Source organism: Notamacropus eugenii, chromosome 4 (genome assembly GCF_028372415.1).
Source record: "Notamacropus eugenii isolate mMacEug1 chromosome 4, mMacEug1.pri_v2, whole genome shotgun sequence".
NCBI classification, from domain to species: Eukaryota; Metazoa; Chordata; class Mammalia; order Diprotodontia; family Macropodidae; genus Notamacropus; species Notamacropus eugenii.
The window spans coordinates 357,542,233-357,686,411 of NC_092875.1; positions in this window are offsets into that span (position 1 = coordinate 357,542,233).

The window sequence follows — 144,179 nt, forward strand, 5'->3', positions numbered from 1 at the left end:
ATGAAGGCGCTCACATTCAATCCAGCTCAGCCTCTGTCTGGCTGAAATTCTATCTGGCCTGCTTGTGAATAGAAACATTACAAATGCTTAGTCTCCTTAAGAGTCAACCCAAGGTGGTGAATCTTTAATAAACTTTGGCTTTAAGAAGGTTTGAATCGAATTCATTCTAGCAGGACCCAACGTGTCAGTATTTTGTGGTCTCCCAGCACACTTGAACCTCAACATTTATGATTCCCTGACTGGGAATAACTGCTAATCTCAAGTTCTTCTGCCAAGATTGGAAGGTATGTAAGCCTCCCCCTCTCCCTATCCCCTTCTCACTCTCCAAGCACCTTGGAAGTGGATTTTTAGACCTGGCCTCAAATCCCAGTATCAGGCCAACTATCTGGATTCCCTGGATGCTGGGGAATTAGGGAACACTCTCAGGTTGTCAGTCCAGTGGCTGTGTTTGAAACCATGGACCTGAGCACACCCTCCAAAGTATAGATCAGGAAGTGTGTCTCCAATTCTCTGAGTTCCCTGGGTGCTAGGGAATTAAGGAAATGTCAGTTATTTTTTTTCTTCTTGGTTTTTTTTTTTTTTCTCCAAAGCTTACTGCCATGTCCTCCTTTACTGAGTGAGGGACTTCTAGCCCCACGCCTGTAATGGATCAATCCTCTTCAATCCCCCAAAATTTGCCTTCAGGTTGTCTCTTACAAAATTGGAAAAAATTTAGCTTCTCTAAAGAACTTAAAAAGAAAAAGTTGGTGTTCTTTTGCAACACAGTTCAGCCTCAGTATCACCTGGAGGATCATGAAGTATGGCCCATTTTGGGGACCTTACAATGTAATACTCTTTTACAGTTAGAATTATATTGTTGCCAAAAGGAAAAATGGATAGTAATACCTTACATAAGAATCTTTGTCAAGCTCTCTGAGAACCCCATTCTCAGAAAAGATTGCAAAATGCTTGCATATAGAGCTACCCCACAAAAAGGCAATGGGGGTGAATTGGATGTTGGGGCCTCAGCCTCACCTCCTTCCCTATCTATATTCCCACCATCCCAATTCCTATCCTCACCCTAATCTCCCCCATCCCTTCCTGTCTCTTCCTTACCCCCCCCCCAACCCTGGCCTCCCCCTCCTTGGCCACCCCTTCCTTCCCTTGGTTTCCCTTTCCTTTTTCTCTACCACAACCCCCCTCAATTCTTGCATCATCTACCTTCCATGTCTCCTATCCTGTATCTCCTCCCATGGCCCCTCCCCCCTTGGCAACACCTGCTCAGTTCCCAGCCACGGGTCTTGTAAAGGTGCCTCTCTCCCCAGCCCTGCTCCCTAGGGCAACATTCACTCCCACCTCAGGCCCCACATCCATGGCAGTCTCTGGGGTATCTCCCCCTCTAACCCCTTTTCCTCCTCAGGTGCCAGCAGATCTTTCCCCCTGCCAGCCCGATCCCTTGACCTTGTAGCCCAAACCAGTTCAGTTAGCATTCCCCAGCCCCTCCCTCACGAGAAGTGGGACAATCATAGTACGAGCTCCATTCTCCATCTCAGACTTCATTCAGGTTAAAGAGAAACTGGAGAGACACTGGGAAGACCCCACTAAGTTTACTGAGGGTTTTAGGGACATTTCCCTACAATTTGAATTTTCTTGGAACGATCTGCATATTCTTTTCTCTGCTTGTTGTACCACTGAGAAGAAGGGGAGAATTTGGGAACCCCCCCCCAAAAGTATGGGGATTCTATGGCTAGCAATGATCCCATAAAATACCCCGCAGGAGCAGCTGCTGTTCACGCTAGTGACCCAGGATGGGATTATCAAAAGAGTGAGGATAGAGGAAAGAGAGACCATATGGTAATTTGCCTGTTAGAAGACCTAAAAACTGCATTTCAAAAACAAGTAAATTTTCAAAAAGTTAGGGAAATTACTCAGGGAGAAAAGGAAAAGCCTGCTCTTTCTCAAAACTGGCTAGTAGAAGCTATTAAAAGCATACAAATTTGGATCTTGGCTCCATAGAAGGGGCAGCAATCCTTAACATGTATTTTATTAATAAGTTTGCCCCAGAGGGAAACTGCAGAAACTGGCAATGGGACCCCAAACCCCTCAGGCCCAGTTACTGGAGACTGCCTTTGGAGTCTTTAACAACAGAGGCCTAGTAGCAACAAAGGAAAGAGAACGCAGGAAAAGGGCCAGAGACAGGGAGCATGCTCAATTCTTGGCAGCTGCCATGGCCAGGAAAAGACCCAGGAAGTACCCCCTCCAGGGTGCGTCCTTGGAGGAAGCCAGGCTACTTGAGAAATGAGAAAACTTGTTTTCAATGCCACAAGGAGGGTCACTGGTCCAAGGAGTGTCCTCCAGGGCACCCCCCAGAGGGAGCTCCAGGAACCAATGCCTGTGGTACCTGGCCCATGTGACCAGGAGGGATATTGCAGGAAGGATTGTCCCCAAGGTTGGAAAAGTGGTGGAACCTCCCCCCAGTACCTTATCCTCCAGTCTTCTCAAGACTTGGAATGATAGGAAAGCCTGGGTGCTGGCAGTGCTCCCACTTTCTCCACCTCTCTCTCCAAGCCCTGGGCAAAAATGGAGGCCAAAGGTAAGGTTACCCACTTTAACATGGCTAAGTTCTCTGCTTTAACCAGCTACCCTGGCCCTACTCACCCTTTGACCACTCAGGACATAGACATTGAAGGGGAAACTAAGGAATGTTTTCCAGACATGCCCCTCCCCAGCCTACTTAAGAATCTGTTGTTTAAACACTCCTTCATTAAGCCCTCCTCTAGCCCTTCCCCCTTGTTGGAAATGGACCTGATGGTGAAATTGGGGAGCCAATTTTCTGTAGTTAATCTTCCCATCACCCTTTTCCCTTTGTTCACTAAATCTCCCCATGTTCGTTTGAGTGTGTGAGAGACAGTCGAACCAATTGTTTGGGATCCAGGAATTCCAGGATGAGCTACTTCTGCCACCCGAGCCGTTGTTAGCCTCCCAGACCCTAAAATGTTCCCCCATCTCATCTAGTATCTGATTAAGCCTTAGGCCTGGGAAGAACTACAACTGCTGGGGATGGAAGCTCAATTCCATGTGGACAGTCTTGGGCGGGTAAAGGTGGGAACTTCTAAATCTTAGAGTTCTCACGAGACCCCCCAGGAAACGACTGGGAATTGAGGTGAACCGAGCTATCTCGTGTATTTCCGCCTCTTCCCGTGAGAAACGTGATGGGAGAGAGCTCTCCCCGCCCTCGAGATTGTCCCGGATCTGGGCACACCTAACAGCACGGTATTCAGATGCAAACTATGCGGCTGGAGAGCTTAAGTAGGATCAGGAAAGCCTGAAAGCTCTCTTGGGCGGAGGGGCCACGTGTGAGGACAACAAGGCTCCGCTTTTCCTCTCTCCTCTCTCCCCTCCCCCTCTCTCCCCACTTATACTTCTACTTCCAATCTCTTATTGTAAGATCTTTGCCTCCTTGGGAGATTCTTCGCTCCCTCCTAAGGAAGAATTCCCCTGCACTTGTAACTAGACCCTGAAATAAAGCTCAACCCTTGTTCGACTCTGGAACGTCCTTTCTCTCATACGAGCATCCGGTTTGGCCAACCGAAGACCTCCGATAGAGGTAAGGGAAGACTCGGGTAGCCCACAGGCCTCTAGGCCTGGCATACAACCTTTAATTGAAAAATTCCTTAAGAATAATATCCTTGTCCCTTGTTCATCTCCATGCAACACTGCAATCCTTCCTGTAAAAAAGCCTAATGGAGGATTCTCACAATTTATTTTTGCCTTTGAATGTAACCCTCATTTATTTGGTCAGGCTTCTGGAAGGGATTTAAAGGATCTGAAACTATCAGGTAGTAGCTTAATTCAGTATGGGCATGATATTTTTATTAGTAGCCCCACCCAGGCAGGTTCTTTGGCTGCTGCCACAGAAGCCCTTAATTTCTTGGTCATTCAAGTCTATGGGGTCTCTTTGAACAAAGTTCAGATAGCATGTCAGTCCATAAAGTATCTGGGACAAGAACTCAAGCCCACCTCTCACTCCTTAACCTCTGAGAGAAAAAGGACCATCTTGTCTATCCTTGTTCCAGCCACTAAGAAACAAGTTCGAATGTTTTAGGCATGACTGAATTTTGTAGACTCTGGATTCCTAATTTGGGTTTTATTGCTAAACCTCTTTATAATTCTACTCAGGGCACTGACTGAGACCAGGTTAAAGCTTTTGAGACTCTGAAAACTAATTTGACCACCACCATAAGCCCTACCCAATGTAGAAAATCCTTCGCCTCTGTATGTTGATGAAAAGAGAGGACAGACTTTGGGAGTCTTAACCCAACCCTGGGGACCTGACCCTAAGTCAGTTGATGTTTTTATTTACTCAAAATGTGTTTTCCTTGTTCTATATGCCCATGGAGCAACCTGGAAAGAAAGGTGATATCTGACAAAAAAAAAACTCCCCTATCAAACATGCCCTTCTATGTTTTGGCCTTGCCATAGTCTTCTTTAATCCCCTCCAGAGAAAATATTTCTTTCTTTTTACTTCTTTCTCTCTTGTGAAACTGTTTCCTTTTGAATTGGCAATGATTGTGTTAACCCTTTTTCTCCTGCTCCCTGATACTTTAAATACACTTGGCCTGCTAAAGTGGGAGGATAACTCCTTGGTCAAACTGGAAAACTCATTAGGTAGGGGGGAAGTTGACTTTTGCAAAAGTTCTCTTCCCCAATATGCCCTCCTCAGAGGTCTATGCCACCCCTTTTATGTTGCCCACCCCTCTATGGGTTGCTTTTTCCATCTCAACACCTTGTTTACAAGTGTATCTGGAACTTTACATTGACCAACTGTACCAATTGTTCCAAGGGAGCATTTCCTACTTGTACCTTTGATGGAAACCTTCCCCCTACTCTCCTAGGAGGTTTAAAGCACAATGCCACAGCTCCTTCTAGTTACAATACTCTTATTGATCCCTTAAAGATACCCCTCTCAAATGAGAGTTTAATGTGCAACCATTCGGATCCTTAGGGTACCCAAACTCAGACTGTAATAACTTAGTACCCCCTGATCATCTTCATGGGAATCCTGGCTTCTTTCTATACTTGCCCTTATTCTTATTCCTTTCTTAAATTCCTTGCCAGATTCATCTTTTCCAGAGTGCAAGCCAATAGCTTCCAGATGATGGCCCAGGCAATATATCAACCTCTGACTGAATCCAAGGTCTTCAACCTACTGAACCTGGCACTGCCCAGGCTCTGAAGTCTGGCCCTTGAACAGGACCCAGAGAAGCAGGGACATCTCTACACCCCTTGCCAGCAGGAAGCAGTTTTAGAAGCTGAGACCTTTACCCATTACCACAAAAGAATTTGGGTCTTATTTGTTTGAGCGGGAAATGATGGGGTACAAGTCTAAGCCAAGACCTTTTCCCCTTGGATCTGAAGGGCTTTTGTCACATTTCTCTGAAGGGCTCTGGAAAGTCTGGCCTTGGCAGGGAGCTCCTTGGATTCACCTTCCTTTTGTTATACTCCCAATCTTCTATTTAACTTTCTTTAGATATTCCTCCCTTTGATCCTATTACCAGCCACTCCCATCAGTATCCTCCCTGGGTTTGATCTATCAAGACCATCCCTGGGACTTGAGACTACCTGGCAGCACCTGGATGCTTCCCTCAGTCATTTCTGTATTTAAATTCCACCTTGCCTCCATGAAGACTCTCAGATTCAATCTAGCTTAGACTGTCTAGCTGAGATTCTGTCTGGTCCACTTGTGAATACAAGCATTACAAATGCTTAGGCTCCTTAAAAGTCAACCCCAGGTGGTTAATCTTTAATAAACTTTGTTTTCTTTGGCTTTAAGGAGGCTTGAGTCAAATTCATTCGAGCAGGACCTGGCGTGTCATTATTTGGGGATCTCCCAGCACCCCTGAACCTACACATGTGTGCATATGTATGTATGTATATATGTATATGTGTATATATAGTGTATGTACATATATGTGTGTATATGTGTGTATGTATGTATGTGCTTATATATATGTTTATATATATATGTATATGTATATATTCTTTTCCCCCCCTTGAGAGAATCTCTTAAGCTACATGGATTTAATTTTCATGTTCATGGAAATGATTCTGAGATTTATATATCCAGGCCTCATCTCTCATCAACTCTTCAGTCCTTTATTTTCAATTTCTTATTGAACATATTAAACTTGTATCCTAGAAATATTTTAAAATTAACAAGTCCAAAATAGAATCCATTTCTCTTCCTCCACACAATCCATCCTTCAGACAAACTTCTCTCTTTCTCTCAAAAGCATCACTATGATTCCAGTCTCTGAGGTCCAAAACTTCATTGTTATTTTTATCTCTTAATTCTCCCTCAGAGCATATATGCAGTTGCTTGTTTAATTTTGCCATTTTCCCCTTCATCATAGCTCTCACATATGCCCCTTTCTTACTTTTACACAGCCTCCATTCTAGAGATTATTATCCCTATCCCAAATATCTGTATCCCAAATTATTGCAACAACCTTTTAATTGGTCTCCCTGAGTCAGAGCTCTTCACCTTCCAATCCATCCTCCACAGAGCTGCCAAAAGGATTTCCTCTATGAAGAGGTCTGATCATATCTCTCCCTTACTTAATAAAGGAAGACCCCAGGGACAAAATATCATCTACTCTTGTTTTTACAGTCCTTCACAACCTTCTCCAAAAATTTGTTTTTCCAGTCATATCCAACCATGATAGAAAGAGAATAAAGGATATAAATCCAGCCAGCATCCGTCTGTGTTCATCATACATGGTATTCCATCTCATTTCTTTATTTGTTTTAAATGTCCATCTTCTATACCTCAAATACACCTCTTTCTCTTCTAATTCTCTTCCTTAAAGACACAGAGCAAGTGCTACTGTTTACATGATCCTCCCAACTATTAGTATCTTCCCTCCAACTCTTCATATTTAGTTACCTTGTATTTATTTTTTTACATTTATTGTGTGAATATCTATATATAGATAAAAGTAATATATCTATCCAAAGATTCACAGAGATTAAGATATGCAGCTATAAATACAAATTATATAGATATAGATATAAGTAAATGTATAAATACAGAGATAGAGGTAAAGGTAAAGGAGAGATAGAGATATGTAGAGAGATGATTTGAATATTTGTTGTTGTTCTGTCTGACACAGCAAGTAAACTCTTTAGAATTTTTTCATTCTTTTTTATTTGTATCCTAAATGCCAAGGACAATGCATGATAAACAACTAATAGTTGCTTGATTAATTGTCTGATTCAAGTCTCAGTTTAAAAAAAAGGTGGCCCACCTCATCTATCTAGGCAATCTTTATCTTTCTCCTATGCCCCAATCCCACATCACCAGTGGTTTTGTTTGTCTCATCAATACTTCCAGTTCAACAAATATAAAATTATCTTCTTTCTTGAACTCATCCTGAATGGGATTCATTAACCTCTTCTGTTAAAATTATGAATTTGGACTGGATAACTCTAAAATACACTTTAGACTAAATCTTTTGATCCTCTGACTCAAACTTTTATCTATGTGTTGAGTGTACTAGCACTCCTTTTGTCACAGTTTCACAGACCTTAAGGTCACCCTGAACTGAACTTCTCCCTTTTGTTCAAGTTCCATGTCCAGTTTCCAAGTTTTGGAAATGAGACTTCCAAAATAGCTTTCCCATCATCTAATGCCATTCATTCTTGCCTAGGATATTATAATAACCTGCTAATTGGGTTCGCTGCTTATAGCATCTCTGTTCTATTCCATCCTCCAGGCAGCTGCCAAATTAATATTACAGGTCTGGCCAGGTCAATGTTTGCTCAAAATTTTTCAGGTAACCCTTATTTCCCCCAGATTAAACTGTGAACTCCTCAGCCCAGCAGCTCTCCACAATCTGGCATTCTCCATCTGGCCTGATTGATATCAATCTTTCATTCCTCCCACTGCCTTTTTTGAGGCAACTGATTCACTATATCAAGGCACTTGCCTTTTTAGGTATAAATTCTTTAGGAGAAGGACTTGGTGACTTTTATCTTTGTATTTCAAGTTCATAATACATTGCTGGGCACATAGTAGGTACTTGTTGAGTGTTTGATTCCTCAATGGAATCTTGCAGTTTCAATTGAAACTGACCTACCAATCATTTCTTAAAGCTGATATTCTGTTTTTTATCTCCATGTCTTCATTCAAATCACTTCCCAAGTTTAGAATATATTCCCTTCTCACCTATGCCATTTATAATCCCTGTCCTAGGTTCACTTTTCTGTAACCTCTTTGGGAAGCTTCTGTCATTTGCCCCTGCCAATCATCAAGTTTCTCTCCATGAATTTCCAGTTGTTTATTGCTCTGTGTATAAGTTTCTATTCCACCTACTTTTAGTAGAATGCAAAGTTTTCAAAATCAGGCATTTTTTCAGTTTTGTTCTTATATCCTATGTGTTTAGCAAATATCCACATTAGCTGTCTAATAAATGTTTGTTGAATGGGGTTAGGTTAAGTATAAGGACCATTATATTTTAATTTTAAAAACCTTTGTATTCCTAGTACCTAACACATTATAACAAATGTTTGTTGAATTAAATTGAACTGAGGGGTAGTATTAACCTGGGGAAATATCCATCATGATTGCCCAATGAATTCCTTGTTGTGGTTGGGTTCATCTTTCGTTTTCAAAGAAGACCATGACATCAAAGAAATGATGACATGATTTGCACTTGATTGTGTTTTGACTGAGAGAGGGCTATGCAAGGTCACTAACCTCACTTTCTCCTCCTGATCCATCTTGGATCAGAATGAGTAGAGACAGCCCAGGATGCAGTCCCCAAGAATTCCTAGAAAATTCTCAATATCTAATATCTCATCAGTTTGAAATGAATCTGTCTCTGTAATACTTACTCTCTGAAAACAAGAAGGTGGACCTCACCAACTTGCTCAAGATCTTTTTTTAGATCTATAATACTAGGACCTATACTTATATAGTTTTTCATTTCAGGTCCTATGCGTTTTCATTTTCTGAATTTTATTTACTCTAATGCCACTATGCCTGGTTGGTAATTATAAACATAGGTATATACACATATAAATATATATATATATTTATGCAATATATATTTTTTTTTGTTCAGGTGTTCTATCATATCTGAACTTTTTGTGACCCTATATGAAGTTTTCTCGACAAAAATCCTGAAGTGATTTGCCATTTCCTTCTTCAGCTCATTTCACAGGTGAGGAAACTGAAGAAAAGATGATTGTGAGTTGCCCAGGATCAAACAGCTGGTAAATGTCTGAGGCTAAATTTGAACTCGTCTTCCTGACTCCAGGCCCAACTCTCTATCTACTGTACCTTCTAGCTTCTCTATTTTCATTTATAAGGATATTTATTATAAATGTAGCCTTTTAATAAGTAATGTATCAAAGAGATGCTAGAGCAATGAATCCAATATGCCAATCAACAAAGAGCAGATGTCTTCCTTTCCATGATAATGGATTAAGTCTACACTAAGTAGAAGCAGGCCCTATCCACTTCCACTTTATCTTTGAAATTTCTTCTCAGAGAATGGCCTCCTTGCCTAGAATATTCAAATGTAAATTCTCAAAGCAGGCTGTATTTCCTTTCATCTTTTCCTTGAAGAAGTTGATTACAAACATATAGTCAGTTTAGGCTTTACGATGCAGACAATGACAAAAGATATATCCAATACCTACAGAATATACAAATGAGAATAGACTCATTTAAAGAGCAGTATGGCAAAAAGTTCATCCCTACTATAAAGGCAAAGTTCTCAACACAGAAATCTCAACTGGACTACTCTGTCTCCTCCTCATCATCCTGCTAGTCCCTCCTCTGGGATCCTGTTTCTGCTGCCTAGAATATTCTTCAAGATATTGGTCAATAGTAGAAAAAACAGGGTTATGAAGGCAAAAAATCTTGGTTACATTTCTAATTTAACCATATATTAGTTGCTGAAACAAGTCACTTCAGGTCTCTAAGCCTCTATATTTAATGTATAAATAAGGAGTGTGGCTGCTGCCAATGCTACTTAGAGCCACAGATGAGAGTTGAGGTCCAGGTGAACACCAAAAGTGTATAAGCAGCCCTTTCCAAGGGCTTGGAAAACCCTCACACCAAAGGTGCCGGTCTTCCTTAAACAACCCTTGTAACCCTTACTAGTATACGCATTTGTATCATTTTTGTTATCATCTGCTTCTGTCTGTCCAAATCCTAAACATTAATGAAATTACAACTTGTTTCCTTTTATGAAGTCTTCTGCAAATACATCAACTCACCTGAATTTTGCCCTTCACTATATTTCTAGAGTACATATCTATCCCATGTAATTTAACATTTGGAAGTATAAGCTGGTATATTTTCTATTTGATTTTTGTATATCTCTCTAATGAACTCCAGAAAGTCAGCTGTCATATGTTGTACTTAACTTATATCCTCCATGACACTCAAGATGATTGCAGATATGATTATGTATCATTGAAAGAGGCAATATTAGGAGTCAAAGTGGACACAATGAGAAGGAAGTTAAGGAGCACAGATGGCAATTTCCTTGAGAATTACAACATGAAATGCCCATTAAAATTTATTAATTCAGGATTTGTAGTAAGTTGGACAGAAGCTGCATTGAAATTTACTTTTGTCTGATCTCTAAGAAAATGATTTGCTATGTAAATTGATAGTGGTTAAAAAGTATGCATGCATGTTTTGAAGAAATGCTTTTTAAACATTTTCAAGCACATATTTACATATTACAATTGCTCTTTCCTCATTAAGAATAACTCATGAAGACCTCTATTATATAATGTTTTACAATTACTTATGTGGATTTCACAGTAATAAAATAATTTCTTTGTGAATATGCTATAGTTTAGTTTGTTCACTAATTAAACTTGATTTTTCTCTAATTACTATGGATTAATATTGCCTTTATGTATAGGTATAAAATGAACATTGGAGTCTATCCATGTAGCTTTCATTAATGTTTCATGCTGCTGAACAATATTAATGACAATGCCTTAAAGTGAAATACTTTTTGTACTTGTTATTAAACCTCTTTATATTATAATAAAATCTTTTTTTTTTATCAAAACAGTTCTTACTACATAGCGTAGAATGTTTCCATTTCTTTTAGAGTTGGACTGGAAAACATGAAATATAAACTTTCTCCATTCATTGTATGACCTTGGATAGGTCATTAACCATGCAATTTTTCATATTCCTTTTATGCAAAATGGAAAAAATCATTCCATCATGAAGACAATGAAAAATTGTATGCAACAGTAGTTATTAACTTATATTCAAACTTAAAAGAAAGAGTTAAAATGAAGGCTGAAAGCAGAATTTATTATTCCTCAGCAAAAAATAAAAAGTAGGGATAAAAATCATGAGGTCTGACAAGGTAATAGTAAAAATAAACATTATCACTGAAAATAAACTTCCATAGACTTTACAAACTCTCTTAGAGACTGGTGGTTGTGTGGACAAGTCAGCTTTTTTTTTTTTTTAATGTCAACAAATTTTATTGGAAACTGGGAAGAGAAATCAATCCATAAAAATGCACTGCCTGAAACCAAGCAAGACAGCCAAACCACAAAAATAACAGAGAATATTATGTTTGTTATTTCTATTTGCTTATAAGAATTTGAATACCACTTGTCTATATGCAATTATGTAATTTCAAGTCAATCCCCAAAGGCAATTATTCAGAAACTATTTCCAGAAAGGAGCTAATAACTAGAAGAAGAATATCATTATTTGCAATCTATAGCAACACTATTATAAGTAATAATTATGACTTTCAAAAAGAAGATGAAGTGAAATAGCATACCACTGATATTTTGAACCACCATTTTACATGCAATCATTTCCATGTCATGCAAATTAAGATTTCAATGGGTCGGAAGAATTATATTTTTTTCTCTTTAAAAATAGGCTTGAACTGACAATGAAGGTGATATTGTGAAAACCTGAAGAGATAACCTATACTTATATTCCTGAGAAACCTGTTTATTTTCTGTGGTAAGGCACAAAGTTTAAAATGAGATTTCCATAGGAAATAAGTTTTCTGATGAGTTGTTTGTTGCTTACCAGAAGTCTATCCCTATGTAAGATAATTCTCAGGATCATTCTGGAAAGTGGGATCATCATTAGATCATACATTCATTAATATAGAGCTGGAAGGGACCTCAATTAACACATAAGAAAAAAAATCATTCTGTGATGGGTACTTTGTCTTTATATAGAGCCTAAAGATAATGCCTTTCACAATAAAACTATTCAGATTAACTGGTAATTCAATTTTCCTTTTCAAAGTGATGTTCTCATCAGTGAATTCTTTTTTTATAATTTTAAAATCATTGGCCAGTTTTTCTTCTATTTCCTTCTTCACCTGTTCCAGGAAATCTAGTTGTGCTTGCGAGAGGTTCATAGTCCCTTCTGAAGTTTCAGATGGAAGTACAGTCTCAGCTCTGACCTCTTTGGTGTTTGTGTTTTGGTCCTTATCCCCATAGAAAGATTCTATGGTTTTTTCTCCCTTCTGCTGTTTCCTATTCATGATGTTGGCTGAGTGTTGTAGCTTCTGGTTCTTTCAGAGTCAGAAGGTACAGAACTTTGTGTTGAGCTGATGTGTGAAAAAGCTAAAAGCAGGTTTTTGTTTTTTGTTTCCCAGATCAACCCTGGGGTTAGCTTGTTAAGTGTGTGGGAGGGGTGGTCTGGTCACAGGAGATCTCCTCAGCTGAACTGAGGCAAAGGCAAGCTCTGGGGATGGTGATCCCAGCTTCCCTATTGTCTTCCCTTTTCCCCTGGAGGGCTGAGGCATGCCTAGATGCTAATGCGTGTTCCCACCCCTCCTGGGGCTCGTCTTCTGGAGCTGAGGCTTGCCTGGGTCTCAGTGCAAATTTTCTCTGCCCTGGGTCCTCTGTCCTTCCAGATCGCCTCCGCCACAGTAGGAAGAATCCCCCTTTGCTATTTTCCTAGCCTCTGGTGTTATGAGACTGTTTGCCCCCTTCTGCTGTTCCCTCTGATCCAAGATTTTTCTGGGGAAATATTTTATGGTTCTTTCACGGTCATCAGGGGGGAGGAGAGAGCATTTACTGATCACTCCACCATCCTGGCTCCCGGAAGTTCAAGTAGGTGACTTACCGAAGTTTAGTCTTCAGGCTGAAGGTTTCAAGGGCTGCTGCGCTGATATCTGGCACTCAGTGGCTCTCACCGGCTCGGTTTGGCTGGTCTCCTGCTCCGCTGGTTCGGCCCATCACTCTCGGGCTTCTCAGGTCCCTTCCGCCCCGCTGCACTGACTGCACTGCGCTGTGCGCTGGGGGCTCACCCCCATGGAACAGATCCTTCCCGTGGACCTTCCAGTCTAACCTGGGCTCCAAATCTGTCAAAGTCTGTCACCCACTGGATTCCGCACCTCCAAAGTTTGGTCAGATTCTCCTTTCAGAGGTATCCAGAGGAGTTTGTCCAGGAGCTTAGGTGAGTTGTTGCTTTCACTCCGCCATCTTGGCTCCGCCCCCATTAACTGGTAATTCAGAAAACCAGGAGTTTCACAAATTATCTTACTTTTCGTTAATTTCTCATCTAACATTCATTTATCATATTATTATAGAATATTATTATTGATGATAACAACTTACATTTATAGAGCAACTAGGTAAGTATTAAAAAACACTTTGTAACATAGGTAATACAAGTATGGTTATTCCCATTTCATGAATGAGGAGACTAAGGCTCAGAGTTCACTGACTTGACCATATAGTGAGAATAAGCTGGGCCCTCCAATTCCAGTCACTTCTCTTGTACTTATACTGTCAATTTTTCTTGTGAGTTACATTTTAATATAGTTTTGCCACCATGACATTCCTTCAAGTTTTCCTACAAAGTACATTCAGTATTGACTTAACTTTCAAAGAAGGAAATTTATCTTCAAGATCACTGACCAAAAAGAGACCGCTATCCAGTCCAGTCCTTAGGAAAGAGAAATCTGGCCTTTTCTTGACCTAAAGACCTCTTGAGTCTTTTTTCTCATTCCTGATGATCTGTGAAGAGTTTATACTCTCTCAGTAGGGAGAATCTATGGACCATTTTTCTTACTATATTAAAATAACCAGAAGGATCTCTAGAGTTGGCCAAGAACTTCGTGGGTGAGGAAGAGGAAGTATCTTTGTAATGTTGCAAAACATACCTCTCTTTTGTGGAGGATCTACTGATTTTAAGATCAGTTACTTCTTAGTCATTTGCATCTCCAAACATAGATTTGTAGACACTTAGTGGATGATTATCAAACTGAATAAAATCCTAAAAGTACTACTTTTAGTCAGTTAAGAGTCTCTGGAAAGAAAAAAAAGAACTGAAAGGATTGTATAATTCCTAAAGTGATGGGAAAAATTAAATGTCCACTCAAGGTCTAGGTTGCTATTCCTGGGTGCAATTTGCTATTTATTGTTAAGAAAAGAGTAATGAAAAATTCTCAGGTTGGCTAAAATCAACTTTGTCACAGATATAGTCATTTATAGCTGTGAAAAGGGTTTATGATAATAATATGGGTGCAACTAGGTGGCACAGTGAATAGAATGCTGTGCCTGGACTCAGAAAGTCTCATCTTCTGGAGTACAAATCTGACTTCAGCCATTTACTAGCTGTACGACCTTGGGAGAGACACCTCACCCTGTTTAGCTCAGTTTCCTCATCTGTAAAATGATCTGGAGAAGAAATTGGTGAGCTAATTTTGAAAAACCCAAATGAGGTCAAGAAGAATCAAACATGACTAAAACAACTGAATAACAACAAAGCGCTAATATCAATTAATGCTCACTATATACAAGGTGGGTACATAGACATGAACAGACACATAGACATTCTGTTACTCTGTCTGACCAACTTGCTCTTTCTCTTAAAGGATCACATTCCATAAATCTAATCAAGAATTTTCTAGATTGTGTACTTTTCCTCAAAAAAACTTCCAGTAAGAGATTAATAGGTCACTTACCTCTATGTAGTTGACTATACAAGTTTTTCAGAGAGAAGTGGTCCTGGGCTCATGTTGACTTTATAATAGGTGTTGGAATTTAAGGCACGATACCATTTAATTTTCAAAGAAAAAATATTAATATCATACTCTGTATTTAAGCATGAAACTACCTGAAGCATTTTTTAAATTTAAAATTAATATAATATCCAAATGCCTCTAATTTAGAGAGATAACTGGTTTGAATAGTTATGCACTAAAAAAAAAGTTTCTTCTCCCAAGAGGAATTGGTGTAATATTTCTAAGTATCTTGAACAAGAAAAATGTCATAACTTGTTAAAATATTATGATTAACATTCTACTTCATCAAACTGAATAATGGTTACTTAATAACCACTCAGTTCCTTGTTTAACAACTTCCCTCAAGGATTAAAAAAGGTCTCCTCCCTAGGAGAATCTATCTATCTATCTATCTAGGCATGTGTGTGTATGTGTGAGTGTGTAGAAGTGTGTGTGTTTGTGTGTATGTGTATGTGTATATGTGTGTATGTATATGTATATATTTATGTATATATATGTATGTGTGTGTGTGTGTGTGTATATATATATATATATATATATATATATATATATATATAACATATATATATGAAGAGAGAAATATTTTTTGAATGGAAAAAAGGACTTTTTCCTCTAGATGGGAAAGGTTGAGTAACAGGTAAGGAAGGAAAGAAAGAAGGAAGAAGGAAGGAAGGATAGAGGATTCTCTATTCTTTGCAATGATGGAGGGAGTATAGGGGAGCATGCAAATAAACATTCTTTAAATGTGGTTGGGCACTGTGCTTTAGGGATACAAATACTGGGGACACAAATTAAGAAAGAGGGAGAGAGAGATAGAGACAGAGAAAGAGAAAGAGAAAGAGAGAGAGAGAGAGAGAATCCCTATTTTCAAGAACTCTTCATTCTAATAACAACATAAAAGAAGTTTCTGAAAAGGGAAGGGATGGAAGAGGGATAAAGGTACCTAATACTGGGCATTACATTGTACTTTTAAAAGTCAGGAATAAGATATATGATAATATTGTATTGAATATCCTTGAAATAGTGCATATTATAATTCATTCATACCTTCCCACTTTTCATCAATCTTGTCCATGTTTTCTTGTAAATTCTTCCTAATTCAATATACTGCAAATTGTAAGTTCTTTTAGAAATTAAGGATTACAGACAATGAAAGTAACAAATGATATTAAAAGACTAGTATTTCTGTAAGAGTTGAATACATCTTGCACTTCATAATGCTTTCTATCTCTTCTTTAGTCAAAAATTCTTCCCTTCTCCATAATTCTGATAAATACTTATTCCTTGCTCCACCAATTTGTCCATAGTATCTTTATATCTAGATCTGGTACCCCTTTGGATTTTGTTCTTATGTATGATGCCAGGCATTGGTTTATGCCTAGTTTCCACCACACTTTTATCCAGTTTTCCCAGCAATTTTTATTGAACAGTGAGTTCTTATCCCAGAAGCTGGGGTCCTTGGGTTTATCAAACAGTAGATTGCTATATTCATTGTCTACTGTTTCTTGAGTACCTAGAATATTCCACTTGTCTAGCATTTCTTTTCATTAGTCCCCTTGATATTCTGGACTTTTTGTTCTTCCAGATGAATTTTGATGCTATTTTTTCCAGTTCTAGAAAATAATTACCTGATAGTCTAATTGATATGGCACTGAATAACTAAACTAACTTAGGTAGAGTTGTCATTTTTATTATATTGGCTTGGCCTACCCACAAGCAACTAGTGTTTCTTCATTTACTTAGATCTGACTTTATTTGTGAGAAAAGTGTCTTGTAGTTGTGTTCATATAGTCCCTGGGTTTGTTCTGGCAGGTAAACTCCCAAATATTTTATAGTGTCTACCCTAGTTTTAAATGGGATTTCTCTTTCTATCTCTTGCTGTTGGGCCTTGTTACTAATATATAGAAATGCAGAAGATTTGTGTGGGTTTATTTTGTAACCTGAAATTTTGCCAGAGTTGTTAATTATTTCAAATAGTTTTTTACTTGAATCTCTGGGATTTTCTAAGTATATCATCATATCATTTGCTAAGAGTGATAACTTAGTTTCTTCTTTGCCTATTTTAACTCCTTCAGTTTCTTTCTTGTCTAATTGCTATAATTAAAATTCCTGATACCATATTTAATAATAGTGGTGATAATGGACATCCTTGTTTCACCCCTGATCTTATTGAAAATGCATCTAGCATGTCTCCATTGCATGTAATGCTTCCTGAAGGTTTTAGGTAGATAATGCTTATTATTTTGTGGAAAGTTCCCTTTATTCCTATGCTCTCCAATATTTGTAATAGGAATGGGTGTTGTATTTTTTTAAAAGATTTTTCTGCATCTATTGAGATAATCATGTGGTTTCTGTTAGTTTTGTTGTTGATATGATCAATAATGCTAATAGTTTTCCTAAAATTGAATAAGCCCTGCATTCCTGGTATGATTCCTATCTGATCATAATGTATTATTCTCATGATAAGTTGCTGTATTCTTTTTGCTAAAATCTTATTTAAAATTTTTACATCTATATTCATTAGAGAAATTGGTCTATAATTTTCTTTCTCTGTTTTGTCTCTTCCTGGTTTAGGTATCAAAACCATATTTGCATCATAGAAAGAATTTGGGAGTACTCTTTCTTCCCCAATTTTCCCAAATAGTCTATATAATATTTGAATTAACTGTTCTTTAAATGTTTGATAGAATTCACTTGTAAATCCATCTGGCCCTGGAGATTTTTTCCTAGGGAGTTCATTGATGACTTGTTCAATTTCTTTTTCTGAGATGGAGTTGTTTAAGTATTCAGCTTCCTCTTCCATTAATCTGGGCATTATATGTTTTTTTAAAATCTAATACATACATATAATACATAAAACATATATTTTACATTTTTTAAAATACTCATCCATCTCATTTAGATTGTCAAATTTATAGGCATAAAGTTAGGCAAAGTACTTTCTAATTATTGTTTTAATTCCTTCCTCATTGTAGGTGAGTTCACCCCTTTCATTTTTGATATTGGTAGTTTGGTTTTCTTCTTTCTTTTAATCAAATTGAGCAAAGGTCTATCAATTTTATTAGTTTTTCTTTATTAGTTTTATTTGTTTAATAGTTTTCTTAATTTCAGTTTTATTGATCTCTCCTTTGGTTTTCAGTATTTCCAATTTGGTATTTACTAGGGGAATTTCAATTTGTTCTTTTTCTAGCTTTTTTAGCTGCATGCCCAAGTCATGGATCTCCTCTTTCTCTAATTTATTCATGTAGGTATTCAAAGATATAAAACTTCCCCTAAGAACTACTTATGCAGTATCCCATAAGATTTGGTAAGTTGTCTCATTTTTGTCATTCTCTTGAATGAAGTTGTTGATTGTTTCTATGATTTGTTGTTTTACCCACTCCTTCTTTAGGATTAGATTATTTAGTTTCCAATTAATTTTTGGTTTATCTTTCCATGGCCTTTTATTACATATGATTTTTATTACATTATGATCTGAGAAGGATGCATTGACTATCTCTGCCTTTCTGCATGGGATTGTGAGGATTTTATGCCCTAGAACACAGTCAATTTTTGTATATGTGCCATGTAAGGCTAAGAAAAAGGCATATTCCTTTCTATTCCCATTCAATTTTCTCCAGAGATCTATCACATCTATCTTATCCATAGTTTTATTCACCTCCCTAACTTCTTTCTTGTTTATTTTAAGGATAGATTTATCAAGTTCAGAGAGGGGGAAGTTGTGGTCCCCCATTAGTAGAGTTATGCTGTCTATTTCTTCCTGCAATTCCCTCAGTCTCTCTTCTAAGAATATGGATGCAATACCACTTGGAGCATACATGTTTAGTAATGATATTGATTCATTGTTTATGGTGCCTTTTAGCAGGATACAGTTTCCTTTCTTACCTCTTTTGATTAGATCTTTTTATGCTTTTGCTTTGTCTGAGATTAGGATTGCTACCCCTGCTTTTCTTACATCAGCTGAAACACAGTATATTCTGCTCCAATCTTTTTAACTTTACCTTAGGGTAAAGATACTTTGGGTATCCCCCCATTTCAAATGTGTTTCTTGTAAACAACATATTTTTGGATTATGGTTTTTAATCTGTCTACTATCCATCTCTGTTTTATGGGAGAGTTCATTCCCTTCACATTCACAGTTATGACTACAATCTGTGTCTTTCCTTCCATCCTCTTTCTCATCATTTGTGCTTTTCGTTCTCCCATCTCCCTTTAACTGCTCAGTAGAGTTTTCACTTTGGACCATCACCTCCCACAGTCTTCCCTTCCTTCTTTCAGCCCTCTTCCATTTTACTCCCCTTTACCCTTACTACTTCTTCTCCCCTTTTCAGCTTCCCTTCCCCTTTCTTCCTCCTTCCCCTCTTACTGCTTACAGAGCTAATTAGATTTATATACATAACTAAGTTTATTGTTCCCTCCTTCAACCAAATCAAATAACAGTACCTCTCAAACAATTCTCATCCCCCTTACCCTCTTTCCCTCTACTGTAATATAATTTTGCACTTCTTCCTGTGATGTAATTTATCATTTTCTGCTTCCTCCTTTTTACATCTCCTGTTGCAATGCCTTCACATGCTTCAATCACATTTTTATCATCACATAATTTACTTTATACATGTTCCCTCTATCTCTGAATATCTCTTTTATATTTCATATTAGATATACAATTCTCTAGATTAACGAGTATCATCTTCTCTTATAGAAATATAAACAGTTTGCCCAAATTGAGCAACAAGTTTTCTTTTCCTGTGTTTACCTTTTTATTCTCTCTTGAGACCTGCATTTGAAGATCAAATTTTCTATTGAGTTCTGACCTTTTTGTCAGGAAGGTCTGGAAATCCCTTATTTCATTGAATGTCCATCTCCTTGCCTGAAATGTTATGCTGAACTTTGCTGGGATCCTTGGTTGTAGTCGTAGCTCCTTTGCCTTGCAAAATATCATATTCTAATTCCTTCAATCTTTTAATGTAGAAGCTGCAAGGTCCTGTGTGATCCTGACTGTAGCTCCTTAATATCTGAATGGTTTCTTTCTAGCTGCCTGTAGTATTTTCTCCTTCACTTGATAGTTCTGGAATTTAGCAACAATATTTCTTTGTGTTTTGAGTTTGGGATCCCTTTCGGGAGGTGAACAGTGGAGTCTTTTGATGACTACTTTGCCCTCTGGATCTAGTACTTCTGGGCAGATTTCCTTGATGATTTCTTGGAAGATATTGTTTTTTTTTTTATCATAACTTTTATCATAACTTTCTGGTAGGTCAGCAATTCTTAAATTTTCTTTCCTGGATCTATTTTCCAGGTCAATTGTTTTTCCAATTAGACATTTTACATTTTCTTCTATCTTTTCTTGATGTCTCATAGAGTCATTAGCTTCTACTTGTCCAATTCTAATTTTCATCAAATTGTTTTCTTCAATTAACTTTTTCCTCTCTTTTTTTTATCTGTCCAATTATTCCTTTTAAGGAATTATTTTCTCCAGTAAGTTTTTGTGCTTCCTTTTCCATTTGTCCAATTTTCCCTTTTAAAGAGAAGTTCTCTTCAGAGAATTTTTTTTGTATACTTTTAAAATCATTGGCCAGTTTTTCCTCTATTTCATTCTTCAGCTGTTCCAGGAGAGCTGTTTGTGCATGGGAGCAGTTCATAATCCCTTCTGAAGTTTCAGATGGGAGTACAGTCTCAAAACTGACCCCTTTGGTAATTGTGTTTTGGTCCTTTTCCCCATAGAAAGATTCTGTGGTCTTTTCCCTCCTCCTTTGCTTCTTGCTCATGATGGTGAGGCTTCGTGTGTTGTGGCCTCCAGTTCTTTCACTTAGAAGCTGGAGAATCTGTTATTGAGCTGCTGGTGTGGGAAATCTAAGGGTAGGTGCCTTTGTTTTTCCTTTTGTTTTGTGTTTCCTAGCTTAGCCTTGGGGCTAGCTTGTTAAGTGTGGGGGAGGGATGGTCTGGTCATGGGAGATCTCCTCAGCTGAACTAGAGTAAAAGCAGCCTTAGCTCACGCCTGGCTCCTAGTGCCAGTTTCCACCACACTTGAGTCCTAGTGGGAGTTTGTACCCTGTCTGTGGCTCCTGTTCTAGTGCTGAGGCACACCTGGGTCCTAGTGAGAGTTTTCACACCCTTTGGGGCTCCTCTCCTTCCTGGTTAGCCTCTGCCACAGTAAGGAATCCCCCTTAGCTATTTTCCTAGCCTCAGGTGCTATGAGACTGTTTTGCCCCTTCAACTGTTCCCACTGGCACAGGATTTTTCTGGGGAAATACTTTATGGTTCTTTTGAGGTCAATAAGGGGAGGGAGAGAGAGCATTTACTGATTACTCCACCATTTTGGCTCCAGGAAGATCAAGTAGGTTTCATAGAGACGTTTAATCTGTGAGCTGAAAGTCTTGGGAGTGGCTGCAGCTGATACCTTGGGCTCAGCGGCTGTCACTCACTCAGCTCTGCTGGTCTCTTGCCCTGGGCTGCCACTCTGCCATTCTGCCATGCTGCTGCTGCCTGCGGCCACCCCGGGGTTTTCTTGCTTGGCCACACTGCTGTGGGATTCAGTGCACCATGTGCTGCAGGCTCACCCTAGAGGAACAAATCCTTCCTGTTGATCTTCTAGTCTGTCCTGGGCTGTGAATCTGCCACAGTCTGTCTCCCATTGGATTGTGCACCTCGAAAATTTGGTCAGATTCTCTTTTTAGAGGTATCTGAAGGAGTTTGTCTAAGAGCTTGGATGAGTAGTTTTTCTCACTCCACCATCTTGGCTCAGCCCCCCAGAGTTTGATATATCTAAGAGAAAAACAAACAAGAAAATATGAAACTAAATAGATTTTGAAAAAAATGATATTTAATTGTCTTGGTGACTTCTGAGTGGAAACACTAAAGAATATGTATATCTATATATTTACATATATTAAAAATGTTATATAAAATATAATCAGAATTACAAGGTATTTTTACCAAATTGATCTTGAAGCAAGGTACAAAGAAAACATAAACAAATTCAAAAAATGTTGAAACAATAAAGACATTCTTTGGAGACCATAAAGTGGCAATGAACAAGCAATTAACCAAAATGTCAAAATTTATCAGGTATAGCTCAAGTAAGTATGATAGGACCATTCTCATCACTAAAAATCTTTAATTACCAAGATAAAAATAAAATCAATAAATTAAATATGCAATTTAAAAGAATGAAAACAAGTAAATCTACACCCCTAAAATAGTAGAAAAGAACATATTTTAAAAGTTTTAAAGAGAGAAATAAACTTAAAAAAATGGTACTAATAAAATAAAAATAAAAATGGTACTAATTAAAAATAAAAGTTCATTTTAAAAAATTATCTAAAAACTGCTAATCTGATCAAGAGCTTTACATTCATCTCTCATGGATACCAAACTAGCTACTATAGGCATCTTGCCTCTGTTCTGTTCCCTCCTGTCCCTCACCATCTGGTTCAGTGTATATCAGGACTTGCACAATCCCTGCCCCTAGCTCTAGGGAAGTGGATTCACACAATCCTGGGATTTATCCTGGGGTGGAGCTAATCTGACTCTAGATTGAATAAGTAAAACTTCATCTCTATTATAGCCAGCTTTTGTCTGAGCTATATCTTTACTACTCATCACATCAGGATCCTGGGGCCTAGAAAATGGGCATCTTGCTAACTGCCCTGATGCCACACTTCTACCATGCTCTCTGTCTCTCCATCTCTGTCTCTGTTCCAATAGCTATCCCCCCCCCCCTTCTCTTCCCTCCACTATTGCTAGTTGGAAGAGCATGACAAACTACTGCCTAGAGTCCCATTCAGAATCCCTGTGTTTCATTGTGGTAGATTGCTTAGATCAAAGTTCCCTTCCCTGGCCACAACTTCTTTATCCTTCATATATCTCCATGTCACATCTAATTCTCTCAGGTTTTAAGCAAACTCTACCTTCTCTTTCTATTGTTAGCCATTGAATTTCCATTCAGCTTTTTTTTTTAAGAAACTTCCCTTCCTATTAGGCCTCTTTATCTTATATTCCTTTCATCTCCTTAATAGAAATTCAAATCTCTCAGCTTCCAGTATCCCATTCTACCATTTCTAGTACAAGATGAAACTACTGCCCATACCTCCTCAGAGTCCTAAACCAATAGGGTATAAGACCTCCTTCTTATTCTTTTCTGTCCCTTTCTGTTGCTCATCTTACACTTGAGACAGTTTTCTTCTTTCAATATTTAAACTATTCATATATACATATATATGTGTTAAGTATACACATATTTACATGTATATGTGTATATAAACTTATCCTGATCTTAGTGGCATATATCTCTACATATATAATATATATACATACACATATACACACATATAAATATACATATATACATACACATATATACACAGATACATTATGTGTGTGTGTGTGTGTGTGTGTGTGTGTGTGTGTGTGTGTGTGTGTATATATATATATATATATATATATATATATATATATATTCTCCTAGGCAGGAGACCTTTTTAATCCCTGAGGGAAGTAGTCAAAGAAGGAACTGAGTAGTTATCAAGTGGCTATTGTTCAGTTTCATGAAGTAGAATGTTAATCATAGTATTTTAACAAGTTATGACATTTTCCTTATTCAAGATTCTTATAAATATTACATCAAATCTTCTTGGAAGGAGAGATTTTTTTTTAGTGTGCATTTATGTAAACTACTTATCAAACTAGTTGCAAAAGAAGTAGCAGTGGAAACATTTATTGGAAAAGGCTTTTAGGAGTTGAGAGCAGTGGAAAGTTGAACTGATTGACCTATTTTTTAAGGGCAGAATTGAAGGCTGAAAGTAGAAGTGATGGTCTAGGAAAGCAGGGAGGGATGGAGTAACAGGGTTTTTCTGAGAGGCATAGGAAGATCTAGAAAGGGACAAAATTAAGGTTAAATAGTGCAATCTCAGTGTATGTTGGGATCAAACAGGGCATAATGTTTTTTTTTTGTTTGTTTGTAGCCAATTACATGTATTAGAATCAGTACTGAATGGACTTTGACTTTTGGGATGAGGAGATGACCTCACTGGATATTTTTAATGGGAGTGTCTCTATTTCATACGCTTTTATTCCACTCCTCCAGGTGGCATAATTTACAGATCAGTGACTTTTCTCCAGCTTGTGTGATGCTTTCTTTTTGGGGATATCCTAGTGAAAACTAAGCCATAAGTAATTGTCCTTGGGATATAGGAGTGGGGCACTAATGAACAAAAACAGTGTGAAGAAAAAAAAAGGAATTTAATATTTCATCTAATTGGTCATAATCTCCTAGGAGTGAATGAGATTTGGACTATGCATGTAGTTACAGAGCTAAAATGCACAAGTAAGGTGTCAATGTCTCAGTCCCTTGGATTCAACAGTGATTTTTATTGATAGAGCAGAATTATGAATTAGGGAGGTGCAACACCTGTAAAATTAGAGCAGAATATGACTATCCCTGTGTATAGCTAAGAGAAACAAGGTGGCACATTGAGAAAGCACTGATATTGAAATGAGAAGACTCAAGTTCTGGAGTTCAAATTCTGCTTCAGACACTTACTACCTATGTAACCCTGGGCAAGTCAATCAATCCTGCTTGCTTCAATTTCCTCATCTATAAAATCAGCTGAAGAAAGAAATGGCAAATCACTCCAAGTATCTTTGACAAGAAAATCCCAAATGGGATTACAAAGAGTTAAGCAAGACTGAAATGATTAAATAACAGCAAAAATGTATGGCTGTGGGAGAGTACAGGGATAAATAATAGGTACTGAAGAAGTCAATACACTAGATATTTGAAGGGGTATTAATACTCAAGTAGAAGCCTTCAAGTATAAGATAGGATTTGGGATAAAGAAGAACACAGTGACCTAGGTCTCCCGGTTAAAAGGTGGAGAATGACTTTTAGAAAGTTAAAAAGTTAGAGAAATTTGGTTTCCAGGGGAGCACTGAGTAATTTTTTTTTTTTCAAAAGGGGGCAGTAGGATAAAAAAGTTTGGGAATCTCTGTTCTAGGGCAATTGGGCCCATGGGTTCATTTTGTCTTATTACTCTGTTATTTTCTCACTAGTGTATTTAAGTATTTATCTGCCTAGATAGGGCTTGCTATTTGCCTGAATGTGTATTTCTCTTGGAACTGTATATGAATATGTTTTATTACCCTAATTCAATGTAAATTCCTTAAAGGCTGGGACTGTCTCACTTTCTAACTTGTATCCCTAGTGCCATGTACTCTATAAATACTACCTAATTAATTGATTGGTTAAACAAAAGGAGGCAAGCAAAATAAATGACCAACTTTTTTTTAAATGAATAAATTAAATTCGTAATAGACAGGGAACAAAGAAACCTAAAAGAAATTACTTCATGAGTGTACATGCTAGTAAAACAGAATGATTATCCATAAAAACATAAAACGATTATGAATAAAAATGTAAATTACACAAGTTAACAAAACAATATTTTTTAAAATAATCTCATAGAAAGAAATTGAATAAACTGAAAATGAATCTTAAAAAGAGAATAAAAACAACAACATAAACAAAAACTTGGATCAAATAAATTTATAAATTAATTCTTTCAAACATGTAAAGTAATAAATGCCTATGATTTAAATATTATTCTCATGCATAGAGATAGAAGGTACTATATCGTATTCTTTTAATGAGAAAGGCATGGAAATAACATCCAAATCTGGTAGAGACAAATTAGAGACTGAGCACTGAAGAACAATTTCACAAATGAGTATTAATGGAAATTGCTAAATAAAATCCTTAGAAAAGACTAAATCAAAGTTATAAATCATAATCAATTTGGATTTATATCATGGATGCAGAATGGTTTTGCATTGCAAAGCCAATTTGTGTAGTTAATCACATAAAGACAAAAATACTCCTCCCCCCAAAATTGCACATGGTTATTTAAATTGATGCAAAAAAATGCCCTTCAACAAAAACAGCACTGATTTCTGGGAGAAAGAGGGGGAATCTAAACCCTAGAATTCATAGTGATGGATGGGTCACTTTTTATTTTAATGTTTTATTTCCCCCAATTATATGTAAAAACAATTTTAACATTCTTTTCTCAAATTTTAAGATTAAAATTCTTTACCTCCCTACCCTCTCCCAACCCATTCAGAAGGCCAGCAATTTGATATAGGCTATTAATGTGTAGTCATGCAAAACAGATCGCATGTAAGTCTACTGTGAAAGAAAAAAGATGAAAAAACATTGAAGAAATATAGAGAAAGAAAATTAAAAGTATCTTTCATTTGAGTTCAGGTTTCACCAGTTCTTTCTCTGGAGATGGACAGCACTTGTCATCACAAGACCTCCAGAACTGTCTTGGATCATTGCATTGCTGAGAATAACTAAGTTATTCACAGTAGCTCATCATACAATAACTCTGTTACTGTATACAATGTTCTCCTTGTTCTGCTCATTTCACTGTGCATCAGTTCATCCAAGTTTCTCCAGGTTTTTCCAAGAGTATCCTACTCATCATTTCTTAGCATAATAGTATTCTATCACAATCATATACAACAGTCTGTTCAGTCATTTCCCATTTGATAGACTTCCTCCCAGTTTCTGATTCCTTGCCACCAAAAAGAGTTACTATAAGTATTTTTGTATACGTAGGTTTTTTCTTAAAACTCTTTGGTAAGGACCTAGCAGTGTTTTTGCTTGGTCAAAGGTTATGCATGGCTTTATAGCACCTTGGATATAGTTCCAAACTGGTCTACAGAATGGTTGAATCAGTATACATATTCACCAACAGTGCATTAGTATTTTAATTTTCTCATACTCCCTCCAACATTTATCATATTCCTCTTCTATCCTACCAGTCAATCTGATAGATGTGTAGTGGTAGCTCACAGTTGTTTTAATTTCATTTTTCTCCTCAACAGTGATTTAGGTAAGTTATACATGACTCTAAGTAGCTTTGAATACTTTGCCTGAAAACGTCCTGGAGTTTTAAAACACTTCCACCAAACCCAGCCAAATACCTGTAAAAAATGGCTCTAAACAAATTCTGGAGCTGTAGAACCCACAGAATGACAGAGTGAAGCACATCTCCAGGCCAAGACAACATGGAAGGTTGACAGGAAGTGTCTATCATGCCACGCAAGGGAAGGGCAGAATCCAGTGTGGGCTATGAGTACACAGAGGGGACCTGAGCAGGCCTTGAGGAGACTGACTTTCTCACACCTGTGATGGTTTCCAGATTTTATGACCCCAAACACTGAAGATAAATTGGAAGGCCAGTGGGAAAAGTCTGTGGAACCAGAGCAGGAGGGTGGAGTGATCTGGCCTCAGCACCAAGGCAGAAGACAGTGAGGGGATGGAGGAACCTCTGGCAGCCACAGCAGCAGCAGAGGCAGCTGCAGTCACTGTTTCTGGAGCTCTAGTCCCACAGATTGTGGGGGGATCTAGCAGCTGACAGTACACCCCCCCCATCCCCACTGGAAAAGCTCAAAAGTCAAGTAGATGACTGGGGAAATGAGCAAAAACCAGAAAAAGAATCCATCTATAGAATCATACTTTGATGACAAGGAAGATCAAAGCATGCAAACAGAAGAATACAAAGTCAAAGCTCCTTCACTCAAAGCCTCCAAGAAAAATATGAATTGGTCTCAGGTCATGGGAGAGCTCAAGAATGATTTTGAAAATCAAGTAAGAGAATTAGAGCAAAACTTGGGAAGAGAAATAAGAGTGATGCAAGAAAACCAGAAAACCATGAAAAACGAGTCAGCTGCTTGCAAAAGGAGACACAAAAAAATGCTGAAGAAAATAACACTGTAAAAAATAGACTAATCCAAATGGCAAAAGAGCTCTAAAAAGCTAGAATAATTACCTAAAAACCAGAATTGGCCAGATGGAAAAGGAGATCCAAAAGCTCACTGAAGAAAATAATTCTTTAAGGATTAGAATGGAGCAGATGGCTGCTAATGACTTTATGAAAAACCAAGAAATTATAAAATGAAACCAAAGAAATGAAAAAATAGCAGATAATGTGAAATATCTCATTGGAAAAACAACTGACTTGGAAAATAGATTCAGGAGAGACAATTTTAAAATTATGGGACTACCTGAAAGCCATGATAAAAAAAAAAGCAGTCTAGACACCATCTTTTATGAAATTATGAAGGAAACCTGCCATGACATTCTAGAACCAGAGGGTAAAATAAATATTGAAAGAATCCACCAATCACCTCCTGAAGGAGATCCAAAAGGAAAACTCCAAAGAATATTGAAGCCAAATTCCAGTGTTCCCAGTTCAAGGAGAAAATGTTACAAGCAGCCAGAAAGAAACAATTTGAGCATTCTGGAAATACAATCAGGATAACACAAGATCTAGAAACTTCTATGTTAAGGGATCAAGGGCTTGGAATATGATATTCTAGAAGTCAAAGGAATTAGGATTAAAACCAAGAATCATCTACCCAGTAAAACTGAGTATAATACTTCAGGGAAAAAATGGTCATTCAATGAAATAGAGGACTGTCAAGCATTCTTGATGAAAAGATCAGAGCTGAATAGAAAATTTGACTTTCAAACTCAACAATCAAGAGAAGCATTAAAAGGCAAACAGGAAAGAAAAATCATAAGGAACTTACTGAAGTTGTTCTGTTTACATTGCTACGTGGAAAGATAATATTTCTAACTCTTGAGATTTTTCTCAGTATTTGGGTAGTTGGAGGTATTGTATACATATAGACAAAGGGCATAGGGTGAGTTGAATAGGAAGAGATGATATCTTAAAAAAAAAATTAAGGGATGAGAGAGGGTGGAGTCAAGATTGCAGAGTAGAAAGACGTACATATAACTAGTTCTTCCCACACAGCCCATAAAATTCCTGTAAAGAAAGACTCTCAATAAATTCTAGAGAAGCAGAAGTGGAGAAAAACAGAGTGGAGGAGATTTCCAACCCAGGGTGACCTGAATGGCCAATGGGAAACATCTGTGGCACTGGACATGGAGCAGAGCCCCGCCCAGCCTTGGCCATGCATCATGGCTCTGGGAGGAGGACACAAGCAGGCCTCAGGGGCAGAATCCCCAGTCCCAGTAGCAGCAGTTCACAGATCCCTCAACCCACAGGCAACAAAGGTCAATGACAGGGTTTTTTCAGCTGGCAGAGAAGGGAGAAGGGCCTTCCCATAGCTCCGACCTCAGGCAACAGCAACAGAGGCCACATTGGGCAGGTGGCAACTGTTCCCACAGCAGCCCCTACAGCAGCCCACATCCATTGTTGGATCATAAGAACCCTGGGGGCACTGAGCAGCTGATTCTTACCTCAGCCATGTGAAGAGGCCCTGCAACAGCTGATCTTTATTTCACACTGAATGAGTGCCCTGCCTCTGCAGCTTATCTGAATCTCAGTCCCCAGTGCTGGCTTGGTGGAACTGGAGGCAAGGTGATTGTGAAGAGGAAACTCTACTAAGATTCTGGGCCCAAAATCTCTGCTTGTTCCCAGAGCAGTATACACACTTGATTGTGCCACCTTGGAGGAACTGAGATCTTACAGATCCCCAGAGTAGACCCTACTTTTGACAAAGGACCCAAAAGTCGAGTAACTGGTTGGGAAAATGCCCAAAAAAGGGGAAAAAATAAGACTATAGAATGTTACTTTCTTGGTAAACAGATAATCTTCTCCTATCCTTTCTGACGAGGAAGAACAATGCTTACTATCAGGGAAAAACATAAAGGTCAAGGCTTCTGTATCCCAAACATCCAAAATAAATATTCAATGGTCTGAGGCCGTGGGAGAGCTCAAAAAGGATTTTGAAAATCAAGTAAGAGAGGTGGAGTAAAAATTGGGAAGTGAAATGAGAGAGATGCAAGAACAGTATGAAAAGCAGGTCAACACCTTGCTAAAGGAGACCCAAAAAATGCTGAAGAAAATAACACCTTGAAAAACAGGCTAACTCAATTTGCAAAAAGGGTTCAAAAAGCCAATGAGGAGAAGAATGCTTTAAAAAGCAGTATTAGACAAATGGAAAAGGAGGTCCAAAAGCGCACTGAAGAAAATAGTTCTTTATAAATTAGAATGGAACAGATGGAAGATAATGACTTTATGAGAAATCAAGAAATCACAAAATAAACCAGAAGAATGAAAAAACGGAAGATAATGTGAAATATTTCATTGGAAAAACAACTGACTTAGAGAATAGATCCAAGAGAGACAATTTAAAAATTATGGGACTACCTGAAAGCCATGATCATAAAAAGAACCTAGGTATCATCTTTCATGAAATTATCAAGGAAAGCTGCCCTGATATTCTAGAACCAGAGGGCAAAATAAATATTGAAAGAAACCACTGATCACCTCCTGAAAGAAATCCCAAAAGAGAAACTCCTAGGAGTGTTTTATCCAAATTCCAGAGTTCCCAGGTCAAGGAGAAAATGTGGCAAGCAGCTAGAAAGAAACAATTTGAGTATTGTAGAAATACAATCAGGATAACACAAGATCTAGCAGTTTCAACATTAAGGAATGGAAGGGCATGGAATATGATATTCCAGAAGTCAAAGGAACTAGGACTAAAACCAAGAATCATCTACCATCAAAACTGAATATAATACTTCAGGGGAAAAATGGTCTTTAAATGAAATAGAGGACTTTGAAGCATTTTTGATGAAAAGATCAGAGTTGAAAAGAAAATTTGACTTTTAAACACAAGAATCAAGAGAAGCATGAAAAGGTAAACAGCAAAGAGAAATCAAAAGGGACTTACTGAAGTTGAACTGTTTACATTCCTACATGGAAAGACAATATTTGTAACTCTTGAAACTTTTCTCAGTACCTGGGTAGTTGGTGGGATTACACACACACACACACACACACACACACACACATACACACACACACACACACACACACACAGAAAGAGAGATAGAGATAGAGACAGAGACAGAGAGACAGAGACAGAGAGCACAGGGTGAGTTGAATAGGATGGGATCACATCTAGAAAAATGAAATTAAGGGATGAGAATGGAATACATTGGGAGGAGAAAGGGGAGAAATGGAATGGGGCAAATTATTTCTCATAACAGAGGCAAGTAAAAGACTTTTCAATAGAGGGAAAAAGGGAGGAGGGGAAAGAGAAAACATGAAGCTTACTCTCATCACATTCGACTAAAGGAAGGAATAAAATACACACTCATTTTGGTATGAAAACCTATTAAAATACAGGAAAGTGGAGGAGAAGGGGAACAGCAGGGTGGGGGGATGATGGAAGGGAGGGCAATGAGAGGAGGGAGCAATTAGAAGTCAACATTCTTGGTGAGAGACAAAGTCAAAAGAGATAATAGAAGAAATGAGGGGCAGGATAGGATGGAGGGAAATATAGTCTTACACAATATGACTATTATGGAAGTCATTTTCAAAACTACACATATATGGCCTATAATTGCTTGCCTTCCCAATGGGGATGGGTGGGGAGGAGAAGTTGGAACTCAAAGTTTTAGGAACAGCTTTTGAGTATTGTTCTTGCATACAACTGGGAAATAAGAAATATAGGTAATGGGGTATAGAAATTTATGTTGCCCTACAGGACAAAAGAAAAGATGGGGATAAGGGAAAGGAGGGATATTAGAAAGGAGGGCAGATTGGTGATAGGGGTAATTAGAATGCTTGGAGTTTGGGGATGGGGGAGGAGAAAGATGGAGAGAAAATCTGGAACTCAAAATTTTGTGGAAATGAATGTTGAAAACTTAAATTAAAAAATATATAATAAAAAAAAAAACATTTGCCAAAAGAAAAAAAAAAAAACATTTGCTGGTAGAAGTTCCTTTGGTCATCAATTTCTGTACCATTTTGAGACCATTGATCAACCACATAAAATGCCTAAATAAATTAAATTGTTTTAGAAAAATCTTGCTTTGATATGACAAAATACAATTGATAAAATATATTGAATTCAGTTTCAATTAGAAAGAAAAATAAATAAATAAATATTTTCACCTGAAAAAAAATTAAGTGATTAGAGAGGAATATTTTGGGAGGAGAAAGGGAGCAATGGAATGGGGCAAATTATCTCTTATAAAAGAGGCAAGAAACAAATTTTATAATGGAGGGGAAAAGGGGGAAGGTGAGAGGGAAAAAGTGAAGGTTACTTATCACATTTGGCTTCAGTATGGAATAATATGAACACTCAATTTGGTATGAAAATCTATCTTACACTGCAGTAAAGTAGGGGATATGGGAATAAGTGGGGTGTGTCAGGAATGGTACAAGGGAGGAAAAATGGGAGGAGGGGGGAATTAGAAGTAAACACTTTTGGGGAAGGATAAAGTCAAAAGATATAATAGAATAAATGAGGGAGAGGATGGAGGGATATATAGTTAGTCTCTCACAACATGACTTTTATGGAAGTCTTTTGCACACCTACACATATATAATCTATATTGAATTGCTTGCCTTCTCAGTGGGGATGGTTGGGGGGGGAGGAAGGGAGAGAAGTTACAATTCAAAATTTTAAAAACAAATGTTAAAAATTGTATATGCATGTAACTGGGTACAGGTAATCTATCTTACAAGAAAATAGAGGGGATGGGGATAATAGAAGGGAGGGGTGTGATAGAAGGGAGGGCAGAATGGGGGACCTGATAATCACAATACACAGTTCCTTGGGGTGAGGGGAGGGGAAATTTGGGGAGAAAATTTGCAACCCAAAATCTTGTGGAAATGAATGTTAAAAACTAAAAAGAAAAGAATATTTTTTAAAAAATTATGTCTCCTGGTCCTATTTTCCAGGTCCTTTGTTTTTACAAGTAAATGTTTCAAAGTTTCTTCTATTTTTTCATTCTTTTTATTTTGTTTGATTGATTCTTGATGTCTCATAGAGTTATTAATTTCCACTTAATTCTAATTTTTAAGGAATCATTTTCTTCAATGAACTGTTATACCTCCTTTTCTACTTGGCCATTTCTACTTTTTAAGTAGTTCTTTTCTTCTGTGCATGTTTGTACATCCTTTGCCAATTCTGCTTTTTAAGGCATTCTTCTCTTCCTTGGATTTTTGTGCCTCTTTTACCATTTGACTTCTTCTGGTTTTTTTAGATGTTGTTTTCTTTAGTACTTTTTGTGCCTCCTTTACCAAGCTGTTGACTCTTTTTTTTCATTATTTTCTTGTATCACTCTCATTTCTTTTACCAGCTTTTCTTCTACCCCTCTTACTTGATTTTTACAATCCCTTTTGACATCTTCCTGATTGGTCTGAGACCAATTCATTTTTTCTGTGAGGCTTTAGATGTAGAAGTTTTGATTTTGTTATCTTCTGAGTTTTTGTTTTCATCTTCCCTGTCATCATAGTGACTTTCTATAGTCAGAATTTTTCTGCTGTTTGTTCATTTTCCAGCCTTTTTATTGATTTTTAACTCTAGGCTAAAATGTGACTCTTCTTCCATAAAGGAGGGGGCCAAAGTCCCACGCTTCAAGCTTCTTTGTGAAACTCTTTTCAGAGATAATTCAGGGGACCTACAAATTAGTTCTTCCAAGGTGGCATGATCAAAGGAGAGGTGTGTTTATTACTCTCCTTCACTGTACACTGGTCTGTAAATGACCACAAGAACTCTTTTCCACCCTAGAACTGCGACCAGGATCCTTGATCCCCTTTGGCCACAAGCTCTGATATGCTGGTTCTTCTCCTTGCCCTTGGATTGAGACCCAGGAAAATGACAGATTCAAGTTTGGGCAATGCAAGAGAGTTCCTGCCTCTGGTGCCAGCAAACAGACCCCTGTAATTTCCTTCTGAGCAGTTGTTTGACCCCATTACCCTCTGTGGTTTGAGAGATCCAGAAATCACCACTGCCATTATTGATTCAATGCCTGCTCCTATTTTGCTGGGGCAATGCTGCCTTAGTCTATGCTGCTTTGGCCTATGATAGACTGCACTCCACTCTCACCTTCAGGTAACAGACCTTTCCTGCCAACCTTCTAACTTTTCTTATGTAGAAAAATTCTTTCACTCAATCCTTTTGTGCATTCTGCCTCCCTAAAACTTGTTTTGAGCCATTATTTAAAGATATTTAAAGGGGTAGGAAAAGAGTTCAGGCAAAAACCTACCTTTTCCCTGCCATTTTGACTCTTTTTAAAAAAAAAGACATATCTAAAATGAAAATCTGACGTTGTTTACAATAATATCCTGAAATATCAGAAACATTCTCATTACAAATAAGAGAAAATTGATGATTTGACATAGTTATGGAAATGATAGATGAAGGAATCTTAAAGGGAAACAAAATTAAATATATAAACGTCGTAAAAGGGACAATAAAATTATCATCTACAGATGACGTATTAGGAGAAAAGACTCACTGAAGAGATTAATGGAGATGATGAAAGGAATTATGAAAAATCCATCAATATTTCTATACAATATTAACAATACCTAAGAGAAAGAAATAATAAAAGAAACACTATTCATAAAACTTCCAAATTTTAAGTTAATCCGCTAATACACACACAAGATTTACACTGATACAATTACAAAACAACATTTACAAAAATAAAGGCAGACACAGGAATATAGTTATTCAGTGCTCATTTCATGGGCTATGCAAATATAATAAAAATGAGAATTCTACACAAATTAACCTCTTTAAAACTGTTCTGAGAGAAATGATTGTTAATAACCAATGATTTGGGAAGAAATAGAGTTCTCCCGTTTTCCTAAGTCCTAATTTAAAAAAAATTCAGTCTCTTGAATACATTGCTACTAATGAGATTGGATTAACTTTTTTGTTCAAAACCCCACCCAGGTAGAGTACCTGTTGTATTTTGCTGACTTTTGGGTGGGACATAAATTCTTTGAGTATATTGTTTAAGACCATAGGTGGTCTGGGTATATATTCTCTCTGTCAAAAGGTGGCATGGTGTCACTCTCAGCCCTTCACTGAACACATATTCTTCACAGGTTAGACAAACTGGGGGCCCACCACCATGATTATCTTTTGTCAAATAGAAGACCAAATGACCTTCCTTTTATTAATAAATGTGCTGTCCCTATAAATAGTATGATGAAACTACCTAGGAACTATGTTTCTCTTGAACTTTTTTAATTGCTATAGTTTGCCAATCACAGTAACTAGGGAATACTTCTTAAAACTAGAGAAAACATTGACAAAATTCATTGGGACTAAAACAAGATGAGAATCTCAAGGGAAATAAGGGAGAAAAAAACAGTATGTGTGAAGCTTTCCTTCAAGTGTCCTTTCGAGACTTTTGCACTAATAGTCATGAAAATATTTGATATTTGTTTAAAAAAAGAGAAAACTAGGTGAGCAAAACAGATTAGAAAAATAACATACAAAAGTGACTGAAAGCAGTTGCTCAGTTTCTCAGTTTTTTACTAAATCCAAGAAAATAAATTATTTCAGGAAAGAATATATTTTTGGCAAGATACTATTAGGAAGCCTTGAAGGCAGTTTGGAAGAAATTTGGTTTCAAACAAAATTACACAAAATATGTCACAAATATACATTCAATATAACTATAGTCACTTAAAAGAAAAACCTGGAGAACCAAAGTTCCTTTAAAATTGTGACTGTGAAGATTTATAATCAAACAGGGACAGAGGAGATCATAAAGGACAGAACAGAAAGTTTTGATTATATATTTTAAAAAATAATAAGAATAAAATCAGCAAGAAAAGATAGTCACATCAAACACTACTGATAATTGTAACACAACAACAACAATGGCTGGTGTTTATATAGTGTTTTAAGTTTGGAGTACTTTACAAGATTAATTTTATCTTCACCACAACCCTGAGAAGTCGGTGCTACTGTAATCTCCATTTTGCAGATGAAGAAACTGAGATACACAGAGGTTAAGTGACTTGCCAAAGATCACACAGCTGCTCAATATCTAAGGTTCTATTTGAATTCAGGTTCAGCACTATCTGTCTATGAAGGTTTGATATCCAAGATACATAGAAAATTGAAATAATTGTGTAAAGTAGTCACTTCTCTAGATATGATGGCAAAGTATATAATCTTTCAAAAGAAGAATTAAAATTTATAAGTGACCCTTGAAAGGTTTCTAATCACAGATAACAAAAAAAAAAATAGCTTTGAGATTTGACTTTATACCCTGAAGGTGGAGAAGTAGGAACGATAAGAAAGACAAGGTACACTCAACATTTGGCATAGAGTGAGGAATGTGAGGGGTGAGGGGGTATTCTTTGGGACAATAGCACATCAGTGCAGTAGGGGCAGATCTATGAACCAGTCCAACTGTACCAGATTATAAGTTTAATATTATGCAAGATAAGTGACTAAATGTTCCACATATTTCAACCCCAAAATTCAACTAACCAAGAAAGTTAAAGAAAGAAAGGATAATCCAAACATACTAAATTGTTTACAGTAGTACTTTTTGTTATAGCAAAGAACTAAAAAAAAGTCATTGCCTAATGAGTGATACATGAAAACATGTGGTTATATGAGTATAATATTATTATTCAGTAGGAAAAGATGAATATAATGGAAGAAGAGAAACATGAAAAGATTTTATGAAATAATGTAGAGTGAAATGAGCCAAACCAAAATAAACTAGCCACGATAGCAAAAAAAATTGGTTTCAAAAAAAACTATAACATATTACAAATATATTCAATACACTATATTACAAACATATTCAATACAAATAACATTCAATACATTACATAACGCATTCAAACTAAAAGGATGCTTAATTCTGTAATTGTTAAATAAGCAATGGTCCTAAAGGACAGATAATGAAATTTACCTCCCTCTTCATGACAGAGATGTGGAAGAATAATAGGGCAAAATACTAAATTTATCATCAGGTATAGCAAATATATTTGATGTTTTAATTAAGTGATTTTCCTTGGTGAAAAAGTTCCATGGGAGTACTGGGAGAGGCTTTCCAGAAATGAAATAATAAACAAAAAATCATCAGTAAAACATTTAAAAAGTTAAATGAATCCTTTCATGGCTAACCAAATACCATTCTGGAAGTTCTTCACTTGTATAATTAGTTAGCAGAACACAAGAATTGTCCAATTGTTATGCCTCAATATTTAAGTGACTCACCTCCTTTTTCTTATAAATTACTTTGATAAAATTTTAAGCCATTTGTCCTACAAACTTCTTCATTGCCATTGCACTTTAGACTACTTATTCCAAGTATTCATTGCTCTAATTTTTAGGGAAGCTTCAAATTTAATTTTTCAGAGACTATGATATTCCATGCCATAAGCAATAAGAATATTTTTAAATAGACTTTTCTTTAAAAGAGAAGCTTATTTAATCAATAAATCAACAAGGCTTCTTTTTTTTTTTTTGTTTAGATGGAAAAGTCAGATTGGAGCTAGGTAGCGAATCATTTTAAATGGTGAACAGAGAATATTTTATTGTAGAGGCACTAGAAAGCTAATGGATTGGATTGTTAGGAAGTCACATGACCTGATCTGTGCTTAAGGAAAATTACTTTGTATCAACGTGTGGAATCGTCCATGTACTTTCTAAAGATGCTTTATACTTCATTCAATTCAACACAATTTATTAAGAACCCTACTATGTACTAGTTAACATCCTATGTGCTTGAGATACAAAATAAAAATGAGAGAGCTGAGTTGCCTAATTTGATATATCCACAGAGATCTAATTTAAAGTTATCATCATGACCAATATTGAACAAAAGAAGAAGATACGTCTGTCTACCCTGGTGTGTGTTTGTGTGTGTGTGTGTGTGTGTATGTGTGTGTGTATGTGTGTTTCTGTGTCTGTGTGAAACCAAACAAATACAAATAATAATGAATTGTACAACACTCACAACTGGGATCATTTTGAAAGTTACTGTGCAAGAAAGTAAAATGTGGTACTACTGCTAAACTCTGGGTGAAGTTAGGGATTCTGTGAAGCAGATGTGAGAGGGAAATGCATTATATAAGTGTTTTTGTTTTTCTTTTGTGTGGGTGTAGTATGATAAGGTCTGTTAAAAGGTTCAGTTAGAGGAGATAGAACATCATGCACTGGGAACAGCAAGTTGGACAGCTTTTTAAGAACACAAGAAAGTACATGTGGATTAAAAAACATGTCATATGCTGGAAAGGTAGGCTAGAACCAGATTGTGAAGTGCTTTAAAGCCAAACAGAGAATTTCATATTTTATCCCAGATTAGAGAGGGCTCTGGAGTTCCCTAATCAGGGGAATGAGATGGTCAGAGGTACGTTTTACAAATGCTAATTTGGGGGCTGTGTGGAATACGACTTGAAGAAGAAAGAGATTGGGCAAAGGAAAATGATAGATAAATAACTGGTCCTTCGTTCAGTCATATATTATCACTGTGCCAAAGATCCTGATGATTTATGTCTTACATTCCTTCCAAAGATCTGCAGCAGCTGACATGATAAACAAAATACAAAATAATTAAAAATTAGAGGTCCAAATATGCCAGAAACATCTAAAGAACACAGAAGTAGATGCTTGAAGCAGGTTCTTGAGATTAACTGATTATGCATAGGATTTATTGCCATAGATCTTAAAATTAGATGAGAAAATACAAATATACTATAATTTTTATTTTCTAATGAGGAAAAGGGTGAAAATTGTTTTTAGAAGCTTTTTTAAGGAACCATTTACCAAATGGATCCCCTATTTATTAGGTATGAGTGTATAATATATGCAATATATAGATCCATGAAAGACAGAAATATTGTTCACTTAGATCATTTTCAAGTTATTTATAAAGGCAGATAGCATAATAGTTAGTGATGGTATATCTGTGTGGAGTTGTAATAATAAAGTATAGGTCTTTTGTTTTCTGGAATTATCAAAACATAGAGTTGGAGCTTGGAGAATCGAGATGAATTGGTACTTAGCATGTCTGTTTGATTCTCTCTCTCTCAAATATAATGTCTTAAATGAACCTTTGGCAAGTATTTTATTGTAGTTGCCAAGAATTACTTCTCTAGCAAATACTTGCAAAGCGGATTTCCCATGTTATTGTTTAAAGGAGAGTGATATTCTTTAGGAACCAGATGTGCAGAAGCAACATTGTGTTGCCCTGGTGAAATCTGAAGAGGGAAATAAATTCTCTCCCAGACTTAAGGCCAATGAATTTTAGCACATGAATGGACAGCAAGAGAAAAGACAGTAGTTAAGATAATGATACCATATAAAAATGAAAAGACAATGAGATCAGATACTTTTCACAGGAATGGCTATAGGGCAAGGACTTAACCAAACATTGAATAAAGGTGATCATAAAAGACAAGCTAAATTATAATTCGCTACATTATTTAAAGGATCAATGAAATCAGCATGTTTTAAATATCAACCTGAGGTCCTACCATCACCGTACAATATTTCCTGGACTCCTTCACCAGAAATAATATCTCAGATTTCTCAAAGTATCTTCTTCATTACTTTTATCTGCTTATAATGTGTAATTTTTATTATTCATATACAAAATTATATTGATTTGTGAGCTTCAAAAATATATGATTAATAATTATATTCAGCTAAGTGGTACAATGAATGGAGCACCTGACCTAGAGTCAGGAAAACCTGAGTTCAGATCTGACCCCAAGCCATTACCAGCTGTTTGACCCAAGGCAACTCACTTAACCTTGTTTGCCTCAGTTTCCTCATCTGTAAAATGAGCTGGAGAAGGATATGGCAAATCACTCCAGTATTTTGCCAAGAAAACCCCAACTAGGGTCAGACACAACTGAAAAATGACTGAACAACAACAATTGCATTCTCACAATCCCTTTCAGCAAAAAATTTTATCTGAAATCTCTATGTGTCTGTGGATAGCAATAAAATATGAATTTCATATCTGAACAAAAATTACTCATATTTTTAAAATAGAGGACTGAGAACCACCAGATCCATATTAGGTTTGAGTCTGTCACTTATGTTTTTGTCTGTGTAACTTTTAACTATTCACTCATCCTTACTATTTTACTTTCTCCCATTATATCTAGAGTTATCAAACATGCCTCCTGAAGGAATGGCATTGGGGCTCAGTTCATTTTGTCATGCACGCAACCTACAGTGCATCTGAATCAAGCTTTAGGATGAATTAACTTTCTTCAATCCTCTTTTCCTTTCTCCCCTCCCCCAACTTTCTAACTGAGGGATGGATTGCAGTAGAAGAGACACCTGGTAAGAGGAGTTACAGAAGCCCCAGGCATCCTTCCTGGAAAATCAGCATAGCAAGAAAGCATACAGGACGCCCACAAAAGACAAGAATTAGGTCCCTTACAAAGTTGCAGCTGCATGCTTTCCTTCTGAGCCAAAGTCTTAACTGGCCTAGTTCTGCTCAACCACCTCTACCCAAGGGCATTAAGGTGTAGTTCAAAAAATTTCCACCAATCAAAACTGTACCTCTGCTTATATTTAACACGCGAACAACTCAGAATTTAAAATACCTCAGTAGATCAAATTGTATCAATTGATATAGCAGATTTCCCATATAAAGGTAGCAGAATGAACTACTTTATTTCAAAGTAAAATTTTAACATCTGCTTATAATTTTTGTATTCAGAGATAGGAAGAACTCTAATAAATTACAGTAAAATTATAAAAAAAATCATTTTTAACACATCATTGCATCAATTGTTGCAATTGTCCAAGCATTTAGGGTAGCTTCACCTATTCTCTTCCATTCTTTGTCTTGGCTGGATTGTTACAATCCTGAAATAATACTTCCCCTGTTTCTGGGAAGGTGATCTTAACTTCTCTATATACATTAAGTGAAATTTTCTAACCAAAATGTAGACGTATATTTTCCATCAGTTCCCATGTGCAGCCCTTTGAGCTATGTCTCTTTCAGTCTTCCATTTAGTTTTCTTTTGAGTCCAAATTCTCTGACACTTGATAGTCCTGTTCCCATAGACATGGATTGTTATGGTTGTTATTGTAGAAATTTAGAGGATACATATGTTTGAAATAGAAGACATGGAAGATGTAAATATTCTAGGGTGAAGAACATCTCTCCTCACAAGTTGCAAGTTTCAGTTTCAAGAAAAATAATGAATGGTACCAAGTCTCATCTGTCTAAAAGGTGGGAGCTACTGCATATGAGGAACTGTGCATTAGCCACACATCATGCTTCGTTGTTCTAAAAATTAGGACTTCATCATGTATTTACAGAAGAAGGAAGAAAAGATCGTGAAGTCCATGGCCTAATTTTACAAATGAGGTAACTGAGGTCCAGAGAGGTAATGACTGACCCTTGGTCACACAAAAAATAACTTTCAGAATCAGGATCTTAACTTAGGTCTTCCTGATTCCATATATACCTCTCTATCTCCTTTACCATGTTGTTTTATTTTTACCAAGTTCTTCAGTGATTTTCTTATTTCCATCCCTATTTCAAGGCTCATCATCTGCCTTGGATTTTTTATTTTCACCAATTCCAACTAATTGATAGATGGTTGTTAAGTTTCTTGTACCTTCATTAAGTACACATGTGGGGAGAACTCACAGACCATTTGTAAAGTTAAACTTTCAAAGGCAGAGTATATATGTATATATATATATATATATATATATATATATATATATATATATATATATATATATATAAAACACCTTGTTTTTCATTAATTCTGCCCTGGGAAGGAACAAGATCCATTACGGCAGAAATCTACTCCATGTACTTGTTGGCCTAGGAAATAAAGAAGGAAGAAGAGCCTATTAAGGAAGGAACAAAGGTAAAAGCATTTATTTAAATTTTGCACAAAGTACTATACTAAAGTATTTATTGTTGCTTAGTTGCTCAGTTGTGTCTAATTCTTTGTGAACCCATGGATTATAGCATGCCAGGCCCTTTCTGCCCTCTACTATCTCTTGAAGTCTGGTCATGCTCATGTTTATTGCTTTTATGACACTATCCATCCACCTTATCTTCTGCCATTCATGTTTCCTTTTGACTTCATTTTCCTCCCCCACCTTGCAATTTCAAGGTCTTTTCAAAAGAATTTTGGGTTTTCTCTTACGTAGCCAAAGTATTTAAACTTCAGCTGCCATATTTGACATTCCAATGAATAAAATATTGACTTAAATATTGACTAATTTGACCTACTTGGTGCCAAAGGGATTCTCAAAAAAGTCTTCTCCAGCACCACAATTTAAAAATGTTGAGTCTATGACCCTTAGCTGTTGTTATAGTCCGACTCTCATAGTCATAAATTGATATAGGAAAGCCATAACCTTCATAGTACAGGACTTTTGCCTGTAAGGTAATGTCTCTGCTTTGTAGTATGCTATCCAGATTTGCCATAGCTTTCCTTCCAAGGAGCAAGTGTCTTTTAATTTTATGGCTATAGTTGCCATCTTCAGTGATCTTTGATGTAAAATCTGACACTGCTTCCATTTTTTCTCCCTCTATTTGCCAGAGAGTATGGGAACAGTTGACGGGATCTTAGATTTATTTATTCATTTGTTTGTTTGTTTTTGTTAAGTTTCAAGCCAGCTTTTTCTCTCTCCTCTTTCACCCTCACTTTAATTCTTCTTCACTTTCTGACATCAGAGTGGTATCATCTGCATATCTCAGATTATTTTTATTTCCCTCAGCTACTTTAATTCTGTTTTTTTCATCCAGACTGGCATTTCACGTGATGAGCTCTGCATGTAAGTTAAACAAATAATGTGACAATATACAGCTTTGTCATACTCCTTTTTCAATGTTAAACCAATCAGTTGTTACATGTTAAGTTCTCACTACTTCTTCTTGGACCACATACAGATTCTCAGGAGACAAGTAAGACGATCTGTTATCCCCATCTCTTTAAGGAATTGATACATTTTGTTATGATCCACAGAAAATCTTTAGTGCAGTCAAAGAAATAGAAATAGATGGGTTTTTTTTTAATTTAGTTTAGTTTCGCTTTGCTTTGTTTTATTTTGCTTTTTCTGGAATTCCCTTGATTTTTTTAATCCAGTGAATGTTGGCAATGTGGTCTCTAATTCTTCTGCCTCTTTAAAAAGAAGACTGCAGTTCTGATCATTCTTGGCTCACATGTTGCTGAAGTCTAGATTACAGCACCTTAAGCATAACCTTGCGAATCTTTGAAAGAGGTGCAGTTCTTCAGTAATTTGAACATACTTTGGCATTGCCTTTCTTTAAAACTGGGATGTAAACTTATCTTTACCAATCCAGTAATCACTATTGAGTTTTCCAAATTTTCTAGCATATTGGGGGCAGAACTCATTTCTTTGCATTGTTCAATTTAGAAAACTTTCTTTTCCCTCCTCAATATTCTCTACAATTCTCCATTACATTGGGTCTATCCTGTTCTTTCTCGTGTGCTTTTCCTTTTTTTCCACAGCTATTTGTAAAAACTCATCAGACAACCATTTCAATTTCTAGTTCTTCTTTTTCTTTATAATGCTTCTGTTGTTGCCTCCTGTATAGTATTGTGAACTTCTGTCCAAGCTTCTACCTATCTACAAAATCTAATCCCTTAAATCTATTCATCACTTCCATTCCATATTCATAAGAGATGTTATTTAGGTCATACCTATATGATCTGATGGTTTTCCCTATTTTTTTCAGTTGAAGTCTTAATTTTTCAATAAGACACTCATGATCTGAACCACAGTCAACTCCATGTCTTGTTTTAATGAATTGCATAGGGCTTCTTCATCCTTGGCTTCAAAGTATAGAATCAATCTGATTAATCATCTGCTGACGTCCATGTATAGAGTTGCCTTTTGGGTTGCTGAAAAAGCATGTTTGCTATGACCAATGAGTTATCTTGACAAAACTCTAATAATCTCTGGCCTGCTTCATTTTGTAGTACGAGGTCAAATTTGCCTGTTATTCCAATCATATATGATGAATATGACACCTTTTTGCTATTTCTAGATGCTGTAGGTCTTCATGGAACCGATCAACTTTGGCCTCTGGCATCAATAGTTGGAGAATAGGCTTATATTACTGTGATGTGAACAGTTTGCCTTGAATTCAAATAAATATAATTTCATAATTTTTGAGATTATATTGCAGTACTGCTTTTCTCACCCTTTTATTTACTATGAGGGCTACTCCATTTCTTCTGAAAGACCATCAGAATTAAATTCACCCATTCCCATCCATTTAAGTTCACAAACACCCAAGGTGTCAATATATAATCTCTCCATCTCCTCTTTGACTACATCCACTTGATTCATTACATTCCACATTCCTATGCAATTTTGATCTTCACTGTATTGAACTTTGCTATAATCATCAGACACATTCACAGCTGAGCTTCCATTCAGTTTCGGACAATTTGCTTCATTAGTACTGGAGCTACTTGCAGTTGTTCTCCACTCTTCCCTAGTAATGTGTTGGACACCTTCCAACCTGAGGAGTCAGTCTTCCAATGTCATTTTTTTGTGTGTGTTTTAATACTCTCCATGGGATTTTCTTGGCGAAGATACTGGAGTGGTTTGTCATTTCCTTCTCCAGCAGATCATCTTTTATCAAGGCTAACTCTGCATGACATAGCACACAGTTTCAATGAGCTATGCAAGTCCCTTCACTATCACAAGGCATAGGGGGTAGTAGGGATGGGGTAACAAGAAAAGGATATTAAGCAATGGGGCTACAATTACAAGCAAGCAGGACAGTCCCTGAACTCAAAGACATTAACATAAATTCAAGTACAGTCAGACAATACATAGAGGTGAGTAGTGATGTGAAAGAACTGTTCTGGAAAGAGAAGTACAGGTATGGTAACTGAAATCATAAAGCAATTGATAAGTGTTAACTTTTTAGGAGAGGAATTATAGATTTTTTTTTAGAACCAGAATTAGAAAGTTCAGGAAAAGCTAAGCTTATAAAGATATCCAGTAAACAGCATGGCAGTTCTGGGTCTGAGTTAGAATTGACAAATGTTTACCAATATGAAGTCCTTGCCCTAGAACAGGAGTTTACATTCTGGTTTGGAGCATGATAGCTGGATACTGAACGATAAATAGTTAAGACCTAATTTTCTCTGGTCATTTTAAAGAAGAGTTCTTAAATAATTCTGTGTGATGGACTTCTATGGCAATCTGGCAGATCCTATGGACATCTCAGAACATTATTTTTAGATATAAAATAAAATATATAGGATTACAAAGAAAACCAATTACAATGAAATACTATGATGAGAATATTTAAAAGAAGCAGTTCTCATGTCCCAGGTTAAGAACCCCTCTTTTAAAGACTTGGCCTTAAACTGTAGCTGCTTAAAGTAATTGGTCACTGAAGGTAAATAATATATGAGTCATTGAAGGTGAATAATCCCATTTAGAACCTATTATATTTGGAGTAAATGGTATCTTCGCAGCACACTTAAGAAAGTATCTATTGCTAGGAAGATGGTCATGTTCCCTCAATTAGAAATAAATCAGCTATACATCCCTTCCTCTCCCCTTCCTCCACTCCATGTTTGGTATTATAGTCATAAAATAATGCTAAAGGCTATAGAAGCCTCCATGATTTCTTGTGGGGTCCCTAACTTGCTAGCATGTTTGGTAACCTAGACTTTAGTGCCAAGCCTGTCGTGTTCAACCTGGCCCCCCAATATCATCAGTGGATAAGGTTGTTAGTTGTCACATCCTCTGAATATAAAGCCAAAAAAGGCTTACACTGAGCCCTCAGGTCCTCCACCCAAAGATCATGTATCAACAAACCTTTTTGCAGCAAGTAGGTGTTTTGCAGCAAGTAGGAAGAGTGCCAGACACTCTTCTACTACTAGGAATGCAAAAATAAAAAATGAATCAGTTCTTCCTTCTATTTTATTGAAGGAAACAGTGTATATGTGTCTATGTATATGTAAACACATGTATGTATACACACATATATAACTGTATACCATATATAACAAACATAAACACACATATTTATATATGTATGCTGATTGCATATATCTGTATATGTGTGTGTATGTGTGTGCATGTGCCACTGGTCAGAACTCTCTATAGCTATATGTACGTGTACATATGTACATATGTATCATACATATTCCTGTGTATTTATGTGTGGCATAGTAGAGAGAGGGCCAGGCTTTGAATTTCAGCAAGACCTGGTTGACATACTACTTCTAACATTCTGGCTATCCAACCCTTGGGAAATTTACTTAATCTTTTAGTAGCCCAACCCTAGGCAATGATTGTTTAAAGATACTTTTCCTTTAGTGGATAAATGCACCAATCAAGTGGGAGGTCTGGACTGAAAAACAAACAACAACAACCACAACAAAAAAAGAAATACCATTCCCCAATTGATAAATGGTCAAAGGATATGAACAGGCAATTTTCAGAGGAAGAGGTTAAGGCTATCTATAATCATATGAAAAAATGCTCTAAATCACTATTGGTTAGAGAGATGCAAATCAAAACAACTCTGAGGTACCACATCACACCTATAAGATTGGCAAACATGACAGAACAAGAAAATGATAAATGCTGGAGAGGATGTGGGAAAGTTGGAACACTAATTCATTGTTGGTGGAGCTGCGAGCGCATCCAACCATTCTGGAGAGCAATTTGGAACTATGCCCAAAGGGCTACAAAAATGTGCATACCCTTTGACCCAGCAATATCGCTACTAGGACTATATCCCCAAGAGATCATAAAAATGGGAAAGGGTCCCACATGTACAAAAATATTTATAGCAGCACTCTATGTAGTTGCCAAAAACTGGAAGTCAAGGGGATGTCCATCAATTGGGGAATGGCTGAATAAATTATGGTATATGAATGTAATGGAGTACTATTGTGCCATAAGAAATGATGAACAAGAAGACTTCAGAGAGGCCTGGAAGGACTTATATGACCTGATGCTGAGTGAAAGGAGCAGAACCAGGAGAACTTTATGCACAGCAACAACCACAGTGTGTGAGAGTTTTTTCTGGTAGACTTAGATTTTTGTAATAACACAAGAACTTCTTACCAAAAAAAAAAAAAAAAAACCCCAATGGAGGATCTCAAGGCAAAATGCCTGCCACACTCAGAGAGAGAAATATGGAAGTCACTCACATATTGTAGCAGATCATGTTTGTGTATGTGTATGTGTTTGTGTATCATGTTCCGATTTGTTATACGATTTCTTTCATTTATCTTAGTCTGACTACATAGCATGACTATAGTGAAAATATACTCAATAGGAAAGTATATGTAGAATCTATACAGAATTGTATGCAGTCGTGGGGAGGGAGGCGGGGAGTGGGGGGTAGGTGGGGGGGATAAAATCACAATTGTATGGCAGTGATTGTTAAACATTACAAAATAAAAAAAACAAAAAAAACAAAAAAGAAATACAATTTGTCTGAGATAAATTTATAATAAATTGCCATATATCTTTCTCTTTCTGATGTGACCTTTACATATTTACTTGTCTTTAGGAACTCTAATCACATAAGAGCTGTCTTAGGGATCAGTGTATAAATTCTTTATGCCCTCAGAAAGAATGTAGGCACAGATTTTGTTTTTTATTCCACAATAGTATGCATATCAGGGGATCGTCCATTTTATACTATATCGGACAAAGCCTACAATGCATCACAGAAAAAATGAGATAAATACGCCAATATTCATAAACTAACCTCAAAGTACATCTAACAGTAATAAGAGCTCATATTTTGAAAGTGCATTAAAATCATTTTCTCACAATTCTGAAAGGCTGGTAGTCAACTCTTTTTATTGTCACTTTACAGAAAATGAAGCTAAGATTTAGAGTTAAGTGACTTATTCATGTCTGCACAATTAATAAATGTTCTAACTTGAGGTCTAGTATTCCTGCTAGTGGCACATCATGCTGCCCACACCCCAGAAGTTTCAGCTTAGAGAAAATGGGACATCATGTTCTGTTTGGTCATCATTTTAATTCTGTTTATATGTCAGCCTGAACTTTCAGTCACCTCACAGTGAACTGTGAAATTTCTGAGTTTTCTCCTTGAATGTTCTGCATCACTCATGGCCAAGTGTTTCAGTGAAACATGAACTGACTTGCTAAAGCAGCTGCTAGCACCCTTAGGACGATGTTGAACCCCTTCCTCTCCCCTGATTGGCTTTAAAATTTTCTTTACCTTTTGGAGGACAAGATTGGGAGAATCTGAGCAGCCTGACATTGTTAATCATATATAATCACACACATACACACATATGCGCACACACACACACACACACACACACACATACCACTGCTGTTATAAATGAGTTCCTTAATGTGGCATAGTCATCAGAATAGTCTAGTTTGATGGCATAACTTGGAACTATGGGAGACAGCTGCTTCTCTGTACCTGAGTATGTCTCATCTGGTCCCCATGGAGACAGATGGGTTTGGAGTCACAATTAGCTTTCAGATAAATGATCAGCTTTAAGATATAAAGCTTAGAATAATTAGAAATTGCATAAACAAATCCTCCAGTCATTGAAATCATGCAGTGATTTTTAGTTCTATGAAGCTGGGAGCAAGGAAAATAGAAATTGGTGATAATGGATTTTCATTGTATTTAGATATGCACTATCATCTTTACCAATTTTACAGAAAGACACAACACTTTTTTAAGTATTCATTTTTAGGTCTAGAAAAGTTTAAGTGAGTGGTAGTGTCATTTAATAAATTATGAAAACATTGTTAAGAAAAACATGTTAGTATAGTTTTTAAAAGACTAAACTTAGGAATTATATTTTGTGATTTAACTTTGCTCTAGTTATAAATTATGTAAAGTTTGAATATAGCAAGCATCACTCTTGAAGTAGTTTTATGCTTCTCTTTAAGAGAATTATCTTGAAATATGGTTATTTAATGGAAACTTTCATTTTGCTATGTACTTACAAATGTCAGTTCCTGATAGTTTCATCTCTACTTCATCATATGTTTCTCTTCTGCTCAGTAGCCCTGGGCTGTTTTTGCATGATTTCATTATACCTTAATTGTTCCACATGATTTACTTTTTAGAGTTTGTGGTTTCATTTGGGGAACATGATTTGACCACATGGAAACAGAGGGTAATAAAGTTAGAAGGTGCCTTAGAGATCACTGGTGGTATTTCTTAATCCATAGGATCATCAAAGTCAATCACAATGCATTTACTGCTTTCCACAGTGACTCAAACACTACTCTCATGAGGTCTGTTACTATGGAATTCTTTGGAATATGATATTTTAAATCTAATTTCCCTTCCCAGGTCCCCAGGATATGCCATTCTCTCTGAAGGAATTATGAAAAAAAGTTTTATTGGCCATTCTGATTTGCAGAAAAAGCCAAATTCTCTCATTCTCTCTGTGTACCATCAGAGGATTTCCCTGTAAGAATTTATTCCACTCTGGTTTTATTCAGATAAAGATTTATATTTTGAGAGACATCATAATTATCAATTTTCTCTATTTAACTAAAATACTTAGTGAGATATTATTAATTATTCAAACTGATAATACTTAAAATTAATGGATAGTAGTCTTTGGCTCTATTCCTCCATTTCTTCTACAGAATGAAAAAAGAAAGGATTAAGAAGGACAGAATCCAGTTTCTCAATCAGATATTTAAAGGAAAAGAAGACAATTTACTTCTTTTTGTGCCTCAGAGTCTAGGGAAATAAAATCAAGTTGAATGTCGTTTCTGAATGAACTATACTCAAGCCTGAGAAAATCTCTTGATTTCAAGGTCTGAGTGCCCTTACAGAATATAAAAGACCTGGATCAGGAGACTTATCTGTATGGAATCAATTTTCCAAAAGGCCTTAGAGCTTAGAATGCATAATCCCTAAAGTAATTTTTAGGATTCTGTGTGTGATGTCACATATCTATCAATGGCCTTAGATATTTGGGGAAATGAAGGTCAGAGAAACTAAGGGAAATGTTGCAAAAGAAAGGCTGGCATGGTAGGCATTCTTTTTTCCTAGTAGCTGGTAAATATCTATAGGTGGCTCCTACTGTATCTACAATGGTGAGTGGAATGTGATCTAGTTCCTTGCACCCAAAGCAGATAGATGTCCAGTCAAAAAGAAGCGAGCCAAAGAGGAAAGTAATCACGTCTGCAGTCATTTGAGTGACTGCGAAGAACTTCACCTCCCATCTTGTACTGAATGTACTGAATGAATGTAACTGAATGTTATGAAGCTAGAGATGGTTGTATTAAGAATAATAACTTCTATTTCTCTCACTCTTCAATACCATTGAGTTAGAATAAGGCTCCACTCAGGTTTTGGGGGAAATTGAGGTGGCTGATCTGGCCAACAGACACTTGTTTCTGTTGCTCATCTTTAATTTAACCATATGTAATTAAGTTAAGCATTTCATTAGGGGAATGGTACATTCTTAGAGGATGCTAAGTAAAGACAAAGTAGGGGAACAATTAAATGGGAGAAGAAATGGTGAGATTGAACGAATGAATAATACAAAACATTGCCAATCCCTTGATATGTGCCAGGAACTCTGTTGAACACTAAGAATGAAAATATAAATGTAAGACAGTCTTTTCCTTCAAAGTGTTTTCATTTTAATGAGATAGATACTAAACATATATTGTAGTAGTCGGGAGTAATGGTCATAAAGGTGATCAGTGGAATAATGGATCAAGTTATTAACACATGCTTTTTAAGTGTTTTAATAAATAATTTGATTACATTTTGCAGAATAATAAGTAAAAGAGGGGATAAGGAAAAGGTATATACCTTCAGGTAGAGTCGAAAAATATCAAGAATATCAAAATATCAAGATCAGATGCATGATCCCAGGGAGAGATGAATGAAAAGGTACGGCTTCTGCTTTCTCTTTCTGAAGAGTGCAGAAACAGAAGGAATCCATTAACAAGCATTTGGTCAGTATCTACTATGTACCATAAGAAAATCAAACTCACTGTCAAGGGTGTCATGTAGCCAGCTCAAAAATTAAGTATTTAAATCTCCAAAAATGGCAAACATGACAAATTAGGGCTTGAATTACTGTGTTGTTGGATGTCTAAACTAAAGAATATGATGGAGAAAATGTTAATAATGTAGATTAAGCTTAAAAGTGTGTCATGTATACATTTTTTCCCTTGCAGTACTAATTGTTCAATATTTATCAATAAATGCCTGGTTGCTGCCCTCAAGAAACTTATATTCTATTACTGAAGTAATATACAAATGTTTATACACAAGTTACATGCAAAAGAAGTGTAAGGTAGTTTCAGGAGGGCAGCGCTAGCCAAAGGGAGTGGTAAAGAAAGAAAAAAAATAACATAAAATAGGTAGCAATTGAACTGAGCTTTGAAGGAACCAAGAATTCTAAGAGGTGGAAATTAGGTGGAAGTACATTTCAGATATGAGACACAGGGTACATGGAAAGGTCCAGAAATTGAGAATAAGATGTCATGTGTAAGGTATAACATGAAGTCTGTCATGACCAGACAATTAAGTGCATGAAAAGACATAAATTTAGTAAGCCTGAGAAAGGTAAGTTGGAGACAAGTTTGAAAAGGGTTGATATACCAATGAGAGGATGTTGTATTTGATTCTAACAACAATAGGGAGTTATTGAATGTTATTGAACAAAAGAGTAGCATAATCAGATCCAAACATTAGGGATAATTTTTTTAGTATCTGAATGAGAAATAACTTGAGTGGAAGACTTGAGGCAGGGAGACATATTGGAGAATTAAATGGTCCAGGTGAATGTTGATAAGGACCTGAACTACGGTTTTATAGAAATGAATTTTGTGAAGCAAATGGACAAAGGCATCAAAATGAAAAGACATAATTTGAAATGAATTAGATATATGTGGTGACAGGGAGAAAATATTGGATGACTGAAGTTAAGAAGCTGATAATTAGAAGAGAAAAAAGAGACAAGGAAGTTTGGAATAGATATGAATTAAATTAAAATATGAAATCTACTCTTAAAATATTTATTAGGTAAGATCGCCTTCGAAATGTTCAATAATCAATTAGTCAAAGGAGTTAGAGATTGCAAGAGAAGCTCAGACTGCATATCTGGAAGTCATCTGCATGTACATGATATTTCAATCCACTGGTGCCATTGAGGTTACCAAAGGAGTAACTTTTTAATAGTATTTTATTTTATACAATTAAATGTAAAGACAATTATTAAAATTAATGTTTTGAAGATTTTGAGTTCCAATTTTTCTCTCTTCCTTCTTTCCTCCCTTCCCCAAAAGGGTAAGAATTTTAAACAGTTTGTATATGTGCAATTGTGTAAAACATATTTCAATACTGGTCATGTTGAGAAAGAAGAAACAGAAAAAAAGGAAAAAAATACAAAATATAAAGAAAGTTAAAATAGTATACTTGGATCTTCATTCAGACACCATCACTTCTTTCTTTGGATGTGGATAGCATTTTCCATCATGAGCCCTTTGGAATTCTCTCACGTTGTATTGTGGAGAAGAGCTGTTATTCATAGTTGATTATTGCACAACATTGCTGTTGTGATATACAAAGTTCTGATTCTGCTCACTTCACTGTGCATCAGTGCATGTAAGTCTTTTCAGATTTTTTTGAAATTGGCCTGCTCATCATTTTTGTAATACAGTATTATTCCATTGTATTCATATGCTACAACTTGTTTAGTCATTCCCCAAACGATGGACATCCTGTAAATTTTCAATTTATTGCTATCTCAAAAATAGCTGCAATAAATATTTTTGTACGTATAGGTATTTTTCCCTTTTTAAATAATATCTTTGGGATACGAATAGTAGTCCTATTGTTGGATCAAAGAGTATGTACAGTTTGATTGCCCTTTGGACATAATTTCAAATTACTTTCTAGGATGATTGGGTCACTTCACAACTCCACCAACAGTGTATTAGTGTCCCAATTTCCCCACATCTTCTCCAGTGTCTTATCATTTCCTTTTTCTATCATATTAGCCAATCGACAGGTGGGAGGTACTACCTCAGAGTTGTTTTAATTTGCATTTCTCTAATCAATAGTGATTTAGAACATTTTTTCATATAACTATACATAGCTCTGATTTCTTTACCTGAAAATTGTTCATATCCTTTGATTATTTGTCAATTGGAGAATGACCAGTTTTCTTAAAAATTTGACTTAGTTCTCTATGTATTTGAAAAATGAGGCCTTTATCTGAGATACTTGCTATAAAAATTTTCCAGATTTTTTTCTGTCTAATTTTGGTTGCACTGGTTTCATTTGTGTGAAACTTTGGTAATTTAATATAATAAAAATTACCCATTTTATATCTTCTAATGCTCTCTACCTTGTTTGGTCAAAAATGTTTCCCTTTTCCATAGATCTGACTGAAAAACTATTTTTTGCTCTCCTAATTTTGCTATGGTATCACCTTTCATGTCCAAATCATGAACCCATTTGACCTTATACATAGTGTAAATAGTGTACATAGTGTAAATACCTAGTTTCTACCATATTTTCTTTCAAATTTTTCCCAGGATTTTTTTTTCCATCAGATAGTGAATTTTTATCCCAGAAGCTGGAGTGTTTGGATTTATAAAACAGTGGATTACTATGGTCATTTACTACTGTGCTTTTTGTTTCTAGTTTATTCCACTAATCTCTCACTCTTTTTCTTAGCCAGATAGTTTTGATGACTACTGCTTTATTATAAAAAACAATATTGTATGACTAAGTCAACTTTTGTGATTACCTTCACCCAATCTTCCTTCCTTTCTATCACCCCCTCTTTTCTTATCCATTTCCTTTCTATTTTCCTATAGGGCAAAATAGATTTCTATACCCATTGCCTGTATATCATATTTCTCAGTTGCATGTAAAAGCAATTTTAACATTAATTTTTAAAACTTTGAGTTTGTCCCTTGCTCCTTTCCCAGCTATCCTCACTGAGAAGACAAGCAATTCAATATAGGTTTTACACATGTAGTCATGCATAACACTTTCATATTAGTCATTTTGTGAAAGACTAACCATATTTCCCTCCATCCTATCCTGCCCCTACATTTTTATTCTCTCTTTTCACCCTGTCCCTCCTCAAAAGTGTTTGCTTCTGACTATCATCTCCCCCAATCTGCCCCTCCTTTTATCATTCCCCCTCACTTATCCCCTTCCTCCTACTTTCCTGTGGTATAAGGCAGATTCCTATACCCAATTGTGTTTTTAGGTTATTTCCTGATATTGTGTTTACTTTCCTGTGGTGTAAGACAGATTCCCATACCCAACTGTGTTTTTAGGATATTTCCTGTATACACATACACACACATATACACATACATACATACACACACACACACACACACACACATACACACATATTTCCTACGAGTACCCTAATACTGAGAAAGGTCTCATGAGTTACAAATATCATCTTTCCATGTAAGAATAATAAATCCTTTTTGATTTCTCTTTACTGTTTACCTTTTCATGCTCTCCTGAGTCTTGTTCTTGAAAATTTTCTATTCAGCTCTGATCTTTCCATCAAGAATGCTTGAAAGTCCTCTATTTCATTGAATGTTTATTTTTTCCCTGAAGGATTAAACTCATTTTTATTGGGTAGATGATTCTTGGTTTTAATCCTAACTCCTTTGCCCTCTGTAATATCATATTCCAAGCCCTCTGATCCCTTAGTGTAGAAACTGTTAAATCCTGTGTTATTCTGATTGTGTTTCCACAATACTTGAATTGTTTCTTTCTGGCTATTTGCAATTTTTCCTCCTTGACCTGGGAACTCTGGAATTTGGCTACAATATCCCTAGGAGTTGTCCTTTAGGAATCTCTTTCAGGAGGTGATTGCTGGATTCTTTCAATTTCTATTTCTTCAAGTCTTGGGAGAGAGCTCAATCAGCTTTTACTCTGCTATCTTTGCTCTACCTCCCTATACCCACCCAGAATTACTTTTGAGGTGTGATTTAAAGCTTTTCAGGGGAAACTGGGGAGAGTTTAGGCAACTTCCTGTCTTTTCTCTAATACCTTGATTCTGCCTAGTTCTGAGTAAATATTTGGTGAGAAAACAGATAGTTCAAGACAGAACTTTGAAGCAAACCTACATTTAGGAAGCATGATAGGAATGATGATTCAAAAAAAGAGATTATGAAGGAGCTTAAACAGCTATGAAGAGAATTAAGAAACAGCAATGTCATGGAAACCTCTAGAGGAGAGTATGCCTAGGAGAAAATTTGTCATTGTATATAAACTTGAATTTTATAAAATCAGTCTTCTCTCAACTTTTGACTGGTCACAGAGGACAACATCGATATACTCAGCACATTGCTTGACAAATAGTTGATAATGTGTATTAATAAATAATAAAGATTTATTCATTCACTACCACACACATAACTTGTTATAATGGTAAATTATTGTGTCAATCTCTTATTTTTATGACACCATCAATCTCTCTTGAGATTGCTTTAAGAATAGGAGAAAGGAATTATGTTAACACTGACAAATTATTTACAGTTTCAAAGGGAGATGTGAATTTAAATACTATTTTAATGTAGTGCCTCAAAAACATGAAGACGTGGTAACATTGTTATTATAGGATGTAAATATTTTAAACATGAGCACTGTATGACTAAACTGTCTTTTCTTATAAATGAATATCCCTTAATCATGTTCCAATTTCCAAAGAATCAGAGCGGTTAGTAAAACTTCCACTAAAAATGCTGGTTAGTATGGGATAATGCTATAGGCATTTCTTACCTTTTCCTGAGAAAAAGGAAAAAAAATTTCATTTTTTTGTTGTTGCTCTTTTTGCTTCCCCAAGTTTTAACCTGTCGTCTTTAAAAAGGGAGAGGGAAATAGATAAATAAAAGAAAGGTCCCAAACCTCCAGACGCTGATTTATAATATTTGTATTGAATTATGGGTACAGAGTTTGACCCAATCTCTTAGATTATTCATTCTAAAGAAATATAAGCCATTGAATAAAAGGTAAACAAAAGCAAATCAAAGATGTTTTGAAGAAAGAACAAGTTCGTGGAGTGAAGATCATTCAAGGATCTTAGCAAAGCACATCACAAACAAGACAGAACCTAAATTACACCTCTTCTATGTACATGTAGTCTTTTGAGGGAAAGTTCTACAGTAGAGCTTTCCAAAGAGGTAAAATATTCCCATTAGATTCTGTATTTTTTTCTCCCATCACTGAGTGTTCATTACTTCATAGTTTCAAATACTGTAATTTGGTCCCCTATGTTTATGCAATTCTATCATACTCTGTGGAGCAAGGCCATTCCAAAACATGTGAAAAGAAAGGAGTTACTTTAATCAATACCATGAGTTCTCTGTTATACTTGAAGAAGTATATTACTTATCATTGCCCTCTTCCTATTGTGAAGCATCAAAATTTCAAGAGACATAGTTTCTGGGTAATTAATCTTTATATTAATAATATTATCAATAGTTAACAAAGTTGTCAGTGGCATTCTTAAATGCTAAAGATCCCTCAAATACTAAAGAACTCACTCAAGCCTTTGGAAGAGTGTGTGTTCCTGAGCTAACAACTAATGAGAAGAATGAATATCATAACCAATTCTAATGAGGGGCTAAGGGACATGACTCTGATAGATAAAAAGATTTACCTTCCCCTCTCCTCCCCACCCCCAGCCTAAACCTGCCTGAATAGAATACCATGGACAGAATTCACCTTAGAGTAAATATTTTCTTAACGTATTCTAGTTGAGTGGGGTGATAACTCCAAGATTTCATCTCATCATCTATTCTGCCATTCATAGAGCTATGCTTTGACCTAATTCAAATGAGGAAGGGAAAAATTCTGAATCTGCCCAATGATTGAGGACTGCATAATAATTTCTCTCACTATCCACCTTAGAAATATTGTGCATGTTCAACCTAGGCTAAGTTCTAGGAGAAGGAGCGGAGGGAGGTCAAGAGAAATTATTAAAAAGCCCTTGGGAGTCCTGAGCTAAAAAAACTATCTTTTCTTTCTCACTTAATAGTATTTTATTTTTTTGCAATTAGATATATAGATGGTTTCAGACATTCATTTTTTTAAAAACTTAAATATATAATAAGAAGAAATATTATAAACTTAAATATTAAAACTTGAATGTAAATTGAGAAAAGAAAAAAAAGTCACGTGTACAGCACAACATAAAAAAGGATTCTAACTATAAAGCAATAAATTTCTGTTTCAAGAAAGCCTAAATAATAAATACTACATCATATGTTGAAAGCAGTTCATCTTTTCTTTCCTTCCTTATAGGTTTTTTTTTTTTGTTCTCTGTTGTAATCAACATTTACTTCTATAACATTTTGAATTTCAAAGTTTTTTCTCCTTTCCTTCCTTATCCTTCCCTCTCTCCCTTCTCCCTCCTTCCTTCCCTCCCTTTTCCCTCCTCTAGATGTCAAATAATTTGATACAGGCTACACTTGTGTTTGTGTGTGTTTGTGTGTGTGTGTGTATGTGTGTGTACAGCATATAAAACATATTTCTTCATTAGTCACATTGTGAAAAAGGAATCAGAACAAAGGGGGAAAAACAAGGAAAAAAAGAGAAAATAGTATGCTTCAATCCGCACTCAAACTACAAATTTATTTCTCTGTATGTGGATCGAATTTTCTATCATGAATTTTTTGGAATTCTCTAAAAACATTGTATTGCTGAGAAGAACTAAGTCTACCAAAGCTGATCATCACACAATTGCTGTTGCTATGTATAATATTCTCCTCATTCTGTTCAATTCACTCATCATCAATTCATGTAAGTGTTTCCTGTTTTTTTCTGAAATCTGCCAGCTCATTATTTCTTAAAGCACAATAGTATTCCATTATATTCATATGCCACAACTTGTTCAGCTATTCCCCAATTGATGGGCATCCCCTCAAGTTCCAATTCTTTGCAACCACAAGAAGAGTGCTATAAATATTTTTGTAGATGTAGGCCCTTTTTTAGTTTTTATGATCTCTTTGGAATGCAGACCTGGAAGTGCTATTGCTGAATCAAAGGATATGCACAGTTTTATGGCCCTTTGGCCGTAGTTCCAAACTGCTCCCCAGAATGGTTGGATCAGTTCATAACTTCACCAACAATGCCTTAATGTTCCAGTTTTCCCACATCTTCTCCAACATTTATCTCTCCTCTTTAGTCATGCCAATCTGATAGGTGTGATGTGATAACTCAGTGTTGTTTTAATTTGCATTTCTCTAGCTCTATAAAATAGTTTTATTGGTATGGAGCTAGAGCAATGCAAATTAAAATAACTCTGAGGTACCACATCACACCTATCAGATTGGCTAACATGACAAAATAGAAAAATGATAAATGGTGGAAAAGGTGTGGGAGAATTGGAAAACTAATTCATTGTTAGTGGAGCTATGAGTTAATCCAACCATTCTGGAAAGCTATTTGGAACTTTTCCCAAAGTGCTATAAAATGTGCATACCCTTTAAACCAGTAATACCCCTTTCAGGGCTGTATCCCAAAGAGATCATAAAAACGGGAAAGGGTCCCACATGTAGCAACTCTTTTTTCTGATCACCAAGAACTGGAAATTGGGGGGATGCCCATCAGTTGGGGGATGGCTGAACAAGTTGTGGTATATGAATGTAATGGAATACTATTGTGCTATAAGAAATAATGAACCGGCAACCTTTAGAAAGACCTGGAAAGATTTATGAACTGATGCTGAGTGAAGTGAGGAGAACTAGGAGAACATTATACACAGTAACAGTCACAGTGTGCAAGGACTATTTTTGATAGACTAAACTCTTCACAGCAATACAAGGACCTAAATATTTCCAAAGGACTCATGATGCAAAATGCCATCCACATCCAGAGAGAAAACTATGGAGTTGTAACACAGAATGAAGCAGACTATTTTCTCTGTTGTTATGTTTTGCTTTGCTTTTCTCATTGTTCCTACCATTCATTTAATTCTTCTATGCAACATGACTAATGTGAAAAATGTGTTTAATAGGAATCCATGTGTAGAGCCCATATAGGATTGCACGCCATCTTGGGGAAGGGGGGAAGAAGGAGAGAAAATTTGGAACTTATGGAAATTATTGTTGGAAACTGAAAACAAATAAATTAACAAATATGGGGGGGAAGAAAAAATAATAATTTGCATTTCACTAATCAATAGTGATTTAGAGTATTTTTATAGGACTATAGTTAGTTTTAATTTCTTCATCTAAAAATTGCCTGTTCATATCCTTTGACTATTTATTAATTGGGGAATGACATTCTTACAAATTTTACTCAGTTCTCTATATATTTTAGAGATGAGGCCTTTATCAGAAACACTGGCAGTAAAAATTGTATCCAGTTTTTTACTTTCCTTATAATCTTGATTACATTGGTTTTATTTCTGCAATACCTTTTTAATTTAATGTAATCAATACTATCAATTTTGTTTTCATAGTGTTCTCTATCTGTTGTTTGGACATAAATTCTTCCCTTTGCCGTTGATCTGACAAGTAAACAATTTCTTGCTCTTCTAACTTGCTTATGTTATTATTCTTTATCTGGAAATCATTTATCCATTTTGACATTATCTAGGTATACAATGTAAGATGTTGCTCTATGCCTAGTTTCTGCCATATTATCTAAAATCACTAGCAAGCATTGTATCTAGTAGGGATAAGTTAGACACTTTCCCCAATAAGATTGGTGGTGAAACAAGGATGCCCATTATCACTACTGTTATTCAATATTGTACTAGAAATGTTAGTTTTAGCAATAAGAGAATAGAAAGAAATTAGTCTATTAGAATAGAAAGAAATAGTCAGTGAGGAAACAGACATCTACGTGTCAAATAGATGACATGATGGTATGCTTAAAGAATCCTAGAAAATCAAATAAAAAACTACTTGAAATACTAAACAACTTTAGCAAAGTTACAGGATATAAAATAAACTCACATAAATCATAAGTATTTCTCTATACAGCTAACAAATCCCAGAAGCAAAAGAGAAAAAGAGAAATTCCATTTAAAATAAATGTAGACAATATAAAATATTTTGGATCCCACCTGACAAGATAAATCAAGGAACTGTATAAACACAATTGCAAAATAATTTTCACACACATAAAGTCAGATATAAATAATTGAAAAAATATCAGTTGCTCATGGGTAGGGCAATCTAATAAAATAAAAATGATGATTCTACCTAAAATAATTCACTTATTCAGTGTAATACCAATCATACTACCAAAAATTATCTTTTAGATCTAGTAAAAAACATTAAAATTCTTAAGGAAGAATAAAAGGTCAAGAATATCAAGTGGATTAATCAAAAAAAAAAATGCAATGGAATATGTCCTAGCTGTACAAAGCTAAAACTATTTTATAAAACAACAACCATCAAAACCACTTGGTGCTGACTAAGAAATAGAGTGGTAGATCAGTGGAATAGGTTAGGTACACAAGACACACTAGTAAATGACTATAGTAATCTACTATTTGATAAATCCAAAGACTCCAGCTTTTGGGATAAATACTCACTAATCTGCTGTGAAAACAAGAAAAGCTATCCTGATAATGCTGTACTCCATTTTGTTTCCTCTTAGTTCATGTTTGTCTTGTTAGGTTTTTATGCTGAGACTTGAACCTTATGGATGCTTTGATGCATACTTTCATATATGATTTTAATATCTAGACTTCCTTCAACCTTTTATTTCTGTACTTCAGATGGCTTATCTGGCTCCACATAACCTGGTCTGACTTGACTATCAGCTCCTGGACCTAAACCCAGTTCTAATTCAACCACAAGTTCTCTTTTGTGTTCATGTACAGCCTGTTTCCAGTCTTTGAAGTCCTCCTAACCCATTTTTTTCTTCTTGATATTTTGTGTCATAAGCTTTTTAAAAATATTTTTTTCTTATTGACTTAAGAAAAGATTATTAAACCTGCATACAAAAAGAGTTGACAGATCCTTGAAAGTACTTCAATTAAAAATAAAATCTTTTAGATTTATTTAGCAATCATTTTTCAAATGTATTTGCTATGTGTTTGGCAATTCTGTAGATGATAAAGATAATTTTAATAATGCATGACCATCATCCAGCTATTCACTAGTGAAACTCCAATAACTGCTCAAAATGGAACATTAAATGAAATTATTGTTGTCAGAGTTTGTTTTAAGAACTATTCAAAACAAGTAATATCTCATTTTGTGATACCTCAAGCTCTTGTCGTAGAGAGAATTTAACATTAATCCCAGGTTCATAAAAGTATTCTTCCCTTAAGCAACATGAACAAAATAAGGGAAGAATGTCAAAAATGAATGTCATATTCATTAATATGATAAAAACTGTCATATACAGAAGCCTGTAAAAATAAATAAAAACTGGGATTTGCTTTTCAAAATGTAGAAGTTAATCATTAGATAATCTATGAAGTAACAAAACACTATATCATGTGATAACAGCTACAATAGCTTCAGAAGCTCATACCTCAGAGATTGCAAATGGATGGGACAACTGGTCAGAAAGATATTATAGAGACCACCATGTTAGGAATGAGTACAGGACCAGACAATTTTTCCCAGTGCTGTCACCATACACACTTCTGAGTTGTAGTTCCATGATGGAGAGAAGTGCTAGCACTTACAGACCCTGACAAACAATAGTGCTTGCAGTTACAAAGGCACATTCTTGGGTAAGGATATGAGCAAAGACTAGGCAAGTATGGCCATACCTCTCCCTGAATCATACCACCTTGGATGCAACCAAAAATTACAGAAGCTCAAGACCACCAGTGAAAATAGAGTGTAAAAGCCTGAAGCTTGGGACACCCTCCCCCAAAGTGAGTGGAGCTAAAATTTAAAATAAAGTACAAAATCAAGAAATAGGCAGGAAAAAATGAGCAGAGAGAGATAAACAAAGGAAGGAAGGAAGGAAGGAAGGAAGGAAGGAAGGAAGGAAGGAAGGAAGGAAGGAAGGAAGGAAGGAAGGAAGGAAGGAAAAAAGAAAGAAACAAAGAAAGAAAAAGAAAGAGAACAGAAAAAAAGCTACACTGGTGACAGGGAAGATTAAAACACAAACTCAGAAGAAGAGGACATTGTGAAAAAAGTTACAAGCAAAATCTCAAAGAAAGAGGCAGTTTAGATACAAGCCCCAAAATAACTGCAGGAAGAGCTAAAGGAAAAATAAAAAATAAGATCAGATAAAAATGGGAGAGGAAAAATTAGTAAAAAATGATAACAATGCAAGAATATTATGAAAAAAATAATTAAAATTGGTAAAAGAGGCAAAAATGAACAAAATCAATACTTAAAAAAACAAAATTGGCCCAACTGTAAAAGAAATTTTAAAAAATCTCATTGGAGAAAAGATCTTAAAAAGAAAGATCAGCCAAAGAGAAGAATAAGTATAAAAACTCACTAAAGGAAATAATTCCATAAAAATTTAGAATTGAAAAGTAAAACCCAAAGGCTTCATAATACATCAAAAACAATAAAATACAGTCAAAATAATGAAAAATAGAAGATTGTGTAAATTGTTGCTTCTGAAAAACAAGTGACCTTGAAAATAGATTGAAAAAAGAAAATTAAGAATGACTGGACCGCCGGAAAGTCATGATCAAAGAAAGAATCTAGACATCACATTTTAAGAAATTACAAAAGAAAACTTCTTAGAACCAGAAGGTAGAATAGAAATTGAAAGAATCCACTAATTACTTCCTGAAAAATATTACCAAATAAAAATTCCCAGGAATATTATTGTCAAATCACTTTTGATTAGAGAAATGCAAATTAAAACAACTCTGAGGTACCACCTAACACCTATCAGATTGGCTAGCATGAAAGAATAGGAAAATGGCAAATGTGAAGAAAGGAAGCTTTAAACTACATTAAAAAAACAAACAAACAAACAAAGACCTGATACTAAGTAATAGAGTGGTGGATAAGTGAACAGATTAGTTATAAAATACATAGTAGAAAATTTCCATAGTGATCTAGCGTTTAATAAAATCAGAGATCCAAGCTTTTAGAACCAGAATTCATCATTTGACAAAAATTGCTGAGAAAACTGGCAAGTAGTTTAGCAGAAAATAGTCAGAAACCAACATTTCACACCATATGCCAGAATAACGCCAAAATGGATAAATGATTTAGATATAAAGCAAATTAGAGGAGCATGGAGGAAAAAAATTACCTGTCAGATCTGTGAGAAGGGAAGAGTTTATAACCAAACTAGACATAGAGAGGATCAATGGAAGTAAAATGGTTAACTTTCATAACATGAAAATGAAAAGGAGAGGCAGATGGCAAAGTGAACAGAGCAATGGTTCTGGAGTCAGGAGGACCTGAGTTCAAATCTTACCTCAGACACTTGACACTTAACTAGCTATGTGACCTTGGGCACTTAAACCCAATTGCCTTGCATTTCCCCCTCCAATAAATAAATAAAAATAAAAGCCTTTGTACGGATAAAATTAATGTAGCCAAAATTAGAAGGAAAGCAGGAAACTGGGGAAAATTTAGAGCAAGTTTTTTTTTTTTTCCCTGATAAAGACCTGATTTCTCAAACATATAGTGAAATGAGTCAAATGAGAAAAAGAAATGAAAACTATCAGATCATATGAAAAAATATTCAATAGCTATTGATTAGATAATTCAAATTAAAACACTCTGAAGTACCACCTAACATCTATCAGATTTGCTACTGAGACTAAAAAGGAAAATGACAGATGCTAGAGGATGTGGAAAAAAAGGTACATCAACACACTGTTGGTGTAGTGGTGAATTGCTCCAACCATTCTGGAGAACAGTTTGGAACTGTGTTGAAAGGGCTATAAAACTGTTCATACCCTTGATCCTAAATATACTATTATTAGGTCTATATCCCAAGGCCATCAAAGAAAAAGGAACAGGACCAATATATACTAAAAAATATTTATGGAAGACCTTTTAATGGTGGCACAGACTTGGAAATTAAGGGAATATGTATCAATTGCAGATTGGCTGGAAAAGTTATGTATATTATTATGATGGAATATTATTGTGCCCTAAGAAATTAGAAAGACAGGTTCTGGCTGATCCAAAGTGAAGTGAGCAGAGCCATGAGACCATTCTACACAGTACCAGCAATACTGTAATGTTAATTATGGGGCATCTGGGTCACACAGTGGATAGAGTGCTGGGCCTGAAGTAGGAAAACTCATCTTCATGAGTTCAAATCTAGCCTCAGACACTTAACCAGCTAAGTGACCCTGAGCAAGTCACTTAACCCTATTTGCCTCAATTCATCATCTGTAAAATGAGCTGGAGAAGGAAATGGCAAATCATTCAAGTATCTCTGCCAAGAAAACCCCAAACAGGGGTCACAGACAGTTGGACACAACTAAAAAATGACTGAAAAATGAAAATCAACTGTGAAAGACTTAACTGCTCATATGATGATCCATGACAACTCCAAAGGAATGATGGGGAAAAATGTTAACCACCTCCTGGTAGATTACTGATGAATTCTGAATGCAGATTGAAGCATATTCTTTACCCTTTTTTTTCTTTTCTTTTCTTTTCTTTTTTTTGCAACAGGGCTTATATGGAAATATGTCTTCCATGGCTTCACATGTACAATGGATAACATATTGCTTGCCTTCTCAGTGGGTAAAGAAGAGGCTGAGAGAGGGAGAGAATTTGTAGCTGAAAGTAAATTTTTTTAAAATTGTAAGCTCCTTCAGGGTGGAGACAATTTTTCTTTTTCTTATTTTATTTACAGTGTTTAGCAGTGAGTTGCTTAATAAATGGTTATTGAATTGAATTGAATTGAATTATTCTCTTACAACACAACTTGGTCAATTCTGCCTATGTATGCTCACACACATCTATCCATATTTCTTCCCCCCTCCCCATAAAATACAAACTTTTGAAGGAAGGAAGTGTTTCATTTTTATATTTGTATATTTCCTACACTTAGCATAGAGCCTACCATCTGCTTATCAATTAATTTAATCTACCACAAATCATTTTAAGAATGAATAAGATGGGATTTTTTTCTTTGGTTATTTTACATTTTCAGCAAAAATGTAGAGGTTTCAAAAAATGGAATATCTTGCTTCAGGTGACAGTGGGTTCCCCCATATGGGTTGTTAAGCAAAGGTTAGATGACAACTTATTCGGGTATCTTTAAAAGGGCCAGATATGTGTTGGCCTTTCCATCCCTTCTAAATTTGAGATTCTTTGAATTTTGAGGCGAAAGCCAGATCTTATTAGAAGCTTATCCTGCTTTAATATTAAATGGTAAGAACCTTCTGACAGTTTTTGCCTTGACTTTTCACTCCCAGCACCATTCTTGACGGGTTTTGTTCATATTTAACTCCAGTATCCTCACAAGAATTATCTCTACATCTTTGATACTAAATTTACATTCTGATTTTGTCAGAACCACACTGGTTGGATATGAAAGATATATTTTTCATTAGTTTTCAGGGTATGTTTGGGATCCTTTATATAAATTTGTCTATATGTTGTGTACTTTTTCTGAATTCTTATCTTTTTGGTTTTCACAGGAATGCTCTTCAGTTTGGCTTATCCTTTTCCTCCAGGGCCTGAGGATTGTCATTCCTGCTATTGATCTGTCAAAGTGTTTCTTCTGCTGATTTTTCAACTCATTTCCCCAAAGATGATGTGATTTTTCACAAAGGCAGAGGATACTGGCATAAAGCTTATGCCGTTTAGAGTTCCACTGGAGACAATCTGCATTTTAATAGCATTTTAACAGAGATCAATTAAATCAAAAGAAAAATTACTTTTCAAGAATTTTAAAGCAAGATTTTAAGAACTGGCCAATGGAGAAGGAACCATTCCCCAAACATCCATACATTTAAAATCATTTTCCTTGATATTTGGAGAATAGCAACAATTTATGTATGTGTGTGTGTATATTATATGTATATAATACACACACACACACACATATATGTGTGTATATATATATATATGTATGTGTATATGTAATTTAGACCCACCCTTATACATGGAAAATAGTGATGGTTTTAAGGTTGTTTTGTGTTTTTAATACCTAAATAAAGTTACAGTATTCTAAAATTAAAATTTACATTATTATATGGGAAAATCAGCCCCTTGGTAGATTCACATGCTTTCCATAAACATTAAGCCACATTTAACTAAGGTACACATGGAGAAACAGATATTATTTTCTTTTTCATACATATATTTGTAGCAAAAAATCAGATACCATATTATATTCAAAGAAGAGATCATTTAGCAAATGCACAAGATCTGTTCCTATTTATTCTCCAATACTAAATATGTGTCTGTTAAGACATCTGACTACTTAAAATATAAGATATGTAGAGTAAAACTATTTCTGCTTACATTATTGAGAAGATTGAAATCATCTGCCATGAGCTCCTTTATCTTCCCTTCTCTTTACATCAACATACATTTGTCTCTCTACATTATTTTTTCTTCCTTTTTTTGCCACTGTTAGAGACAGACATGCCCGTACTCCTCTCTTTATTACCAGTTTTTTTTTAATTATACTTAATCACAGAATCTGTATTGTAAGCTACTAGAAGCTATATAATGCAATCTAAACCCAAGTGAATAAACTCTGTACTACCCCTATAACAGGTGGTTATCTAGTTTTGTCTGGAGATTTCCCCAAGGGGCAATGGGGAAAGAGGAAACCACTACCACCTGAGGCACTTTTGGATAACTCAAATAGGAAGTTTTTTTCTTCGTAGAAATAGAAATTGGGCAGACATAATGAATAATGTCTGCAAAAAGTCTCATTTACACTATACATCTACACATATATGCATGTATGCATGTGTGCATACATATACACAATATATACACACACATACATATGTACATGTACACTTTACAATGAATGTATTAAAATCTATATTTATGTCTTCCAATTAATAAATCATCAATGGATATGAAAAAAATAATTCTCAATGGAAGATATCCATGTTGTCAGTAGTCAAAAGGAATGTTCCAATCACTAATTATTATTTAGATACAAAGTAATCAACTCCGAATTTCCACCACTTACCTATCAGGTTCTCAAAGATGAAAAAAAAAAATGGTGCACAGAAACTGGAATACTAATGTATATATTGATAGAGCTTTGATTTGATCTAGAGATTCTGGAAAGCAACTTGAAACTATTTTCAAAAAGTCACTAAACTGTGCATATCCTTTAACCTAGTGATACCAATAGGCTTATACCCCAAACAGACCAAAAAAAGAGGGAATGGATTTACACGTACAAAAATATCTCTAACCATTCTGTTTGTAGTGACAATGAATTGGAAACTATAAAAAATGTCCATTATTGGGGAGTGTTGGAAATAATTACAGCATATGAATGTAAAGAAATATTAATCAACTATAAGAATTGATGAAAAGAATGAATTCAGAGTCACTTGAGAAGATATATGAATAATGTAGCCTGAAGTGAATAGACCCAAGGGAATAATTTATATGATAAAATTATAATGACCAACAACTTCAAAAGACTTAAAAATTCTTATTAATTTTATGACCAACCACAATTCCATGGGATTGCCAATGGTTTGTATTACTCAACTCGTCGAAGACTCAATATTATGTCCAGTTAGCAGTAGCTTTCACCCATAAAACTCCAGGAAGGGAAAGAATCTTATGTCTTCTCAGACACCAAGCAAACGAAACCCATTCTAAGTATGTTAGGAAATAAAAAATCTCATCTTTAAGCAATTATTCAGTCTTTGTACTACAAATTGATGAGATGAATAAAAGTTTTACTATATTCTAAGATTCTTCTTCACCAGGAAATGCTTGAAGATATGAATAGAAATCGTCTACATCAGGGTCTGGGCAACTAGGTGGTACAGTGTAGACCTAGAATCAGGAACACAATTTCGAATTTGGCCTCAAACACATACTAGTTGTGTGACTCTGGCAAGTCATTTAACCATGTTTGCTTTAGTATCCTCATCTGTAAAATGAGCTGGAGAAAGAAATGGAAAACCACTCTAGCATCTTTGCTAAGAAAACCCCAAATGAGGTCACAAAGAGTTGGACATGACTGAAACAACTAAACAGCAATTTCAGGGCCTAAAGCTCATAATTCTAGTTTTATATTTGATTTCTTCCTCTCTTCTTGAACTTTTCAACACTTCCTATGTTGTTGTGCTGATCCCTTTAGCTATTATAGCAAAAAAGAGGAAAAATGAAGGTAGGAGTGTATACTAAGTGAAAGGTCTTCTGTCATTAGAGCTACACACCATATTTTCACTCTAGCAACATATAAATCTCTTTCTGTGAGATTCAACAATATTTCTTCTGGAGTTACTAACTTCTGTTTCTATCATTTCTATCAGTTTATAACAGTGTAAGAGGATAAGCGTTCAGTGTTCCTTCATCTATAACTACTTGAATCTTTCTGTTAAAAGAAACACAAAAGAGCAAGTTAACATTATAATTTTCCCATATGTCTTTCTTAATGGATAATTTTAGACATGAACAGAGAAATTAAAGAGAAAAATAAAATTAATATTTCAACTTTCATTAGAAAAAGATTGTCAGTTTCTCTCAGTGATTCTTTTGGAGCAAGATAAACTATACCTCAAAGAGAGTGACTGAGCTTGGTTTCAATTAAAGTAGGGCATACTTAAATTAGTGGTAGGAAACAATGATGATTGCTTTTCAAATTAGTTGATTTATATTGCAATTCTACATATTTTCTTTCATGCTTTTAAAGCATTTTGAAAGGGATTCATAGGCTTCCTTACACTGCCAAAGGAATTTATGATAAAATAAAGAAAAGGAAAGATTTTTAAGAAACTCTGAGCTGATATAGAGATGAAAGATGATGTTATTGGAAAATGAAACAGAGAGGAATCATCCAAAACTAGACTGACAAAAATTCAGCTCAGAGCAATGCACATGTGAAGTGTGCTTCAAACGCTGGAGTCATTGACACAGTAAATACCTTGACTGCATGGAAGATAGTTGGCTGTAAAAATAATTAGAGATGTGTATATCCTTCTTTCAACTCACATAAACTCTCCTGTTTCTATAACAGCAAGTCAACTACTTGTTTCCTTTCAAGGATGAAGGAGAATTTAATCTCTTCTGTATATAGCTAGGTTTTCAGTGACTATTTACTATTTAACAAGCTGCTTCCTAGTATTTGGATGACTTTCCTGATAGGTGCTTAAATTTTCTTTATATGACATTAGGCTTGGAGCAGGAGATGGAAGTTAACACCCCTCTGTAAAGAAAGACATAATTTCAGCTCAAGAAGAAAACCTTTCTGGCAACTACAACTTTCCAGTATTGGAATAGACTGCTTTGGAAGATAGTAAATCCCATGGCTGGCTTTGGAAATCTTCAAATAGTGCATGGATAACCACTTATTAGGAAATTTATAGAAAGGGTTATTAATCAGAAATAGATGAGCTCTTAAGTCTCTTGAAACTTTAAGCTTCCATAACTCTATGTCAGGTCCTCCAAAACTATTACAATTTTACCAGGCTTTGACTAGTGAAAAAGTCACAGAAGACTTGAGGAATTTTAGTTAATTTATATACTTATCCTAGCAACAGAATAATGGACAATATAGGACAGGAAATAAAACTGCAGTTAGCATTTAGTTCCCTACTAATATTTTCCTTAAGAACCTTTCTAGTTCTTTCCTTTTTCCTAATTACATTCTGTCTTGCAATAAGTCACTCACCCTGTGGGAGAGTCAGGATGCAGCATCTTCTACCACTTTGACTGCTATCTCTTCTAATGCTCTAATGGTCACAGATGAGATACCGAACTCCAAACTCTTTGGAATACAATGCCTCTAGCCCAGCATCCAAAGTCTGTATGATTCCTATGGAGATGCAATGTGGTAACTACTCCTGTTAGTTCTACAGCTATAGTTATTGAAGTCCCAAATTCTTACCATCAAAGTTCTTAGCACTGTCAGATGGTTCAACACCAGACCCTGGAGTGGAAATAGTATTAAAGAAGATACATGACCATTTCCTCTGTAGTAGCAGCCTAAGGACCTTGGAACCTTTCCATCTTGCTCTCATATGAAACCTGAATATATTGATGTCCTCCTTAGAGCATGAGCAGGGACTGTTTTATTTCTCTGTTTGTACTGGTGCTTAGTACTATGCTTTGTGTGAAGCAGGTACTTAATAAATGATTTGTTTTCATTTACTCATTCATTATACTTTTGTACTTTTCACCTCCTCCTCTTAAACATAAGGTTACTGAAGATAAGTACTGTTCTTTTCTTGTTTGTATTCCTGGCACCTAGCACGGTAACAGGCATATGACAGTGCTTAGTAAGTATCTCATGAATTGAATATACCATTAATATTAAATAGTAACAAAATTCTAAGTGGTCCTACACTGGAAATGGTCCAAAGGACAATTTGCATGTATCATGAGACCTGAGATTAAAATTTATATCTGACCCCCTCATCAGATAGAAACCATTTATTATTTTAATAGTAGCTTACGTTTACGTAGCACTTTATAGTTACAGTTACTCTATACACTATTACTTTTGATCTTTACAATTACTGGAAAAAGTATATATTTCAAAAATTATTATCCCTCTTTTGTACATGAAGAAAACTGAGTTTTGGTTTTATTAAAGAATTTCACCACAGTCACAGACTACATTACAATCAATTCTGAAACACAGTAGAATACAAACAACATTGAAATTCAAATTCAATAAATGTACTTTGAATGCCTACTATGTGCAAGGCATTGTGGAAGACACTTGAAGTCCAAAGACCACACACACACGCGCCTGCGCACACAAACACACAACAACAAACTCATATTCTATTGGGGGAAGTACAATAACTTATATTTCAATAATGGTTTCTACTGACTTGCAAAAGTGATTTCCTCACAACAAATATATGACATACATTGTACAAGATAAATATAATTATCCTTATTTTACAGGTTTGGGAACAAAAGTTCAGATGGGTCTCAGAGAACGTTCATCTGATATCACCTAGAACGTGTATTAGAGACAGAATTTGAACTCAAGTATTTTCTACTTTCCAAGTTCATAGACCTTATTCTACTTTCATAACCTTTAAATGAAGAAAAAAATGCAATCGGTATATGATAATCACTAATTAGATGAAAAAATAGCATGGCATTTTTTTAAAAGAGGTAAATCAGTGAGGAAAAAGAAAGGAAAAAACCTATTAGCTATAGTTCTTACAATGGTGTTATAATAGCTAGTAACTTCTACTATGACTGTCACTACTCTTGATATGAAGAAGTAAATGAAGGAGTAAAAGAAGGAGGAGGATAATAGCAAGAGTTGTGATTATTCTTCACTCTTGCATAACACTTCATGTTTTTAATGCCACCCCACATATACCATCTTATTTGGTCCATTTTGAGTTTCAAACTCTTGTTTCTAAAAATTCTTAGATGAGCAAACACATGGAAATAACAGGGCTTTATTAAGGCAGCACTGTCCTCAGGTAGGAACAAGAGCATCCTTTGAATGAACAACAAGTAATGTTTTTTTTAAAGCATAAGTATTGTCAATAATATAGCTTGAGAGGTGTAAGAGAAAAGGCATGGAAAGACAAGGAGAAAAACGAACATGTGTGTACACGATGTCTCTTCAAAGGAATGAATATTTAGGAACATGTCTCCTCCAGGAAACAGAGAGAAGGACCAACAGGTGCATTGCAAATGTCTGTCAATAGTCAGTCAATTAACACCTAAATATTAAATACCTGCTCTGGGCAGGGGATACAAATCATTCCTATAAGGAACCTGCAATCTAATGGGGTAAGACAATATACAAAAGGAAGCTGGAAAGTGTATGTGAGAGGGGTGTAGGGAGAAGTCAGAGAAGTCCTAAAGTACTGCAGCCAGGTGAGAAGTGAGATTCCCCTCTTCCTTTGAAGGAGGTTTTGGAGTTTGTGGTCCAATCCTTCCATCAGAAAGGCAGAGGCGGTGAGAAAATAGGGTGCTAGAACTAATGGAATCTTCTAAGATCTTGCAGGTTTTCACAGTAATGAACTCTCTGGCATCTGAATGCATATTATATACCAGGTTCCACAGGAAATTGTGGCCTGTTGAGATTTGAAGTATCTACCTGAGGTTGTCTCCTTCACCTTACATATTACTACCACCTACACTACTTTGACCTCAACAAATCTCATCCCTGCACCTCTAACTCTATGACCCTTAATACAATGTCAGAGGTCAAAGGAAAGTCAAGTTGCTGCTCATCTATTATTGTGGTTTGTGAATTGTGTGCTGTACTTTTACTTAGTCAAAAATAATTACCAAGAAGAGGAGTGACCACTACTGCCTCAGGAAAACAATTTGAACAAGGTATACCTCAATTCTTCCCATAACTTTTGTTCCTAAAAGGTTTAATTCAACTCACCTAAAATGTATAAAGTGCCTATGAAGTGTAAGGCAAAAGATAGCTTAGTGTGGTGGGAAGAGGGTAGAATTTAGTGGAAAAGAAGACAAGTTGAAAGCCAGTCTCTGAAATCGCTGCTGCAAAGCCATGAGAAGTGAAGACTAGAATGGGAAGGAAGATCGAGGGAGAAAGAGCATGCACTGATTTTCTTTTTTTAACCTTTAAACCTTTATTTTGTTTAACATTGGAAGATAGGTAGCGGGTATTGGATATAGATCTGAGCCAGAGCACTGTAAAGATTAGCAACTTAAAAATTAACTTTAGAGCTGCAACAACCTGGTTCTTTCATTTGTAATAAAAAAATCATTATTTTCATGTTTGTACAAACACATAAAAAAAAACAACATTTAATTGGGGCACCAGAGGTAAGGAAAAAAAAGAAAGCTCATTTTCGTTTTTATTCCATCTGACTAGAAGCTAAATGGTACTATTTAACTATGAAGTACCACATAAATACAAGTTACTCTCATTATTATTATGAAGATTATCACTTCTACAAGTCTTAAAATTATTAGTGATTATTATTAGTGATCATACTTTTATAGTCTTCTCTCATGTGGTAATCCTGTGGTTTGGGGAAGGAAGTACAACATGGTGAGATTAGTTTACGGTCATGTCATGCTTCAGTCCATTACATTTAATCAGAAGTTACTACATTTCTGCACACACTGCATCCTTTTGTAGAGGGACCAGATTTAAATGGTCTGTGTTCGGTGGGCTGGTGACAGGTGTTTCATGTTTCTCTTGGCAGGAGCTAAAGGAGAGTAGTTAGTGCTTCAATGGGTGGCATTTTGTTTCCTTGGAAGTCCACTAAGCAGTGATCTTATCTACTAGTGAGAATGGAAATGATTTGCACTGGGAACCTAGACAGGATTAAATAATTTGCATATTTCTGGCCTTAGGAGGTTCCATATCTGCATTTCCAGGTGTTTTCTATATCCAATTCCCTATTTTAATTTTTTTATGGTTTTTTTGGTTTGTTTTTACATCCTAGTACTTACCTAAAATACATCTCCTTCTACGGAATTGTTTCTAGTAACAAAGAAAAAAACAAAGTTAAACAAAATCAACCAACTCAGTGATGGTATCCATCTGTAGAACTCACCTTCTCACACCTAGGAGAGGAGTGGGTTTCATCATCTCTTTTCTGGGACCAAGGTTGCTCATTAGAATTAATCAGAGGTCATCTGAATTTTTGTGTTAATTTTCTTTACATTTCTTTGGTAACAAATGTATACGGATACACACACACACACACACACACATTTTTCCCTCTTCTGGTTCTGCTTACTTTACTTTATATTTCATACAAGTCTTCCTAAGTTTCTCTGCATTCCTCATTCCTGCTATTTGTAATAACATAGATTTAGAGTTAGAAGGGACCCTAGAGTATCTAGGTTAATGCCTCTGATTTTACAGATGAGAAAATGGGCCACAAACAGTACAGAAGACTTGTCCAAGGCCATAGGGAGTATGTAGCAGCACTGGAATTTGAATCCAGATCTGAAATCCAACACAATGCTCCTCTAACTTATTAGCCTTCATTAATATTCACCTGCCTGAACTTTTTTTTTTTTTTTACCAATTCTCAAAAATTGAATGCCTATTTTTCTCTCTACTCATCTATTTAACTTTCTATGCCTTCCTATCATACTTGACAGTTCTTACACTGCTTTGTATGTTCCTAGTCATGAGCCAATTTTGAACAATATCGCTCATTTTCTTGTCTCCTGACTGATATAATCTTTTTGTGATAACATGTTTAGTTGAATAAGAAAATAAATGCATTAATCTGAATTATTGACCCCTTTCCATAGTAATTTGCTAATTATAATTTAAGGGTATTTGTGTATGTGTTAGCATATATGGGAATGGGAAGGATCTTCCATTCACCATTCACTGGGAGTTATTTTTTTTCCTTTCTACAAAGTAAGGCTTGCATGTGGTACTGTCCTCTCTTCATAAAATGTCTGGAGAACAGATGCCACTCCAGAAAATGCATTGTATATGTTTGTATGCATGAGATTTTCCATTTGTTTAATTCTGAATTGCTACATGTAGTAGTCGTTCCATATGGAACACTGAACTCCAAGCTCTTTGAAGCATGAGTTTCTCCCTCTAATTTATCATTTCTCTTCACTTCTATCATATTCTGATATTGAACATCTGCTGCGGTGGATCATCAGAGTGAACGTAGCCCTGCCAGGGATTCTCTGGTGAGGTAAGCTTACCACTATATAACTTAACTGTCTCCCATCTCAAAGCCAGGTGTTTCTATTCCCAAGCCATTGCCTTAGGAATCTTAATTCTAACTAAACTCAAGAACAGAAGCTTACAATTTTTGAAATGTTTTTAATAATCACAAAACACCAGAAATATCCCCCTGGTACCTTTTGATTCAGACATTTACTGGTAAATTTAGAGGAGCATCATCTATAACGAGGCAATTATTTTATTATTATGACTCATGTAGTCTATCTATAACGATTGGAACGCCATCATTTGGGGATTTATAGGATGTGACTTATCATCGTACCTAATTTATAATGAGGCCAGTGATGACAGAGGAAGGAAGGAAGGAAGGAAGGAAGGAAGGAAGGAAGGAAGGAAGGAAGGAAGGAAGGAAGGAAGGAAGGAAGGAAGAAAGAAAGAGAACACAGAAAGAACATCTATTAAAAAAGTCAAAATGGTCATTCTGCAAATTGCCAATCTTAATCAATGTAAGTTGTCAAAGAACTTGGGTTGTATGCTTGTAAAACTTCAGCTAAAATTACGCTTTACATCCACTTAGGAAAAGGCAGTGCTTGCTTCCTAGTTTACTAATCAGGAATCCTGGAAGCTGAAAAAGAATACAGATCACACAAAGGGCAAACTATGCATAATTCCCATCTGGCTGAGCAAAAGTCATCAGACCAGTGAAGACCACAGAGGTAGCAAGGAGGCAGATGTTTCAAGTCCCAGCTTTGGTAATTATCCCAAAGAAACTGGCCATGTGCAATTTAAATCCTATCAGATGAGCAATGTTAGTAATTTAATATTTCTAGTCTTTTATCTCAAAAGGATTTTGAAGAATAATTTAGATTTTGACCATGTTTGTCACTGAAATCTGATCAGCTTTGGAAAGTTACGAAATATTTTATTCCAAAAATATAACATAACATTTTGAATAAAGCCCACTCAATGAAGTCAGTGTGGGGCCTGTTAGGGAGACAAGTGCTCTAATAATCGAGGACTCATTCTAACCAAACCTTAGGATGTTGATCTTAAGAGAATTATTTAGTTTCCCAAATGTTCTGTGTCCCCAGGCTTCATTGCTTCTATGTCTTCTGTCTTTTCCTTGAAATCCTACTTTGTCTTGAATGCCTTACATCAATGCCCTGCCGAAGTAATTTCTCCTTCCTCTAAATTAAAATGTCACTTAATATCTCTCTTTTATATGTTATTACATTCTAATTAATATTAAAGTTATTTTTTTCTCTCTTCTTTCTCTTTCTAGATGTAAGTTTCAGGAGGGCAAAGAGCATGTCTCTGCATATTTGTATCCCATACCCCTCAGCATTAAGCATGGTTAGAAGTTTGGTAAAGTGTGTTTGGCTATTGGAAAAAAAAATTGAACGCTATCATGGAGCTTAGACTTCAGTGTTAAGTTTTCAACAAAGAGGGGAAATCAGAGTCATTCCCATTGGCATTTTAGGAAGGAACCTCTAATATTAAATGTACATTATATTGCCAGGTGCCCTGATGACAGCCATGATTCCAATTTCAAATGCATGCATTTCCTGTCCTTTGCTATTGCATGATTATGTTTCATGATGGTAAGCAACCTCTGAATGAGGCAATGAGGCAGAATTATAATTAGAAAGGGTGATAAGAACTTTCGTACAGGGAAAGTAGTCCAGGAACTACAGTCCCCATGCTTCAGGGAGACAGATATCTTTGTGCTGCAGGATCATTTGTGAGCATAGTAAGACCACCCTGTTCTATCTCCCAGCCATATCCTTAGGGTTCTATTACATTGGTAACCTCTCAGGGGGCTGCACCAACCCTGGATAACAAAGAACAATCTCTCTGGGGGAGCAGTGGTCCCCTATTTCTCCTTCCAGTTCACAGGCATTGATGGTTGAACATTCTTCTGTGTTGTGACCTGTCCAACAACCACTTAATCATTTTTTTCCCATTTCAGTGCTGTTACCACCTTTGGTCCTAATACTCTAAACTACCTTCCATCCCTAATCCTAACCCTCCAGGTAAAAGAATTCTAGTGATGGGAAATAAAGGAGTTAATTTAATTTTTTTTTCTCTTCAGAAAAGCTTTAACTTTTTTCCTTGTGACCAAAACACAAAGTGGCTTTACCAAATTTCTCCATTCTTTGTGGGAGTGGGGCAAGTCATGCAGAACATTTAAGAAGGTGCTTTTACTGCACTTCTGATCCCTGAAATAACCTAGCCATTTGGGGCACATAACCTATATATCTTGGGCCAAATTTTCTCTGAACCAGATGTCCTCTGAATAGTCTCAATTTAGCATCAAAAGCAGCATTACTACAAGCCTATAGCCCACTCTGCCAACAGTTTAAGAGCAGCTTATGCAATAAAGAAGAGGATAAAACAAAATCTGTGTTCCTTGGGATCAAGGAATACGTGGCTCATGGATGTTTGCAGAATTCAAATCTAACAATAGGGGGGAGGGAGCAAGTGGAGAATGATAAATAAGCCCCCTCTGTTTCCTTGGATGCCTCAGTTTAGTGTTTTATCATTACATAAAACTAACTAGGGAATTAGGAAAGGAGTCTGAGGCCTGAACTTGACAATAATGTTCTCTAGATATGTGATCAATCATGACCAGATAGCATAACACTCCCTTCCTCCTAAGACTATCGAAGGGAGTAAATGCTTAGAAATATACATGAAGTGATGCCACAAAGAAAGGACTAACTTCTTCTGTCCTCATGCTATCCTCTTCACTCTTTCACCCCTTTACCCACAGACACACACACACATTTAAGAAACTAATGGATTGGGGAATATGGATTCCTCAATACTCTACCTGTTGAGGTAAGATAGAAGATAAGTATATTAGTAGAAGCATATGAAAAATTTTCCTTCTTTACATGTCATTTTTCTATTCTAGAAACAGTAACCTTGGCAGAAAATGGCTAAGCTATTTAATTTTTATTATGTTTACAATACTAGATACTTACATGGTAGTTCCTAGGATTCTTAAGGAGTCATTGTTAAATTTCATTATCTGTGCCTACAAGACAGAAGAAAGTTTAGGGATATATTGATGTACTCCCTAATGTTAACTCTAACCATTGAAACTTTGATTATGAACTCTTTCTCTGATATAATTCTCTACAGCCATGTGGCCCTCACCTGTTTTTGAACTTCAACAAAACTGAATTATATCACAGGTACTAAACAACAATGCCAGCTCTCTGCACTGTTATCCCTTACATGTAGGATTCTTGAATTCCTGAAATTGGTCCATATTTTAATCTCTTGAGGAAATTATACCATAGTAGGTACTTTGCTGAACTTGGAGTCAGGGAAACTTGGGTTTAAATTCAGTTAATCGCATTTACTCAATGCAAAATCTTTCTCTGATGACATTGATGGGTTATGAGAGAATCTGAACCAAATCTAATGATATTCTTGAGATCATTATAGTCACGATAACTGATTGAAAAAAAAAAGAGTCCAGCTGTTGCTGTTGTTTTATTTTGTCTAATTTTTTTAAAGTGATTCCATTTTTTAAAGTGATATGCAGCCTTAAATGTTTTCATTCAACAAAGTGCACGTTTAGATAATTCATAAATGTAATAGCAGAGACAATTTGGACAACAATCTTCTGATGACCATTACCAAGTCAGGCGTAAAAAAGGGAGATACAGATGTATTTGTTATTGTCACAGAGCATGTCTAACACAATCCAAACAGAAGAGAGATTCCTTATGATAGTGAGAACTTTCAGTGCTCTCATTTGTGGAAGGCACTGCTCTCATTATGTCCAGCTCAAAGCATTGCAAAGGCTCCTCAGTGAGATGAGCAATTCAAAAGAGGTCATCCTTAAAATTCAAATGCAGGGTTATTGGTTATTGCTAGACTATAATATGCAGTTAGCCCGTTAAACTGGTCCATCAGTACAAATATCTTGCATATATGTATGTTACAGATGGACAATGAATTAGAACTAGCATTAAAAAGGTGGAAGAGATTAAACCCCCATTTGCTCATCTGCTAAATAGAAGGATCTTGGACTCGATGACCTCTAAAGTATCTTCTAGCTCTACATCTATGATCCTATGGCTGGATTACATTTGCAGTGCTTACAACTACCTCTAAAGTGCTCTCTGATACTGTATGGACAATGCAATTTTGCTTATTGTTAATATAATCTTGCTTCTTAATGAGAAAATCTTTCCCATCCATTAATAGGACCATGGGACCTGCTTAAGTCACATGGAAGCCTGAGTCTCATGAATCTAAGTCATATGGAGCAGAAAGGTGTGGAGCTAGAGCAGATCTGAGAGGAAGTTAGTCATGAAAGCAGTCAGAGCCAAGAAGGATGCAGGCAAGCAGGCTGGCATGAGTGAGAGAGCTTGTTTGTGAATGGAGCTGGTTTGTGGGAAGTCTAGCACAGGGAATGCTTGGGGCTGGTGCTGTCCTCTGCATTGTTATTGGGTATAGATTTTTGTTACCATGATGGATTTGACTTCCTCATGTATGAATAAATATTTTGGTTCTGTCTTCCATAAGGAGAGTCTGTGGTATTTCATGATTCAGAATTGTACCAGGATACTCATGGCCACTGTAGGTGCTGTGAATATCACATTGGTACTACAGATACAAAATGTCATTGTTGGCCCAATATTCTTCTGGTAATAAAAAATGACTACAAAACATGAAATACCCATCATCTCGAAGAAATCAAAACTGATTTATTCCAAATAAGGAATACCTCAAAACTGAGGTATTACAAAAAGGAATTGACCTATAATTGTGGTTTAAGTAATATATTGCATAGTTCTAATGATGAATTAATTATTTGAAGGAGCATACAAAGCATCATCAAGTATATGAGCAACCAGAAAAGGAAGTGGGCTAGATTATCATGAAATTTTAAGGCATAATATATGGAATGTGAATCACTGTTAAAAAAAAAAAAAGTTGTCATCCTATTGTCACAGAGAGGCTTCTAGAGCTCTAGGGAAATCATCTGAGGAAGATTTCCAGAAGGACATAGACAATAATTGCATGGAGTGAGATGGCATAGATGGATTCCAAACTGTACCAGTGGAGAAAGTGTCTATATTTGATGCTCTCACTAATCCATAAAGGTATTGAAGTATGGAAATATCTCAGATGGTTGTGCCTTACTGAACTGCCAGCTCCTGTGTGCTAAGGAGATTTCTATGGTTTTTGTTTTTATTTTTACAAAATTCTGTCAGGGAGGCTGCATTTGAACCACTAGCTACTCAAGCAATAAGTCAATGAATAATTACTAAGTGCCTACTATGTGCCAGGTAGTGTGCTAACATACAAAAAAGGAAAAAATCAAAAGACGTTGAATAGACACTTTAATTTTAAACTACTGAATTAATTAGCTACGTAACAGGTCTTTGACCTGAACCACAAGTGAAGCAACTAGTTTTCTGACCATTTTTTAATGATGAGAAAGGGAATCCATTCACTAACTTAACAAATAATTAATGACTGTTTTCTGTGGTTGGAATTAATCCCAAAATTTTATATCTCATCAAAGGTCAATTTTATGAGGCCACAGGGAACAGTGTATATTTTCTGAAAGGCATTCAAGAATACTTAAGGTATCAGTCAATATCCATTTGCAAATAAAAAACAGATCATCAGTATGATAAAGCCAGTCCTGTATCTTAAATGTGTTTCATAGTCATTATCTCAGTTTCACTAATTCATAACCCAAATTTCAAAACCCCAAATCATGTTTGTAGATAGATTGTATTTTTTTCCTATACTCAGACAAATCCACTTATTTGCAGGAAGATTACTTTATACCCCAAAATATCACATATCTATGCAAATGTAAGGTTTGGATGGAGCAAGCAAAAGCCAAATTGCAAGAACTAAAATGTGTAGAGATACATTTAGATTCAAGATTCAGACTCCTTTGAAAATATGACCCTCTCCAATCAAAATGTAAAGGTCAATGTATAACAGCAATGTTTTTCTGGCATGATGGAGTGATTTTTGTCCCAGCTTACAGTAATGAAGTAATTGCTGTAAAGAAAATCCAGCTCAATGGAAAGTGATAACTCATTGGCATTCTTGCTGCATAATCATCCCTCTAAATATGCTACCTTACTGCTGAATATTTTCAGACTTAGTTGCACAGAAGGCACAATAGCCTTGGCAGACCAATTACCTGTACAGAGTGAAAATGCTAAGTTGGCTTTGTTTATTAGTTTAGGAACACTACAGTAGCCCAAAACTATGTTTTTGTCAAAGGAACAGAAACTTAGGCAGTGCCTGCAGAGTCAAGTTCTTAGGATAAACACAGAGGGAAGAAAACCTATTATTTACCATTCCCAAAAGATGCATTCTCTTAACAAATTTACTTTTCTCAAGTATTTTTAAGTGTCTGGACAGGGCACATATTTATTTATATCAATATTGACACAAGTATAGCTATTGGACAGATACTGTAAATGGACAACGAGCTAGGTCCATAGTTAGACAGTGAGAGAGTATATCAGATGTGCACAATGCCTTTAATGACCCCAAACTTCTCCCTGAAATAAAAATCCATATTTCTAACAATTTTATGCTTCTAGACGTGATATCTGTGATAGAGACCTGGCCCTGGAGCTAGGAAGACAAGTTCATGTCCCTGTTCTCACCCGTACCAGCTGCATGACCCTGGGCAAAACACTGAAATTCTCAGTGTTCTTGACAATTTTCTAAGGCTCTAAGTTTCAGAAAAGGTACCAACCTGCATTGGTAAAGGAAGAACCTCATCAGGACCCCCCTCTGGCATGAAGTCAGTGGTGTCCTCCCTAATTCTATTATCCTTCAGGTGATGTTTTATGAATAAAAGTCTTGGAATACCACAGCCCAAGGTCATTTAGTACTGGAGTCACTCAAAAGATAGCAAAGAGGTTTACAGTGGGCAGAGATGACATCATACATTGTAAACAAAAAAACTATATGGGAAAAGGTAAATAAATATCATAAGAGAAATAGAAGACACAATTCTTGCCCTCTAAAAGCTTATATCAGGAAGAAAAGGGACATACATAGAGTACAAATATGAAATACTTTGACTACTGTGTATGTCTATGTGTGCATTTTGATAAACCCATGAGAAGTTTTACCTATCCATAGAAACGTTTATCATAATACAATAGCAATGTTGATTGCAACAAATCTGTAGCTTCTAATTTTAAGGAGTCAACTAGGATACTGAGAGGTTAAGTGTTTTATTCCTGTTAATTTGTCTGCAGCAGATACAGGCCTCCAACCCAACTCTTAGGTAGGCCCCCCCTTTTATCCATCAGGCCATGGTGCCTCTCTGACATTTGAATATCAGGCATTTTTTTGCAATAAGGACAAATAGTTTATTTGAATGATATAATACCTCCCTTTTTATTCCAGAGACATAGACACTTGGAAATAAACTGCACTGAATTCCCTCAGTGTCTGGCTTCAATTGCTTAGATCTCAGTGGTAGTCAGGATAAGGAGCAAAGCAAAATTTATACCTAAAAGAGTGCAATGCTTTTTCAAAGCCTGACAGAGCACAGTTTGATTTTATCTGGGTTTTGCACTAAAGATTTCTGTACAAATTCCTGACCAGATTCTGCTCACATCTACACTGACAAGGACTCATTCAGAAACATTTATTTTTAAAGGCTTCTGATCCAGATGACATTTGGTTCCATTTCTGGTACCAATTCCTCGGAGTCCCAGGGCTTTCAGCAGCAATGCCTTCTGTTATTTCAAAGAAATAACTCTGTTACCTCAATTTCTCTCACTGCATAGTAATTTGGGCCTCCACTTAAACTTAAAACAACTGCCTCGATCTTGCTGCTGCAAAAATTATGGTGGTCAGTTAATGTCTTTGCTAAAACATTCCACCAAGAGTTCTGGGTATCTTGAATCACTGTAGGATGTCCAGTTGTCTTTACAGTTTAATTTGAGTATTTGCCAACAACTAATTTGTCTTATTATTTACATTTTTCCTTAATTGCTTCCTGTCTGTCATATTATTACAGCCAACTCAAGGTAACAAGCATTTTTAAGCCATTACTATATTCCAGGCACTCCACTCTATAGAGGACCCCAAGATGTATATATTCCTTGCCCAACAAACATTTATTAAGTGCCTCCTGTGTATATGTGCTAGGCCTTAAGAGATGGCAGGAGATGAGGTGAAAAAGGCACTGCAGCTTCAACAATGATGGCACGAGCAAGATGTGTTTAAATATCTGAAACTCAGTATGTCCAAAACAGAACTCATGATCATTTCTCCCAAATTCACTTATCTTCTATCTTTCTTCTTTTCATTTAGGATACTATTATTCTTCCAATCACTGCAATTTATGGCTTTAGGATCACTCACTCTCACTCACCCTAAACATCTATATAGTTTCTGAATCATATCAGTTCAGCTGACGACACTTTGGAGACTCTCATATCCATTCACTTCTCTCTACTCAGGTGGCCACAACTTAAATCTAATTCCTCATCACCTCCTGTCTACACAATGACAAGGGACGTCTAATGAATCTCCAGTCTTCAAGTCCTTTCCCACATCAGTCCATCTTCCACATAGCTGTCAAAATGATTTTCCTAAAGTAAAAATTTAACGTGTCATTATCCTTTTCAATAACTTCTAGTGCCTTCCTATTACTTCTAAAAGCAAAAATGCACAACTCCAGTTGACTTTTAAAACCCAGCAAACTTTGCCCAAATCTAACTCTTTAAGTCCAGTCAAAGTTGTTATCCTACTACTTGTGGTGCCTTCCACTTCATCTTTCACCTCTGTGCCTTTGAAAATGGCTGTACCCCCTGCTCAGAATACCCTCTCTCCTCAGCTCCTCTCTGAAATTCCTAACTTTCCTTGAAGACTCAGCTCAACAGCAATCTTCTATATGAAATTTAGACATGCCTATATTTGTACATGACCATATCTGTGGCTAGACTTTAAGCTCCTTAAGGTCAAGGAATGTTTCAGTTTGTCTGTGTCCCTAACAACTAACACAGAACCTGAATATGCTTAATAAATCTTGATTGGTGGATTGATTGATTTAAGGAATTTTGAAGAGTTCTATTCAGTTGGAAGTAGAGTGAATCTAGAAGATGGAGAGCATTGAATGTAACAAAAAGAAATTTAAACTTTATTTGGTACATGATAGGAGGCCATCAAAGGTTATTAAACAAGAACATAATAAAAGCTATGGGGGACAGCTAGATGGTACAGTGGATAGAGTACTTGCCTTGGATTCAGGAGGACCTGACTTCAAATCTGATCTCCAACACTTACTAGCTGTGTCACTTAACCCCGATTGCCATCCTAAACAAAAAAAATATTAAAATAATAATAAAAGCTATGCTTTAGAAATATTATTACAGGGAGTTTTGCATTAGATGGTTGGTGGGCAGCTAGGTGGTACAGTGGGTAGGACAACAGACCTGAAATCAGGAAAACCTGAGTTCAAACCTGGCCTCAGATACTTATTAGCTGTGTGATCCTGGGCAAGACACTTAATCTCATTTACTTCAGTTTCTTCATCTGTAAAATGATCTGGAGAATGAAATGGTAAACCCCTCTAGCATCCTCTCCAAGAAAATCCCAAATGGAGTCACAAAGAGTCAGACATGATTGAACAAAAACAATGGGGTAGATTAGAAACCATAGACAGGGATTCTATTGCAATAGCATAATGCTTTAGTGTTTCAGGGATTTAAAATTCAATTTTTGTATACTTACCTTGATGTAGATTGCAAACACTCTAAAATGTAGTAGGTAGTCTTCAAAAATTGCTCTGAAAAAGTCATTACTCTATAATCAAATCAGAAATAACTTTATCTGAACTTTAGCTTGTTATTCAGAAAACTTACATATGATCCATCCCAGAGGTTATAGTTATTGAATATGAATATTTTAAAGAGATACTTGTAAGCAACAATGCCAGAAAAGAATTATGACATAATTTCAAGCATGATGTCAAGTAAATAGTGATGATGTGGGGTGCTGGAAAAATCTTCCTGGAAGTCCTCAAAAACATTGTAAATGAAATTGCCTAGTATGTTGTCAAAATCATTGCTATGAGAGCAAAGAAAAAGAAAATGCTTCAGTTGAACCATCTGGAATAGAATTCAAAAAGGCCCACTGATCCAGAGAAAGAGTGATTATGCCTCTGACAATTAAGCATCAAAATAAAGCCATGTCAGGGGAGCTAGGTGGCACAGTGCATAGAACTCTAGCCTTGGGATCAGGAAGACTTCTCTTCCTGTGCTCAAATCAGGCCTCAGACACTTAGTAGCTCTGGGACCCTGTGCAAGTCACTGAACCCTGTTTACCTCGGTTTCCTCATTTGCAAAATGACTGGAGAAGGAAATGGCAAAACACTCCAATATATTTGCCAAGAAAACCCAAATGGAGTCATGACAAGTCATAAATGACTGAACAATAACAAAAGATTTGCCTAGAGCAAGCGCCAGTAAAGCTCGCCCTTTCCTGTTTTTGTAGTGTCTAAGAGCTAAGAATAGATCTTATATTTTTAAATAAAGAATATGAAGGGACTACTAAAATCATCTAGTTCAGGTCCCTCATTTTACAAATGAATTTATTGAAGCCCACAGAGTTTATGATGTGCCTATTGTCACAAAGTAGTAATCATAGGAGATTTGATTACAACATAGGTCCTCTGATTCCAGTGGTGGTCTTTCACCGATGAAATTCAATAAATATTGTATGACTATCATATACAACCTCCGGACTCTCCTCCATATATTCATAGGATTCTTCTTGGTCTGCCCTAAGACCATTCTTTAAAGATGAACATATATACATATAGGTCTATATGAATGTATGTATGCATTTTCCCTCAGAACTGAACTTTAAAGTATATATTATGTATTATCTCAAAGAATAACATAAACATCCCTCATATTCACACCTTCATCTCAGTCCACCCCACTTAGTGAAAATATTTTCTTGTTTACAACATAGGGTAAGAATATTCTCCAGCTACTTATTTACTCCAACTGATTTAGAGCATAATGGTGAGGAGTAGTGGGCAAGGCAGCAACTTAGGCTTTAAAGAGAGCAACAAGCTTTTTCAATACATCTTAGACAATAATGAAAACAAGCAAACGATGATCCCTTACTTTCTCCAACAAAAAAAAAAAAAGTTGTTTCAATTTGAATAATACGTGAGCTCAGCTTCTGCTAGAGCAGCCATTTACCATATCAGTCCAGCTGCATCCATGTTCTCATCGATCCAAATGCCAGCAGCTTGACTTAAATGAGTTGGCAGAGGGATTTAGTGGAGAAAGAAGGAAAAGGGGAAGAAAGCATATGTAACTACATTGAATTAATGCATTAAGAAGTAAACCCCTCCACCCATTGGTCTATTTCTGATATTATTTGCTATTTTTTTCCTATGAATGTAAGATAGAACTCCATGTGTTATGTTCCTTTGAAAGCTATTGCTAAGGAGTTCTCACGAATCTGGAGCAGAACATGCATAAATCAGCTAGTAAGGAGAAATTCTACCTTATGTTTATATCTGCCCGGAAAGAGAATAATTTATTTTATTGGATACATAAATGATCTACTCCTTAAAACTTTGTTTCATTTGTTATAGTTAAGGTAGACCTAGATCAGGTTGTGAAGTGGGAACAGTTTCTCTTTAGCATTCTCCCTTCTCTTATTCCAGCACCCTTTTTCGTTAACTTGATGCTGTCTTTCTCCCGAGGCACCCAACATGGCCATGCTAGCCTAGCAGACTTACCTCCACTTTGAAGTTCTATGCCTCTTCCCTTCTCACCCAGTGCTTCTGATTCAAGCAAAGTGACCATCCTTTCAATATCCTTTTCTGAATTAATTCACATCAGTTGAAAATAAATAATTCAAAGGTCTCAAGGTCTGGTAACATCTAGCATTTTAAGCTAGCATTTATTAGTATTTAATAGGTTAAGTACACTGTACCAAGCCATGGGAAAACAAAGAAAAACAAAAATAGTCCCTTCCCTAATGGAGCTCATATTCTAATGAGGGAAGCAACCATGAAAACAATTAGGGAGATAGAAAAAAATATCCAGAGTGAAAAGAGTTTAGTTTCAGAGGGAAGTTACTAATAAGAGTAAGTCAAGGAGAGGCCCCCTGCAAGAGGTAAGATGATATTGGAGAAAGTCATAGAAACTAATAAATATAGAAATATCATAGACGATATCAGGAGAAAGTCATAGAAATTAATAGTCAGAAGGAAGACATGGGCAATGTGCAAAGTAAAAGTAAAGAGATGGGGGATGGAGTATTGCGTGAAAGGAAAAACAATCACTAGTATGGCTTTACTCTATAGGACATAAAGAGAAATAAAGTATATAAAGACTCGAGGGTAGGAAAAAACCACAAGAAGAGTTTTAACTGCCAAATTGAGGATTTTATATTTGAACCTGGAGGTAATTGGGAGTTATTGAATTTTATTGACTACAGGAGTGACATGATCAGACTTGCACTTCAGGAAAATCACGTTAGCAGCTGAATGGAAGATGGGTTAGAACAGGGAGAGCTTGAGGGAGATGCCAATAAGAAGGTTATTCAGATAAGTCCCAGTGAGAGAGGATGAGGTGCCGAACTAGCATACAGGCTGTATACATAGAAAGGAGGCTTAAATGAGAAATATTGTGAAGGCAGAAACAATAAGTTGTGACAATAGGTTGGATATGTGGGGTGAATCAAAGTTAATATTTGAGAATGACACCAAAGTAGTGAGTCTGGGTTATGGGAAAGATAGGAGTATCTTCTCAAATAATAGGCTAGTTGAGATGAGACCATTTACAAAAGGGTTTCTATTTGGGGTATGGGTATGTTGAACTTGAGAGACCTACATGATATCGAATTTGAGATGCCCACTAGATTGTTGATGATATGGGACTGGAGCTCAGAAGGAATGGACGTGTAGGTCTGGAGATCATTTGAAGAGAGATCATACTTGAACCCATGGAAACTGATGAGTTCATAAAAGGAGATAGTATAGGGCAAAAAGAATAGGACCTCAAAGAATATTCATTTTTAAACTTAGGCACACCTTATTTCATCCATAAAGATGAGTCCTTTTTGGTAAAATTTCATGCAGTGAGGCAATCTATTTGAAAATCTATTTGCTTTAGGAACGGGACTTTGGCCTCCATTCTCTCAGCTCTGAAAGGAAGAAAGAAAAATGAAAAGAATGGGATAGTTAAATAATGGAATTTAATTTGAAAGTAAAATAAAAAGACAAAAAAGAAAAATAAAAACACATCCAGATGCAGGAGAATTATGATTATGTTGTTTTTTAGTCAATTTAGTTTAAAATGTATTTATACAGCACTGACCAGAATCAAACCCCTATCTCTCTCCCAGCATTGCCACTGTTCAGCAAGTAATCTTCTGTGTCAAAACTCTTCCATTTTTGTCCTGAAGTCAATGGAAGCTAGGTGAGATAGAATGTTTTTTTAATTGTTCACTTTTGTCAGTCATGTCTGACTCTGGTTTTCTTGGTAATGATATAAAAGTGGCTTGGAATTTCTTCAGTTCATTTTACAGATGAGGAAACTAAGTGATTTGCCCATAGCTAGTACATGTCTCAGGCCAGATTTGAACTCAGAAAGATGATTCTTCCTGACTATAAGTCTGGCCCTCTTTACACTATACAAACCAGCTGGATTCATAATCAGGTGGAACTGAGTTCAAATTATGTCTCTGCCATTCATTAGTTGTGTGACTCTTGCTAAATCACTTAACAACCTGGTCTCAGCTTCCTCATCTGCAGAAGGTGGGAAAACATAGCACCTGCCTCAAAGTGCTTTGCAAACCTTAAAGTACTACATGAATTCTACCAATTATTATATAGCTAAATTATTAATGATCCCCTTCAAATTAGCAAATAAGAATGAAATAAATCTATATCGCATCATAGTTCTAACTCTGCAGTCAGTAACTCATTTACCCCAGCCACATTCCAGCATCACCACACTTTAGAGTAGTAGTTTGCCAACTGTTTGGTGCCAGGACCTCTTTATATGCTTAGTAGTATTAGAAGACACTCCAAAAGAGCTTTTGCTTACATGGATTATTGATATTTACCCAATAAGAAATTAAAATATCTTAGTGTTGTGGTGAAAATATTTTTAATATTGTGAGAAAAAGTTATTAGAACTGCCAAAGGTCCACAGATCACACACTGAGAAACTACTGCTTCAGAGCTTACCCATCTTTTGCCCCTGTCTATATTCTATCTGAAATTCAGACCTCTATAATTCTCTTAACATAATTGATTTTATTAATTTATTAATAATTGTATTTATATTTTACAATTATATATAATTAATTTATGATCAAACAATTATTTAATTATTTTGTTTGTCTGTTTTAGTTTTTTATTTATTCATGTATATATTTTATTTATTATTAAACATAATGCTTTTCTTTCATTGTGATGTTCTTCCCTCTTTTACCCCAAATATTTCCAAATGGCTAATTTTATTTAAAATGATTGTCCTCTCTTATAAAAACATTTAAATGTTAATGACTGTGTGAGATAAATAAATGGTAGAATTTTTATGGTAAACTAATAAGAATTTCACTTGAGAAATAGCCCCCAAACTCCAGTTTTTATAAAAAGGTTAACCAAAACATTATATAACAATTTTATGATTTATCGTGTTATAGTCCAATTGATAAAAATAACAATACCTACATTTCCATAGTTCTTTGTAACATCCTAATCCCCTTTGGTCCTCACAACAACCTTAGGAGGAAGTTGTTATTATTTTCATCCCCATTTTACAAATGAGGAAATAGAGACTTAGGTTAGAAGGGGCCACTCTTGTATTAAGTGAGTGAGGGTTTTGTTTGTTTGGGTTTTTTTTGGTTGTTTTTTTTTTTTTTTAATTTTAACCTCTGATCTTTCCAATTCAAGTCCACAACAGTTCCATTTAGGTCCTAATCAATAAGAGACAGCGCATCATAACATCAAGCCTGTAAATGTCATTGTATTCTTGTTTCAGACATTTATTAGCTTTGTATCCAAAAAGAAATTATTGAATTGCACTGTTTCCTCATTTGTAAAATGGGGATAATAATACTCTATTTATCTGTAATACTTATAATGATAAAAACATTTTCAAATCTTAAAGTATTATGCAAATGTGATACTTTTTATTTGTCTTAAAGGATGGTGTTTAAGATTTGATTTGTAATTTTAGTAAGGACTGATTTAATTAGGGTTCACAACTGTTTATTTCATACCTACTCAGGAAGAACACTTTGAACTTTTCTCTTTTGTTTCATGGACTTACGTGACCAAATGTTCACCATCAGAGGGTGCCAACTGGAGATGAGCCTCTCCATAAATATCTAGGATCATGCTCAAAAATCAGTCTATGGTTAGGGTCATAGTTGAAACCTTGTCAGCTTGGTAGAATCTGGCAGAACTTATACTTGGTAGGTACAACCTTTGAGAACCCAGGGTCACCTCTATACCACAAAAAGGCATCTAGGTAGGACTTCAGTGGAGGGTGGCCAACATAGTTTACTGTAGATAGGAATTTACAATCCTGGCAAAAACAATATAGACTATAAGATGCTTGCAGAGTTAAACAGGAGAAGTGTGGGCTTTCAGAAATTTCAAAGCTGTTTTAATTACTCTCAACATCTGGGAAGGAAAGGCTCATCCTTTTAATGTTATTAAACTGCTGCAGAGTTGTGAGACATGAAGCATAATGTTATCTAAAGAAGTGAAAACTAATACCATAGTAAAGACAATGAATAGGCTCATGTTGGATGTGTGCAGGCTGTAAAAATAATGAGCATAGATGATGTCAGGAAACTATATGATAGGAAGAGAAGTTGATCTGGTCATATGGCAAGGGCTAGGAATGACAGCTTGAGTGCTCTAATGAAATCATTGATGACAAAAAAATAAAGAAAAACACTGGGAAAATGGAGATAATCACTGGCACATTGGGCAGACCCTTTATGGTGAACTCATATAATATGTTTCCAGAGTCACACAGAATGGATAAGCACATATATCATTTAAGAGAACATTCAAATTAGTGAATTCATAGATCCCTTTCAGTAGCTGAAAGAGCACTGTGAAAATCAATAGTAAAGATTTACAAATAAATAAATAAACCACCAGAAAATAGTTAAAGTCACAAACTATAAAATAAAAACTAAGATAGGAATTGAAAGCAGAACAGAGGGGACAAATTGGGACAATAGGGAAAAGCTGAGGGTAAGAAAATCATCAGGATCACAAAGAAATTTTTTTTTAATTTAATATGGATGTGGGAGTGAAAGAGATAAAAATATGAAAAAGTATGTTTTGAAAGAGAATCTGGGCTAAAAGTTTTGGAGACAATGCAGTTCTAAGTGATTGTATCTAAAGCATACCCATCCTAGTGTATGGCTACATTGACAAGTGATATACACACACATGAACCTACATATAGACATACACATGTGCATAAGATATATTCACAATGTAATTCCTTAAAAATTATTCATCCATTAATTTTGATTACATTAGATTGTAAAGTTTTTGCACAAAGTCAGTGCAACTAAGATCAGGAGAAAAGCAGAAAATTGAGAAAGAATTTTTACAACCATTGTCTCTGATAAAGGTCTCATTACTAAAATATATAGAGAACGAAGTCAAATTTATGAGAATAGAAATCATTCCCCATTTGACAAATGGTCAAATGATATGAACAGATGGCTTTCAGATAAAAAAAGAAATCTATAGTCATATGAATCAAAAGTCATATTATTGATTAGAGAAATGCAAACCAAAACAACTCTGAGATACCATGTTACACCTATCATATTGACTAACATGACAAAAAAAGAAAATTGTAAATGCTGAAGATGATGTGGGAAAATTGGAACACTCGTTGGTGGAGTTGTGAACTGATTCAGCCATTCAGAAGGGCAATTTGTAACCATGCCCAAAGAGCTGCAAAAATATGCATACCCTTTGACCCAGCAATCCTACTTCTCAGGCTGTATCCCAAAGAGATCATAAGAATGGGAAAAGGTCCCCCACGTTCAAAAATATTTTTACTGGCTTTCTTTCTTGTGGCCAAGAATTGGAAATTGAGAGGCTGTCCATCAATTGGGGAATAGCTGGTCAAGCTGTGGTACGTTAATGTAATAGAATACCATTGTATTGTAAGAAATGATGAGCCAGTGAACTTCAGAAAAACCTGGAAAGACTTCCATGAACTGATGCTGAGTGAAGAGAGCAGAACTAGAGAACATTGTATACGGTAACAGTCACATTGTGGGATGACTGACTTTGATAGACTTAATTCTTCTCAGCAATGCAAGGACCTATAACAGTTCCAAAAGCCTCATCATGAAAAATGCCATGCATATCCAGAGAAAGAAATATATAGCCTGAATGTAGATTAAAGTATACTATTTGATCTCTTTTTTTGTTTTGTTTTGTTTTTTCTTTCTTATGGTTCCTCCCATTCGTTCTGATTCTTCTATACAGCAAGACTAATGTGAAAATATGTTTAATAAAATGTATTTAGAGAGCCTATATCAGATTGCATGCCATCTAGGGGAGGAGATAAGGGACAGAGGCAGAGAAAATTTAAAACTTATGGAAGTGAATATTGGAAACTAAAAATAAATAATTTATAAAAAAAGAAAATTATTCATCCATGTGTGAGCATATGTGGTAAATTTATATTAAGAAGACTATTTGATTAAAGCTAATAGTCTATTCTTTGACCAGTCTCATGATTCAGCTTATTTTCATTGGATTTTGCCACTTTAAATAGTTGAATTTGAAGAGATCAGTTTATGGGAGTTTTTATATGGTTTTAAATGCTTCAAACTAGTTATTTCCCCTTTGAATGGAAGCTCTTAAATTTGATGCCATTCATTTCCATACCTATATTGCAAATAATAAATGTGGCAACCACAAAAACAACAATAAACCCTTGCCCTCAATAGTTCATGTCTAGTGATTGGTATGAATGGCAACATAGGAGAATGAATCTCAGGGTTATATATATCTGGGCCTCTGTGCTCAATGAGGCCACTAGAGTAGCTAAAGGCCTACCTGAAGGCAACAAGGCAGAGCTGTGGATAGAGTGCTAGGCCTAACTGTTAGCAAGGTGCTCTGGTGTTTTTCAGTCATGTCTGACTCTTCATAATCCCAGTTGGGATTTTCTTGGCAAAATTCTGGAATAGTTTGTGATTTCCTTTTCTAGCTCATGAGAATCTAAGACAAACAGAGTTAAGTGACTTACCTAAGGTCACACAACCAGTACATATCTGAGGCCAGATTTGTACTCAGGAAGATGAGACTTCTTAGTCTAGGACCAGCACTGTACCCACTGCACCAGAGCTACAGAGTCAAGAAGACTTGAACTGAAGTTCTACCTAAGACACTTAATAGTTATGTGATCTTGGACAGGTTACTTAACCTCTATCTACCTCAATTTCGTCATCTCCAAATGCAGATAATAATTGTTCCTATCTACTTCACAGGTTTACTGTGAGGATTCTATGAGATAATATCCATAAAACACTTAGTATATTGCCTAGCACATAGTTGTTGCCTTGTAAATGCTTATCCCTTTCTTTTCTCTTCTCTAGCTCCCTAGCCTTATCAAGAGTCTCAAAACAGAGGACATTTGGGCTCTAAAGATACCACTGACCAGGTTAGTAGCACCCTGGACAGTGACAGAACTGCGCCTATGAATCTGAGAAATAGATGAGAACAAGAGAAGCAAAGACTGCTCTTCTTGTTCAGTCTTTTCAATTGTGCCCTATTCTTCATGACCTCTTTTGTTTTTGTGCATTTGTTTTGGTTGGTTTTGGGCAAAGATACCACAGCAGTTTGGCATTTCCTTCTTCAGCTCATTTTACAGATGAGGAAACTGAGGCAAACAAGGTTAAGTGACTTGTCCAGGGGCACACAGGTAGTAGATGAGGCTGACTTTGAACTCCGATCTTCCTGACTCCAGGCCTGGTGCTCTACTGTGCTACCTGCTTGCCCCCAAGAATAGTCATCCCCTCCATACAACTGTCATCATGATGAATTTGACTTGGAGATCAGTAGATCAAGAATTACTCCTCTTTCTTCTTGTACCACTAGAAGGCAATATGCAATGGAATAAATCAGAAATGCTAACATCCACTAGAAATGCTTCGGTACGTATAGTGCTGACCACTAGAGTAGTAGCAAATATTCCCATGCTAAGAATCACAAGTACAACTATCAAGAAATAGTCCTCAGTACAAGTATCACAAATCATTGTAGCATTAAAAACTTGAAAGAACTATTGAACATTATCAGAAAGGCACCATAAGCTATACCAACATTTAGCAAGTTCATACAACATATATAGGAATGCCATATCGCCCAGTTAAAAGCAATAAAAAAGAAAATTTGTCATACAGAATCTGAAAAACAAACATATAAAAAATTTGTAGACTTTTTTTTTAAATCAGCAATTGAAAGCTAGCTTAAAGTGATACATGATATCAGTCGTAAAAAATGACACTAAGTAAAAAAAAATTTGAAAAAGAGAAAACTTTTAAAGAAGGACATATAATATGTCTACTTATTTAGTGGTCACAAAAATAACCTAACAATAAATATTCATGTTGAATCAAATAAGAAAATTAAAAATTGCTTACTTTTAGTAAAATAAATGGAAGAACAGTCATATGAATAGAATTCACAAAAACTCTAATTTTCTGAAAACAGAAAACAAGCAAGTCCACCTAAGACTTATAATTATTAGTTCAAATGTTTCCATTTTCAAGTACTACTAGCAGAACACCTTACTAGGTTTGCCTCATCTTGTATTTCTTTCTTTTAATATATTTTACTGCTCTTTTTGTTTATACATCATCATCAACTCTCATTATAGCTATTAAGGTGTCATACAATCCTTCCAATATTAATTACTTACATTTTGTTTTCATTTTTGTAAATTTGCTTTGTGTGAAATAAAACTTCAGTTTCGATTTTCACAATCTTACCTTTCTTAAGAGAACACCAATCAGCTCTCCAAACGTAGCCCATAAAGAAAATTTTATATTGATGAAGGAATAAAAAATGGGTACCAAAATGTTACAGAGGTGTAAAGAGCAACTTATTGTTGATAAAATAATACCTAAATTTTTACAGTAATGTGGCACATTAGCAAATACTTTATTGATTGTCACTAAACCTTTTACTTAATTCTGCACTCACAGCTTATTCATATATCACAAATATATACGGTAAAATCAGGTTTTGTGGTTTGTCCTTTGTTCTCAAAGACAACCATGACATCAGGAAGATGATGCCATGACATGCAAGTGAACTGGATTTAAATGAGCAAGGTTGTTCAAAGTCACCAGCCTTACTTTCTCCTCCAGAGCCATCTGGGGACAGTGGTCAGATATAGACCAAGACAACTGGAGATGGTCCAGGATGCAGTGGGAGATTTCAGCCTTTTGAAGCTAATGTCTTTCCAAGTTCTCACTTTCCTCTGTCAATGTCTATCAATCTTCCTCTCTTTTTATGCAGGAATATTCATCTTTCTATAGTTAACTTAGAATAATTAACTTAAATATTATCATGTAATTTTTAATTTGAATGCTTTCTACAATTTTAAAGTGAATTTTCAGTTCTGTATATCAGTAAAGATATATACATACATATACACAGATGTACATATTTCTACCTATGTATTATATACCTATATATAGTTATACATGTATGTATAACATATAGAGACACATACATATATGTGTATATATATGTGTGTACACACATAGATAGACAGATAGATGGATAGAGAGATAGATAGATAGACAGATAGATAGATAGACAGACAGACAGACAGACAGACAGACAGATAGATAGATAGATAGATAGATAGATAGTAGATAGATAGTTAGACAGACATATAAAACTTGGATATGTTCGTTCCACTTCACCAGTTTCAGAATAGTAGTAAATCTCTGAACATTTTCAGTCACGGTTTTCTCCCTGAGAGGTTTAAACTCATTTTTCCCTTCCTGGAGAAGAATGAGGCATTTCTAAGCTATTTATAGAAAAATGAAAATTTCTGCATTAAAAAAGAAGATTGATAGACATCAGCAGAGGAACAGATAAACAAGTCATAAGTTCAAAGAAATGTTTTTAGAACACGTAGATGCCACTTCACAGAATAATAGCCAAGGATGTTAAGAGGTATATACTATTGGATTTGTCTGTATCTGATGACAATTTATCTGAGGATAGAACTGATGAAATACCTAAGGTCCAAGAGTAAAAGACAATGACCCTTCATGTGACATCTGGGTACTCTCAACCATAATATATCAACAAAAAATTATAAAGCAAATGGTTGAATGACACAAATTTCTGATTTTGAAAAATGATGGTTTTGTGGTAGCAATTCTTGAGGAGGTCATCACTTTCAAAAATTACAGAAGGGATAGTCTTGAAAAATTTGTGCGTTGAGTTACAAAATTTTTAAACCTAATCATTAGAAAGCAAGACATGATTTGGTGTCTAGAATTGTACATTGGAAAATCACTCTCTTTCATGAACTTGTAAGCAAATAATCCCTATACTACTGACCTCAAAATAACTTTAAGATTTCAACTAATAATTTTTACTAAAATTGGAGCATTATCACAGATCTAATTGTTGCCTTCAATTGTCCTAATATAATATTGATTCATAAAAACTTAAGAACAATGTTCATAATAGATATCACTTTACCAGATACTCATAATCTCCAAGATGTCCATAAATAAAAGCTTTGAAAATATAGAGGACTAGAAAGACTCTAGTGGGTCTTAGCTGAGGTACATATTATCCATATAATTCTGCTATGCTATTGAATTTGACCAAAAGATGTTTTCAGTGAACCTACCAAAGATGAGTTATAACCCAATACTTTTATTAAATTCACCAAAAAATCAGTCATTTTATTCCCCAAGCAATACTAATTCACAGATGTGTAAAATAATATGTTAGAGACCTGTCTCAGTATCATTTCTGTCTCAACATAATTGAAAAGATGAAATACTGAAGATTTAATAATAATAATGATGATGATAATAGTAATATAGCAACTGGCATTTATATAGCATGTGGCAGTTGGCAAAATACTTTCCTAACAGAAATCTTGTGAGGGTAGTACAAATATTATTCTATTTTACAGATGAGGGAAATGAAGTTGACAAAGGTGAAGCAATTTGTCCATGGTTTCAAGGTTGGTGTCAGAAACAACCTAACACTGAGAAGCCTTCATCTAGCACTAAGTGGAGAACATCTGTTTTTCTTTCCCGACTTTCTTTACCAAAACTATTTTACTCCATTTTTTTTTTGTGTGTTTCTAGAAATATACTGCTGAGTTGCAAGAAAAAGTTGGTGGAATATCATTAGCTATGGGTGAGGAGTTGCTTTCATTCAAAACCCTTATCCTCAGTCACTTATAAATTCTTGTAAAAAATAGCCAAATTGGAACAGTGAGGTGGAGGTGGGGTTGTTTTCATTCAAAGATGCATTTTATTGGGAAAACTCAAAAAGTCCCCTTAGTGCTTTCCAGTTATTTTTACATAAATCAAAGTGTTTTTCAAGATTTTTTTTGGGGGGGGGGGGAAGGAGGCAAATCAAGTATTTCTCTGTTTTTTAGATAACCTGGAAGTATTTTCATATAAGTAGAATTTAACTTGGTATAGGTATAGTGCCCAATGAGGTTGGTGATTGCTTTGCTCTATCTTTACTATAGACGGGAATGAAAGGAAAAGGCAGCAGTGGTAGGGTGCTAGCTACTCTTTTGCAGACTTGTATCTCCATCTCTGAACTTTGACCTTGATGATATCTTTCCAATTCTTTCTCCTGTATCCCTTCCTCCCAACTTATCTTATGAATTTTGTCATTTCACTCTGACTCTAACCTATCTAGTTCTCATTTTCACAAAAGGTACTGGCATATCACTAAGCCAGTTGGGGACTTTCTGACTTGTGTAGACCTGAATTCTAATTTCTTTACCAGAAATTGCATTGGAACTTTAAAATTCTCCTGCTTAAAAGAATACACATATACACATACACATACACTTATATTTCATGATACCTTCTCTTATTTTTCCCTTTTTTCTTCTTATTGAAGAGAAATATGGGGGATTTTTATTATTTCTAATTAAACATCTCATATATGTGCATATATACATATACATAAAACATCATTTTATGTGACTTTCCTAAAAATCATATTCAACATTCCTTTCCCATATTTATTTTTCCTTTCTTTGCCTTGTGAAGTCTTTCAACCAAGATACCAAAATGTTCTTTGGACTCAAAAGAGGACAAGGTTTTAATGTATACCTAGCAAAGGTAGACACTAAAGCTTTCAAGCTTATATCTGGAGACCAAATTGAACCACTGGATAAACAAGACACTTATAAATTCCTTATTCGCCTCCAAACAAAAACAAGTTTAAAACTACCAGGGAGAAAGTTGTGGCTGAAAATGTGAAGAAAATAACTGGTATTCTAACAATCACATGCCTAAGAAATGTTAAACAGGTAGAAAAATGGATAGAGTTCAGGGCCTGGAGTCAGGAAGATCAGAGTTCAAATATGGCCTCAGACACTTAGTAGCTGTGACCCTAGGGAAATCATTTAACCCTGTTGGCCTCAGTTTCTTCATCTTTAAAATGAGCTGGGAAAGAAAATGGCAAACCATTGCAATGTCTTTACCAAGAAAACCCCAAATGTATTCACAGAGTCAGATAAAGACTGAACACTAAATACTATACCCATAGGTATCCTAGATTTAGATTTTCAGTCTTTATGTGCACATAAGTCCAAGTCTGAATATGTCATTCCCTTGCTTAATAAATTCCAGTTACCATTACCTCAAGAAACAATCACAAGCTTCTCTTTCGGGCATTTAATGTCCTTTGAGGTATGTCTCCAACCTAACTTTCCAGCTTTGTCATCATTATCATTATTCCTTTTCATCCAGCCAAGTTCTTATCTTTAATTGCTGTTTCTAAAACATACAACAGTCTCTCATCTGTATGCCTTTGACCAAGCAGGTTGCCCATACCTGGATTCAATTCTCTCCTCATCTGTCACTTAGAATTCATAGTTTCCTGAAAAATTGAGTTCAAATGTTACCTCCCACAGGAGTCTTTTTTTCATTTCTTGACTTGCAATGGGGTGGAGGGGGGAAGGGTAAGAGAGAGAGACACAAAGAGAGACAGCAACACAGAGACAAAGAGAGACAGAGAGACAGAGAAAGGAAAGGAGAAAGAGGGAGGTAAAAAAGAGAGAGAAAGAGACAGAGAGACAGAGAGATTATTGATAGACACATAGCATCAGAACTTAGGAAGACCTGGATTCAAGTATCATATCTAACATACTATGTGACTTTGAACAAATCTCTTACGTTCTCTTTGCTCTTGGCAAGGCTTCACAACTCTAACACACAAACATGGTACTGATCTATAGTGGTGTATTGGTAGAAAAAAGTTGCCTTTTCCAGAAGTTCCCTGTACTGCTAAGATCAGAGATCTAGTCCCTATACTTATATGTACCTACATTTATAAATATGATTTGTATTACTATATATATACACACAAATTGTTTACCCCTTTAGAATATAAGCTTTTTGAGGGCAGAAATTAAGTTTTTATTTTTTATCAACAGGGCTGCCAAGAGGTCATCATATCTACTCTATCACTCACTGCGTGACTATGGTTAAGTCATTCAAACTCTCTCAGTCTCAATTAGTTCATCTGTAAAATGAGAATGGAAATGTATTCACTAAACCCACAGTGTTACTATGACAAAGATGCTTTGTAAACTATACAGGTTATTATTATTATAAACTTTTGTAAAAGCTGTTCTTTCGGGGCGGAGCCAAGATGGCGTAGTAGAAAGACGCACATACACATAGCTCCGAACCCACAACCCATAGAACAACTACAAAGAAGTAACTCACGGCGAATTCTGCACCCAGAGGCCACAAAACATTGGAGCGAGGGAGATTTCTGTTCCGCAGAGACCTGCAAACCTCTCGTAAAAGGTCCTTCGTGCTGCGGACTGGGCGCCAGGACTGGGAGCTGAGTACAGCCCTGCCGTGGCCGCGGCACCGAGAGGAACAGATCCAAGTGGGCTTCAGGGACGGGATCTCCAGCGGCCGCACAAGTACCTCCACCCACAGGTGACGGGGGTCAGTGAGAGAGTCCCTTTGGCGAGTCGAGGGGGGAGTGGGGTGCCCCCATGGCTCGGGCCCCCTCGGGAGACAGAAGCTGAGGGGCAGCGGCAGACCAGGGCTCCCCAAGCAGGCAGGAGCTTGGATCCATTGTTGAAGGTCTGTGCATAAACTCCCTGAGGGAACTGAGCCTGAGAGGCAGCCCTGCCCTCACCTGAGCATCTGAATTTAATCTCACACTGAATAGCAGCCCTGCCCCGGCCCAAAGCCCTGAGGCTGGAAGCAGCATTTGAATCTCAGACCCCAAACACTGGCTGGGAGGATCAGGAGGTGAGGTGGGTGTGAGGAAAATATTCAGAGGTCAAGTCACTGGCTGGGAAAATGCCCAGAAAAGGGAAAAGAAATAAGACTATAGAAGGTTACTTTCTTGGTGAACAGGCATTTCCTCCCTTCCTTTCTGATGAGGAAGAACAATGCTTACCATCAGGCAAAGACACAGAAATCAAGGCTTCTGTGTCCCAGCCCACTCAATGGGCTCAGGCCATGGAAGAGCTCAAAAAGAATTTTGAAAATCAAGTTAGAGAGGTGGAGGAAAAGCTGGGAAGAGAAATGAGAGACATGAAGTCAAAGCATGAACAGCAAATCAGCTCCCTGCTAAAGGAGACCCAAAAAAATGTTGAAGAAAATAACACCTTGAAAACTAGCCTAACTCAATTGGCAAAAGAGGTTCAAAAAGCCAATGAGGAGAAGAATGCTTTCAAAAGCAGAATTAGCCAAATGGAAAAGGAGATTCAAAAGCTCACTGAAGAAAATAGTTCTTTCAAAATTAGAATGGAACAGATGGAGGCTAATGATTTTATGAGAAACCAAGAAATCACAAAACAAAACCAAAAGAATGAAAAAATGGAAGATAATGTGAAATATCTCATTGGAAAAACAACTGACCTGGAAAACAGAGCCAGGAGAGACAATTTAAAAATTATGGGCCTACCTGAAAGCCATGATCAGAAAAAGAGCCTAGACATCATCTTTCATGAAATTATCAAAGAAAACTGCCCTGAGATTCTAGAACCAGAGGGCAAAATAAATATTCAAGGAATCCACAGAACACCGCCTGAAAGAGATCCAAAAAGAGAAACTCCTAGGAACATTGTGGCCAAATTCCAGAACTCCCAGGTGAAAGAGAAAATATTGCAAGCAGCTAGAAAGAAACAATTCAAGTATTGTGGAAATACAATCAGGATAACACAAGATCTAGCAGCTTCTACATTAAGGGATCGAAGGGCATGGAATAGGATATTCCAGAAGTCAAAGGAACTAGGACTAAAACCAAGAATCACCTACCCAGCAAAACTGAGTATAATACTTCAGGGGAAAAATTGGTCTTTCAATGAAATAGAGGATTTTCAAGCATTCTTGATGAAAAGACCAGAGCTGAAAAGAAAATTTGACTTCCAAACACAAGAATGAAGAGAACCATGAAAAGGTGAACAGCAAAGAGAAGTCATAAGGGACTTACTAAAGTTGAACTGTTTACATTCCTACATGGAAAGACAATATTTGTAACTCTTGAAACATTTCAGTATCTGGGTACTGGGTGGGATTACACACACACACATGCACACACGCACACACACATAGAGACAGAGTGCACAGAGTGAATTGAAGAGGATGGGATCATATCTTAAAAAAAAATGAAATCAAGCAGTGAGAGAGAAAGATATTGGGAGGAGAAAGGGAGAATTGAATGGGGCAAATTATCTCTCATAAAAGAAGCAAGCAAAAGACTCATTAGTGGAGGGATAAAGAGGGGAGGTGAGAGAAAAACATGAAGTCTACTCTCATCACATTCCACTAAAGGAAAGAATAAAATGCCTACTCATCTTGGTATGAAAACCTATCTTACAATACAGGAAAGTGGAGGATAAGGGGATAAGCAGAGTGGGGGGGGATGATAGAAGGGAGGGCATGGGGAGGAGAGTGCAATTTGAGGTCAACACTCATGGGGAGGGATACGATCAAAAGAGAATAGAAGTAATGGGGGACAGGATAGGATGGAGGGAAATATAGTTAGTCCTATACAACACAACTATTATGGAAGTCATTTGCAAAACTACACAGATTTGGCCTATATTGAATTGCTTGCCTTCCAAAGGGAAGGGGTGGAGAGGGAGGGAGCTAAAGAAGTTGGAACTCAAAGTGTTAGGATCAACTGTAATGTTCTTACCACTAGGAAATAAGAAATACAGGTAAAGGAGTATAGAAAGCTATCTGGCCCTACAGGACAAAAGAGAAGACAGAGACAAGGGCAGAGAGGGATGATAGAAGAGAGAGCAGATTGGTCATAGGGGCAATTAGAATGCTTGGCGTTTGGGGGGGGAGAGGAGAAAAGGGGAAAAATTTGTAACCCAAAATTTTGTGAAAATGAATGTTAAAAGCTAAATAAAAAAAAAAAAAAAGAAAGAAGCATGACGTCATGAGCATTGCTATGGACTGAAGAAAGATGCTGATTCCAGGAGCCCAAATGACTGGCCTGCCCGTCAGGCAACTTGCACATATGGAAAGGACTCTACAAAGAAAGAACTTTCAGGCTATGCAGTAACAGAGTTCTGGGTCATCCTTTACCACATGTATAAATTACCTTGGACAGTGTTTTCTAATCTCTAGGCCTCCGTTTAGTCATGTGGATGATAACCTGAACTATTTACATCAGAAGACTGCTGTCAGGATCAAATAAGATAATACATAAAAAGTATTTTATAAAGTCTCAATACCATTATACTTTAAATTTGAACTATGAACACCATGAGCATTTGTGGAAGACTATGTCCTAAGTTTTTTGGGGAAATACTTTGTATCAACTGTTCTTATTATTTTGCTGTTCAGTCAAAAAAAAAAAAAAAGCTGTTCTTTCTATAAAACAATATTGTGAAAAATAACAGAACAAAGTAAAATAATCAAATTATCGACATATAATAGATCTTACCTAAAATACTTACATGTTTTAAGACTTTTATTATGTAATATGTCATTTATTTCTGTAATTACTTAATTTACACAATTTGGCATTGGGTGTATAACATTTTTTAACCATAATCTTTAAATCATCATAAAACGATGCTTTTATCATATTGGGCATTAAACAAATTTTTGGCAAACTACTCATTTTCCCAAGACTAGTGTTGATTGTTGGACATAGGTTTTCACTGATATTTATATTAAGCAGTTTCCTATGCCTTTCAATATCATTTATCTTCATCTCTTGGATAAATTTCTTAACTTTCCATGATGTATTTCATGCTTCAGGTCAAACTGTAATATGCTACATCCATTTTGGAGATTTTCATTGCATTTTTCTAAATTCCAGAATAATTCTAAGCAAATCCAGAACAATCTCTAAAGAAGCATACATATATGACCATTTCTTTCAAGAAAATAAAATCACTTCAAGATTATTACTTCTCATAAGAATTCTGCTAACTACCAAATTTAACATAATCTATGTGTCTCTGAATTTAACATTATTTCTACAATTAATATTGGTTTTCATTTGGTCCCTGATTCTTAACAAAAAACTTTGAAAATATTAAAATTTACCTTACTTATCTCTGCTCACATGGTAAAAACCTCAATATAAATAAAATATATAGAGAGAGCTAAGAGAATCATGAGAAGGAAGATGTCTTACAGATCATCTAATATAGTTCTCTTATGTTAAAAATGTAGAAACTGAATCCTAATAACTTGCCCCAAATCACCAAAGTAGCCAAAAAGCATTTTATCATCATGGAGGACATGCGAAATACAATTTTATGCCCATTGTCATACAAGTTATAAGCAGCCATCCTTAATAGTAGTCTAAGAAGCAATCACTTTTCTGATTGAATCTGAGTGAAGGAGTCAAGGAAAGAAATCTCCAAGATAGCACATACTCATTTTGCTTTCATGCCTTCCTCCTTTATGATTGTTAAGACAGAACAAAACCTTCCTAGAATAGTTGGACTAATAGTTTAAGTATGCAAAACTGAATATAAACTTCACAATCTTTTTTTTTCCCCTTGTATGAGCCTAAAAGGGTATATCCTTTGAGACTGAGTAAAAAATCAGAGTCTCTATTAAGTATTAATTTTAAATAAATTATACTTTAATTTTGCAGGAATCAACAGCTATATTACATATTAATATAATCAGAATAGTATTGTTCAGCATAAAGGGAATACGCATTATTTGACTTTCTGGCCCCTGGAGGACTTCTATTATTCTTTATTTCCAATGTCTCTGTTACTTATGTTTTAACTTCAGACGAGAAGAGCATTTGAAGTTAATATTGTAATTCATTTTTCATTGTCCAATCCAATTTCTTCTCAATGTACAGACAATTAGAAATTTATGAGGAGAGAATGAGAAACCATTAAAAATGGAGGTGATTTCTAGCTTAGTAATTCATGAAGCTTTAAACTTTTAGCCTTCTGGCCTTATTATCAATAACAATCTTACTATTTACTAAGACTCCTAAACCAGTAATCATGGCTTGCCCCTCACATTGAAAACACTTTTTAAAATTAACTTAATAGTAATAAAATAATTCAATGCACCAACTTTGAACATTTTTTAATGACTAGATTGATTTTCTAAAGTAAATTGAAAAGAAAAATCCTGCTTTCAACTTTACTCTTGGTCCTTTGAATGATTTATTTCCCCTTATTTGTAAAATCTTTACCTGGAAGATATGGATAACAAGCTACTGTGTGGTTCTGTGAGATTTCTAGCCTTTGTTTCTGAGGAACAAAACAACCCACACAGGAACGTGATATTTGGACCAGTTTGCTGGAAGTGTTATTTGGTACACTCGTTGAATAATTACACAAACTTGCAAAGCTTGGGGATCTTTGAATTACTACAGATGTTGTGGAATTGGTTCCGCAACAGTCCAACAAAGCAAGCCTGTCTTGTTTATTCTAGCTGCTTGCATGCGTGGCCAAAGTATAGGCAATGAAATAGCTTGTAAATTTGAGCGGCGCAGACAGACAATTAAGATTTTCTGATTTCTCTTGTTTGTTTTTTAAATCTAAGAACAGATTGACCAGGACTGGTTGTTTGGATTACCTAACACTCTTTTTTTCTGCTTTCATTTGACTATGTATATAGAAAGCTCCCTTTTTCCAGAAATAGCATTAAAAGTGCTAGTTAAAAATCACCAAATTCCCCATCTATTATTCCTACTTACATGTTGTTTCTCATCTTTTAACAGAGAAATGGCTACTTACAAGGAAGCAGCCTACTGGATCAAAGAACTTAAACTTAAAATTTTAGTGTGAGCACTTTTACCTCAGAAATTGACAAATGCTATAAATTAAGGCTTTATTTATTGTCTTCTTGATTATCTAACCTTAAGACAGTGATGGAGAAAAAGTTAATAACGAAAATTAAATTTAGGAGTGTATCCTATGTAGTTTTTTTTTTTTTTTCCTGGAGCTGTTTGTTAAATATTTACCAGCATATCCTAGGTTGGTTTGCTGGTTAGTTGCTTAATTTTACACATTGCAAATAGCTGCCAAAAGTAAAATCTGAGATCAATATTGGAAAGGGAGGGAGGCAGTCTAGAGAGACACACAGTCTGTATTACAATCAATCAATCAATAAAGCATTTGTAAAGTACTTACTGTTTGTCAGATACTGTGCTAGTTACTGGGAATACAAACACACACACACAAAAAAAATGCTCCTCTCAAGGTGCTTATATTCTGAAAAGAGAGACAAGTTGTTCATAAGTATCGAAATATTTCCTTGATTTGATGTCTTGGGAAATTTTGCTTTTATCTTGGTACTCATAAAAAGCTTGACTTTGGCAGGTTGACCCTGCCCCATATGGTGTGGAAGAGAAGAAGAGAAGGATGGCAGTTGCTAGTCTAGGAGAGGGACTATACTGTTGAGGTCACCAGTGTCAGAGTCCAGGTCCATGAGGGATTTCTGGGTATATCCTATTTTGCTGAAACTTTTGAATAAGGCAAGAACTAAGATTCGTCTCCTTTTTCTAGTTTCCCTGTGTCTCTTCCAGTTCTCTTTGAGAATGAAGGAGAAACAGTAACAAGAGCAAGTGAATCTTGAGAGAGTTCTTGGTGTTTTCCTAGTGGGAGACAGCCCTATTTCTTTAATTCTTTTTTACTTTTATGTTTACTTCTGGCTCCTAAGACAATTATGATAAAAACATGTTAATCTGTGCATCATTACTCAAATATTGCTGAGATGAAGTGATTGATAGAATGCCTATGCAGAGGAGTGATTGATTTACAACTGCATTACTTTTGCCAGAATGATTTTTCTGGCTGGGGACGCAAAGCTTAGATGAGAACTACTGATTTATTGTTTTACAACTTCTGGAATAAGAGGGAACACTTATACTCGGTCCCATAAGGAATAGATGAAAAGGAGAGGTTAGGGCGTCAGCGTTGATGAGAGCCTTCACTATTTTCTGTTGCATTGTTTAAGGAGAGTGCAATATGTGGAAGGTAATTAACATAATCATCATATAAACATAAAAGCCAACTAAAGCTATATGATTATTTCAAAACAGAGAAATCTTTTAACAAAATGTAGCATTCATTTATCTTAAATCCCCAATAGAATGAGTCGTCTTTAATATAATGAAAAGAATATATTTAAAAACCAGAGTGATGTTTGCCATGGAGAAATACTAGATTCATTCCCAGCATGCACACACACACACACACACACACACACACACACACACACAAAGTTAAGTAAAAATGTTCTCTCATATTGGACATAAATCTAGAAATATACTAAAATACAATAAATAAAGATAGCATATTAAGACAATAGAAAAAAATCAAAGGTATAAGTACTGCCAAAGAGGAGGGGAAATTATTTCTATTTGAAAATGTCTCATTATGCACATACAAACCTAAGAGAATCAGTGAAGAAACTGCGATAACTAATTGTTTCAGCAATATAGTAGGATACAAAATAAATTTACAAAATCATTAGTTTTTCTTCTATATGCTATTTAAAAGTAATAATTAGAATAATTATAATGTAATTAGAAAGTAATAATTAGAATAATTAGAATGAAAAGTCCATTAAAATGCAAAAATGTTTGTGAGTTAATGTACAAGGATAGTTACTTTCTGCATGTATACAATCACAAAGCAACTTTTAATAAAATAGAGGTGAAAAATTTGAGAGATATTCACTACATGTGCTGTGACAATATAATGAAAGCAATAACATTTATAAAAATCAGTGCTATATTATTCAAATTATTAAGGGAATATTTTTTAGAATTAGGCAAAATAATATAAAATTAAATTGAGGCATAGAATGTCTACAATCAATGGTAAGTGGCAAGTAGACAACATATGAATGAAAGGAACAAAGCATTTCATACATTAAAGCATATTATAAATAGTTATAGAAATGTTGGGTAACAGTTTTTTTTTTAAAGAAGAAGAACAGAATGGGGTAGATAAGCAAGAAAAATAGTAATCAAAATGGTACTCTAAGAGTCATATACTTCATAAACCCTATAAAAATTGACTGGGAGGGCTCCTATTCCTATGTAACAAGAATTGAGAGGAAAACTGAAAAACAGTTAGTTTTAAATTCAATTTATACCAACATTTTTCACGATATATCACAATAAAATCCAAGTAGATATATGATCTGACTGTAAAAGGTCATACCATAAAGAAGTTAGAACAAGGTTGACTGTTTAAAAAATTAAAAAAGAAACTATAATTGAGGAGAAAATTATTGCTCAAATAATGGATACAGAAAATCATGCAATCAATTAGACAATTTTTCCTGCTTAAAATTATTTTTCCATGAATAAAATCAATGCACACAAAATTAGAAGAGAAATATTAGGAAGAGAATCTTTTTTTTTTTTATCAAATTTCATTGATAAAAGCTGGTATCTAAAATATACAAGAAATTACAAAAGCATACATGGAGCCAATAGTTACTCCCCAAATGATCAAATGATATAAATAATCATCAAAAGAAGAACTGCAAGCTATATGAAAATGTCACTCTGAGTAATTAAAAAAAAATAAGGCAGGGAGTGAGCTGGTACTTACAAATTGCAAAAAAAAAAGAAAAAGAAAAAGAAGAAGAAATGAAAGAAAATAGCATCGAAGAAATGTTAAACAAATACACAAGTTTTCAGAAGAGAACACAAAAAAGTAAAGAAGGGAATACATAGCCAAGAAGAGTAATTTTGTTAATATACTGTCAAATTTAATGTAACTTTAAAGCTCTACACAGTACAAATTCATAGTTATCCTGGATTCTTTGCAGACTGAAATTTTCATGTCTGCTAAGCTCAAAATGGAGTATAAAATTAAACAAACAAAAATCCCAGTGAAGGTTTTATAGGAGAGATAATAAAACCTATTTCCTCTCTCATGACATAGAGAAGAATGAGTAGGATAATGCCTTCTACACAATAAAAGATATGACATGTCTATCATGGTTTTACTTAATTGTTTTTTTCTGTTACAAGGGAAAGATCAATTTGGAGAGGGTGATGGGAAATTACTGGGATGTAAGGACAAAACACTTCAATAAATTGTAATTAAAATGAATAAATAAAATTAAAAACACAAGTAAGAAAGAAAAAATGTTTTGATTGGTGGGCTGCTTTTCTAGATCTTCATCTCTGTCCCTCTTAGGCTGCTGAAATCCTTCTCTTTCGTCAAAATGCTGCTCTGGTGCTACCTTCTCCATGAAGCTTTCCCTAATTTCCCCATGTGAAAGTGATCTATCTCTCCTCATCTAGTCTTTTTGAGGAAAATCTCTTTAATCCTTAAAGCAGTTGCTTCTCAACTCCCTAAAATCAATGCACCCTGTTTACCTATTGCGTTCTGTACCAAGCTCATGATTGATCCTCAGTGTCTGCCCATTGTACAGACACTGTACACACCCACACCCACAACACACAAAGGCATTTCACCAATTTCCCATCACTACCCAATATGTATATGTAAACACAGAAACACACATATGAGGATATATGCGTAGGCATGGGGCAGGTCAGTGATTCAGACAGGATCAGTAAATTAATTTTCACTTTCAGCCTAGCTGGTAAAAATCACAAAAGAGGCAGGAAATAGACCACAAAGTGTTAATATCTTTACAAAGGTATACATTTTATTTGTTAAATCGAACTTTTGTTCCTGTAAGTTCTTAATTTTCAAAAACATAGGTTCAAATGGATAGCTTTTATCAGGAATATGCTGAGACTGGCTCCAAGGGGCTCAGGAAAAACAATTATTAAATATTTGGTGTTAGCATATACTTCTCAGGAATGGGCAAATGATATAAATCAGTCCTTGATTTATGGTTTTATTGATTGCCTAGATTTAAGAAAGTGATGTAGAAAATGTTAATAATGCAAATAAAAATACTTTTTTGTGAGTACATTATTATTAGTTTTTGTTTTATTTTGTTTTATTTTTCAAAGAACTGGTTGTTTAACATTTATCAGCACAGCACTGCTTTTAATGGTAATTTATCTCTCTGTCTTACTTCCTTTCTACTAGTTTAAAAGTGAAGAACACAGGAAATTAACTCAGGTCCAGGTATGCAAAAGTTCACCAAGATAATAGACTCGGGCAAATAACCCTATAGAAGTAATTAAACATTTAACTAGGACAGAAATGAATAGAAGACCAGAAAAAAAAATGAGGGAAGACACTAGCAGTCAGGGAATGGGAAAGGTTTCTTGCAGAAAGTAAAATTTATCTGGCACTTGAAAAAGTCAGGGAAGCCAGGTGGAGAAATAAAAAGGGAGAATATTCCAGACATGGGTTCCAAGCTGTGAAAATAAAAAGAGTCAAGTAAATGGAGTATTTTGAGTGAGGAACAGCAAGGAGATCAGTGTCACTGACTCCCTCAGTTTATGGTGGTTGAAAGATGGGGAAGCAAGATTTAAGACTGTAAATGAAGGAGGGAGTCAGGTTATGAAGTACTTTGAATGCCATTGAAGATTTTATATTTAATCATTGAGGAACAGGGAGCCACTGAAGTTTACTGAATGGGGGTGGGGTGATAGAATCAGATCTATGCTTGAGGAAGAAAATATTGAAAACTTCATGGAACATGAACTGGAGACCTAAACAGAAGGACCAATCAAAAGCCTATGACAATAGTCCAAGAATGTGATGATAAGGACCTGGACCAGGGTGATGTTAAATGTCAAAGAAGAAGGAATATATGAGAAATATGACAAGGGTTAAATTGACAGTACTTGGGAACTGATTGAATACAGGGGTGAGAGATTGAAGAGTAGAGGGGAGGTGGAGTCAAGATGGCAGAGTAGAAAGACATACACATAGTAGCTCTTTCCACAGAGCCCATAAAATACCTGTAAAGAAAGACTTTGAACAAATTCTAGAGCAGCAGAAGTGGAGAACAACAGAATGGAGGAGATTTCCAGCCCAGGGTCACTTGAAAGGGAAATGCCTGTTGCGCTGGACATGTTGCAAAGCCCATCTCAGCCTTGGCCACATAGCACGGCTCTGGGAGGATGATGTGAGCAGGCCTCAGGGGTGGAATCCCCAGTCGAAGCAGCAGCGATTTGCAGATCCCTCAACCCACAGGCACCAAAGGTTGTGACAGGGTTTTTTCAGCTGGCAGAAAAGGGAGAAGGGCCTTCCCATAGCTCTGGCCTTAGGCAGCGGCTGAAGAGACTGCATCAGGCAGGCAGCAGCAGTTGCCACAGCAGCCCCTACAGCAGCCTGTATCCATTGTTGGATCATAAAATCCCTGGGGGCACTGAGCAGCTGATTCTTACCTCAGCCCTATGTAGAGGCCCTACAGCATCTGATCTTTATCTCACACTGAATGGCTGCCCTGCCCTCGCAGCTTATCTGAATCTCAGCCCCCAGTGCTGGCTTGGCTGAAATGGAGGTGAGGTGGTTGTGAAGAGGAAACTCTACTAACATTCTGGGCACAAAAAAATTTCTGTTTGCTCCCAGACCAGTGTACATGCTTGATTGTGCCACCTTGGAAGAAATGAGATCTTACAGATCCCCAGAGTATATCCTACTCTTTGACAAAGGACCCAAAAGTCAAGTAACTGGTTGGGAAAATGCCCAAAAAAGAGAAAAAAATAAGACTATAGAAGGTTACTTTCTTGGTGAACGGATATCTTCTCCCATCCTTTCTGATGAGGAAGAACAATGCTTACCATCAGGGAAAAGACATAAAAGTCAAGGCTTCAGTATCTCAAACATCCAAAATAAATATTTAATGGTCTCAGGCCATAGAAGAGCTCAAAAAGGATTTTGAAAATCAAGAGAGGTGGAGGAAAAATTGGGAAGAGTAATGAGAGAGATGCAAGAAAAGCATGAAAAGCAGGTCAACACCTTCCTAAAGGAGACCCAAAAAAATGCTGAAGAAAATAACACCTTTAAAAAGAGGCTAATTCAATTGGCAAAAGAGGTTCAAAAAGCCAATGAGTAGAAGAATGCTTTAAAAAGCAGAATTAGCCAAATGGAAAAGGAGGTTCAAAAGCTCACTGAAGAAAATAGGTCTTTAAAAATTAGAATAAAACAGATGGAGATAGGGAGAAAATCTGGAACTCAAAATTTTGTGGAAATGAATGTTGAAAACTTAAATTAAAAAAAGAAGAGTAGAGGGGGATGGCAGAACATTCAATAGTAATAGGTAAGACTGGAAAAGGGGAGGTTTTGGGGGATAAAAATGAGTTCAGTTTTGTACATGAGTTTAAGATATATGTGGGACATCCAATTTGACATGAGCAATAGGCATCTGAATATGTAAATCTGCAGATTAGAAGAGAGTATAGTGCTAGATAAATAGATCTAAGAATCATCAGCATAAGACATGAAAACTGAACCCATTGGATCTGATGAGATCACCAATGAAATGTGAGTGCAACACCCTTATGACCTGGAAAGCCCATCTAAAATTTTTTGGCCTTCCCATCGTATCAGAGAAGAAGTCTGAATTATTATGATATTAAAATATAAAATATGTTGACATTATATATACATATAATGTGTGTGCATACGTATATGTGTGTGTATATATATATATATATATATATATATATATATATATATATATATATATATATATATATATATATATATATACATATATATATAAATGCCTTTCTGAGTTTCTGAAGTTTTTTTTGTGTGTATGTCATCTGCTGGCCTTCACAGCTAATGGCTAGTACGAAATTATAAAAAAATTCCTTTTTTGTTTCTTATGCCAATCCATGATTCATCAAAATTGTGATGGGGAAAGCTGCAATGTGGAAGCAATAACTAAAGTAAAATAGGAGAAAATGGACAAGTGGATCTAGGACAAAACCCAACTTAGACAAAGAACCAGCAAAGGATACTTATAAATATTGGTCAGACAGGCAAAAAAAGTAAGAAGAGCAGTGTCATGGAAACAGAGAGAGAATAATATCAAAGAAAAGAGGGTATTAGTGCCAAAGGTTCCTGAGATACCAATGTGGACTGGGAAAAATTATTAAATTTGGCAATTAAGAGATCATTGATAACTTTGGAGCAAACGGTTTGGGAAGGAGGTCTAGTTCCAGAAAATAAACAAATTGAGGCAAAGATGTGTCTATTCCATTTCAGGGCCATTTTTCATCTCTAAATATTATTGGAATGATCTAGCTTACCATATCTCTCACTATCTTACACAAAGTTCTCTCCTGGCTCTCTTTTTCCCATCCACTACTTTTCTATTTTTATGAAGTTATTCTAAGTATGACTTTTTTAACTTTCCTTACATGTAAAATTTGGCAAATTAGCTTTTACTCTGAGTCAGTACATGTAGCCTTTGGCTGCCATAACTCTAAGGTTGTTTACTGTCTATGTGAGCTCCTAGGTTCTTTTAGTATCATTGTCATGGTGACCTTTATGTTAAACTTCTCTAAGACACAGTGATAGCCAGATTCAATACCTTTGTAGTTGTTTTCCCTTTTCACGACTAAGAGCCATTTATTTTTTCCTCTTTTTTCACAGGTCACCATACCTAAAAATTTCATCCACTAGCGTCATTCTGGTGGTGAACCTCTCCAAAGTTAGCTAGGATGGACTTTGAACAATGGACAAACTCATAAAGTCTAGCAGCTTGAGAGAAACTGATAGAGCATTAGTCCTATAATAATAGATTTCAGAAACTCATAGTCACCTCTTTGTCACAATAAGGCATGAAACTTTTGAGTGAGAGGTGGAAGAATGGTCTTCAAATATTTGAAGTTCTGTCCTCTATTCATTTTGTGTAACCTGGTCTTTGGAGGAATCAGTGGGGGCAAAAAGAGACCAGTAAACGAAAATAGAAGGAATGTGTTTTTGAAGAGAAAGGAAGGGAAAGACATGTCCCAGTGAAAGGCTAAGTGACAGAAATAAGCTAAAAACCAATCAGTGTCTAAAAAAACCAGAAGGCATGTACCTCAGACTAGAATAAAATAGAAAACATGATCAAGAGAGCAAAAATGCATGAAATCAGTTATCTGATTAGATTTTATAGGTGACAATTTGCTCTATCCAGTCTGTCCTGAAAGCTCATCTTTTATGCTGAATCATCCTGCATATCACCTCCTTACACTACAACATAGCACCCCTTGGCTAAATATTGAAGTTATGCATTTTCCTTGCAGATAGGACAAAAAAGGGGAAAAAAATCCTTTGTGTAGTTTCAGAGTTAGGACTAGTGAGTGGAAAGAAGAGGAAGAAGTTTTGGATCAATAAAAAGGAAAGAAATTCTTAAAACAACTTTTTATGGCTTACTGAACAATAGACCAATTGATTCAAAAATAGCTATTAAGTTTCAAGAGGACAAGCCAAGACTGGATAATAATTTATAATACCATTCATTTTATAAGATGCTTTTTATGTGTAAATTACCTCATTTTATCCATTTGCTGGTAGATTTCAGATGTATAATTGAATGCAGTGACTTAAAATTGAATATGAAACCTTCTATGAAGATCTATCGAATGTACTATTGAATCTCCTCCTTTGCCTCACTGTGGTCCTTGAGGGAAACTTGCTTTGTCTGAGGTTTTGCCAGCACAGTTGTCTCTGTGAGATCCTACCAAGCTGCAAGTTTCAAATGCTGGCCTATTGATAAACTATATATTAATAATCTATGGATTGGTGTAGTTATGTTTAGAGAGGCTCATCACCAACTTGGCCACAAGATAACCAATTTTTCAGTCAGTCAATAATTGTTTATTAAGTACCTGCTATGTACTAAATTATACTAAATACTAGGGATACACAAAGAGATAAAAGACAGTCCCTACCCTCAAGTAATAAACAATCTAATGAAAGAGATAATAAGAAAGCAAATGTAGACAAATAAGCTATTTATGGAATAAATAGGAAATAGCTAACAGAGAGAAGGCACTAGAATTCAGAAGGGTTGGGGAAAGCTTCCAATAAAAGATAGAATTTTTATTCAATCTTGAATAAAATCTTTTTATTTTCAGTCTTTTTATTCAGACTTGAAGAGAGCTAGGAAGCCTGGAGCTGGAGATGAAGACAGAGAATATTCTAGGCATAGGAGCAACCAGTGAAAATGCCCAGAGAAATGGAGCATCTGGTTTAAGGAATATCAAATAGGCTGGTGTCACTGCATTGAAGAGTATGTGACAAAGGGTAAAGGATACAAAACTCTAGAATGTCATCTACTACCTTACATGTAATGGGGACAGAAGGCATCTTTGTTTGGGAAGGCTTCTAATTTTTTCCCATAATAAATAATGCTTGTTGGTGGTTTTAAGTAAACTCTTTTTTTTATCAATTTAAGGAAAAAATTCATTTCAAGTGTTTTTAGTAAAAGTTAGTGTTGTACTTTATCAAAAGCTTTTTCTGCACCTATTAATATAAACATATGGTTTTTGTTACCTTTATTATTGATATAATCAATTACATTACTAGTTTTCCTTATGTTAAACAATCTCTGAATTCCTAGTACAAATTCCTCTACATCATAATGTATAATCTTTATAATGTATTCGTGTAAACTTCTGGCTAGTCTTTAATTTAGAATTTTTATACATATTCATTAAGGTAATTGACCCATAATTTTCTTTCTCTGCTTTTATTCTTACTGATTTAGGGAGCATTATCATATTTGTTTTATAGAAGGAGTTTCATAGGACCACTTTTTTGCCTGTTACTCCAAATAATATTATTCAGTATTGTATTGGAAATCCTATCAATATCAATAGTAATAAGAGGAAAATAGAACTAGAAAGAATCACAATAGGAAATAAGGTAATAAAATCATTTATTTTCAGAGATGATATGATGATATACTTGGAAAATCTCAACGACTCAACTGAAAAGTTAGTTGAAACAACTAATTAATCATTTTAGCAAAGTAGTAGGTTGTAAAATAAATCCACATAAATAATGAACACTCCAATATATCACCAACAAAGTCCTGCAAGAAGAGATAGTAAGAGATATCCCATTTAAAATACCTCAAGAAAATATAAAATACCTGGGAATGCACCTGCCAAAACAAGCCCAACAAACAAAATTATTTTTCAAAAATCTTTTCATACAAATAAAGTCAGAATCAAGTAATAGGAAAATATTAATTATTTATGAGTATGCAGGGCCAATATGATAAAAATGATAATTTCACCTAAAATAATTTATATATTCAATGCCATCCCAATTAAATTATCAAAAAAATTACTGTTAGAAAAAATAATAGCAAAATTTATTTGGAAGACTATCAAAGGAATTAATGGAAAAATGTAGAGGAAGGAACTTTAGCAGAACCAGATGTTAAAGTATATTATAAGGTAGCAATTATCAAAACTGTCTGCTATTGCCTAAAAAACAGAAAGGTAGGTCCATGGAATAGAGTAGACATAATTTATGACAACAGATGACTATAATAAACCTGTGTTTGACAAGTGTAGAGAATTAAGTTTTCTGGAAAAAAAATCATTGTTTGGTAAAACTTTTTTGTGAAAGTTGTGAATCAGTCTGGCAGAAACTGGGCGCAGACTAATATCTTACACCATTTATCAATATAAAGTCAAAATGGATATATGACAGAGAGATATAACAAGAAAATGTAAAGGACATGGGACATATTACCTATCAAACTTGTAGAAAGGTGAATAATTTATGAAGAAATACAAGATAGAGAGCAGTGTGAGGTGTCAAATGGATAATACTGAATTTAAAAGGATTTGTACAAACGAAACACATACAGCCAAGATCAAAAGGAAAACAGAAAATTGGAGAAAAGTTATAGACAGTTTTTCAGATAAAGTTCTCATAATTCATATATAAAAAGAACTTTGTTAAACTTATAAGAATATGTCATTCCTCCACTGATAAATGGTTAAAAGCTATGGATAGTGTTGTAATGAAGAAACCAAAGCAATTTATAGTCATATGAAAACAATTCTCTAAATCATTGATCAGAGAAATAAAAATTAAAACAAAGTTGACCTCATTTTATACCTATCAGATAGACTAAGATGATTTAAAGGGAAAATGACAAATGTTGGAGGGGATATGGAAAAATTGGGATACAATCTTTGTTGGTGGAAATGTGAATTGATCGAATCATTTTGGAGAACATTCTGGAATTATGTCCAAAGAGTTATGAAACCACCTACACCTTCTGACCCAACAATATCACCATTTGGTCTGTTTCCAAAGGCGACTAGAGAAAAACAGGAAAAGAACTTATATGTTATAAAATATTTATAGCATCTCTCTTTGTGGTAGCAAAGAACTGGAAATTATGAGGAAACTCATCAATTAAGGAATGTCTGAATATGTGGTGTTATAAAATTGTGGTGGAATGCTACTGTGCTATAAGAAATGATGAGCTTGAGGATCTTAGAAAAACATGGCATGTAATAATGAACAATGAAAAGAGTAGATAGAACCAAGAGAATATTGTGTACAGGAAGAGCAATAGTTTTAAGAACAACTTTGAGTGACTAAGTTATTTTCACTATCATAAAGGCCCACATTGACTACAATGGACTTATGAAGGGAGATGTTATCTGCATCTGGAGAAAGAACTAATAAATAAAAGTATGTGTAGAATGATTTTACACATAGATACATATTTTTGTCTATTGCCAACTATCTCTAGGTCAGAAGAGATGGAAGAAAAAAGTTACAAAATTTTAATATACATTTAAAAGGAATAGCAAGTTGTGTATAATAGATTTGCAATTTAATGTGCAATCATCTTTTTTTTTCCTATTTAGCTATGTTATGGAAATATTTATTTTATTCCTTAAGGTCCTAATAAAATAAATAATAAAAATTACAAGTAATATAAGATCCTTGAGGGCAAGAACTTTTTCATTTTTATGTTTCTGTCTATAGGACATAACAGGGTACTTAACAGATAATCAGTAAATATGCATTGAAAGAAGCTCATAAAGTATTTGTCACCTAACAGATACAATAAATAGTTATTAAAATGATAAATGAATGGGCTGCACATATCACAAAATCACAGATCATAAATCTAGTGATACAAAGGAAATAAGAGGCCAGCTAGTGTAACCCTCTCATTTTATAGATGAGGAAGATGAGGCCTAGAGAGATTAAGCAATTTTCCCAAGGTCACATATATAGAAAATGCCCGAGATTGGATTTGAAGTCATATCCATTGACGCTAGGGTCAGCGTTCTTTCTGCTGTAGCAAGCGTTGTTGAATGTTGTCAATGTTACCAGACTTTTTATAATAACTTTAGGTCTTCACCATAATTAAATTATGATTTTATTTGATACAAACCATGAATTCTGAAACAATCCTGATAGGCAATTGCATAAAATGTCATTAAGCCTTCTAGTCCTTTTCAGTTCCTCTACTGAAGAATGTAAATAAAAGATAATTATGAATGGGTGACTGATCTGTTGGATACATTGCATTAACACTAATCACTGGGAAGGGAGTATGGCAAAGTAGAGTTAATCAACCTTCTCCCAGAGATTTAGAAAGATGAAAACTATCCCATATCAAGATATATAAATATAATATGTTGTATATCATATTATAATATATGTATATATATGTATATATATATATATATATATATATATATATATATATATATATATATATATAGCGTGTGTGTATAAAATCAGAAGAAAAATCAATGTTCATCTAACCAAAGATATCATGAAAGGGAAATGACAGAATGTTTCTATGACAGTCTGATCCAGTCAAAGTCCTACAGCCATGATCTTCCAAAGAATGAACCCAAGTCTCTGAATTAAAAGCGAGAAAGTGGATTTTCAGGAAACTAAAGAGAGTAAAGGCCTTTTTGTTCAAATACTCTATGTAGCTTGATATATAACAATCTTGTCTGGAAGGTTTTCCAAAGGTGAGCTGAGGTTAGAGCTGTGTTAAGGTAAGTCTGGGGGTAAGGCCAGGATGAACTCTATAAGTTAATTTGCTGAAGCCAGCTTCAAACACTTGATGACTCTTATCATCATTAAAATTATTAAATCTTCTATGTGAGCATTTCCATGAGGGAAATAGGCAAACATTACATATTAGGGTTTTTATTATTTCATTGATTTTACTGTTTCATTGATTATCTTGGCTTAAGACAGTGATGGAGGAAATATCAATAATGCAGATTAAACTTCACAGTGTACTATGGGTATATTTTTTTCCTGAGAGAGCCAGTTGTTAAGCATTAGCCAACACACTATGATTTGTGTGCTGTTTTTCTCTGTTTTAGCAGGTGCTGAAACCAACCTCCTCCAAGTTCCTAAGAAGGTTTCTAAAATACTTGGCAACCTGTGCTAACAATTCAGGTAAGCATAAAAATGAATAGAGAGAGGATCAATGAAGCAGGAACTTCCAGCACTTCCAAAAAGTAAGGTGAGGCGGTGGTACTATGTACTGTACCTTTCCATAGATTAATGAAAATACTGTTGGATGAAACATCAAGGGATCTGTATTTAATATCTGCTTTAATATCTGCTACCTTTGATCTTATGTAGTTATTTAGCTTCTCTAGATCTCAGTTTCATCACCTTCAAAATAAGAGAGTTTCACTAGATAACTCCAAAGATTCTTTCTGGTACAAAGTCTATGATACTCAAACCTATTTAGTGTAACTAAGCCAAATTACCTGTCACACCTTTGAAAATTGGAATTATACCTTTGCTAAAGTCAATGCATCATAGATAACAAATAGGAAAAAAGCTAAAAATCCATCTTCAATTTTCACCTTTTAGAGTAACAATCTCGTTACCATGACAACTTAGAAACACAGAATCATCCCTCAGAACAATGAACCAAAAAAATAAATAAATAAAAAAGAATATTAAAATAAAAAATAAATTAGAACAAGCTAACCTCCCAAAACTGGTAAATAAATCTTTTAAAAGCAAAAAGAGAAATATGGAAAAGTGTCAGCCCAGCACGCAAATGAATAAAAAAGAGCAATTTATGATGTTATGGAAATGATGAAATGAAATGCATTAAAGATGTTCCAAATATTGTTTGAGGATTTAACTATCAGTACTGGAAAATATACCCTTTTTTTTTAAAAGTGCACAGTACATTCTTCTAATGTAAGTTTTTTTTTCATTTTTTGTGTGTTAACTTTAATGATCTTCAAATCCACATACACACACATATGTGTATATGTATATATGTATATGTGTTTATGCATCCTGATTAATTTTTAGCAGAAGTATGCTGAAGGACATTGACAAAACAAAATATTTTTTAAAAAAAGTTTAACTTGCTACTTAAAGGAAGGGAAGATTTCAAAACAGAGAAAAATGATATAACAGAGAAAATGACTTGGTACTTTCATATAATGCAACAATGGAAGGCTACACATCAACAGTTTCTTTGATTGATTATCCAGGTCTACTAGTGCTTGCCTACTCCTTGCTCAGTGTTTATGTTTAAGCAATATTTAGTTTCCAGGTTTCTGCCTAAAGGTATATAGTTGGAGGTGAGATGGGTAGCGTAAGTCCTGAATGTAAGAGAAACGATAGGAGAAAATAGCATTCACTCTAGCCCCAACTGTTCATTAGGTCATTCTTAGTGCAAGATGGCCCACACATATCAGTAGTTCATAAAGGATTTGCCAAGCACATGAAAGAGTTCTAGCTTTTCCTCTACTGCACAGATTCTTGAGTTGCTTCACTCTAAGGTAGCAAACCACTGTATTGAAAGTTGAAAGAGTAGGACTTTTGGCATTCTACATTTGGAATTTCTGTAGTGAGAGAGATTAATTTTAAAAAGACATATATGCCTTTTGTGCCTAAGGTATTCTCTGGTACCAGTACATTAGGTACTGACAAAGGAGAAAAGATTAATTAACTCTTTCAATTCTACGTTTACCTTTAGGACAATATGCCATATATCTTCCTTTTTCATCCCCCAATTTTAAAACTTAATTATTTGACACCAAATACTAACTGATTCACAAATACTAATTGTTAATTTCTATACTAGTACTACAAGAATACTGGAAGATAGATAGAGATATAAATACAGATATAGTTACATATAGAGAGATACATGGATACATGTATAGATAGCTGTAAATATATATATATATATATATATGTGTGTGTGTGTGTGTATGTGTGTATGTATACACTAAATGCATATTTGAATACATACACATATTTCCATTTACAAGACCTATGATTCCATTGGAATTAGGAACTCCTAGGTGTAGAATTTCATCCCACAGATACAAAAGGTTATCTTTTCTGTAGGATTAGAAGCCTTCAAAAATTAATTGAGAGAGTAAATGAATTTCCTAGGATACTCTAACAAGTATTGATAACTTATTATATGCTTTTATTTAGCATGTATTTCTGTTGAAGAAACCATCATCTTTACTGTCACCCAGGTTGAGCTCAATATTATCACTGACCCCTCACTTTCACATGTCCCATGTATGAAATAAGTTGCTAAATGTCATTCATACCTCTATAAAATGTCATGCGTCCATCATTTTCTATGTAATAACATGGCCTATTATAAGTCATTGCTAACTCACTGCAATTATTGCAATGGCTTTCTAGTTGATTGACTTCCTGCTAAAACTCTGTTCCTCACATAGCTCTCATAGTGATTTTCCTAAAGTTCAAGGCTCATCATGTCATTCATATACTCAATGAACGCTAATATTTTCTTAAAATCTTTAGAGTCAAATATACATCCCAATGGTTGGCTACAAGTTGACCCCAACCTACCTTACTCTCTTTGATAAACACTACAGTCCAGATAAAATGACTTCACTGTCCCTCATCCTTCACACACATACACATACACACACACACACACACTCTTTTTCTCTCTCTCCATATGTATGTATGTACACATACACACACAGATTCTCTCTCCACATGCATGTTATTTCTAGCTATACTGTTAGCCATACAATTTCAAGTTCTTTATTCACAATGCCTACCTCAGAGAGACACTTAGTAAATGCCTATTGACTGGTTGATTGAATGTCCGTTTATTCAATCCAACAACCAAAAATTTTAATGTATAATTAGTTTTTTCTTAGTATGATTGAGTTTTTAAAAGACCTGATAAAATTTTTGAATAATATAAAGGGCATTAAATTTGAGTTCTATATGTTTTTATTGTTAAGTGGTTTAGGGTATCCTAAATCTTCACAATTTAGTAATTATAATGTAGAATGTGTGATAAATCAATTAACTAGAATGCCACAACATATAATTATTCTGGATAAAATGGAAATCAATAGCTGATGACCTTAAAGAGTTAATATACTTTTCAACATATAATCTGAACCAAGGAATAATTGAAGGGTGAGGAGGGATCATATGTTTCTTTAACTGCTAACAATTTCAATTTATTTTTGTAGAAAATATGAAATATTGCTTTTAACAACTTGATGCAGTGCTTATCTGTGGAATAAAATGTATAGTAGCCCCACCACCAGACAAACAGCTCCCCAATTTGAGTTTCCCACGTTAAATTATTGACTTATTGGTTACCTGGGGGGATCATAAAGAATTTTTCTTTGCAAATTATACAACTACCTAAATATGTTCATTGAAGTAGAACACATCAGTTATGGAAATTATGTTTTTAGAACCTATTTTATGGTAAAATATTTGGGCACAAGTTCCAACCCATTGCCCACCCCTGCCAGGATAACCATACACATTGTATACCACACTACCATGTTAAGAGTCTTTTACTGAAATCATGCACCTGACCCCTAGATGCCTCATATGTCTATTTCCATTTATAGTATCTATGCAACTAACAATATACATTGTTTTGTTTGTTTTATGAGGCTGCCTCTCATATACCTATAGTCACTTTGGGGAGTGATGTTGTTTAATGAATTAACAAATATTTACTAGGTTTCTACATTCCTCTGGGCATTGAAAATATAAAGAGGAAAAAATAATCCCTACCCTCAGGGAACTTCCATTCTAATTCACTACATTTTTTATTCTGTTTGCTATTGCTGACAGGGGTCTACATCTATCCAAAGCAATGTTACAAAATCCCTTCAAGACAAAAACTTAATTCCCTCTGATTTTCATATATTTATATCCCAGAAAGTAAAAATGGTAGATTTATCTTTTAAAAAAGAGTTGCATCAGGAGGCTAAATGTTAAATGGAACAACAGAAAGGAGTGGCAGGACAAAATATTGAACCTAAGTCTTCTTCATGTGTTTCTGCATTCCTTAATCATTTCACTACAATCCTTGCCCTACTTTCCCTGCTCAAATACCCCTGTATCCACATACAACACATCTATATATGAGTACTCCACTTATTAACTTTCTAGGATATTCTGGAATACAAATAGAAGGACCAGGAAAGAACTTTGGGGATACATTTTTATTTGCCTTTTTATTTATAATATTCAGGAGCATATATAACTCTTCGACTTTCCTTCTGTTTGCATTTAAGACTTTGATTTCCTACAGGGAACAGAGCAGCTTCAGAGATGAGGGAATTCTCTAAGTAGTCACAGCTATGCCCACATGTAGGCAGCATAAAAAGTAACCTACAAGATATGATATGAGTGCTGTTGAAATCCCCTTAAATTTCTCAAATATCTATTTACCATCCTGCTATTAGGTTTAAAATCCCATCACCAGCATACCTCCAGTTTAAACTATAGTCATTCTCTTTCTCCTTCTCCTCCTCTTCATTGTCATTAACACAAAAATAATTTCCTAAATGTGTTGTACATGAAGGACAATACCAGAAAAAAGCTAGACAAGTGAGCAGTGAAAAGTGAAAATTAAATGGCAACCATTAATGCATTAGCATGACTTCATTTATCAGATTAGCTAACAATAACCTAGAAGAAAGCAGGGCTCTAAAAGAAGAAAGACAAAGGATAGAAAAGTTTGACAAGGGAAAAAACTTGGGTTTCTTTAGCATTCTATTGTTGTTGAGGCATATCTGACTATTCATGACCACATTTGGGTTTTCTTGGCAAAGTGGACCTGGAGTGGTTTGCAATTTCCTTCTTCACGGAAAGCAGATGAAGAAGCTAAGACAAACAGGGTTCAGTAACTTGCCCAAGGTCACATAGCTAGTAAGTGTCTAAGATGAGATTTGAACTCATAGAGATGAGTCTTACTGACTCTAGAGTGGGAGTGGTGACAACTAAGCACTGAGATGCCTAGTTGTCACCACTCCCACTTTAGCAGTATATACATAGTACAAAGTATTATCCTGACGACAAGGTAGGCATTAGAGGTGTTATCTCCCAATGGACCATATGCTCTCCTCATTTGATGTGTGCTCCATTATATTACCAGAATAATCTTATGCAGCGATCTGGTTAACCTACCTATTAAATAAAAATTTTTAGTTATTTCTCATTGCTCTCTAAATAAAGTTGAACAAATAAATGAAAAAGTAAAACCCAGGCTGTTCAGTGCTTGGGATATATAGACAAAAGACAAGACAGGGCTTACCTTCCAGTAGCCCATATTTTGATATAGTGAGATATAAAATATAGGGAAATGGTGGGCAAGAAGAGATGTTTTAGCCTGGGAAGTCACAATGATGGTGAGTAGTGTCATAGACCAATTGATTATCATGTTCTTTCCCAGAATAGTCATATTAATTTGATTCTGGTTGCAGTGGTGAGAAGTATATGCACAAATTGGGAGAATCTTAGGTTACCTAGATAGGGTGAATAGTCTCCAATCAGGCAGTGTAACAGCAAGCATCCTGACATGCCCAGGATGACAGACTGATACAGGTTCTTAGATCTGTTTTTCTAAAAGAAAAGCAACTTTTGAAGGGTCAACAATCACTTTAATAAAACGCATATACCAATAGAGAGACCAACAGACAGGGCTTCCACCTGTCTGTCTGTAGGCAATATATACATCAGAATCAACAGACAGGTCCAACTGTCTGATCATTACATACTCACACAATTACCAGAGAGAGAGAAGCACCAATATCTAGGTTTTCAAAGCCAGGGGCGCTCCTTAGCAACTTCCCCGAGTGTCAGCTAGCCTAATCACATGAATACTCTCCCAGTGATTGAGTCCCAAAGCAAAACCTCATCTTAGGGTATATATAGAGCCAGAAGGCATCACAGCTGGCTTGCTTCAGTACCTAATTACCAAAATGTGTGAAAGTGTTCCAGCAAACAAGTCTACCCTAAATCAAGCTCCACCTGAGGCCTATTAATAGGCCCTGAAGATTTTTAACTTCCATTACAGGTTAGGAACTTAAGGATTTGGTTGGAAGTGAAGTTTAAAGTGTGTCTGCAGCATGACATGAAGTCTGGCACCTCAAGTTCCTCCCATATGTAGCACCACTTTACCTTTCTCACCTTCTTCAATTCCTGCCCTCCAGGCCTCCTATGCTCTCTGGATTGCTTTCTTTCCCTGTAACATTCCATGTACCTTTTTTTACTTCCATATTCCTAGAATAGACTATATCTTCTCATCTGCTTCTTCAATTCCTACCTATCCTTTGAAGCCCAACTCAAATGTCACCTAGTTGATGAAATCTTCCCCTCCCACGTATCCCCATAGTAGGTAATTCTCTTAGACTTCACGTGGTTCTTTGTGCTGAAGCTCCCAAATGCATTTATCACATATTTATTGTTTCTTATTATATTTATTAATATTTAGCACAAAGAGCAATCTGGGTTCATGCACATTAGTGACACCATGCTTATACAATAGCATATGGAAGGTAAGTAACAACTGATATAATTGTATAGGTAAAGGAAAGTGATCTTAAAGAAATAAACTTTCCTCTTTTTCTTTCCCATATAAGTAGAGTTAAGTACTTACTTTTTTCCTTTTCCTTTGGAAAAAGATTTTTTTCTTCTCTTGGGTTCCTGTAAATATCTGTTCTTCCATCTCCCCCTTATTTCTTCTGGTGCTAAAGAAAAGCCTCACACAATGTAATTGGCCATCAAACAACCCTAAGATTGTTCCAAGCTTGACCACCCATGGCATAATGATGCCTTTGTACATCAAAATACTAAAGTGATCGTGACACACACTCTTCTTTTTGTTCACTCATGGGGAAACTGTGAAAGGCAAGAACAGAAAATGGCTGAAGGGAAGATCAAGAGCAAATATGGGTTTATTAAAAAAATAAAATGTAAACATATTCCCTTGAGTCTTGGTTCTCAGTATTTTATAGTTTTATACTTTTAGAAGCCAAATGTACACATCTGGATCAAACTCGAGTGACTGAACATGAGAATTCATCTAAATATATATCATGGGTCAATACCATATATAATCAGGATAGGTGTCCCCTCCCTTCCAAAAAATGTACCCCACCAAATCCTTAATAACAGAAGTTAAATATGGTGTAGATAACAAGGTAAGATTAGGGTATCCAGAAGACCAGAAGCAAAATGCTCAATGTAGTGGGTCCCTTAGCCCTCTGCACAAAGCAGATATCAGTGTGATCATATTAGCTAGCATGGGATAATGGTCAAAGAAGTAACCTTGAAACTAACGAGGTCTGGGTTCATGTCCAGCCCAGACAGGACTATGTAAGCTTGAGGAGGTCACTTAAACTTTCATCTCGCAGGAGAACTCTCTGAAACTATAAAATTGCAGAGAAGGTGCTGACTTGCATTGGTAGGAGGAGTTCCACTTACCATAAGTTATTACTTATACTCATGAAATCACAGATCCTCCTATACTTTTAGCCAGCTGACACCCTGGACACATTTCAGAAGCAGAGAGAGAATAGAGGGGAAAAGAGCATTTCAGCAAAAAGCACTGGATATGAGGGACAGAATGAAAAGACCAATATAGGGAAGGCAGGCACTGACATTTGTCAGTTAGTCACTGGAGGAGTCAGAGCATAGGGAAAAGGACAGGATAATTCCAAAGATAAATAGTGGCTGAACTTGCCCATTCTCTCTCCTTCCCACTCCCTCAATCATAGTCACATCAGTCATAGCCCTCTTTTGCCCAAGATCAAAAGATATTGCCAGAGAAACAAGATAAATTGGAAAGACTTGTGAAGATTTTTGCTTTTCTATCTTCACCATCAACAACAGCAGAGCCACCACAATGAGACCTAACATCGTTGTCCAAAATGCTATTAAAGAGAAGACAGAAAATACCCTGAAGAACTATAAATATGCAAAGAAGTTTCATTTGACCAAGTTCACATAAGGATGATCTATATAGCTGTTAGAGCTTCCCCTAGCAAAATGACAAATCCTTTGTTGCTACTCAAATACATATGTGTTTTAAAGGATATGAACATTCTCATCTATGATGCAGATTGTCACCTAATCCTACCTTTTTCACCTTGTGTGACTTTTCCAAATCATCACCTAAGGAACCCATCCCATAAAAATAAACTGGGGACCTACTTGCATCTGTTCCCTGACATTGAGACCCTGCCATGATGCACTTCAGTAATACTTTCTAGCAATTTAGAGCTGTCCAACATTGGAACTTAGAGCCTTACTAGGCAGTGAGAAACCCTTCACTAAAAGTATTAAGACACAGGCACAATTGAACTGCAGAGGATGATGTACATAATATTTCTGCATCAGGGCTAAGTTTGGACCAGGTCATCTTGAAGCGTCCCTTTCAACTCCAAAATTTCATTAGGATTTAATAATTGCTAATTTATAAAATTCTAGAATTCTAATTATAAAATTAGAATTTTAAAATTCTGAGGATAAATGTTGAGAATGTATAAAATTCTAGTATTTTACAAATGTGGAAGCTGAAGCCTAGGGACATAGCTAGTATGCATGAAAACAAAGGGGGGATCCAAGTTTCATAGTTCTCCAATCCATTCTGTTTCCACTATACTATGTTGCTTCCTTAATGGTAGTAACTTCAGGTATGTTCTGGTAAAGGTGAGCAAGTTGGAATTACAGCCAACCTTAGATGACAAACTTCCCTCAGACCCAAGCTGGAGGCTCATAGATGTAGAGTTGGAAAGGATCAGAGAAGCTATATAATCCTACCCCTTCATTTTACAATCAGGATAAATGAGGTCCCCACAGTTTAAGTGGGGCCACTCAACTAGTAAATATAAGAGAATGGAATGGAACATGGGTCCTCTGATGGTAGAAATGGTGTTCTTTTCCCTGTAGTATCATGTCACCCATATGTCACCTTCATTGTAGTAAATGCAGTTACCACTCTCTAGTTTTCCCTATATTATCTCTTCAATTACACTTTCTCTTACTTCCTCTGTCTCCAGATACCCACCAAAAATAAATATTAATAATAACTTTGAACCTTTGAAAAACAGGGAGAACCTTTGACTTCTCAAGGAGACAGAACCTCTCCAGAGATGTGCTAGAACCAATTCAATTCAGGTTAGAAAAGTCAGTTTTAAATTTTCAGAGTGAGCATTTCTACTTCAGAAATGCCATCTGGACCACCAGCAGCAGCCACTGCAGCTGCAGTGTCCATTTTTGGAGCCCTGTGCCTAAAGCTTCTGGGGGAATTGAGCAGCTGATCTGAATCTCAGCTCTGAATTTGACCCTGGGGTGAGGAGAAGTGCTGGTGTGGTGGAGCTGGAGGCAGGTGTGGAGAGGGCATTCTACTGACAAATTCTGAGTAGAAAAGTTTTTGGTTGCTCCCAGACCAGTGTGCAGGCCAGGAAAAGAGTTTGTTCCTCTCCCTTGATTATGCCACCTTGGAGGAACTGAGAACTTACAGGTCCCCAGGGTATACCCTTCTCTTGACAAAAGACTCAAAAGTCAAGTAACTGGCTGGTAAAATGCCCAAAAAAAGGGAGAAAAAATAAGACTTTAGAAGATTACTTTCTTGGTGAACAGGTATTTTCTTCCATCCTTTTGGATGAGGAAGAACAATGCATACCATCAGAGGAAGGTTTCTGCATACAAAACCTCCAAAATAAATATCCAATGGTCTCAGGTCATGGAAGAGCTCAAAAAGGATTTTGAAAATGAAGTAAGAAAAGTGGAGTAAAAATTGGGAAGAGAAATGAGAGTGATGCAAGAAAATCATGAAAAGCAAGTCAATAGTTTGCTAAAGGAGACCCAAAACAATGCTGAAGAAAATAACATCTTGAAGATGGCGGAGTAGAAACATACACTAGCTCTGAACCCACAACCCATAAAATATCTGTAAAAAAGAACTGCCAATAAATTCTGGAGCAGCAGAAGCCACAGAACAGCAGAGCGGACGAGATTTCTGTTCCAGACAGCGTGACAACCTCTCACAAAAGGTTCTTTGCACCACAGACTGGGAGCCGAGCACAGCCCTGCCATGGCTGCACAGCACTGAGAAGAGCAGATCTGAGCAGGCTTCAGGGACAGAATCTTCAGCAACTGCGTGGGTCCCTCCACCCACAGGTGACAAGGGTTGGTGAGAGGGTATCTTTGGTGGGTTGAGAAGGGAGTGGGGTGCCCCCATAACTCAGGCCCCCTCGGGAAGCAACAGCAGAGGTGGGAGCAGACCAGGGCTCCCCAAGCAGGCAGCAGCCTGGATCCATTGTTGAAGGTTTCTGCATAAACCCCCTGAGAGAACTGAGCTCGGGAGGCGGCCCTACCCCTACCTGAGCACCTGAACTTAATCTCACACTAACTAGCAGCCCCGCCCCTGCCCAAAGCCCTGAGGCTGGGGAACAACATTTGAATCTCAGACCCCAAGCGCTGGCTGGGTGGATCAGAAGGTGAAGTGGGTGTGAAGAGGATATTCACTGTCAAGTCACTGACTGGGAAAATGTCCAGAAAAGTGAAAAAAGCCAAGACTATAGAATGTTACTTTCTTGGTGAACAGGTATTTCCTCCCTCCCTTTCTGATGAGGAAGAACAATGCTCACCATCAGGGAAAGACACAGAAGTCAAGGCTTCTGTATCCCAGCCCATTAAATGGGCTCAGGCCATGGAAGAGCTCAAAAAGAGCTCAAAAAATTTTGAAAATCAAGTTAGAGAGGTGGAGGAAAAACTGGGAAGAGCAATGAGAGATATGCAAGCAAAGCATGAACAGCAGGTCAGCACCCTGCTAAAGGAGACCCAAAAAAATGCTGAAGAAAATAACACCCTGAAAAATAGGCTAACTCAATTGGCAAAAGAAGTTCAAAAAGCCAATGAGGAGAAGAATGCTTTCAAAAGCAGAATTAGCCAAATGGAAAAGGAGATTCAAAAGCTCACTGAAGAAAATAGTTCTCTCAAAATTAGAATGGAACAGAGGGAGGCTAATGACTTTATGAGAAACCAAGAAATCACAGAACAAAACCAAAAGAATGAAAAAATGGAAGATCATGTGAAATATCTCATTGGAAAAACAACTAACCTGGAGAATAGATCCAGGAGAGACAATTTAAAAATTATGGGACTACCTGAAAGCCTTGATCAAAAAAAGAGCCTAGACATCATCTTTCATGAAATTATCAAGGAAAACTGCCCTAATATTCTAGAACCAGAGGGCAAAATAAATATTGAAAGAATCCACCAATCACCACCTGAAAAAGATCCAAAAAGAGAAACTCCTAGGAACATTGTGGCCAAATTCCAGAGTTCCCAGGTCAAGGAGAAAATATTACAAGCAGCTAGAAAGAAACAATTCAAGTATTGTGGAAATACAATCAGGATAACACAAGATCTAGCAGCTTCTACATTAAGGAATCGAAGGGCATGGAATGGGATATTCCAGAAGTCAAAGGAACTAGGACTAAAACCAAGAATCACCTACCCAGCAAAACTGAGTACAATGCTTCAGGAGAAAAATTGGTCTTTCAATGAAATAGAGGACTTTCAAGCATTCTTGATTCAAAGACCAGAGCTGAAAAGAAAATCTGACTTTCAAACACAAGAATGAAGAGAAGCATGAAAAGGTAAACAGCAAAGAGAAGTCATAAGGGACTTATAAAAGTTGAACTGTTTACATTCATACATGGAAAGATATTATTTGTAACTCTTGAAACTATTCAGTATCCGGGTACTGGGTGGGATTACACACACACACACACACACACACACACACACACATGCACACGCACACGCACACACACATAGAGACAGAGTGTACAGAGTGAACTGAAGAGGACGGGATCATGTCTTAAAAAAAATGAAATCAAGCAGTGAGAGAGAAATATATGGGAGGAGAAAGGGAGAAATGGAATGGGGCAAATTATCTCTCATAAAAGAGGCAAGCAAAAGACATTTTTAGTTTAGGGAAAAAGAGGGGAGGTCAGAGAAAAACATGAAGTTTACTCTCATCACATTCCACTAAAGGAAGGAATAAAATGCACACTCATTTTGGTATGAAAACCTATCTTACAATACAAGAAAGTAGGGGATAAGGGGATAAACAAGGTGGGGGGGGGACGATGGAAGGGAGGGCGTAGGGAGGAGGAAGCAATTTGAGGCTGACACTCATGGGGAAGGACAGGATCAAAAGAGAGAATAGAAGTAATTGTGGGCAGGATAGGATGGAGGGAAATATAGTTAGTCTTATACAACACAAGTATTATGGAAGTCATTTGCAAAACTACACAGATTTGGCCTATGTTGAACTGCTTGCCTTCCAAAGGGAGGGGGTGGGGAGGGACGGAGGAAAAGAAGTTGGAACTCAAAGTTTTAGGAACAACTGTCAAGTACTGTTCTTGCCGCTAGGAAATAAGAAATACAGGTAAAGGGGTTTAGAAAGTTATTTGACCCTACAGGACAGAGGAGAGGATGGAGATAAGGGCAGAGAGGGATGATAGAGGAGAGAGCAGATTGGTGATGGGGGCAATTGGAATGCTCAGTGTTTTGGGGTAGGGGGAGGGGATAACGGGGAAGAAAGTTTGGAACCCAAAATTCTGTGAAAATGAATGTTGAAAAAGTTAAATAAATAAATAAATTGGAAAAGAAAAAGAAAAAAATGAAAATAACACCTTTAAAAATAGACTAACTCAACTGGCAAAAGAGATTCAAAAAGCCAGTGAGGAAAAGAATACTTTAAAACACAGAATTAGTCAAATGGAAAAGGAGCTTCAAAAGTTCAATAGTTCTTTAAAAATTATAATGTAGCAGATAGAAGCTAATGATTTTATGAGAAAACAAGAAATTACCAAACAAAACCAAAAGGATGAAAAAATGGAAGATAATGTAAAATATCTCTTTGGAAAAACAACTGACCTGGAAAATAGATCCAGGAGAGACAATTTAAAAATTATAGGATTACTTGAAAGCCATGATCAAAAAAGAACCAGGATATTATCTTTCATGAAATCATCAAGGAAAACTGCCCTGATATTCTAAAACCAGAGGAAAAATTAAATATTCAAAGCATCCACAGATTACCTCCTGAAAGAGATCCAAAAAGGGAAATTCCTAAGAATATTAAGCAAATTTCAAAGTTCCCAGGTCAAGGAGAAAATATTGTAAGTAGCCAGAAAGAAACAATTCTAGTATTGTGGAAATATAATAACGATAACACAAGATCTAGCAGTTTCCACATTAAGGGATCGAAGGGCGTGGAATATGATATTTTAGAAGTCAAAGGATCCAGGATTAAAACCAAGAATCACCTACCCAGCAAAACTGAGTATAATACTTCAGGGGAAAAAATGGTCATTCAATGATATAGAGGACTTTCAAGCATTCTTGATGAAAAGACCAGAACTGAATAGAAAATTTGACTTTCAGACACAAGAATCAAGAGAAGCATGAAAATGCAAACAGGAAAGAGAAATCATAAAGGATTTTCTAAAGTTGAACTCTTTACATTCCTACATGGAAACATAATATTTGTAACTCTTGAGACTTTTCTCAATATTTGGGTAGTTGGTGGGATTACACACACACACACACACACACACACACACACACAGAGATGGAGAGAACAGGGTGAGTTGAATAAGAAGGGGTTATATCTAAAAAAAAAATGAAATTAAGGGGTGAGAGAGGAATATATTGGAAAGAGAAAGGGAGAAATGGAATGGGGCAAATTATCTCTCATAAAAGAGGCAAGGAAAACTTTTTCCATGGAGGAGAAAAGGGAGGAGGTAAGAAGGAAAAAGTGAAGCTTACTCTCTTCACATTTGGCTTAAGGAGGGAATAAGATGGTCACTCACTTGGGTATGAAAATCTATTTTACACTACAGGAAAGTAAGGGAGAAGGGGACAAGTGGGGTGAGGGTATGATAGAAGGGAGGACAAATGGGAGGAGGGAGTAATTAGAAGTAAACACTTTTGGGGACAGACAAGGTCAAAAGAGAGAATGGAATAACTGGTGGGGCAAGGTAAGATAGAAGGAAATATAGTCAGTCTTACACAACATGATTATTATGGAAGTCTTTTGCAAAGCTACATGTATACAGCCTATATTAAATTGTTTGCTTTCTCAGTGGGAAAGGGTAGGTAGGGAGGGAGGGAGAGAAGTTGGAATTCAAAGTATTAGGAACGAATGTTGAGAATTGTTTTTGTAGACAACTGAGAAATAAAAAATACTGGTAATGGGGTATAGAAATCTATCTTGCCCTACGAGAAAAGAAAGAAGATGGGCATATGGGAAGGGAGGTGTCTGATAGAAGGGAGGGCATGTTGAGGAAAGGGCTAATTAGGATGCAAAATGTTATGGGGTGAGGGAAGGGGAGAGATGGGGAGAAAACTTGAAACTCAAAATTTTTTGGAAATGAATGTTGAAAACTAAAAATAGTAAGTAAACATTTTTAAAAAATTAAATTAATTTTAAAAAAAAAGAGGGATGTAGTGAGAGACATTGGCCTTTTTAAGCTAAAGTATTTCCTGAGTCTCAGTTTGACTGAAACAATGCTCATTCAGTGATCAAGGTTTCACTTAAGAAATGAGGCAAAGAATGACCCATTTTACCCAGTCCAAATAAAACAAAACAAAATAATTTGGGAGGGGAAAACTCTCAGAGTTTTTTGGAAAACATAAACAATTGAGGGATAAGTAATGAAACCATTGAATGCTTCCTAAAATTCTCAATTCATCTTGAGAATTCCTCTTATCATTCAGGAAGGTTTTAAATTAACTTTTTGCTTTTCTTATAGAATTCCTGAATGAATTGAAAACTCAAGAATACCAAGTAGTCTTACATTATTCAGTATGGTTTTGTGAAATATTGGCATGATGCAGAAGATAGCAAATGCTCTCTTCAGTGAGACTGGTAGTTCCTTTTCTTGTTGTTTGTTTTAAACATAAAACTGCTAAGACTTAGGTGACATTTTTGGTCAATCCAAGACTTTTTCACAGTTTGACACAGGTGATAATGATTCTTTTCATTTTGTTTCAGCCTCAAAAGAGACTGAAAAAACAAAAACTGAACAAAACAAATGAATTATAAAGTGTGAATACAAAAGAGTAGCCAAAAAGGGCAAAGTGAGTCTAGTGGATTTTCCACATTTGTTTTGCAAACAATTTCCTGATTCATATTTGGGAAGACAATGTTTACAAAGTCAATCCCAACTTCAGTAGAAATAACCCTGACTTGTAAGTGGGACAACTGTAGGTTCAGTTCTGAAACTACCATTAACTAATTTCACCATTCTGGTTCTCTTTTTTTTTAACTGTTATTAAGAAGGTTTTGTACCAGAGGATCTCAAATGTTCATTCCCAATCTAAAGTTCTGATACAACACTTATCTGGTCATTCTTTTAGCACCTTTCATCATTTTTATCACCTTTTACTAAGTAAATTGTTTTGTTATCTATTACAAAATTTTGTATTATCCACAGATCAATATGTGTGTATATAATATGTATGTAGACATGTGTATGTGTTTATGTATATGTGTGTATTTGTGTTTGTGTGTGTATGTATATATATACACACATGTATACATATATATACACATACACATACACATATACATATATATACACACACACACCTGTAGATACACCCATAAAATGACAGAGGAGAAAGATGTAATCATTATAGGATAGGAAGTAGACATGATTCCAGCTATCTACAGATCTCCACAATGAAAAACCTCTTCTTTATGTCTCCTTTATTACTTATAATTCTAGAGAGTAGCCTAAGACACTCAGAGGTTAAATGAATTGCCCAGGGTCATACAGTCAATATGTCTTATAGGGAGTAACTGAACTCTTCCAAAATCTTCAGTAGCTCTCTACTGAATTAAGTATAAATTCATTCCTTAAAAAACAAAAATCCTGTGAAATACATCAGGAACCTTTTTATTTTTTATTTTGTGGCAATGACACAAATTGCAACCCATCCATTTTAGGTAACTCTTAGATTCTATCCACAAATTTAGAGAAGTTAAATGACCTACTCAAGGTCACTCAGCTAGTAAATGTCAGAGGCAGAATTGTAACTCAGGTCAATATTCTGTCCTCTATGTTATGTCCTCTGAATGACAAAAAAAATAAAAATGATAGCATTTATTTCACAGTTTAAGGTGTGCGTAGAGTTTTACTTTACATATATGAACTCATTTGCTCTTCCCAATAACCCTGTGAGGTAGCTACTATTATTACCACCGTCTTACAGACTGAGAGAGACAAGTTAAGAAGTGACTTGCCTCAGGTCTCACAACTAGTAAGTAATATCTATGTTTAAAACAAACAAACAAAAAAAGAAATACCAAGTTCATTTATGAAGATGCTTGTTATCACATGCATCATGTCAACATTCCACAAGACCATGAATGAACAGTGTAAAAAAGCTTACTATTACTGTTTTCAACAGGTCCAGTAAAGAAGTGACTTGCCTAAGGTCTCACAGGTAGTAAGCACTGAGAATCCACTCTGCATCATGCATCTGCTGCTCTGCCTGGTTTCAACCCCAAGGAACAAGGTGCTGCTCCCAGGTTAAACTCATCACCTATATTCTCACCACCAAGCTGCAAACTCAAGGTTTAGCGGACAACCCCTTCCACAGCTTCCTCTCCCCTTCTGATGGGAGGGCTGTAGGACAGAGTTCTAAACTCCTCCAAATGTCTTTCTTTTTAGGGGGCAGAAACTAGGATCATGCTTATTCTATTCTGCTTTCAACTCCACCTTGGCTTACCTATTTTCTCCTCTCCTTTTGTGTGTTGTCTCTTCTACTTAGATTGTGAGTTCCTTATGGATTGTATACCCAGTATTAAGCATAGTGCCTGATACATAGCAGGCATTTAATAAATGTTTCCTGGATTGGAGGCCCTATTTGAACTTGGATCCCCCTGATCCCAAGTCTTGAGATTTATCCACTGCAACACCTAGTTGGCTAGGTGCCTCTTAAGAAAAAAGAGTATATCCAGAATAGAGCAGTATACAAAGCAATAGCAAAAACAAAAAGTGATGAAAATGTACTTAGAAATGTCTCTTGAGAGCATGCCCATGTGAGGTACATATATATATATATATATTTGGGGGTAAAATTATACCTTTAGCATTTTTTCTTTTTGTCACAGGTTTGCCTGTTCTACAACTTTGGCATATTTCTTCCCCAAGAACTCCACAAATTAACCCTAAGGGCTAAGTTCCAGAAACACCAGCTTCCTCTAACAAAGAAGAAAACTTCTCAGCCTGCTGTCCCTGTTCAACCAATCTCTGCCTTCATTCATCCTACCCTACAAGACTATTTACCCCCTCCCAGGAGAAACCTTTTACTACAATCTCCTTCCCTATGCTTTACATAAAATAGTAAGACCTGGAAATTTCCTCATATTGAAGCCTGAAACTCAATAACGTGATTTGGAACAATCACAGATTTCATGCACTGGAACCCTCCAGAGCTTAAAATCAATAAGAAGCTAATTTCCAGAATATCCATCCAACATCTCTAAAGAAACCTGAGTGATCACTGGCCACAAACTTAATGTGTTATTTATGACATATGTTTTAACAAAATATAAACAATTAATTATCCTCTTCCACCTTTTCTCTGCAGCATTTGGCTGCTACTTTACCCCATGAATAATGAAGGTCATGTTGGGAGTTGACTCTACTAGACTCAGGGTTATGTCACTAGTAGAGGTCTGTTTTGGATTAGGCTCTTAATTCAGGATCTCTGGGAGATATTCAATAGTTATAGAATCATAGGAAATGAATTTTGGAGAGCAGGTGGTCCTGCTTTCAAAGAAGACTGCACCCTGGAGGTATGAATTAGAAGTCCTGTGTTTTAATCCTGCTCCCAACTCCCATTTATATATTATACTACTATCACCATTATTATTAGTATAGATTCTACTTATTGGACTAAGAATATTACTAATGCTAGTCATTGGAATTGGAGGAGATACCATGGTAGACCTCTGCCACATAGGGGCTGACCTAGACTTAGAACAGAAGTATAAAAGTAGGTCCTGAAGTATAAAATAGGTCCAACTCAGGTCTCTCCTGATGCATTGTGGTTATAAAAGATGCCCAGTCTACTTTACGCTTCAGGAAATTGATACAAAGGGCCTTAAAGGTACAAGCAAAAGGAGATGCTTATCAAAGAATCACAGGCTATTGGAATGAAGTGTATGGTAATAACCATGACCAATTAATCTCCTTGCCCAATGAATGGAGTTACAGAAAATAAAGGACAGCTAATGTGATGTTTAACTAACAATAAAGAAGCATCTATATTCTATGTCCTCTTATGAAATCTGAAGTAAAGTTATGGAGAGCAACTCCTGAGCCAGTACCAGAAGGTGGGAGATTGGAAGGTGGGAGGTCACTTCTAGGCAGCACAGTAGATATACTTATTAGCTGTGTGACCCTGAGTAAGTCACTTAACCTTTGTCTGCCTTAGTTTCCTCAACTGTAAAATGATGAGAATAATAATGCCTGCCTCCCATGGGTGCTATGAGGATGAAATGAGGTATCTGTAAAGTTTTTAACACAGTGTAACACAGCACATAGTAAGCCCTTAATAAATTCATTTCCTTTATTCTTTCTTTCTCCTAGGAAGAAAGACAGGAAGCAGACATACAATGCACAACACTGTTCCTCCCCTTTATTGCCTGCAGATCTGGTTAACTTGGACTTTCAGGGATCCAAAGGTTTGCTGAGGCCAGCTGATAGGGGCTCAAGAGAGGAAACTGTTCATTTTCAATATGAGCATGCAAATCACTGGACATCAGAAGGAAAAAACCTAAAGTAGGATTTGATTTATTGCTTTGTGGATTATCTAGATGTAAAAAAATAACAAAGAAAACATTATAATGAAGATTAAACTTAAAATCATTTCATGAGTTATTTTGTTGATTTTCCAGATAGACAGCTGTTTATCACCACAATCCTGGGCATGACCAAACTTTTTCCAGCCTACTGGCTGACCTAATTCTCTAAAGGAGAAATATTTTCATACTGAGGGGACATAGAACTCAGATACACTGTTACTTTAGTAAAATACCTCAGTAAAGTAAATTTACTTTACTATTTATCTACCTCTTACTTTCTTACTACATCAACAGGGAGCAAAGGTGAGAGATCAATTAACACCTAAAATGGAAGAACTTGGAAATGACTTTTCAGGGTATCTCAACCAACCCCGCCACATTCCAACCCTTCAGCAAGAATTCTAATTTACAACTTGTTATGCCAGAACCTTAAGTAAGGGAACTTCACTGGAGCAGATCTGTACTTCTGCCTTCTGTTTTATTCACTTTTCCTAACTTTGCAGAGACAGCATAAATCTATGACACCAAGGAGCTTTTCAGCAGTGGGGGAGCTAACAAACATCTACTCTAATTACATTGAATTTAATTTTAAATGTTACCAAGTGGAGCAAATCAAGATGTCACAGGTAGCCATAAATTATATTTTGATTAGACCCAACCTGAACAATTTTTCTGCAAGTTTGAGTTTAGTTGCCTGGTTTAAATCTTTGGGGGCTGTATCCCTCATTGCCCACACTGCTTACACCATTCATCTTAGGTGACAGGCATGGTATTATTCCCATGTCAGAGAGTATTTTAGCATTTTAGGAGGCATTTTCTGAGCTCCAACAACAGTACTGTCATAAATGTCACTTCCTATTTTCTCTGCATGAGCTCGTTATTATGATGACAGAAGTTTCACCTTGAAGAGCACAGGAAAAAAATCCACACATTACAAAACAACGAATAAGACACATACACGTGGCTAGATAGCCATAGACCAAATGAGGCTGTTTTCTAAACTAACTATCTGACAGACCCAGTGGGGTGAATGTGCCAGACTTCAGACAGGTAGAACATGAAAACTGTCAAATGTGTGAAGCAAAGTGGTCCCAGAACCTCTTCCCTTGGGCTTGGTTACCATTTAAAACCAATGGATTAAGAAAGGGAGCCATCAAGTGAGGGGCTAAGGTCACATCCATGAAAATGGTTCACCCACAGAGAGGTGAGCAATGTATCCTCTTTGCATTTGATCCCTAGAAAGAACCTTCCACATTGACTAAAAACAACTGAATGTAAATTTGAATATTTCCAATAATGCTTCAGAAAAAGAGAAATGAATATATTTGTGTAAATACTGTATAAAATATTCTAAACTCACTAGACCACTATGAAACTGTCATAATAATGATATAATGCCCCTCTGAAAAATATAATATTGAACAAACTTAATTCCTATCACACCAACCCTGCCCTCCCCTCCCACTTGCAAAGCAAAATGGTGAAAGCCTTCATTCCACCATCTGGTGGACCAGATTCTTTATTCTTACTATATATTATGCTCTGTGTATGAGTTTCTTAACGAAAGGTTTGGTGAGTATCACAGTATTTGCTGTTTTATAATGTGCTTCCTCTTTCTAGTGATATTTTCCTAAGTTGTATAGCTTACACACGTATACACGTATAATCAAGGGTTACAGTGGAAAAAATGTTTTAACAACTGACTTCCTGGAAGAAAAATATTCAAATAACACACTTTTAAGTTTATTCTGCATTGTTAATATTTTCTGCACCACTTTCTTAAATCTAGACAATTGACAAAATGAATCAAGCCCAGATTTGTAGCATTTGCTGATTTTTGGAGTGCAAATATTCACACTGAAAATTTAAGAACTGGTTTTCAGAAACCAGTTCAAACTGGATCCAGCATGCTTTTGCATATAATCAAAAGCTGAGAAGGCTGAATTAATGAGAATAAATTTAAGTGAGTTAGGACCCCCAAATGCCTGTTAAGGTTTATATTCTATATCAAATTGATTTTGCATACTTTGCAGGATATTCAACAGTGAATGATATTACAGATGTGCAAATGATGATCTCACCTTTTACAAGTTTTGGAAGGATCTATGCAAATGTATGTAAAATTTCTGCTCTAGAGCTGAACATTCCTAGAATTAGTTCAAAGAAGAATTACAGTCGCTATTTGCGATTTTATGCTATGTGACCTAAAAAGCAGTTCACATAAATATAATAAAATGTATAATTAAGTAAAACAATAATCAGTGTACACTTTTGTCAAAGCAGCGAGGTGGTGTAGTGGATATAGCACTGGGCTGGGAATTAGGAAGACTCATCTTCATTGGTCAAATGTGACCTCAGATACTAGGTGTGTGACCTTGGGCAACCCACTTCATCCTGTTTGCCTCAGTTTCTTCATCTGTAAAATGATCTAGGGAAAGCAAGGCAAAGCACTCCAGTATCCCAAATGGGGTCATGAATAGTTGGACATGACTGAAACAACTGAACACCAACAAAAATTTGAAGTAGGATAACATGTTTTGGTAATACAACTTGACTCAAGCTTCCTTCATTTAGGTGAACTGAAAAAATCTTTTGTGATCTGAGAAAAAAAATCAGACCAAGATTTTAAATCATCCTTCTGCAGACTCATCTGAATGAACTAGTATGCAGTATAAGTAATATATTCTCACTTCAGTGAAGCAAATTGTTTTATAACACATTGTTTAGAAGTTTACAGCATTGCTGATTTATTGAGAACAGTACAAATTGAATGAATTTGGTGTGTGCTGTTCCCATAGAAACATACTTTGCATATCATATTGCAGTGTGGCTTGACATGGCCCAATTAGATTTTGTGTTGGTGATGACTTGAAAAATCAAATGAATCCTGAAAAATATAAAACAGCAAAAGAAAATAGCCATTCAGAAAAGAAGAGTGATGGGATGAAGGGATTCTATTAAGAAAAGATGAGCATGAATGATGATGGACCTCCATCTTTTATTGGGCAGTGTTTCTGAAGCAGTTGTGACCCAAAGTGACTGGGTCTTGCTAGCCCATAAACGTAAGTGTTTACAACTGTTAGAGAGCAGTTAGATTTCTCAGAAGAGCACAACCATCTCATCTTCTAAGGGAGACTCCTAGTTATTGGCACACCTTTGCACAGGCCATTTGTCATTGCTGCCAGTCCCTCAGGAGCAAATGAAGAAAAATAGTACATATTCATGTAAGAGAGAATGTCAGAGACCAAATATTTGTGCCTTTAGATTTGAATGAGAGCTTAAGCTGAAAATCAAGTAATAAATAACGTTAGGGACATCACCTTTGAAAGGGTCTGAGTAAACTACCTTATCTCTCTCACCTCAAAACTAGTTGTGTGTGTGTGTGTGTGTGTGTATGTGTGTGTGTTTTAATGGATAATCCTTTTCATACATTATTTCAAGTCAGACACTTAAAAACTTATATTGCAGACTGTGGCTAAATGTGACAGGAATTTTTCAAGGAGAAACTGTCTATACAGCTGCCTTCTATGGACTTGAAATTAAATACCTGTCCATGAATTGCGTGTTGTGTAAAATTTCCTTTTTTCTCCTTGACAGAAGACCATATAGCATTCCACTTAATGTATTTAGAAAGAAAGAAAGAAAAAATACAGACTTGCCAACCAAAGGTATTATTTCTCTAAGTTTTTTTTACATTGTTTTAAATTAATACCCTAGAAGAACTGGTTTGATGTCCAATTTAAGACAATTTAGCCTCAAAGAAAATTCTCGTATTCATTAGTAATACTGATTCAATACTTTTTAATTCTGCTAAAATAAAAAATTACATCCTTGGAAATATTACAAAGTCACAGGTATTGGCTTTATGTTTATACATATATTTCATAATCAACTTTATATATATATACATATATTTAATAGCAAAATACTGAATATAGCACTATAAATTATTTTTCAGTGTTACCTATAAATATATACATACTTAGAATATGATTATTTCTCAATATTATTTAAAACACAGAGGATAGTATTCTATGATATTAGAATTCTTTTTTTCCCATCTTTTTTTGTATTACCAGCAATTAGCACTGCTAATTGTCACTGGAACATAGAACAGCTGGGTGGTGAAGTGGAACACTGGGCCAGGAGGCAGGAAGACTCTTCTTCCTGAGTTCAAATCTGGCCTCGGACACTTACTAGCTATGTGACCCTGGGCTAGTCACCTCATCTGGCTTGCCTCCATTCCTCATCTGCAAAATGAGGTGGAGAAGGAAATCGCAAACTACTCTAGTATCCTTGCCCAGAAAACCCTAAATAGGATCATGGAGAATCAGATGTGGCTGAAAAAATGACTCAACAACAACCACAAAACAAATGCTTATTGTTTAAAGGGATAGTACAGTATTTAAAAGCCAAATCTTCTGACTGTAGAGTTTCCTCTTTAGATAGAACCATGATATTCCATTGTGTTGTTGTTGGTATGCCATAACCCATCCAGCCATTCTCCAAATGTTGTACATATACTTTGTTTCTGCCTTTTGCTCTTAAAATAGGGAAGCTATGAACATTTTTGTACAACTAGGTTCCTTTTCTCCCCTCCTCTGCTTTTTTATGATATACCTGAACAGAGTTTATCACTGGAAATGCACGCTCAAGAGGCATCACTTTTTATGACTGCCTGCATATTGCCATGTTGCTTTTTAAAATATTTACTCTGGTCTTCAGCATCACCAAAAATATATGAGCTCCTATTTACCCACAATGCAACAACACTGACTTTTTATGGCTTTTGTTTCTTTGCCATCTTAGTGTGCTTAAGGTAGCATCTTAATTTGCTTTTCTGTTAGTAGAGAATTTGAACATCTTCTCTAGCGGTTAATTGTTTGCATTTCCTCCTTTATAAATTGTTTGCCCATGTGTTTTATACCTTGTTCCAGCAGAGTGTATATCTTTAAAAAAAATGAGAGCCCTATTTTAATACTATTTCTTCTTTTTTTAATATTCTCTTTGTCCTTCCAGAACATTGTGAAGGTCATTTAATTATATTTCAGGGAATCTTCAGGTAGTTGCTATAGTACTTTTAATTTTATCAGAGTTTTTGGACAATTTTTTCCATTCCATACTATTCATTTTAGTCCCTTTGTTTTTTTTTTTTTCTACATTTTTCTTTATTTCTCTTTTTATCAATCCCTGTACTGGTTTTTCTTTGAAGTTTTTCTTGTAGTAAATTCTTTCCCACACCCTTTTTCTTCTTCTTGTTTTTGTTGTTGTTCTTTGACTCTGTCACATCTGATTGAATGGTGCTTCTTAATTTCTTTTCCTGGATGATCAGCTATTCCATGACCTGTCATGATGGGAGGACACAAAGCTCTGTTATAGTTGTTCTTTCTCCTCTCCCTTTACACTCTCTGTCTCTCTCTGTCTCTCTGTCTCTCTGTCTCTCTGTCTGTCTCTGTCTCTCTCTCTCTGTCTCTCTCTCTCTGTCTCTCTCTCTCTCTCTCTCTCTCTCTCTCTCTCTCTCTCTCTCTCTCTCTCTCTCTCTCTGTCTCTCTCTCTCTCATATCTTCATCTTATCCCATCATGGAGTTCTTGAGATTCTGTCCGTAAGTTTATATCTGTTTAAATAGTCTTGATTTTCAAAGTTTCTTCCTTTAACTTCTGAATGCATATATTCCAAAATCTCCAAGACTTTTCCTCAGAAATTCCTTTTGCAGGACTATCCAGAACTCCAGGGAGTGAAGAGGGAAGAGGATGTGGCTGCTGTTTGTATATTTGGCAGCCAAGTAGGAATATTGATGGAGTGAGTACTAGATCTGGAATATCAGATACTTATTAGCTCTATGACCTTAGTTAAGGGACCACTCTTAATTTCAATTTTTCATTCTTAATTAAATTTTTCATTCTTTTTTTCTTTTCTTTCATTCTTTCAATTCTTTTCATTCTTAATTTCAATTCCCTAAACTGGGGATAATAACAGCACCTACCTCTCAAAACTGTTGTGAGGATCAAATAAGATAATATTTAAAAAATGTTTAAGTAAAACAAATGAAATTTACTCAAAAATGTTGTATATTATTGTCATTATTATTATCATTAGCTGAGAAGGTTTTATGCTGTTATCTTTATTTTTCACATATGAAGATATTGAGTCTCAGAGGTCAAATGACAAATATAGTTTAACCTAGGAAGTCATATCATAAATAATTAAAACAAAATTGCATTCACCAAAACAAATGAATCAGTTTCATTCTGTAACTATCCTGTTCCATTTTTATCATGTTTGTTTACATATTTGCTTAGTTCACATCCCTCAGTAATTTCATTGCCATCATTAGTGCAAATTAACAAATTTCCACTGTGCTGTATACAAATTTATTCATTTCTGCATTTACAGGAAATACTTTAAAATCTCTGTTGATATTTCAACCAAGTTGGCACTAGCTTTTTTTCTTTCCATATATATATATATGTATATATATATATATACATATATATATATATGCATATATATATATATGTATATATATATGTATATATATATGTATATATATATATATATATATATATAGACTAAAAGAGATTTACCATCATCAGATGATAATACAAAATAGTACTCCATTTTTTTGTGGTTGTTGTTCAGTCATTTCAGTCATGTCCAACTCTTTGTGACCCCCATTTGGGGTTTTCTTGGCAAAGATACTGGAGTGCTTTGCCATTTCGTTCTCCAGCTTATTTTATAGATGAGGAAACTGAGGCAAACAGGATAAAATGACTTGCCCAGGGTCACACAGTTAGTGAGTGTCTGAGGCCAGATTTGAATTCAGGAAGATGATTGGGCCACC